At 45.3% G+C, this 111,975-nt stretch overlaps 4 protein-coding genes across 5 annotated transcripts; 3 read left to right on the forward strand and 1 right to left on the reverse strand.

Moving 5' to 3' along the window:
• Positions 1-8,137: 8,137 nt before the first annotated feature.
• CANX (calnexin) lies at positions 8,138-26,082 on the forward strand. Its single transcript, XM_058815032.1, has 15 exons — positions 8,138-8,207; positions 15,785-15,973; positions 16,433-16,506; positions 17,010-17,068; positions 17,300-17,441; positions 18,734-18,815; positions 19,935-20,127; positions 21,023-21,212; positions 21,494-21,607; positions 22,078-22,234; positions 22,541-22,756; positions 23,189-23,308; positions 23,413-23,551; positions 23,720-23,808; positions 24,395-26,082. The coding sequence occupies exons 2-15, from the start codon at positions 15,788-15,790 to the stop codon at positions 24,446-24,448; spliced, it is 1,815 nt and encodes a 604-aa protein (XP_058671015.1). The 5' UTR covers positions 8,138-8,207; positions 15,785-15,787; the 3' UTR covers positions 24,449-26,082.
• A 2,250-nt stretch (positions 26,083-28,332) lies between these two features.
• MAML1 (mastermind like transcriptional coactivator 1) lies at positions 28,333-50,337 on the forward strand. The gene is made up of 5 exons (XM_058815365.1): positions 28,333-28,853; positions 37,458-38,858; positions 40,815-41,075; positions 43,953-44,067; positions 46,058-50,337. The coding sequence occupies exons 1-5, from the start codon at positions 28,485-28,487 to the stop codon at positions 47,047-47,049; spliced, it is 3,138 nt and encodes a 1,045-aa protein (XP_058671348.1). The 5' UTR covers positions 28,333-28,484; the 3' UTR covers positions 47,050-50,337.
• A 2,531-nt stretch (positions 50,338-52,868) lies between these two features.
• LOC131564870 (leukotriene C4 synthase-like) lies at positions 52,869-59,809 on the forward strand. The gene is made up of 5 exons (XM_058815482.1): positions 52,869-52,926; positions 56,758-56,857; positions 58,591-58,661; positions 59,327-59,408; positions 59,662-59,809. The coding sequence occupies exons 1-5, from the start codon at positions 52,869-52,871 to the stop codon at positions 59,807-59,809; spliced, it is 459 nt and encodes a 152-aa protein (XP_058671465.1).
• A 730-nt stretch (positions 59,810-60,539) lies between these two features.
• On the reverse strand, positions 60,540-110,986 carry MGAT4B (alpha-1,3-mannosyl-glycoprotein 4-beta-N-acetylglucosaminyltransferase B). 2 transcript variants are annotated; one of them, XM_058815192.1, is made up of 15 exons: positions 110,858-110,986; positions 75,821-76,000; positions 75,001-75,141; positions 74,043-74,176; positions 71,591-71,637; positions 69,368-69,481; positions 68,874-68,949; positions 68,382-68,496; positions 67,504-67,634; positions 64,620-64,727; positions 63,510-63,703; positions 63,046-63,124; positions 62,523-62,610; positions 61,532-61,644; positions 60,540-61,456 (listed from the first exon to the last, which is right to left on the reverse strand). In XM_058815192.1, exons 1-15 carry the CDS (start codon positions 110,952-110,954, stop codon positions 61,433-61,435), a joined length of 1,641 nt encoding a protein of 546 aa, XP_058671175.1. In that variant the 5' UTR covers positions 110,955-110,986; the 3' UTR covers positions 60,540-61,432. The 2 variants fall into 2 exon arrangements, with proteins under 2 accessions (XP_058671175.1, XP_058671176.1); XM_058815193.1 differs by lacking the exon at positions 110,858-110,986 and adding an exon at positions 100,668-100,725.
• Positions 110,987-111,975: the final 989 nt, after the last annotated feature.

Here is a 111,975-nt window from a genome sequence, read left to right on the forward strand (position 1 = left end):
AAGCAAACAGAAAAATCTCCACCTATAATTTCCAAAGGTTCAATATTTACAATAGATTAACACAGTCAGCTACTATGTGCAGAGCACGTCTTTTACTCCTGTGAAAATTTGTTAAAATCACTCCCAAAGTCCTTAAATGATCAACAATTTCAGAATTTATCATTTATCATACCAGTGATCTTCTTCATCCTTAGTACAGGGTTTCTTAACCAGACTAATAAAGGTAGATTTTTTATTATGTATATTTTTATTAATATAGATTTTTGTGTCATATATATATATATATATATACACACTATATATATATATATATATATATATATATATATACACACAATATATATATGGAGAGCTCAAAAGCAGATCCTGGCTCATAATTGGTTAAAAAAAATTACTAAACAATTAGAAACAAATTTAATGTCAAATTTAATTTGGGGATTTTTGAGTTTGCCTGATTTACATCTGTATATTTATAAAGGGAGAAGGATGTCTGATTCTTTTTGCTGCCTGGTAAAAAGGCACCAGAAAACATCCTCTAACAAAAGTTTGTCTAGGACTGCAGAAAGCTTACAGCTCAGACAGCTTTTACCTTGGATGGGGCTTGTCCAGCAGAACAAAAGGAAAGGCCCTCACCACTGAGTTGATGGACAGATTAAAAATGTACCCATTCCCAAGACAAAATCTTAGATTAAAATAACCCAAAATAATGAAAAGAATGTTGAGCTTTTACAAAGTCAGTGACTGATTCCAGTTCCACATATATGCACTTGCAAAAAGGAGAGTCCAATGGGAGAGACATATAGAATCAATGAAAGAAATGAACTGGAAATGTAAAATCAAAAGAATGAACTTATTTAATATGCAACCAATAGTTATAACCCACAGTTTCTACAAAGTCAAATGAGGGGCAGCTCAGCTCAGCCTCTTCATCTTGGGGGACTTAGCTCACTCTGAAAGAATTCAAGCTCTTACCCAGCCCAGTGTCTTGATGGAAAACTAAAGCACCATATTCTTGACTTTGGAATTTGTGTTTGAGAATACCAACATTCCCTAAGGCGCAGATGATATTTTTATTAATCTTAATCAGATCTCTCTCTCTTCATTCCTCCTCATTCTTTTGAGTTTCCATTGAGCTTGGTAGCAGCTTGCCTTTATAACTGATCTATTTCTTTCTGTTAAAATACTTGCCCCATGATTAATTCAAGTCTTGAGTGATAAGATCTAATTCTGAGCTATTTGACTTGAAAATGAAAGCAAAGGTTGACATGTTTCACTTGTGTAACCTTAACCATTCCTTTCCTTCTCATGCCAAGCATTTTCTGTGACTGACTAGACCACCTTCATCTCCCTATCTGTCCAAGTAGCAAAGGAAGCCTCTCATCCCCAACTTCTGCTTGCTTTAATAGCCAGCCAGTTCTGAAATAAATCCCCACCTCTGCATTCCCTTGGGTTTCTGCACCTCCTAACTCTGCAGAGAATACTGCACTGCTTGTTGCACATAGCCACAGTGCTGCTTCATAATCTCTGACTCACCATTTTCCCTGGAAACACTGTTAGAATGGCCATGACTTGGGGGTTTTAACAATCTCCAGCTTTCCAGTCAAGCTGCACTGAAGACTGGGGTAAAGCTAAGATCAGGACAGTAAAGAATAGCAAGAACATCACACCCTTAGGGCTATGCTCTCACTCTCCTTGCTCTGAACTGGAAAAAAACCCTGTGGATCCCAGACTCCCACTTATTGTCTTCTTTGGTTGACATGTGCTTGCCTACATCTGCTTTTTAAAAAGGTTGTTTGATTTCTGAAATTGCACTAAGCATCATTTTCTTTCATTCCCCCATAATCAAACAGCAGTGGCAGCAAGGCTCAAACTCGGTGGGTGAGCCTGCAGGACAGGCTCTGCTATTGCCTTGGAACGAGTCAGAATGGGCAGAAATGTTTGGTGTTAATACAGTCATCAGGGTCCTTGTCTCTACTTTGTCATGAAGAAGCAGCTCCAGAGCAGAGCCCTGTGGCGCAGGGTAGGACTGCAGGGCTCTCAGGATGATGGCTGATCATGTGGACAGCCTTAGCTTCCCACCCAAAGGGTTTTCAATTGTCTACAAAAATAATAAGCACGCCACAGGCTATGTCTCAAATTCACCCTACACTTCAAGGGCCTCCTGGGTGAGATACAATAAAAACATAGACACTCCCATAGAAGAAACCTCCAGTACATCTCCACAGTGCACACTTTTTGCCCGTTTATAGACACATTTTGGACAAGAGTTCAGACTGACAACAAGTGATTGACAGTAAATTTTCCTCTGTAACCAAGGGAGGAAGTGCACACCTCACTGTAATATTATTTTGTTTTTGCCAGCCACAGCAACGCAAGAAAACACTGAGGAACACCAGGTTGGACCCTCCAAAGTCACCTTCACCACACAGAGCTCCATGCAGTGGGCTGGAAGCAGGGGCTTGCCGTGGTCCCCCTCTTCATGGTGCTGCCACATCTGTGCCGACTCCCCGCTGCCCCCGGGCACAGCGCAGCCGGGCACGCCGGCAGTGGCAGAGCGCTCAGCACACTCTGCTCCTGCTGGGCTGCGGGGGCCAGGCAGGCGCGGGACCACCTCCGGACCTCGCAGCTAATCCTTTCCTAGGAGATGTCTATCACAATTACAAGCAGCAGCAAATCCTATAAGCCCTTCACTGCTGGCTGGTTGGCTCCCAGCAACCAGGAATGGAAATCCGTTCACCATTTCTGACCAGCTAACCCTGGGCATCTGAAGCCTCGGAGGTGCCTGCACTTTTTGGGGATGTTGACAAAGGGCTGCCAGGCTCTTGGAGCTCCCGTGTGGGAGAGAAGCCTTGGAGACATGTTTCATTTCCGGAGGCAGAGTTGGAGCCTTCAAAATACAGGGTTTGTGTATCCCCTTCCTTCCTGGCACAGAATGGAGCCTTTTTCTGCAGAAAGGAGGCAGAACTTCAGCTCGGCTCTGCAGGGACGGGAGGGCAGGCGAGGCCAGGAAGGGCGTGAGACGGGGCCCCAAACCGCACGCCCAGTGCAAGTGCCTTGGCGCCGGCTTGGGAGGAGAATTCCGGGCCCCGAGAGAGATCCATAATGCATTTTTGCCACCAGAAGGCAGCGGGGAGCTGCGGCTGGGAACAGCTGGTGTTTGCAGGACCTGCTCCAGGCAGAAACAGCAGAAGGAGCTTCTCCCTCTGCTGACTGTAACCTGCCTTGTTACTCTTCCCTAGTCCGGCCCCCTTCGCTGTCCTTAGGAAAACACAGGGACTACAGTATAGAGAGAAAGCAATTTTCTTATGATATTCTTTGGAAAATAGATATGCATCAGACTTGCCTTGCTCTCCCATCTGCTGAAACCCTCCTGCGGTGAGCATAGACGTGGACCCCGCCCCATGTTGTTTTTGAAGAGGGAGAAAACGTGCAAACTCCCTCTACCCTGCAGCTCCAACCCAGTGGTTATTAGGGATGCAGTGAAATCCTTGCTGGCTGGTTGCAGCCACCGTGGCCACAGAGCAGCTGTGCCGTGACCGTGACCCTCCCTGTGGGCACTTGCTCCTCCGTACATCTCGTACATGATGGGGAAGGAGCTGTTACTGGGAAGAGGTTTTCCTTAGGGAAGTTGTTTCTCAGAAGCAAGTCCCTCCTGTACATTACAGAGCTCTCTAACTTACAGGGCTCTTGATTGCAATTTATTAGGTTGTCTCAGTTTTCCATGGGGGCCATCCACCAGAAGATGATGCTCCATAGCAGGGACAACTGAATAGGACGTATGTCCCACCTGGGCCATTCTGGCAGTGGAGTATTTCAGCACCAACCTGCCTTCATCAGCAGTTGCACTGAATGTTAGCGGTTCAATTTCTCAAGTTCTCTGTGCTGCTCCTGAAAAAGCCAATTCTGCTAATCCAGCAGAGATCAACCATGTCTCTTTTACTTGATTTGCTTTCAGCTGGGGCAGGCACCCAACACCAGCCACAGAACAGCCACACAAGCACGCAGGAGGAAGCCACATGGAGGGTGGCACACTGCTAATAGAAAGAGGCTCAGTGTAAAACCACATGCAGGATTTAAGTGAAAACAGTAGGGAAATATAAAAAATAGGGATCAAAAGACAACGTGCAGGGTACTGACCACATCTGGGTTTCTGTCTTCCTTGAAAGAGAGCGGTGAGGGTTTCTTAGACACAAAGACCCATAAAATGGCTGAAGTGTATGTTTTCTGTTATCCAGCCTCTTCAGCTCCAGCAGCTGCTGATTGCAAGTGGGAGAGTGGCCAGTCTGGAGAGGTTACTGAGTTAAGTGCTACTAATTCCTTGTTTATTGACTTCAGTAAACTGGGATTAGGATGGGCCAGGGGTTCCAGGTGGTGGCCTTGTGCTGTTTACATGGCATGTCAGGAATGCAGCAACTCTGCCATGATTTTGCTTGTTTTTTAAGAGGAGGTGGTGGGGAAAGCAGAGAGCTGAGGAGAAGCACTGTGCTGAGGCCAGGTCAGTTAATCCAGGGCTGTATCCGGCCCCAGATGCCAGGCTTCTTGTGCAGGGCTGGAAGAGTTCTTGTCCCCTGAAGCCAAAGGGCAAGTGGGATGTGGGTGGGGGGCTCCTGGGTAATCCTGGTCGAGCATTTTCTTCTTTGCAAAAGGTTTTGGGCATTGCTGATGCCCTCAGGACACCAAGGTGTTGGCAGCCTCTTGCTGTTGCTGGCAAGTCTTCAGTTGTGTTTAAATCCAAAGGGTAACCTGCATTTCCCTGGTGAGGGAGTAACTCCTGTCCACATGTTGCAACCATGCTTGGATACAAATGCCTCCAGTGTGAGACCCTCAGGGAGGGCTCAATTCTGAGGATGTAGGAGGGCCACTCTCAAGCAAACCTACACCAGGCCCATGAAAGAACTGGCAGAACGGGGTACAGTGAAAGCGAAATGGTGCCCAGCAAACTGGTGCAATGCTTATGGGAGCCAGGAAAGGTGTGTACAATCATCAGGATTCCCTACCTTATGTCCAGACTAACCTGCACCTACTGTCTTGTCTTGGGTGACTCTGAATTTCTGGGTCCCAGAAGTTGTCTGTAAAGTTCCTGTTCTCAGGGACACTTCCCAGCTTGTGAAATGGTATCAGGTGGATAGATCGTCTTCTTCCACCACAGTACTGTGTCTGCCTGTCTCTTTCCATCCATCTGTGAGTGTTCTGTTACTACTTCTCTGTTGATTTTTTCTTCTATTTATCTGCTTCATCTTATTACAATTAATTTATAACACTTTTTACATTCATGTTTATTAGCTCTGAAAATGGCAGGACTTCATTATTTCCCTTTAAGATGATTATCCTCCTCCTGTTGTGATAACGTTCACGCATCTTTTCCCATCCTTCTCTCAAGCATTGTCTCCAGAGATGTCTTTGTAACAAAATGTGTTTTCCATGGAAAGCATTCCAGGGCACATGGACATTGCTCTGTACAGTGATCTGAGCTTGCCTTCCCTCCTGTAGTTCAAAGTTTGAAAGAGCAAAAGTCAGTGTCCTCTCACTGGTTGTCTGCCTTGATTGCCTGCTCTCTGCCAGTGTGGTGTCCCTCCTGTCACGCTGACCTGCTGGATTTTCCACTCACTTCTTGCCAGTTTTCCAGAGGACATGAGTTTGAAATTATGTACTACTAGTGCTTGAAATGGAAGGAGAGCTCCAGCAATGTGGCAATGCCCCGAAGGGATTAAGGAAGGAGGAACACTTTGGGAATTAAGTTAGAGGGAATTATGAAAATACCAGTGGAAAGCACACGAGGTTTCTGTCTGATAACACTCAGGACAAGAAAGTTCCCTGAAATGGAATTACTCAAAGTTCCAGTGCACTAATAGACTGTTGCCTCTCACCTCTGAGGTGTGCATGTTCAGGCTCTGCCAGACTCACCACACTGCCTGAATTCTGCCTTTCCAACTGCACTGCCAAAGCCAGAGAGCAAAACCCTTCCTGAGTGTTTGTCAGTGGGACAAAGCAAATCTGCTGCAATAAAGCCTGAACACACCAAAATGTTTTTCCTTGACAATGTAATGTTTGCCATGTGGTATCTGCCATTCTCTTTCTTTCATCTTCCCTGCCCTGGCACTCTGCAGTCTAAAAATACCACGTTCTCAACTGCCAAAGCAGTTAAATCTCTGTGCATGTTTCTTCTGTTTCCTTTACTCATCCCTTTTGCTTTCTTTCTGGATTATCTCTCTCACATGCTCATTCTGTATTTCTTTTATCTAAGTTCAAACATCTCAAAAATCCCCACATAGGATATGCTTTGAGCAGATTTTTTTTTTTTTTTTTGTAACTTACAGTGCTCTGTTCTCCTCGATGACAAAGCAGCATAGGCAGGAGCCAGCTCCGGGGCTGCCTGCCTGTGCCATGATTCAGCAGGTTGTAAAAGGAAAGAATGTTTTCTTTTTTGGGAAAGGGTGGGAGAGAAAGGGGAATCACATGTGTATGTGTGTGTATATTTGACTTCCTGGTGTTTCTGTGATTTCAGCAGGAGTATTATGCTGTCCTGCAGTCATGTTGCAGTTAATAGCCTGTTTCAAAAGAAGGGCTTGAAAGATATTTGGTGGGAAAATGGGTTTGCCTAGATTGAGGAGGGCACTTGCTAAAATATACTGCTTTGTTACTCTTTAAGGTATTTTTCCATTGTGTTTTTAGGTTCTTCTTTAAGTATTCGATATCTCCTGTGCTGCCCTGTTTGTGACTGTTCCCCTGCCTGTCTGAATCTTCTGCTCTGTCTGGGTATAGCTCAACAGAGCAGTTTAGGAGCCAGTTTGGTATCTTTCTGGAAAAATGTGTTTGATTCCAAACTTCAGTGCAAGCAGGGATTTGCTGATTTCATTTATGCTGAGCCTTATTTCTGAATGCTGGGGCCCTGCTTGCTTTGTCCTAACATGGTGGAATTTTCTCTGTGGGGAAACTTATACTGCTGACTCATTGCATCAACTCAAAACAGATTTATGTTTATAAAGGAAAAAAACCACCACCCTTTTCTTTCTTACTTTTCTCTAGTAATATTGGATTTGTTATTCCTAGAGAATACCTCCTATCTCCTGGAATATGCTGCAGCCCACAGACCACATAGGAGCTCGCTTTGAGCTGGGTGGTTCAGACACAGCTTTCTATGGAGCTGCTCTCAGCAGGTGCAGCTCAGACATAACTCAAAGGTGCTGTAATTTCCAGGCTACCAGAGCCTGTTTTCCTCACCATGGAATTGTGTTCCCTGCCCTCCCACATCGCTGTGAGTGTGGCAGGACATGGAGACTCCTCAAGTTTAATCTTGACCTCGTTCACATGGTCCCATCAAACCCGGCATCACCTTCGGCCTGTCTGTCCCATTGGCCCACCAAGGATACTTTTTCTGTATTTCCCTGTGTTTCTTTAATGATTCGATGTACAAACATTCAACATTTACACAGTATTTCACCTCTACAAAACTACGGTACTTTCATTTTCAAAATAGAGCACAGGTTAAAGGTTCTGGAATTGCACAAAGCCTTTGGGCAAGCAGCTGCTGAGCAGCGCTGCCATGTTCTGAACACGCGGGAGTCTGTGTCACTGTTCACTACTTTATTAAACCCTCGGCTTAATTGAGGAATTGAGGAAATTGAGGAAAAGAACCACGGGATACACTGAATAGGCAAGAAAATCTGAACACCCTTTCTAAGGAACGAGAAGACAAAAAGATGGCTCTGCTGTTTAATACAGCGTTATTTTATGGGCCGGAGGGTGAGGGGCGTGAGGGGATGGGGGGGGGGAGCGGGGAGGGCGTGACGGGCTGGCCCCGCCCCCTGCCGCCCCCTACCGCCCGCAAAGCCCCGGCAGCCTCCGCAGCGCCCCTGGACCGACACCCGTTGAGACCCCGCCCACATCCCAACGGCCTGCCCGCAACCAGCCAATCAGCTGGCACTTCCTGCAACCCCGCCGACCAATGACAGCGCTCCACGAAGGGCAGCGCCGTTGGGGGCGTGTTTAGAGGCGGGCCGTATGTTGATCGGCGGTTATATAAGCCAATCAGAGCGCAAATCTGATGGCTGGGCGGGCGGACGGGCGCGCTATGCGCCAATGGCAGAGGCCGAATGCCGTGAGGCGGGGGTGGGGCTGGCGCGCGGCAGATAGGCGGGCGGCGGCGGGCGCGCGGGCACGTGACGGAGGTGAAGGGAGCCCGGCGGCGGTGGCCGGGGCGGCGGAGGGTGAGTGTGTCCGTCCGTCCGTCCGTCCGTCCGTCCGTGGCCTCCCTCACAGCCGCTGCGGCTCCGGAACATCGGGGCGGGGGAGCGGGGAACGGACCCGCCCGCGGCGTGAGGCGGTGGGGGAGCCCGGCCTGTCGTGGGGCGTGCGGCGGGGCGCTGCTGGGCCCTGGGGGGTGGGCGGCCCGTGCGTGGTCCCGGCCCCAGGCCGGGGGTGGGAGGAGGCGGGGACCCCCCGGAGTCGGGGCGGGAGGGACGGCCCGGGGAGGCCCCTGAGGCCGGGGGCGGGCGCGGGGCTGCGGCGGCGGCGCCGGGTCCCGCCCGGCACCCGCAGGGCTCGGAGCGGCCTGGGGGGAGCGGCGGCTCTTCTGGTAAGTTCTGGGAGCGCCGCTCCGGGCGCCGGGGCCGCGTGGTGGGACCGGGAGGGTTTAGGTTTATCTGGCTACGTGTTCCATGTCGGAAATAATCTGGAACGTGCTCCCCGTGAAGCCCCGCAAAGGGCGGTCGGGGGTGGGTGCAGAGCACGGCGTGGGCCTGGCTGGGGCTGTGCGAGGGGAAGGAGAAGCCTCTGGAAGGGGGGAGCTCATGTCGCGGAGCTGGAGTCCCAACAGGTGAAGTGCAGGCGAGGAATCTGCAGCAGGAAGACCTGAGAATTTAAAGGAATCGAAATGCCTGCTTTGATTTTTGACCCCCAAATATCGTTCGCATTGGGTGTCTTTAAAATAGTGTATAAATGAGATCTCATTTCTCATTTCTGGCTGAAGATTGTGTTGTATGCTTTTAAAATACAAAAGCCCCCACACCTCTGAATTAAAGCATGAACAGTATACTGCTTTCTTATCTGTAGTGATTCTGAAGTGTGAACTTTCACATTCAGGTTTCTGATTCAGAACTTTCTAGGCTACAGAAAGAGAAATGCTGCAGGTGATTTGGTTGTGAGGGCAAATGGACATGTATTAATGGCAGTAGTAATGGTAAAGGTCCAGACCTCAAGATGATCAATGTTGACATAATTAATGCTGCAGAGCTTCTGCAGATCATCTTGGAAAACTCTTTCTGGAACTTATTTAGAGTATGTTAGATGTCTGAATACTGGTCTCTAGGCACGTAGTGTATTTCTAAATGTAGTGTGTTGACTTCACGTTGTCAAGTAAGCATGGTTATCACATGGGTTTTATGGGGCAGTCTTGCACGTTGTGATTTTGGTTGTTGCTAAAGTACTGCAAAGAGATAGCAGAACTATAATAATGTATGAGCTAATGCAGATAAAATAATGGTTAAATATAGGTTGGTGTTCACACTGAGGTACCTGACTTCAAAGACCACTTTATTCTTAATTTGGCTGTATTTGATGGGCTTATGCAAAACAATTAAATTGGAAAAGGTCCGAGTAAAACTTTGTTTTTGTATTAACTTGTAGTATTTCTAGTTTAAAAAAACATTATGAAGAAGATACTTGTGTATCTTTTTGGGAGCAACTGCCCTCCTAGGAGGGAATCAAGTGTAAAATAGTAAGAAAGTTTTGAAATTCCGTCAGTTTACCCTCTCATTTGGTGTGCTGTAGCACTTCCCCCTGAATAAATGAATAAATCCTTTACAGAGAATGCACTGAGACTTGTCCTTAGCTCCATCTTTTACTTCTTTTTCTGGCCTTTGAGTTTCTGCTTCTGGTAGTAATCATGGTGGCAGCCTGTTCTTGCTGGAACCAGTTCTGTAGCAGGGCAGACTTGAATTGATTTCTAGGTGTGATGGTCTCAAAGATCTTGGGGTCCCTCCAGATCTGCCCCCACTAATATAATTTTCCCAGCAGCCCATCTGTTTTATGAGGTCAAAAAGCCTCATGGTTCTGCCTTACCCTCCAAGGACTTGCAGTTCTGCAGGAAGGATGTCTGTGCTGACAAACAGTATCTGCTTTTTGCTTCTCTACTGGATCTGCACTGTTGTACATTATTTTTAGAAACTGGCATATTTGAGATGCCTATTAAAAGCAAGCTTTGTTGCTGTCCCTTTTCACACCTAATCCCTTGCCTGGTTTGTGCTCTCTACAACCCAAACAGGAGGCAGCTTTTTTGTGGGGATCCCCAAGAGAGGTTTGGCTAATCCTTTCCAAGCGACTTCTTCCTCATGTAGAAATATATCCCAGCCACTCCTTACTGAAGGGAAAAAAAAAGGGGGTTGTAGGAAGGTAAACCACCACCATGGAGAATGTGGAGAGTTCTTGCCCCTCTTCTCTTGTTAGTAAAATGGTTTTCTTGAGCCTTGTCTGCTGTTGAGTTATGATGTTTAAGGCAGAACCTTCACAATACTGGAAGCTGTCCAGCTGAAAAACAGTATTTCAGAGGAAAGAGTGTTGTCTGCATTATGAGTTGTTGTATATACATGAACATAATTTTATTATATCCCCTTTAGAGGGGTGCTGAGGCACTGTACTGGCTGTTGAAATTACAATATTTGGCCACAGTTTTCAGCTTCACCATGGTGTCCATTCCCCAAATCTGCCTAAAGACAGATCAGGCAGGTGCAGGTCACAGACCTGCACTTGAAACTGTGGTATTGAGCTGGCTCTGCTGCCAACAGCTTTAGTTCCTCTATCCATGGCTACTTACTTTCACTGGTACTGCTACATCTCTTTTTGCTTTTGCTGCTGGGTTGGCCTGGGGTATTGATTCGGGGTTAAAATAACAGAAGGCAGAAGGACTTGGAGCCATCTTAAACCAGCGGCTGGTTCATCATGAGCCTGTGTAAACAGTTACCCTGGCAGCGCACAGGAGGCAGGATGTGCAAGGCAGAGGGATTTTGAGATGCAGAAGAGATTTCCTCTGCTCTTCAGTAGTTCTGACTCTAGGAAATTAGTGCACTGCCAAGTGGGGTAACTGAGCCTTTGCTCAAAACCACAGAATTCTCATTTGAGAGGGAAAATGTATATCTGTGTCTCAGCCTTTCTGTTCTTTCTCCTTGCAATTATTTTTGTGTTGTGATGAATCATCTTTATGTTGACTTTAAATTTTTCTTCCCCAATTCTTGCCTTGCATGAGGCCTTGTGCTTGTTTTCACTGGTGTGCTTCTGCTGTGAATGCCACACTGGAACCCAGTGCTGGGAGCACAGGACTTTGCTAGCGGGATTTGTTCTGACTTTGCGTGAGTCACTCAGCTGAGACTTCAGGTACTGCTGAAAGAGAAACCACTGATGCTCATCCAGTTAAATTGCATAGGTGTTGTTTGTAGTAAGTGTCTTGTTTTCATAGGATCTATTTAGTCTGACTCTTGAATTATTTTTTTAAAGAGCGAGTAGTAAACCAGATAGCCAGTAGCCATTCAAATGTAGTTATACATTCTGAAATAGTCTGTATTAAGAACTGGCTTGATGAACCACTGAAATAGATTAGTAACCAAGGAGATGATTAAACTGGTTTTGCAGGCTCTGTTTGACCTGATAGGGAAGTTACTAAACAGTATGTTCTGGGAGAATGATAACAGAGGGCTTGAAGATCCTTCCTATGGGCAATTTCACTCTCTTCCAGGGGACATGTATGTTAGGGAGAATAGTGACAACTGTCTGTTGTATGAGTGCTTCCAGTGTTGTACCAGCAATAAAGAAGAACTTTTTCCTTTATGCCCAGAAAAAGGGGAATTCTAAATAAAAATTAATCTTTGAAGATACATGACTCTCTTGAAAGCCTTGAACTCCAAAGCTAGCAGTCACTTAGTCCTACATGGTAGGAGTTGTGCTTTTGGGGTAAGATCCTGAATCTGTTTCTGAATTTCACTCCAATTTAGTTTTGATTTTACTTTGTGAAAAGTCTGTAGTGCAGGTGTTTGAAGAGACTCTTTCCAGCACTCTGCTATAGATCTTACAAATACTGGGGTGAAATGTTTCAGCCTTTTGGCTACCAGGTGCTCAAATGTCAGCTCGGAAGTTTTCTGGGGTAGAATCTGGCCATGGGTGTGTGCAGAGAGAACAAGTCATCTGTAGCACTGACAGTCTCAAACTCTGGGATTGCAGTAGCTTCCCCTTCAATCTCAGTGGTGTGCCAATGTCTGTAAGTGACTGAAGAAAAAAAAGTACATGGAGTGATCTCTGACTTGAGACGTTGTTATGGTGAAAGTGATGGTTACACTGAAGTAGAATGGAGACGTCAGAAGCTCTCACCTGTTATGAAAGTGTTCCTTTGTTAATGGCTTTTGGCAATTGCATGATCAGAAATGCACCAACCTGCAGAAATGCTGCACAGTTTAACCTGAAGAAGGGAGGTGCAGGCAGAGTAAAAAATGGCCAAGGATGGAAATTGCTTGGAAATTTAAGGAAGAAGTCAGATCATAATAGAGTAGGTGAGAGTGTCTGAAGGTTAGACTATGAGGTGGCCAACTGAACACCTGTAGTTGCCAGCAACTTAAAGTTCTACTGAAAAATTGATTTATGCCTGTTTTGTGTAAAACCTGAGTTGTATCTCTCTCCCCCTCCCTTCCTCTTCTATTTAGGAATAACCTAATTTACTAGGGCATAATTGTGTTTATGTTGTGTCCCTAAGGATTGTGTAAAGTGAATTTGAAATTTTTTCCTGTAGCAGTACATCCATTATGGATAGAAATAGCTTTTTAAATATCGAAATTGTGTGCCTCACTTAAATTGCTCTTCTGAGAACATAGTGCCTTTTTTTTCTATAATTTAGCCAGCTTTTTGTATTGTTTCAGGTTAAACAGAATAAGGAATTTGGCATGATAACTGGCAGGTTGCAGAAGAAGCTATCAGCCTGTACTCAAGGTATATGAATGGTAGCTTATGTTGAATTTAGGACTGATTTAATGAATGTGTAGGAAATGTCCTAAGCAGCTTTCTGCAGGGATATAAACTTGTGCAACTGCTTGCCAATGATTGTAAAGAGGTAAGGACATGAAACTGGATTAGCTTCTCTTCAGACTTTTTAGCTTTCTTTTTTTTTTTTTTTTTTGGTGAGGGGTGATGAAGCTTCCTTGGTAAGTTGACCATGAAATACTTCTTCCTTGAAATGAGGTTCAGCAAGGCCTCCAGTTCAGACAGAGCATTAGATGCTCAGTGTAGCAGGGTAGATAGCTGTGGCTGTGTCAGGAGCACACATGCAGCAGCATTCTGCTATGCTGTGTGGGCCCTGGCAGAATTGTCTGCTTTCACTAAGATGCTTTGACAGAAGAATTTCTGAGGCCACGTGCCTTTGCCACTTGGGTGTGAGCATTTACCAAAGTCCATTTGCTGCTGACAAATATTTTCAAAGGGTTGTAGTTGAGGTGGAATTGTGGAGTAGGTAATTATTACATGTGGAGTCAGTACTGGCAGGAAAGTTGTGGGGGATGATTTAATTCCTTCATCAAAACTTTCGTGCTGGTTGGCTACTGGTGAGATTACTTAAAGGATTACTTCCATGCTAAACTGTTAATACCCTTTGCACAAGGTTGGGAGGAGGGGTGCAGAAACTCCTTCCTTTTAGGAAAGGAGAGAATTGGCTCATTTTTAACTTTGGTATATTTTTAAGATTAACTTTGTCATATCACTTTCCAAATCCTGACATGCTCATTCTATCTGCATAGTATTATTTGAAAGCAGTTATAAAACTGTATTATCTTCCTGAATTTAGTTCTATTTTAAAAATATTTAGTGAGGCCCTATTGGTAAGGTAAGACAAAATGAAACCCTTTCCATGGAATGATGTTTTTGTGCCATTTCATCCATGGTTGCTTCAGTCACACGGGGCACATCCAGAGTTCTAAAGATCACTTTTAAAGATGAAGCTTCAGGCTCTTGTTTCTGTATTGCTCTTATGCTGCTGGATATGAGTTTATTCAAAGAACACATTATCTGTGCAAGAAGAATTTGCAGCTCCAAGGGTACTGATGTCTGCTTGACCCTTTTCAGTCCTTGGTTTTGTGTTGTGGCTCTCACACTAATAAGAGCTGTTTTGAGGTCTGAAACTATTTTCAGTTTTGGCTGTACACTGTGCATTAAGCAAACAAGCTTTGCTCATATATAACAGCCCTTGGAAGTTTTTGTCAGCTATTCCTTCTGGAATGATTGTCCTTTTTGGCTCAGAGGTGTTTGGGTGCAGTTGCCTGAACCGAGTGGGGGAGGTCTCTGCTCCCCGAGAGGGGGAGATCCAGTATTTGGACCATAATTCTCAAGGCCATCACTATTGTTGGAAAACTGGCTGCAATTGCATGTTCCTGTAGTGACAAGCTGGGCATGACCTCAGCTCAAGTCTTTAAAATACAATTTTGTTGTAGTTATAAAACCACAGGTATAAAGTTTTTAAATCCTCTCTGTCATTAGCAGTAAGTTAAAGAATAATCTAAGAATGGTAGATCTAGTATGCAGCGTAGTCTTGGAAAATTGGATAATGCTGATAAGCTTTTGAGAGTGTGAACTCTTTAAGTTGCCTAAACGTGCATTGGAAAGCTGAAAGTTTGTTTCCTAGCATGATCTCAAGCCCCTACAGGCACTGTTAACTCTGCTTGAGTTGTGTTTGAAAGTCTGCAGGGCTGCAGTGCAAGGTAGGAATGTAAGGGAAGGAGGGAGGGGATGTTTGGTTTTATGCTTGTTTTCAGTCTCAGTTATACCTCTGGTTTTGGGAGGAAATTTGGAGTGGGATTCAAATGAGAAAAGATGAGCAAGGCACAGGTTCTTGTTGTGAGGGTTTTGTGCAGATAAAACTGAGCAGGGTTCTGGGAATGTTGCCTTCTGTATCAACCTAAAGAGGCAGTGATCTTGTCGGTTTTCTAGGAGGAAAGTCAAATTGAAACCCATTTTACTTACAAGGTATTTTAAGCTACAGCTTGCCATTATCTATCCTGTTTTAGGTGTGACAATGTGCTGAGCACTTTATGAATTAGTTTAGGTGTGGTATTTTAATTCTGTAAGGCTCCAGTTAACAGCTACTCTTTCCTTGGTCATCTTGTTAAATTGAATCAAGTGGAAGTTTCCAGGAGCTTCAACTGCTTGTAGGCATCTGCCAGTAGTAGCAATGAGTGTTGGCAGTAATTCTACAATAAAACCTGGGGAAGGGGTTTGATTATTGAAAACACTAGAGCTCTGCATTTAAAAGGATAAAAAATATATTGAACAGGAGATGAAGATTGAGTACTCTGAAAAATTACTATTTTTGAATAAAATAGAAAATTTTATTCCAATTTCTGGACTGAATGGAAGCTTGAGTTCCTGCATGGTGTATTTAAAGTCCTTCATAAGCATGAAATAGTTTTTCTTTTTAGGCTTTTACAGCCACATATGTTATGGTGGCATGTGTGTGTCTGCTGTCCTGCTTGTGGGCTGTGACAGTGTAAGAGCAAAATTATGACACTTCTGCATGATCTGCACAACGTGTACATGTGGTTCTCCACTGAGTTAATATCTGTTTGATATTAAATACTTAGCTTTGTGTTGTGTTCTTTCCCAGCTTTTAGAGCTGTCTCAGGCAGATGCTGTAAATAACAGAGCTGGAGAGAGAAGTTTGCACTTCACCTGTTGCCTTGGATGCTCTGATTTGTACTGAGAAGCCTCGTGTGGCTCTGTGTGCAGTGCTGGCTTCACCACTTTGCTTGTCCTGTTTATTCAGAACATGGAGCTGAAATGGCTGCTGTGTGTGACCCTGCTGGCCCTCGGGATCCTTGCTCTCCAGGCACATGATACAGATGAAGACAATGATGCTGATGATGTAGTTGATATTGAGGATGACTTGGATGATGGTATTGAGGATGTAGAAGAGTCAAAGTCTGAAACAAGCAGTGCTCCTCCAGCTCCAAAGGTTTGACATAGAATTCCTTTTAACAATTGAATTAGTGCTTGTGTTTTGGTTAATGGGAGTCTGATCAGAGTTGTCTTTATTTTCTTAGCCTGTTGTAATGTTATAAAAGATGTTATCTAGGAGTAGGGCTTGGAATTAAGGTTGGCTGCTTTGTTCCTGTTTTCATGCCCCTCATGTTCTTCCAGAAGACTTACATCACGGATTTCAAGGATACATTTGAGTATCAGGAGTCATTGCTAAAATTTCCAGTTAGGTATATACTTGAGGTTTTGTTGCAGACAAGAGCACAACAACTTGGCACAGGCAGCAATATTTATGTAATTTCTGTGTTTATGCTTCAAGAATGTCCAGGTGAGCAGTACTTGAATGTAGGAGGGAGTGTGAGCTTTACATGCCTGTATTTCTGTAGAATAAAGGATGTGTCCTGAAAGGTGCATAAATGCCTCCCTTTTCCAACAGGTTACTTACAGGCCCCCTGTCCCAACTGGTGAAGTGTATTTTGTGGAGTCTTTTGATAAAGGAACTCTGGAGGGGTGAGTATAATCTGAAGGATGATTTGGTACAGCAAATAGTGTAAAATGTTGGTGAAAGGCAATGAAACCCTCCCTGCAGAACTTGTATTATTCAAAACTAAATTAAAGGGCCCCCATTCAGTTGGGCTTACAGTAATGACTTTTTGAGGCTAGGTGTTCAGATGCTGGGTTAATCCCTATTTCCTTAAGTTGTAGTAATAAAGGGGAGGTGAGGCCATTACATGTGGCTTTTTTACTTTCCTGAGGTGGTGTGAGCATGGTAAGGTGCTACTTCTGTTTTGGTTTTTTTACAGGAGTGAGGTACTTGCTCATGAGGCCATGGTCCTACCTTGGGCTGGGAAGTAGCAAACATAGAAAAGTTTGTGGGCTTGGAAACAGAACTCTTCAAGGGATCAAGATTCTGGGGTGTAGTCATGAGACAGCAAGGGCTACCTTATCTTAAGGGCAGGATTTTTAGTGTGTGATTTTTACAGTTTTCTAACCATTGAGTGTCTGTCTTCTAGATGGGTCCTTTCCAGAGCCAAGAAAGATGATACAGATGATGAGATTGCCAAATATGATGGTGAGTCCAACCCAGGTTTTGAATGATAAATGTTTCTGATGCTGTTTGTCATGTATGAAAAAGAGGTGCAAGTCTTTCTTTTCTGTTTCTCAGCTAAAATTATATTCACTGAAGAAAATGAGAGGGATGTTGATATGCTTGGCTAATAATATAAAATGTAGTTCTAATTTAAAGAAAATATCCATTCAGAAATTTTGAGATAAATGAGTGTTTGATCAATTTCCTCCCCAGGTAAATGGGAAGTCCAAGACATGAAGGAAACGAAGCTTCCAGGAGACAAAGGGCTGGTAATGGTGACCCGAGCCAAGCATCATGCAATTTCCTCCAAACTTTCCAAGCCATTTGTGTTTGATTCCAAACCCCTTATTATACAGTAAGTAAAGAATAATTTGATGTTCTGTTGATCCCAGGGTGACATGATAGCAAGCTGAGGTTAATTCCATAACTGAGCTTTTGTTGGCTGGGGGTCTAGATGATGTTGTAACATATTATTAGACTGTTTTGAGTGAGAGTAAAATAGTAACCCAGCTTCCCAAAGTGGGGAGTTAGTAACAGCATGGGTCCTTCTGAAGCCTGGAAGTCTCTGCAAACGAGTCTTGGTAACCTGTCTTGTGGCTTCAGTTGACTTGATTTAATTGTGGTAACAAGGTCAGGCAACTGACTTTTGTACTGCTAATTGTGGGAGTCCTTGTCCTTTTGAAAGAATGCTGGCCTGTAAGTAGGTCAGGACACTTTCTTCTACAGTAAACTGCCCCCTGTTTCTGAGGAGAAGTGGACAGAGGGGTAAAGATGCATTTGTTTCCTCCTTCCTGTGTCTTAGTTCATTTGCCATGCCATGGAAGATGAACACCTTACATAGGTCACAACTGTTGCAGAAGAATCTACTTGCATGTATCTGAGACTAACAAGTCAGGGGAAAAACATAATTCAGTGAGAACAGTTGAGTTGTGCACTATTAGTGATGTTATCAATTTTAAACAAAGAGTAAATTGATTTGTATTTGCACAAGATAATGAATTGGTCACTTTGCTTTGCACTGTTTAGTTTTGGCTCAAAATACTAGGCTAAAAATAAAGCCCAGTGGTCATTCACTCCAGCTGCTGGCATTGTGAGAGGATCAAGCATACTTAGCTTATTCCTGACAGAGATGTTTTGCCTTTTTCAGACTCCTTGGCATCCCTAAATACTGTTGTATGCTTATAACCCTAAAGGGGCTTCTCCTAAAATCCAATTGTTTTTGCTTTGAGTCCTGCAAACTGAGTTGTCTGCCTACTGTAGTAGTTGTTGGGAAAATAATTGGTTTGCCTCAATCCCTGTTGAAGTGTCATATACAGGAAAGCTTTTTCTTCTTCCTCTCTACTTCTAGGTCATTATTGTTTAGGCCAGCACTCAATTTCTTTAATCTCTTCTGTCAGGTTAATTCTTATAAATCTTCAATTTTTAAACTGTTTCTCAGGCTCTTGTGAATATTTTCTTAGTCCTTTTTTCTATATGTATCTATATGATGGTATCTTTAATATTCACTGGATAAATGATTTAAAGCAAACAACAACAAAACAGTGTTAGTGTTAATTTGTACTGACAAAATTGTAATTGTGTATTGCAAAAATAATTTTTCCTCATGTATAACGTGCTCTCCCCTCTTCTATCCAAAACTAAAATTAGGTATGAAGTAAACTTCCAAAATGGAATAGAGTGTGGTGGGGCCTATGTGAAATTGCTTTCAAAAACCCCTGAGCTGAACCTGGTGAGTAATGCTCCTACTTTTGGATATTAGCTGGGAAAGAACTTGAAGTTTTTTCACTTTGCTTCTTTCTGAAGAAACCTTTTTAGTGAAGGCGGTGGGGCCTGATTGCCCAAGTACTTTGCACTCAGCATTTTCCCAGTGCTTTCAGTTGGAGAGGATAAGTACTGAAATGTGATGGCCTCTTGAGTGGAAACTGAAGTTCCCTAATAGCTGAGCAGTTGTAGACCTTTGCCAAACTCTGCAGTACTTCAGATTTCCCTGGGTTCTAGAATGAAAAAGGAGGTGCTTAGGAGAGTGGCCAGCTCCTAAGGCCCAAGGGCTGCATTTTGTCCTCTCACTGAAGTGGTTTAGCCTGTTCAGACAAAGCTGAACTGCTGAGTAACCTTGTGTGGGCTCTTCTAGCCTATGGGTTTACTTTAGCCATTTTCCTTTTATGACTTGTTATCCATCCTTCTTTTTTTGTGCAGTCTCATTGGAGTTGTATTATTAATACAGTTTCCAAACTATTAAAAAATCTCCAAAACAACCACAAATACCCAGAACACAGCTTGGCTGCCTGATCAGTTTCATATGTGCATTGAATTTTCAGATAACATTAGCAAGAACAAATGGACTTGCAGAGCTCAATGATGATTATATCCAGTTAGAGCATAGATTGAGGCATACCCCAGTTCATAAGTGTACACTAAATGCAGCTTGGCTTCACTTTTAGTGCTGCTTATCACTTGGTGTGAAAGGAACTCAGTGGCCTTGTTAGCCTTTCATTACTGCCAGTAGCTGATACTTGTAATTAATAACTTTTAAAATACTTTGTTGTAATGTAGAGATATACTTAAACATTGTGTGTGTCACACTAATATTTTGGATAACACCTGAGTAGCTGGTGTTTTCCACGTGGAAAGTGGAGCCCAAAGGTGCAAAATTAAGTAGCTGGGATAGTTCTTAGCACATTATTTTTTCTGGAGGCTTATATGAGGAACATAAGCTTTAATATGGAGACTTCATGGGTTTGATATTCACATTGCAGAATAGTTTTTAATGAATTGGGAATTCTTATGCCAGACAATGACTGATGTTGTATTGCAAGATAATGCAGGGAGTTATTGTGTTGTTTTATAGGATCAGTTCCATGACAAAACTCCATATACAATAATGTTTGGCCCTGACAAATGTGGAGAGGACTATAAATTGCACTTCATCTTCCGGCACAAAAACCCAAAGACTGGCAAATACGAGGAAAAGCATGCAAAGCGCCCAGATGCAGATCTGAAGACTTACTTTACTGATAAGAAGACTCATCTTTATACTCTAGGTATGGTGACTGCTGACTATGCATATTAATAATTACTACATCTTCTTCACCAGAAGCTCAAAGTGAGCCAGATGAACAGGTGAATATTTGTCCCAATGCACCATACAACTAAAAACTGCTTGAAAGCTTTAAATACAAAAACTGACTGTCTGTGCAAAGGTTGATTTCATCCTTCCAGGAAGTCTTGATTCATGTAAGAAAGGTCGTGCAACTTAATACTTAAAGGACAAACTGAATTTCAGGGCAGTTGTAAGTAACTTGAACTAAGTATGTTTGTAATAATTATCAGTGTGTATACACTGCCTGAATGCTGCTTCTGGGTAACATGGGGTAAGCTAAGCTTTAGCTGTGGAGACATCATGGTTTGTTTTAGTTTTGTTTGTATTTTTTTCTGCGTCCATGTACCAGACAAACTCAGGAGTTCTTGAAATAGTGTCTAGTATATTAGCTATCATCAAAATCTTTCAGGAAGTACTTAGGAGTGTCTCTGTCTTTTCCTACTACAGAGACAGCAGTAGATAAAGAAGTGAGATTAAAATCCTCTAAGTCAGTAGTAGAAGGTCTTAGTCTGGAGCAGAATGTGAGTATATACATTCTTACTACTAAAGCAATACTTCCTGTGCCAAAGTCAACTTGTTGTGGTAACTGCTAAATCACTTTACAAAGCTCCATGCTTTTAACACACGTAGGACTTCTGCCAGGAGTCTGCCTTCTCACAGGGTGAGATGTGGTGCATCATCAGTAGTTGTACTTTGGTGTAAGGAGAAAGGTTCTTAGCAGTTCTTTAAAACAGTTGATGGGTAGGTGGTAGCTTGGGTTGTACAGTGAGTGATGCTTTATGACTCATGCTTTGTGTAGTACATGCAATGACTACATCAACTTTTTTTCCTTACAGTCTTGAATCCTGACAATAGTTTTGAGATACTGGTTGATCAAACAGTTGTCAACAGTGGGAATTTGCTGAATGATATGTCACCTCCTGTGAATCCACCCCGAGAGATTGAGGACCCAAATGACCAGAAGCCTGAGGACTGGGATGAGAGACCAAAAATCCCAGACCCAGATGCTGTTAAACCAGATGACTGGTAAGGGGTGTTGGAAGGGTGGAATTGAGGGAATCCTTAGCCCCATAATTTTGTCTTGATCAAAATTAGTAGTAGTACTTTGCAATTGGCACCTTGATATGCCATGAGGCACATGTGTTAGGATTGCAAGGCAATTCCTTTCTGAAATCATGAAGTCACCCTGACAGAAGGGAAGGTGGCTGGCTGTCTAGAGCAGTGGGCTGGTTCAAAGTCTGTAGAATTGTGCCTTTGGCTTAAGAACTTGTGTGGTCTGTGCTAACACATAATGCTCTGCCCTCAAGGGATGAGGATGCTCCTGCAAAGATCGCAGATGAAAATGCTGTGAAACCAGAGGGCTGGCTGGATGATGAGCCAGAATATGTAGCAGACCCTGATGCTGAGAAACCTGAAGATTGGTAAGTTTGCTACCTCTTGCAAATGGCAGCAATTATTTCATGACTTTGGTACTGACATTTGCAGTTCATTATTGCTTGCTGATGAAGTTGGTGTTCAGGCTGTTTTTCTCCAAAAGTAGAAGGCAGTGGTCTGAGGACTCATGTTCAGCATTCACCTCTGCGTTTTTCAACTCTTCTGTGACTGTAAGCAGAACAGGGCAGGGATGTTTACCTTGAAGTAGAACCTACTTGGAAGGGGCACTGGGGGAGGCTGCGGTCAGGGACTGGCTTTTGTTGATCTTCTGTGCTTCACAGTCTTTGAAATCCTTGTTCCTTCTGCAGTATATTTATCTACAGACTTATGCTATGCAAAGTTTCAGTGTCTTCATTTAGTGATAGGAATTTAGATTTTCCCAGAAATCAGACATTGTCTGAGTCATATTCTGTATGAAGGCAAGGGGTGGACTTCAAAACTGAGTTTGCCTTTTCAGGGATGAAGATATGGATGGTGAATGGGAGGCACCTCAGATTGCAAATCCTAAATGTGAGACAGCTCCTGGCTGTGGTACCTGGCAGCGCCCAATGATTGACAATCCAAACTACAAAGGCAAATGGAAGCCTCCTATGATTGATAATGTGAACTATCAGGTTTGTGTTTTCATTGCTTAAGCTGGTGGCCAATAAAGCAACTCTCTCACAAAAAACAGAATGATTTAGATTCAGCAGATGTAATTAGAAGTTCAAGTGCAGTCACTATTTTTCTGTGTTTCAAGTGGACAAAGTGCTTTCTTACCAGGCATTACTTCTTTGTATTGATTCCCAAAGACTGATGAGTTGCACCTGTAGATGTTGTAATTAAGTGCAATGGATTGTTACATCTCTCCATTCATAATGGGCTGAAAACGAAAATTTGTGTTCTAGTAGATGAGGCTGAAAGTGTTTTGTCTTTTCTAGGGTATATGGAAACCTAGAAAGATCCCAAACCCAGACTTTTTTGAAGACTTGGAGCCTTTCAAGATGACTCCTGTCAGTGCTGTGGGGCTTGAGTTATGGTCCATGACATCTGACATCTTTTTTGACAACTTTATTATCTGTACTGAGAGAGCTGTGGCTGATGATTGGGCCAGTGATGGATGGGGACTGAAAAAAGCAGCTGATGGTGCTGCAGAGGTGAGAGAGGAAGGTCTAATTGTGTGCTGTGGAGTGGAGCAGTAGAAGCAACTCTGCTGTTCTCTCTCTCAGCCTTTGTCAATATAACCTGTATGTGCTAAGGCTGAGGGTTTTGCTAAACCAGGTGGGAGCCTCAATTAATAATTACAGTGTGTTAATGGTTGCTATAAGTAACTGAGAGCACTCACTGCTCTCTTCTGAGATTTTGCTCTGATATTTGGACTGTTTAGCCCAATTCTCATTTATAAGCTATGGGAAAAGTACTTGTGCAAGTTAGCTTGATATTTTTTTTCTTTTCTTTTTTTTTTTTTTTTAAGGTCTGAAATACAATGTTTAAAGTTGTAAAAAAGCCTATTTGAAAATGTTGTAGGTTAAATTGAGCTGCTAGCTTGCTGTATGAGGTGGAATTTGACAGTGCTTTTGGTCTTACAGCCTGGTGTTGTGGGCCAGATGATGGCAGCTGCTGAAGAGCGTCCCTGGCTTTGGGTAGTCTACATCCTCACTGTGGCTTTGCCAGTGTTCCTTGTTGTCCTTTTCTGCTGTTCTGGAAAGGTAAATGCGTTTCTTCTGATAATTAGCCTCAGGTTTAAAAGGATGTTCAGTAAAATGTGCCTGAATGTCACAAATAATTGCCTGGGTTTGTCATTGCCTTTCAGAAGCAGCCAAGTGCTGCAGAATACAAGAAGACTGATGCTCCTCAGCCTGATGTGGTGGATGATGAGAAAGAAGAAGAAAAAGATAAAGGAGAAAAAGAAGAGGAGGAGGAAGAGGAGGATGCAAATGACGAAAAGCTTGGTAGGTAAACTAGGTAATCTGAATGGTATTCTCCATGATAGAATAAACCAACAGGATTGGCAGATAAGAAATAAAGCCAATGGTGAACTGAAGATAAGTCAGGAAGGAGAATGTTTTGGGTTCTTTTTTTTTGTAATTTTAATTTTTTTTTTCCATTTTCCCTTGAAGAGAAGCAGAAAAGTGATGCTGATCTAGGAAGTGCTAGTCAAGAGGAAGAAGAAGAGGAGGAGGAGGAAGACAGGAAACCTGCATCAGAGGTAAGAGTGCCTAATCTTTGAAGGAAGCTTATGCATTTTCTTTCCTAGGTTGTGTAGAACAGGCCTTACTGCAGTGTTAAAAGTTAACCTGGCTCATGTGACCCTCCCTCCCAGTTCAGAACTTTAGAAAACTTAATCTCCCTGAAGAATAGGAATTGCTGTGGCTGACTTGAGCACGCTTGGGCACCCTGCTAAAGGCACTGCTGTAGACCCTGCCTTGAGAGGGGAGTGGGACTGTTGGAAGGCAGCTTCTTGTGGCAAAAGACTTAGCTTCAATTGCAGTCAGGATGTGACCTTGAGTGCTCTACACTGGCACAATGACTCAAAAATGGGTGGAGTGTTGCTTGGAGTTAAGGGATTCTCCCAGCAGCAGAATCTGTTGAGCGCTCCCAACAAATGTACATCCACTGAAAACAAATAACTTGCCTGTTTGCTACAAAGTACTTTAAGCAGTAGGTCCTTTCCAAAACTGAATTCTAATGTAAAAGTGAAAGTGGATTATTTTTCATAGATTTTCTCAAAATAGTTATGAAGGGTATATTTAGATTTTGTTTTATTGATGTTTACACAAATTACTTTCTTGCAGGAGGAGGAAACTGTGAATAGATCACCCAGAAACAGAAAGCCAAGGAAAGATTGAAAAAAGTCATAAGAACTTGATCTGTGATTTCTTTTTTTTTGTTGTCGTTTTCAAACATGGTTCTGGGAGAGGACCTTGGACACCTTACATTGAAACTTGGACAAACCTCAAGATTTCACCATCCACAGGTTCCAGTCACACGATCCAATGTAATGGAGTGTCTAGCAGTAAAATATTTGCAATCATCTGTTTTAAAGAGCATCATTCCTGTAGAAAGAAAGCATTTAATATAATGGGCTGTGGATTTTGGAATGTAACATAACTAACCTTTTCATTTTTGGTTTTAAATATTCTTTTCTGTTCTTAAGTAGATTGGTAGAATTTTTCCAGTCTCAAACCTTGGCTTAATTTAATATATTAATTAGTGAAATATAACAATGAATCTTGAAAGTGCTAGGTGATAAAAATGCAGTTTTGTAACTAGTTTTTTTTACAAATATGTAAATTCCTAAATGCACCAATGTCTTTATACCCCAAAAATTTGGTAATTGTTTGAAGAAAAGTTGTCAATGCATTTGACAACACCCCTGCCCTCAAAAGAAAAGACAGCTGGGGGGAGATGTATGGGGAAACCAGTAGTGAAACTCTCTAATCAATCAACTTCATTCTTTTGGGGGGAGGGGAAAGAGGAAGAAGGGGTGGAAGGAAGGGGTTAGGCAGTCTAGAAAATATATGCATACTGTGCATGGCTAAAGCCCTGTTAAATGTTGACAAACAATCTAGGATTTGGAGTGGGTCATCTTAATGTGGCATTTAATCCTGCAGAGTTTGCAGACAACCAAGTTTATTTGTTCTTGAACTCTTTTTGTAAAGCTGAGGGTTGCTGGGGAGGTGTGGTTAGGCTACTTCCCCCTTTGCTCTCTGTTCAGCCACCGGTGTTTTCCTCTCTGTGACGATACAGCTCTTCCTGAGGGCAGCTTTGCCTCAGCTGCTGAAGCACTTCACGTTCAGCTCATTGTCAAACTCGATTTCATAGCTAGGCCTGCTCCTTTCCAGGGTCCAAACACTGAGTAGGACAGTGTCCCATATCCTCTCACTGTTGTCACTGTATGTTTGCTGTAGAAATGGGGGAGGTAGGCAGGTAGACAAGTTAAAGTGAGTATTTGTAAAAGAAAAAAACCACAACCAAGATGTCAGTATTGTAGGTGGGGAAGGAGCATGTGGAATCTCCTAACTGGTATGTGAAACTGTTTTAAGTCCTTTTATCTGCTCTTCATGTAATAAGTGCATTCTAAATTATATTGTGAATGTTAGGAAATTCCAATTCCAGCTGAATAAATTTTTTTAAAGTGTTGAGTCTACCATACTACACTGTTTCAAACACCTTTTTTTTGTGGAATGCAGGTGAGCACTACAAGAGCATTACCTCTGAGGGTGAGATGGATGTAATTCATTACACTGTACCAAATATGTTTGCATTTGGATGTCTATGTAGATAAACTTTTGCCTTTGTTTAGAATGAAATTAAATGTCATGAAATTATTCTTCTTGCACTGAACTTAAACACTCCAGTGTTGTTTGGTCATATGATAGGTATAGTGTGTGGAATAGTTCCCAGGGGTTGTGGGGGAAAGACTGTTCCAATTACCTTGCAAACAATCTAACCAATTACTAAAAGACTCTTGTTTTGGGTTTGGTGTTTTTTTTTTTTTTTTTTTTTTTTTTTTTGTAAAACACCTTTTGCTGCCTGTCCTTATGTTGTATCCCTTGGTTGTTGTGTTTGAAATATTAGTGATCACAAATGCATAGCAGGATTTCTTGATCTCTCTGCAGTGTACAAATAAACTATTGTAAGCAAGATACTGGAAGTAATTTCAGACTTCTGTTGGGAGCTATTGCATGTTTAGAATGCCTTTGCCTGTTGAACACCTGGTCAATACTGCTCCTTATTGCAAAAATAGCTTATACTCTGACATGGAAGATGTCATAGCTTAAGCATTGCTACTAGCTTGTTCTCAGGACTGTATTTTTATCAAGGAGCAGCTGCTATTTATGACTCTCAGTCCTTTGAGATGAAGTATATGTAAATGGTTTCAATTCAGCTAATGTTTTGAGCACAACATAAAAATTAATTAATCTAATGGTTTTTTATCTTAATATGCAAATTGCCTTAAACTCCCAAACAATCCCTGTGCATACATGTTCTTTCAAAGCATCAAAAGTGAACTTGAGATCTGCTATCAGCTTTTAAATACCATTATATTAAAGCTAATTGTAAATCTACATTTGCTTCTGCTAATTCTCCTGAAAAAGTCCTGTCTGCATGTTATGGCTTTTTTTGATACCATAGTGTATGCTTTAAATAATCACTACAATAAATGAAGACTTTCTAAAATGGATAGACAAGTTACTTTTTATCCTGTTTTCTGGCTTGGGTGCCTCAGTTTGACCTTAGAATTGCTCTAATTTTTAAAGTCTTGGTGGAAAAATACAGCTACCTGCTTATCAATATACATAAAGCATAGCTGTGTTTTTTAGAGTAGTGAAACTCCACCTGGCTGTAACCTGTGAGCTGTGTTTGGAACTGTTACAGATCCTGGAAGGTGTATTTGGGCCTTTTGTGCCTGTGCAGCCAAGGGTGGCAGCTCTGGACAAGGATGCTGAGCTTGAGGTGCTGTATCTGACAAGGGGGGAGTGTTGGGCTGAAATGGTGAATCAAAACAAAAGCCCTGGGCTCTGAGACACAAGGCAGAAGTGCAGAGAGCAGCTTTCCTGCTGGAGCCAGTGGTTGGTAGGGGCAGTGCTAGGTCAGGGTGCATCTAACCCACTAACCCCTGCCAGCAGCATCCCTGGCTGTGCTCTCCCCTCGCTGCCTCCCTCAGTGCTGATTGTCACAGCTTGAGCCTGTGGCCTCTGCTCTGCTCTGAATGTCTGGTTTTGAGATTGACTCCTGTGCCTGAGGAGGGTTTCTTGCAAGTAATGACTGCTTGTACATGGCCATGGTTTTTTCTTACCCCTTCCTTACTCCTCCCTCACAAACTCAGCTCCTCCACTGAGGAGGGCACAGATGTGGGGCTTGTGACTGCTCTGCTCAACCCAAACTGATGGTTAATACCCCTCTTGCCTCGTGGTTTGTGAAAGGGGTTTTTGGTTGACTGGGTTTTTGTTTTGGTTTCTTTTAGTTTTTTTTTTTTTTAGTGTTGCTGGACACAACTACTGTGATTTCATGTCCATTTCAAACAGGTACTTGTAGAAGCAACTTGAAAATAAAAATGTAAAAACTAATCAATAAAGAAACTTAAATCTGGTTGGCTTTGTTTGTCTAATTAGCAAAGCTGGCTCAGCCCTCAGCAGGGTGAGGGTGCGGTGACCCGTGTCTCGCGGTTTTTGTCACTGCGGGGCCGAGCGGGTTCCGCAGCGGTGCCCGGGCCACGGGGCCGGGCCGGGCCGGGCTCCGCTCCAGCGGCCGGGCTCCTGCCCCGCCCCTCCTGTCAATCACCCGCGGCCCCGCCTCCCGCCTCTTGATTGGCCGGGCCGTCGACGCTCCGCCCCCTCCATACCTGTTCCTTTAAACCGCGCCGAGCGCCGCCCCCAGCTCGCCTCCGCCGCTTAATTCGCGCCTCCGCGCCCTCCTATTGGCTGGGAGGGGCGTCGGTCACGGCTCGTGACGCGCCGCGCGCCGTGACGTACCCCCCACCCAGGAAGCTCCGCCCATTTATTCTCAACTCGGCTCTGGAGGGGAAAAACAATTTCAAGATGGCGGCGGCGCGGACAACAATGGGGGGCCGGGGGTCCGGGCCGGCCCGCGCCTGAGGGCGGCGGCGGAGGGAGCGCGGCGGGCTCCGCCGGGCCCCGAGAGGCGGGCAGGGCTGAGGGAGAGCGGGGCAGCGGAGCGGCGCCGGGCTCGGGGCAGAAGGAGGAAGTGGGGCGGGGGAGAGAGGAGCGGGCGCCGGGCCGGGCGGGGAGAAAGACCCGGGACGATCCCGGCGGGGAGCGCAGGTAAGGCCGGCGGCAGGGGCGGCGGAGGCCCCGCCATGGCGGGCGCCGGAGCGAGGAGCCGGTGAGCGGCGGCGGCCGCCCCTTCGCCGCCCGGCCCATGGTGCTGCCCCCCTGCCCCATGGCGGAGTTCGTGGTGCCGCGGCACAGCGCGGTGATGGAGCGGCTCCGCCGGCGCATCGAGCTCTGCCGGCGGCACCACAGCGCCTGCGAGTCCCGCTACCAGGCCGTGTCCCCGGAGCGCCTGGAGCTGGAGCGCCAGCAAACCTTCGCCCTGCACCAGCGCTGCCTGCAGGCCAAGGCCAAGCGGGCCGGCAAACACCGGCAGCCGCCCCCGGCGCCGCCGCCGCCCGCGCCCCCTCCGCCCGCCGCCGCCGCGGGGAGCGCCGAGAGGAGCGGAGCCAACGGGCTGGACGGCGAGGCGGCGAGCGGAGAGCAGCAGCACGGCCGCAGCAGCGCCCTGATCGCGGTAAGCGCCCCCGGGGCCGGCTGCTGGGGCCGGGGAGGGACCGGCGGTCGTGCCCGGCTGGCACCGGCACCTCTCGTCTGGAGCGGGATGGGGGAAGGAAAAGGAGCTGTCGCTGCTGCTGTGGTGGCCTGCGGAGCGAGGGCTGGGCTTGGGGCTGCTCTGCCGAGTGCCCTCTCTGCTGTGTTACAACTTCGCAAACGATAAGGGCTGTTTTGTTTGCGCTCGTCACCTCTGCACGCTGGAAGAGTGTAGAAAAACTGGCATGATGGGGTAGGGGTAGAGGCAGGATTTCTGTGATGCTTAAATCATTCAGAGTATTTTGTGAATCATATTTCTGGCTAATTCACCTAAAATGCCCCTGCAGAAACTGTCAGAGGGGTATTAATACTGCGGTGCCTTTGGATTTTTGTTTGCTTAAGTTTTCATTTTGGGGTGTCCGGGTTTTGTGGAGTCATTTGATAAGGATATGCTTCTTACTGGGGGGGGAGTTTTAAGACAATGTGTCTGTTAATTCTGGTTCATATTGGAAAGAATTTCAGTGGAAAGGCAGCTGCTTGTTTGCCGCTCACTCTAGTGGGTGTGAACACTATGAGAATCCCACTCCACCCATTAAAAACTGGCTTAGCTCAAAATCTTAATGTTTCTCTGGCTTCTCTAGCATTTCTGGTTGTCGGGACATATTCACATAGCCCTGTTTGTATATCAAGATAGCTATTGCTTAACTTATTCTGGGCCCTTTAAATATACTGCTGTGTGCTAATGTGTCAGTAATGTAGGTTAGTAGGATAACCTCTTAAAGGCTGCGTGTCCTAATACCTGTCTGCCTTAAAATCAGATATTTTTAAATGGTGGCCTGCATGAAAATGATTCAGTAGCACTCTGAGTGTCTTTAAAAGGGGACACTGGGTTAAACAAAGATATTCCCAGGTTAATAAATAGAATAAATAATATCTTAGGGTGCTCTATGTATTTGATTGGATTAGAAAGGAAGGAGGATGTACTTCTCTGTGTCTTGGACCTCATTTACTGTTTTTAAAATAGAATCACAATAGAGCTTTTATGTATGCTTGAGTGTTCAGGACATAATGTGAAATACTGAAGGGGGTTTATCTATGTCATCTTTACTGTGACCAGCACTAGGCTGCAGTTTGTAGTATTTACAAGATGAACTGAAAGTGTTACTTGACTGAATTGTTTCTGTTCTTGCTAAAACACCTATGAGACTCGAGGACTTGCTGACTGTTGAGAAGACTGAGGTCCTTGTGACACAGTTAGAGCACTTCAGAGGGCTGCTACAGAAGGGTACTTGAGGAAGAGAGGAAACCTTGTGCATTCCTGACACTGATTCTACAAAACTTTACAGTTAGCTGTTGTTTAGTAGACTAATCTTGAATGTAAACTTGTGTCAAAACAAAAATGACTCAAACTTGGTTTTTATTATCTAAAACCTTGGTGGAGGTTCTGTTTCTTTCCTTCTGGGCTCTTGGGCTTTTTGCATATGGGGCTCTACCCCTTAATAATGTGTATTTTCATTACACTCAGGGCTCTTTAGCATGTCAAGTCCTGTTGCTTAAACTGCCACCACACGACTTCATATTGATCTTCTGAAAGAAAGATGTCTCTAATTCATTGGTGTTGTTTCTCTTCAATCACTTTGGATGTGGATTTGATCTAATTAGCATCCATTATAATGAGGGCTCTCAACAGCAGTCGGTTCTGAAGTGCACTGCACATCGTGGGGGAAGCCCTTGTACAGGAAGCTGCTGCCAGTGGCCAATTTACACAACAGAAGAGGGGTTTAGTGGATGAATGACTCTTCCCCGGGCTGGCCTGCTGTTTCCTTCCTAGCATCCATGACTGTGAGCTTAATTGCAGCTGCTGATTCATCACCTCGTTACTGGGGTATAAAGTTGGTTTGCTTAGTAATTCAAGTCTTGGAAAAAAACACAAGAACAACAGCACCTCTGCTGCTGATTTAATTCCTCTGGCCCAGAAGGTCCCTCTCTACGTTGGTATTTTACCTCTACCCATCGTGTTGCCATTATCAAGACCAAGCATGTGCTTTGAATGGGAAGGATATGGGCTTGATTTCCAGTGTTCAGTAAAGTTTGGATGAACACCAGAGCTGTCTTTTAAAACGTCCTGGACACATCCTTTCCAAAGAATGCTGCTAGCTCAGTGCAGCATGCATTATATCAGCTGTTGCTGCTGTAGCAGTCCACATTTTTCTGTGAAGCTGCATATGAATCTGCTCTTGGAAATTGGTACTTTATGTTGACTGTTAATGAAGCATTTATTTTGGTCCCTGAAGGAGAGAGCAGTTCATGTAAAGGTGAGGTCATGAAGCTGCATTGCCCCAGGTGTGGGCAGTGTGGGCACTGCCAGGTGCTGTGCTGCTGAGCACCTTCTGTAAATCCACAATAGTCACAGGGAACAGGGTGGCACCACCACTTCCTCCTTAGTCTTGTATGATTTGTCACGTGGACAAAATCAGATATTTTCTCTTCCATGAGTCTTTGCTCTGGTTTAGATCCTGAAGTTAGATGGATCTTGCTTACAGGCAGAAGTAAGGGATAGATTCTTCCTTGTTTTCTTACTTAGCAGCTGTAAAATTTGAGCTACAGAGACTGAGACAATACAGCATTGATACAGAAATACCTTGGATTATTTGTGCATCACGTAGGCCTGTCCTTCATTTGAGAAAAATGTTGAAAAAACTTCTAGCTTCCTACTTCTTAAAAACTTCCAGACCATTATTTAATGGGAAATCCAAATGGTGACATCTTCTTCCCATTTCTGTTCTTTAATGTGACATTATTAGGGCTGTGTTCAAAGTAGAAGATGCTTGATATTTGGATAATGTTTGCAGAGTTAATCTTCCATTTTTGAGAAACAGGGAAGTTGGGAAGAGATGGGGCTTGTCTCCTAGAACATTTTTTTCTCTGCCAGCTTCTGATAGATGAAAGTTCATTGAATAATGGTGTTTAAATTCTGTGCAAGAGAGAGTTTGGCTTCCTTACATTTCTGTGGTAGACAAAAAGGCAGTGGATGGCTGAGCTGAACAGAAGCTATTTCATTGACATGTGAATGAGGAGAATGGCAAAGATCTGGATTTTCATCTCCACTCCTTGTTTTATGATATGGTGTCTTGGAAGGAGAGCTGCTCCCTATTTCTTACTGGGTTTTTTTCCCCCACCTGAGAGCAGTTGTTGTGCAGAGAGCTTGCTTTGTCTAGGACTGCCACAAAACCACAAACAGTATTTCTGGAATGAGCACAGAAGTCGAGTCAGTGGCCTGTCTTGAGAAGGCTTTGTGTTAAAGCTGAAGAGCAACTTTTAACATTTATTTGGGAGTGATAGATGTTTTGCATTAATATTAGTTAAACACTAAATTAAGCAAAGGCACCAAGTAAACAGTTTTAAATAAAATTGAAGTACAAGGAGGGCAATGCAGTGTTTCTTGGTTGAAAGACCTAAAGTAATAAATTAAAGGGAATAGATTGTCCATAGTGTACTGACAAGTGTTAATGATGTTCCTCTAACAAAGCTCAGGCTGGTACTCTAACAGTTCAGAAGACCTCATTTTTGTGTAAGCTGTGGTATAGGGGTGTTAAATTGTGAAATTATGTTTTACCACAAAGATAGCAAATTATTTACATGTTATTTATATATAGCCATGGTGCAGTGTAGTCTTGCCACCATTGTTTGTTTTTGCTGACAAGTCTGATAGTTTGTTGCCCAACAACTCAGACAGGTTTTTCTTTGTCTCCTTTTAATTCTCTGTGAGGTATTGTTTTATGTTTGAAACATTTCCCTTGCCAGATTAGTTAGATATGCAGTGATGTTTCCTAAGTTGTAAGGATCTGGGAGTGACTGAGCTGCTGCTGCTGTTTAAGTTCAAGTGAGGTGGAGGATCCGGCATTGCAGCTGAAGGCACAGGAGTTTTTTTTGATTCAGCAGAACAATTCCTGTAGCAGAAGCTGCCCCTTGTGACTAATGCAGGCTTGGGATATTTATAGACATGCCTATCCACAGCCCTTCTTCACTCCAGCAGGCAGTCACCCAAATACAAAAGTCTGCTGGAATTAAAGTAAAAATTAAAAAAGAGTCCAGCAGTTTGGTTCTGAAAGCACAGTGGAATGCAGGAACACATTGGGTAATAAAATGCTTTCCTTGCAGAGGGAGTGCAGCTTTGGAAGCTGAGGGTAGATGCACAGTAAAGGGGGGGTTCTTGCTGTGGGGTGTAGTCAGAATGTTATGTTTTCTATCCAGAATTCATACACTGCAGTGTCTGGTATTTGCATTGTTATTCCAGCTTAAGGAGCTGTCATCTTTGTCCTTAGTGAGGCAGGAGAGGACAATCAGTGTCTGTGGAGCACCTGCTGTGGACTCTGGTACATGGGGGCTTATCTGTGCTGCAATACTGGCACTCCCATGGCAGAAAAATGAATGTATGCTGATTTGGTTTCCCCTTCTGGTTCAGAATGCTAGGAGCCATACTGGAGCTAGGTTTTTATTATATTTGTAGTCTAATCTAGCATTTCTTCTTTGAAAATGTCCAGCATTGTTTCTCTTGCTTCTATATCAAAACAAATTCTTGTAGACTTAATTCTGATATTGAAATGGTAAACTAATTTGAAATGAAATACAAAGATTAAAACTCTACTAAATCCTGTAAGAATATTTAAATCTCTGTAACAGATGATTTTAAAAGCTAAATAAGAACATTATAGAGCCTGAGAGACACAGTATGGGTACCAGATTTTTAAGAATTTTCTTTTCTGCCATGTTCATGAGGTGGTTTGTTTGTTTTTTTTAAATGAAACCTGCATACAGTTTGTATATCTATTTATATGTATCTGCCACCTTCAGTTTAGGTCTCAAAGTGTAAAAAAGTATTGGAATTTTGCAAAAGGACTTTAGCTGACTGTCCTCAGTTTAGCTGTTCTGAATGGTAAAGGATTTTTTGCTTTCAAACAAATAATGTGATCTAAACTTCCATGCCTGTTAAGTTCTAATGCATTGCAATGTCATTGGTTTCAGATTATTATCTAAATGTAGTTTCAGGTATTAAGTCCACACCAAAATAGTGAACACCAAACAAACAAACAAAAAACCCCACAAAACCAATCAGAACAACTTTGTACCACTGTTTTGATCAGTGATTCATGCCCCTTCCCACCAAGGCAGTAAGAGAGCACTGCCCTGGCCTCTGAAGTTTTGAATTCTGCCAGTGCTAATAGGCAAGCAATAGATTAAGTTTTCAAGCTTTTCTGGTTTCTTGTTGGGCTTCTGTTGTAGTTCTTGGACAGCTTTTATGAAGTCAGTCAATTTGCCCCTGCAGTGAGACCACAGTAGGGCTGAGCACCATTGTGGTACAGCTGGTGGGTTTAAGACAGAGATTGAATCTATCAAAATGCTTTGTGTGCTCTCTATTTCTGCTGGAAGCTTTGTCATTTGCCTGGGCACAAATCCATCTCTGGCACTGCAGGCCTGTCTCCTTGTCAGTGTGTGAGTTCCATGGCCAGAGGCTGCTGTGTTGGACACCTTTTGTTGTCATGGATGCCACCTGGGCTTTGTCAGCTTGTGTTCTGTGCATGAGGAATGCACAGTTGAGCATGTGTGCTCCTGCCAAGGAAGTGTTTATGGCCAGTTGAGAACTGTGTGTTCTGCTCACATGAATAAAATGCAGCTCAGGTGATGGAGGAGGTGCAGCCTGTGGCCCCTCGGTGGCTCTTTCACAAACTCTCTGAGCTGTCCTGGGCAATGGACTGAGGCCAGCTCACATCCCCTGCCTTGCACTGGTCCTATATTGGTATAAATACTTCAGATAAATGCTTTTGGGGTAATATTTTTAGGCATAGCTAGATAACAGTGATCTAGAAAGTTCCATCTTTTGTTGGAAAATTGAATAGGCTGAGAAAATGAGAGGACACTTCTGTATCTGATCTTGTGACAGTGGAAATTATTGGCTTAGTGTTACAAATAAAATTGATTGATTCTACTGAGGAAATTATGGACAGCATACTGGAGGAACACTGTGCCTTACAGGATGGTAGTGAACAAAAACATTAAAGCTGAAGGGGGTTTCTTAGCGAGTAGAAAGCTATACTTTACTTCATCCATGTGTTGGTTGGTTTTTTCATGAGTTTTGGCAGAAGAGAACAGGTTTTTCTTGCCTTGAGAACTCTGTTGGAGCAGCTTGATATGTAGATAGCTTGCAGTCTGACTTGTATCTCATATGCAGTTTGTTATTTTTCCCCTCAGACCAGATTATTCGGATAGACACAGACAAACTGGGGAGGAACTTAATCTCCCTTTTTTCTCCAGAGGAATACAGTTTTAGGTGAAAGGAGGATTTTGTCCCAAGCAGCTTACAGTCAAAATGTCTCCAAGGATCAGATATCTGAGTGTTATGACTGTTAAAATCCACAGAGATCTGAGAGTTCCTGAGCTGGATATTAGGGCTCTGTGTCTTTCTAGACTGCAGTGAGTGTAGCTCACAAAACCAAGTTATATTTTGATGTAAGTTTTCAGGGAGTGAGTGGGGTTTTTCCCTAACTATTTAGAAGTAAGGAGGACCCATTCCCAAACTTTGAGTAATTTGACTCATCATATAACCTTGGGCAAGTTACTCATCCACCTTGAGCTTCAGTTTTCCTGGTGGGAATATGAAGTAAACAATGGGAAACGCTGAAAGCCAAATGTTGTGATGGAGTTGAGGTTTTTTGCTCTCTGTTGTTGTGTCTTTTTACAAAAAAGTAAATTTCCGTTATTCTTTTGAGTTGAAAAATGCACTAGAGAGCTGCTACTCCAAGCTAAGGACCTGATGTTCAAATTAAGAGATTTCAAGTTCCAGCCTCCTCTCCAGATGTACACCTCACCTCATCCTACTCAGTCTTCTGCTGATCTTGCTATTCTGCTGCTATTTCCATGAGCCATCTAGAAGATCACAGTCTCCAGGGAAGCTGGAGTCTGTCCCACAGATAAAAATAAGGCTTTGCTGTTACCCATGCAGGCATTAAACAAATAGTGGGTTTTTTTTGCTGTTACCTGTGCAGTAATTAAACAGATGGTCTGGGGTTTCTTTGCCCCCAAAGATCAGCTCACTGTAGATGGTTAAAAAAAAATAGGAACAATTAACTGTGAACCAGTCCTTCTGTCCGTAAATCAAATAATGCTGTTGCTCAGGCAAGTGTGTAAAATTCTTCTGATAGTTTATGCTGGCCCTACATCCAGCCTCTTGCTTGAATGCTGAGATCTTGAGGTTTCCCATTTTTCCCTGGATGAGTTTTCCCCAGGGGTTAGTGGACTGCCCTGTGAACACTGCAGGTAATATGAAAAGAACCATACTTGTCTTGAGGTTTGTTTGATGAGCTGCTTTCCTGTCCTCTGAGAGAGCTGTTGTTCAGTGACCCCACACCTCAGATGGTGGCTCTTGGTGGAGATTCCTGTCGAGGGTCCTGCTGAGATGTCCCAGGGTGTCTGACCCAGGCTGGGAGCTGATGGCAGCTCCCTCTCCCAGCTCCCCACGCTGCTGGAGCAGCGTCTCTGCCCTGCAGGTTTGTCTGCGTTGGTGGAGCGTTCCAGCACCAGCAAAGCTCAGATTATTTTACAGAATGCACCTGAGGGAAGGAAAAGTTTATAGTCACCTTTGATGTGTGCAGGAATTCTGTTTTCAGATGTTTTTGAGGTCAATAGAAAGAACATTTTATTTGCAAGAATGCTGGCAAGAAGGAGAAGTTGAACAAAGGTGCTCAGGCTCTGGCTGTGAAGCTGCTGCTGTAGCCGCTGGTCGCTTCTAGGTGGCACCATGAGAAAGAGAATCTGTGCCTTCACCATCTGGGAGAGGCCAACTGTGGAGCTGCTTGGGGCTCTGGTGGTCAGAGCAGCTGGCAAATACTTCAGGAGAAAAGAGAAAAGGAATGAACTTGCTCTGCTGTGATAGAACTGGCTGAACTCTGAATTGCATTTTCCACAAGTGTGAAGCAATGGTCGCTAAGTGACAAATTGGTTTTGCTTCAGTGCCAAAAGTGTGATTGTGTACAAAATTTATATACACAGTTCTTCTCTAAAAGATATTATCACAAGAGAATTACTTGTTTTTTCTAAATATTTAAGTGTGGGACAGCTTTATAAATATTTAAATGTGAGACTTATGAAAGAGTCTCATGGAACAATTAGACTGTATGTGTACATAGATCAAATAGAATACAGGTTTTTATTCTCATCTGAAATTTGATTCTTAACATTATTTAATGTTTTTCTCCTTTTGAATAGGAAAAATCATAACATATTCCAGTTCACAGCCATTTTTCAACTTTTTGTTGTCAGAGTACTTGGCAGCTTCTAGTTTTGTTGAAGGAGGGGGTGTCTGTTTAAAGTAGTGCATGTTTTTTGAAAAATTTCTGTGAGAGATTATAGTGAGGAAGTAATCTCATGTGCTGACTTGTAAAACAAAATGTTACCAAAACAAAGATGCAGTCTTTGATTTTTTTTTTTCTGAAATGTTTTGTTCGGCACAAGACAATGTTCTGGTAAGAAATAAAAATCCAGATTTGTGTAACATAAACTACATAACTGAAATATTCCTTTTCTTTTTCAGCAGCTCCATGAGACTGTGAAAAGAAAGCTTGATAGTGCTGCTTCCCCTCAGAATGGAGACCAGCAGAATGGCTATGGTGATGTGTTTTCTGTGTCCAAGAAACTGCGTCGTGAGGATGGTCTGGGAGTGAGTGGTTCTTCCAATGGAATGCCCCCTGTGTCTCCACTCCATCATCTTGACAAGAAATCTGGTACTGGTGATACCTTACAACTTAATGGGAAGCATCCAATGGGGCTCGATGGCATCAGCAAGAAGTGTCTTCCAGATTCCAGCCTGCAGATGAATGGAGGTGGTGATGCTGATGATTCATTTCCTCTGAGTTTGAACAAAGAGCTGAAGCAGGAGCCTGTAGATGAGCTTCCCTGTATGAACCCTGTAGCAGGGGGTTCTATATCTCAGAATAACCTGATGCCTGATCTTAACCTAAATGAGCAAGAATGGAAGGAACTTATTGAGGAGCTCAATAGATCAGTGCCCGATGAAGACATGAAGGATCTCTTCAATGATGACTTTGAAGACAAAAAAGATGCAGATTCTTCAAATTCAGCTGCACAGACTCCATTACCACAAGATATTAACATAAAGACTGAGTTTTCCCCAGCACCCTTTGAGCAAGAGCAGCTGGGATCTCCCCAGGTTAGACCAACTTCTTCAGGTTCAGCATTTATTGGTGCTGCTTCTGTACCTGTAAGTGCCGCTTCTACAACGGTTGTTAGTTCTCAGGCTATGTTCCAGCCTTCCAGTCAGTCAATGACTGAAAATCCTAATCAGCCCATGATGCAGGCATCAAACCACTCTCAGAACATCCAGAGGCCTGTGTTGTTACCTGGGAAGTGTGCAGGAAGTGCCAAAGAAATGTCTTCTGCTCATCAACTTCAGCAGATTGCTGCCAAGCAGAAGAGAGATCAGATGTTGCAGAACCAGCAACAAGCTTCACAGGTCCACCAAGCAAATCAGATGTCAACGTGGCAACAGCCTGGGCCTTCCCATAGTCCACTGGCTGTCCCATATACCATGGAAAATCCTACTAGCCCATCAGTTTATCAGCCAGACTTCAACAATCAGAAACTCATGATGCCTAATTTGGGAAATAAAAGCTCACCAAGAGCTGGAGGCAATTATCATGTGAACATTTTGGGTCATCAGCAAAACAGCTTGAACCAGAACCCTGTGAACAGTCAAAGCTCTATGCTGGACTATGGGAACACCAAACCTCTTTCCCATTACAAAGCAGAGTGTGAGCAGGGGGTGGCAGTGCCTGGGCAGAACAAGGCTCCCATGCTGGCATACATCCAGCAGCGCCAGCAGCCACCACTGTCCCATGTAGGTGACGACCAAAATGGGATGATCCTGTTGAAACCCAAGCCTGGAAACATGACCTACCGACTGCCACATGGTCAGGTGAATGTCCTGAGTTACCTTTGCTCTGTAGCAGATTTAAGGGTGTTGGGTAGGTAAGGCTGGAGTGCAGATTCCTTGGTATAGTTTCAAATGTTTCCATTGATTTTAAAGAGAAAAATCCTATATATCCTATATACAAGAATCTTAAACAAGAATCATGAGGTCTTTTTTTCCACTGGGGACAGTTTTTAATACTGGGTTCTAGGTCATGTAACGTGTGATTTCCAGCTTAATATACTTTGTGGGCAACAAATTGTCGTGCTTCACAGAAGCTTCTACTTACAAAGATAAATAGATGCTTTGTAAACTTTTGACTAAAATAACTTGTATAAAACTGTAGTGTTACACAGTGTTCTCAAAGAAGCTTTGATTTCTTTACCTTGTTTTTAGTCCCTGCTTGTGTCAGAGTTGGCTTACTATTAAAAGACCTACTTTTGCAGAGAGGTGGAAGTGGGGGCTGCATTCCTGATTTCTTGGGTGTTCCGTGGAGCCTTTCAGTTCTATGGATTTTTATTGGTGAAGTCTCTGGGCATTGGGGAAGCATGGCATAGGAGAGAAATATATCATTAAGAGTGAATAATGGCAATGTTTGTTTGCTTGAAGCATATGCTTCAGGTTTTTAACAGAAAATTCCAGATGGTGCTCTTTTGCCTTGTATAAAACTTACTACAGGTATGCTGCAGGTGAAAATTTCTGTAGTAGTGGGTGGAAGTTTAGACTCATTGGATTCTGTAACATGTACCTGCAATGCACATACAAGAGGGCTTGTTGAAAAGAAAAGGTATTTGATTAAAGTTCCTCCAGCAAAAACTGTTTGAGATCCAACTCTAGTCATATGTTCTCTCAACAAAACAGAAAACCTGTGAAAAAGCTCTGATTAGTCTGTGATAAAGACCACACCGGTGTACAAATAGAAATTTGAGATCAATGTGTGCTTCATAAAAAAAAAAAAAAGGATCTCTTTGAAAGCTGGCAGAAGTAACAGTCTAACAGCCTTTTGATGGAAGAAGGGTAGAGATGATTGTGTGTGCCACATCTCCCCCTCACTGAAAAATGTGAGGGTGACCTTGTGTCTACGCTGCCACACTTGCACTGAACTAACAGAAATACTGATGAAAGCTTTGGGAGAATTTCTCAAAAGCTTGCACACAGAACAACGTAGTGCAGCATTCCTTGTATTTGGCTTGTGATTCCTTATGAAACTGCAGAGTGAGAACCAACAGCCAAACCCATTAGCTGATTGCTTAAATTAAATGTAATATTTGTTTGTGTAATTAGAGATGAGGCTGAGCTGTGCTTTAAAATGATGAAAACTGTCAAATTTCAAAGGGATTTGCTGGTACTAGGAGGGCTTTTGAATGTTCCATGTTATTTTTGCTTATCCCATGTTCCAGTCTCAGAAAAAAAGGACAAAAAATGCAGACTTAAAAAAAACTAATAATATCAGACTTATCTCTAGTAGTATTTTTGTCTGTAGTGTGTGGTGATGGTTGGATTGCTGGAAAAATACTTTAGGAACCATTTTGACCAATGGAAGCCTTCTCCGCTTCACCTGCAAATAGTAAATTCTCTGATATTAAAAAAAAAGCAGCTTTAGGATGAGAGACATAAACACTTGCAGAATGAAATGTTGACAGAAGAGGCAAGATTTCAATAAATGCTTTGTATAACAAAAATATCAAATGTAGTGTTTGAAAAACTGCTTCTAAAATAAACAGAAGCTGGGGTGTTTGATGAGCAGTTTATAAGTGCCTGAAAAAATCACACAGAGCTATACTGACCTGTTTGAGCTGGAAATTGGGAGGAACTTTGAGACTGGAGTTAAAGCCTCTATTCCTAAATGTTGTGGGGCTTCTGACCCTAACTCCAAACTGGCAGTTCTGTGTCTGGTGCTGTATAGATGTGAAGAAATTACTGCATTTCTGTAACTTCTGTTACTTTTCCTGTGTTCTGCAGGATCAGAACCCTGCTCCTGCTGTTCCTCGTGTTCCTGTTTCTGTCCCGGGCCCTGGGGTGGGTGCCCAGGCTCCAAATGTCACCATGGCAGGTAACCACAGCAGCTCAGCTTATCAGCAGCAAGCAGCAGTGATGAAGCAACACCAAATGCTGATGGACCAGCAGAAACAGAGAGAGCAGCAACAGAAGCATCTGCTCATGGAGCAACAGAAGCAGCAATTCCTAATGGAACAGAGGCAGCAGCATTTGCTGGCAGAACAGGTGAGAGGGGCCAGCTCTCTGTTTTTTAATTTGTACTGCTTTGCTCAGGTGCATGAAATAGCATTTGATGTTTTAGAATCAGAGTATAGTTTGGTTGGGAAGGACCTTAAAAATCATCTCAGTTCTAGCTCCTCTGCCAAGGGCAGGGACACCTTCCACTAGACCAGCTTGCTCCAAGCTCCATCCAGCCTGGCCTTGAAACATTTCCAGGGATGGGGCAGCCACAGCCTGTTCCAATGCCTCACCACACTCACAGTAAATAATTTCTTCCTAATATCTAATCTGAACCTAACCTCCTTCAGATGGAGGTCTTGGATTCCCCCTTGCTCTATCACTTCATGCCCTTTTGAGACAACTTCCCCCTCCAGCCTTCTTATAAGCCCCCTTTAGGTACTGAAAAGTGCTCTAAGGTCTCCCTGAATCATCTGCCCATCAGAAGCTTTATGAAAGGAGGAAATTATAGTCTCCTCTGAACTGAAAATGTATGACAGCCCCTTTTATGGGGAAGGTTGTAGTAGAATATGCAGGATTGTGGAGCTATGGCTGTGCCAAGTCCTAGCCAATGGCTCTTTTATCACCTGGAGACATCCTGATGAAATTGAGGTGTCAATAGAGGGGACAGAAAAACCCCCTGAGTTCTGAAGCCAGTGTAGACAAAACATATAAATGTGGTTGGCAGTGTATGAGTGTTGGTAAAGATATGTTTTTGATATTTTGGTTAAAACAATTTGGACTAAGGGAATACTGTGGGGGAATTATATTATTAAAGACTGAAAGAAAATGCCCAAATCATCAATAAAATCACATCTTCTCTATGAGTTATGTGATCTGTAAGCCTAGAATACTTTAGTAAATCAATCAGTCTTTGGTGACTTGTATATTAATATAAAATATCAAAGATGAATAATCATTACTCTCCAGAATGTTAACAAACAGGTATTCTTTGAGAGCAGGTGGGGAAAAAGGAAGTATGGGGTGTGACCTCTTGTTTGTGCTTTTGCATGTCTGGTGGATGGTGATTGTTAGAGCTTTGTTAGAGCCCTTAGAGCTGTGGCCAAGTATGTTTCCTTAGGACAATAATGGACAGAACAGGTGTCAGACCTTTCTGAACACTGGGGAGGTGATAAGTAGCATATCTCAAAAATAGCATTAAAATATTATTTTCCTATCTATTTGCTTCTGCTTTGCCAGCACATGTTGCTGTAGTAAATATCAATATTATGAAAATACTTCATTCATGTCCTACTTGTGGTAACTACAGTTAACTTGTGTAATTTCCATTTTTCTATAGTGATACTGAGACTCTGGTCCCAGATAAGGAGTGGCTTTGCCTTGGAGCTGAACAGCTTTAGACATTGCATTTGCCACATTTACTGGCCTTGTGCTGCCTAGTCAAGCTAGGTCTTGTTAGCATTCTGATTTGATATTTGTTCCTTTGGATACACATGATACTGCATATAGTTTTACAAAAAGATTTCTGAATCTGCTGATGTCTGCTTTGCAGGAAACTTGTAGTCTCAGGTAACTCCAGTGCCATTCCCTGCCACTATAAATTTGTCTTTTCACTTAACCTTCTGTGTATTTTTTAATTTTCTTCTCCAGGCCAGGTTCTACAGTTCTTGGTTTTTTTTCAGAGCTATGGCATCTCCTGTTGGCTTCTGTGGTCAGCCTCTTTCAGGTCTGACTGGTCCTGCAAGCAGCAGGTCCTCTGTCAAGCAGCCTGCCCTCTTCATTCCTGTGCGTGTCTCAACAGCTTCTCAGCTGGAGACATTTGGGAAGGGTGGTATTGATGTGTATCTGCTGTTTGTTACAGTGCACCAGTCTCTTCTCTAAAGGCTAGTGCTTTGTGTCTTTACCCCAATACTTTTGGAGGAGAATTTCTGTCCCCTGCTTTGCTCTATGTAACTTTTTGGTTAAGTAGTTGTGCATTGTATTGCTACTTAGTTATGTCAGAATTTCAGTCTGGCTGAAGGTATCTGTGGAAGAAGAGACAGAAATGCTGTGCCTGATACATTTCATATTGTGAAAGCACCCAGATGGCTGTTAACACTGTCAAAGTCTGAGCCTACTGACACTACATCTGCATTCCCCTCAAGAGTTTAAATTTCATTTTCCCCCAAAGTTTCCTAATAGAAAATTTGCTTGGTTTATTTTTCAAATGGTTTGATCATAAAATAGGTATAGGTTGAATCTGCTTTTATTTTGAAGAGGTACAATTATTTTGTGTCATGAGTAGAGTTTGTTTCAGTTGATCAGTGCATTGCTAAGAAAGTGGTTTGAAACAATGGTTGCAAAACTTGTAGACTTCTATTATGGATTTAGTTCTGCAGTTTTTCATAATCCTGTAGGAAAACCTGTGATATATGATAATATGGATTTGTGTGTATCTTTTCATATTTGCAGACAAGGACTAGAAAGTATTTACATGTTCATTTTTTGATGTTTCTGACTTGAACTTTTATTGATTTTAAAGAGAGGTCTAAAATGTATTGATTTGGAAATAAAGACCAAAAAAGTAATTGTGTTTTTTTTTAATACACGCACTTCTGCTCTTTTTGTCTTTAGAGTATTGCTAAAAATGCCTGTTGATTACATTACTGATTAGGAGACTGTCATCTCTGAAAGGCTTCAGACATGCACTGCAGTAACTCTTGTAGTACATGCTGTTGTTTTTGAGATCCTGGTCTTGTCACTCATCAGATTAAACTGACTGGGTTTGAGCCTTGAGAACAAACTCTGAAGTGACTGTAGGGCTGCAGAAGCCCCTTTGATTACCAGCTGTGCATAAAAGTATGCAGACAACTTGTTTTTCTCCAAGATAGCCCTTGGAAACAGCTTGATCTGTGTCTAAAATATGTTGCATGGGGCATTTTCCAGGAGAAGCAGCGGCAGCAGCAGGAGCAGCAGCTGCAGCGGCACCTGACGCGGCCGCCGCCCCAGTACCAGGATCAGGCACAGAACCCCTACCAGCAGCAGGTTGGACAGTTCACAGGTGAGTAAACATGGCAGTTCCAACAATAGCAGAGAAAATACCAGCAGTGAAAAACAAGGTGTCTTCAAATTTCCTGGATTGGATAGCTTTTAATTAATTTATTACATGTCACTGTGCCCTAAAAGCTCTTGACCTATACTCTGATTCAGTTGCAAATTAACAGCTTCCCTGGTCGCAGGTATCTGGGACAACTTAAGCTTCTGGTCTTAATGTTGTTTGGGAAATGAGTAAAATTTTTAAGTACCTTCATTGTTCTACAGGCCTTTTTTGTACTTCTATTTCATTATGCAGGTTGGAAATCTCTATCTTTGATATATTAAGATTCAGAGGGTGTTTTTTCTGAAGGCTGACATCACTACTGCCTGTATCTATCACAGGCCCTCATTAAAGAAAGATAAGTGGTGTGTTATTTCTCTCATCTCTAGGATGAGTTTAAAAGTCTCTAACATTTTTATCCCTGCTACATTTAAAAGGGAATGCAGTTTAAATTCTCTTCATTATATGTGAAGTGTCCTATGTGGGGTTTTTTGTGTGAGAAACAGCTTAGTATGTCTGTAGTGTATTAATTCTGTTAAATTTCCCTTCATTTTGTTTTCTCACTCTCCATGTTCCTGCAGAAATAAATACTGGAGGGGTAAGATGCAAATGGAAATGTAATACCCTCACCCTTACAGTGTTTGTGCCTGTGCAGCTACAATTGGGTTTTGTTACTTAACTGAAAAAACTCAATGCCAATGCAAAAGGATTGTGTGCTAACATAGGCATCAGTAGCATCCTTCAACTATTGCACTGAAATATTTTTTATGTTGCCACCTTTCTACAGAAAGATAGGCATGCAGCTGTTAGAAATAGAGTAGGTTTTGCTATAATGAACTTCAGTACTATTAAAAATATTTTTCTTTGTGATGATGATTGCAACTATTTTTTGCATCTTAAATCCTGATATGTGTGCTGTCTCTTCACTGTAAATATTGTCACAGTAAGACTCTTCCCACACCCATCATTCCCTCGACACTGATGTTTTCATTATGTACTTTGTTGATAATTAATTCAATATAATTTGAATTTATTCTTGATAATTCTGGTTTTATTCAGATAGAATGTTAGTAATAAAGGAGATCCAGTATTTCTCAGCTATCATAAAATATGAAAAAATTCTGCAGCTTACTTTCAGTTTTGAAAGTAGAGAAATTATAGGTGTAGGTAGGTTTCCCCTGGTCGACTGCAAGGAGTGTGGGGGGTGTTACAAGCACTACACTTTACAGAGCTTTTCTGCTTTTTTTGCCTCAAATCGGGGGCTGCTTCTTCTACAAGAAGAAATTTTGAACTCAGAATTTGCAATAGCAAAGGATCATGTTTGGTTTGATGAGAAAACATTTTTCCAAATCACCTTGCTTGGCTGTCAGCACTGCATATTAACATACTGAATACTTGACTGTGAAAATCCAAAAGATACTTGACCAAAAATTTCTGAATTAGATATTTCTATCTTAGATAAATAGAAGATATTCCTAGAATTGGGAAAATGCAGAACTGGCAACCCTACAGTTGTATGATAAGAGATGCACTCTTGTGTACGCATGGAATGACTGACAGTGTGTGTGTGCAGTAAGAGGTGTTTTTTAACAGCTTAGTAAATTGAGCATGCACTTCAAAGTATATGTGTTTACCTTTGTTCACAAAGAAATATCAGAGTCCTGCCTTTAAAGTAATAATTTTTTTTCAAATTAGTGATGCTGAACTCTTAGAAGTGGTATTCAGATTTTTTTAGGACATTGGCATATCTGTGTTTGAGATCAAGGTGGAGGTGCTAACTGGAGCCGCAGTTGACACTTTTTAATTAAACTCCCGCTCTCTGTGTGTTGCTTGCAGAGGTCAATTTATACAAATGCAGCTGCATCTCTCTTGTGGGTTATTGTGCCTGCAAGCCTGGCTCAGCTCTGGTTGAACCTGAGGTATTTAATGAACAAAATATTTCTTTGTATTTCAGGGTCATCTTCAGCCATGCCCGGGGTCAGTAATTTGGGACAGTCCAGCTCCGGCAGCCCTCGGCTGTTTCCTCAGAGCCAGAACATGATTCAGATGGGACCTGGACACGCTCCTGTTGCTCCACTGCAGTCGGGCTCCAGCCAGCAGGAGCGGGGGGTGTCTCAGTACCCCGGCATGCAGAACATGCAGCGTGGGGGGTTGTACAACCTGGCACCTGGCATGAGCCAGATGGTTCCCCAGCACACGGCCCCGAGTGCCAACGGACAGACCCCCATGCAGAGACAGGGCAGCTTGGGCCAGGGCGCTGCCGTTCCCGCTGCCTACGGGCAGAACACCTTACCAAACTCAAATATTTCTCAGCAGCACAATAAAGGTGCACTGAATGCAACCTTATCTAAGCCACAGATGGCAAGAGTACCAGCTGCTATGGGGGCTCAAAATCCATCTTGGCAACACCAAGGTATCCCTAATATTAACAACCAGACACAAGCAAACAGTGGCTTAGGACCATTTACTGCCAACTCCTCTTTCCACATGCAGCAGACACATCTAAAGATGTCCAACCAGCAGTTTGCCCAGGGAATGCCTCAGGTAAGCCTAAGCACCAGCAGGCCCATGACCTCGATGAACGCTGCCGTCTCTGGGCAGATGCTGTCGTCCTCTTTGGGAGCGCAGCCGCGGACAAACGCGCCCGCGCAGCAGCAGGTACCCTCACAGCAAGTCCTGCCTGGCATCAACCAGACTGTTCCAGACCTGAATGCTTTCAACCAGAACCCAAATCAGCAAATTCCCAACAGAGGAAACCTGCACTGTAGCCAAGGGTACCCTGTGAGGACGACCAGTCAGGAGCTGCCTTTCGCCTACAGTGGCCAGTCAGGCAGTAATGGACTTCAGAACTTAACTGGTGACACAGATCTGATAGACTCTTTGCTGAAAAACAGGACTTCAGAGGAGTGGATGAACGATTTGGATGAGTTGTTAGGAACTCATTAAAATGGGGGCGGGGGTTCTACTTTTTTTTAATTATTTCATGAGATGTAAACAACTCTTGGACCAAAAAACCTGTGGCATTGAGGAGACTTGCAGGCATTAGAGGTAAATGGTTGGGAAAAAGACTGGAGCTGCTTCTCACTGAGCGTTGACTCATGGTCACGGCGCACCAAGCAGGTCTGCAGGAGGAGTGCGCTTTGGCCGTGGTCTCTGAGGAGTCGCACACTTGAACAGGTCAAAAAATGCTGTGTCCTGGCCAGCCTTCCAGAACTCTCACTTGCAGTGTTCTAAGACTAAATATTTTAATTATTTAAAAACAAAACAAAAATTCCATAGAACTAGTGCAGAAAGAACGCAAATAGTTGCACAAATTGTGTTTAGGGCTTAGTCTGCAGCTATTACTTGCAATAATTATTTGTTCATAGCTTGACATGCTGTTATAGTACTGTCCATCAAACTTCTGATTTTTGTTTGAGAAGAGGCTGTATGCACCTGAGTATGCTTGCAAAATGTTTGGAATTGTTTCTTTTCCCCATTGCTGAAGCATGTGCCTGTACTCTCAGTAAGCAAGTGATACTTCACAGTAAATATTTCTAGATGCTGGTAATAGATGAGAAAAAGTATTCAAACCTGGCCAGTTAGTCTAGATAGTCACCTTCATAGATTGTAGTCTTTTAAGCTGCAGTTTGCACTCTGTTGTAGAGAGGCACAGTTCTTGGCTTGTACCTTGCTGTGTTTAAAGGGGGAATTTCTTATGGGAGAACTTTTAAACTATAGTAGGTTTAACATGAATTGTAAAGCCATTTACTTTGCACCTGTTTCTTCATAACTTATTTCCAAAGGTAGTTGTATTTAAATGAAGGCTTTGCTTCATGACAGCTCATCTAGTTTTCTTTGTTGTAAAAAGTAAAACTAACCTTTGAGAACAGTTCATCCCCCAGAGTTAGCAATGAGCACAAGACTTTGTCACTTCAGGATAAAAATGAGGAAAAAAGAAGTTGGCTGGGAGGTGGAAAGTCCTTATTAGCAATAATAGCACAGGCAGCCTGGGAGAATACTTGTATCAGGGTTGCTCCAATGTGGAAGTCTCCCCCTTTAAATGCTTTGTTTTTTTTAATACTGGCTTACAAGTTTGATAATCTTTCTATAGACTGGTGGATTTACTTTTTTAATATCCCTTGAAGCAGATGCTGTTCTTCAGCTCAGCCCAAGGAGACCTCTTATCCATATGTTGGGGCTGGTCCCAGAAAGGACAAAAACCACCATGGGAACAGTCAGTGTTCCAAAGTCCTTACTCTCTACCAAAAAAATCTTTTATCCACCAACAAACCACCTTGCCTTAACGTTTATTTTAAAATGAAAATAAAGTTGGAAGCTTTTGTTTTAAATGCACAAATACCTCTTCCCTTTCTAAATCCACTTTCTTGGAAAACTCCTCTAAACTTTCTAACCAAACCCACCCAGCATTGTGATTTAAAAGCTATTTCCTTCAACACAGACTGGCTTCACCAGGAGTTTTCTGCATTGCAGAATTGTCAGAGAGGGTTTTTTCCAGAGGTGGTGAAGGGAAGGTAAAGATATCATTGGTTTCAAAGAAGGAAAATATTTTACTGTATCTGCAGGTCCTTTATGAGACAATTTGCACTTTTGAAAACTGCTTTTTTAACACTAATACTTTAACCCTTTCCAAATATGCATGGAACATGGTTTGTCCAGCACACTTAGCTAGTGTGGATGAATTCCGCTCTGTTGATCAGATTTCCTATTTTATCATGTTGAACTGTTGATGAAAGATGTGCATTGATCAGTGGATCCCACCTTTGAACAGTGAATAAAACTTCACTGAAGCAGGCTTAATCCCTCATAGAGCTTTTGAAAAGATAACAGAAAGATTTTCTTTGGATGGGAAGATAAAGATGTTGGTGACTTTGGTTGTTGACACTTCTGATATTTTCTAGAATAAGTAGTTGAGATGCAAATAACTGATGCTAGCTTTTCTCATACTGGCTATCTAAGAAAAGAGCTAGTGAGCTTGGTTTACTGTTAAGTTAAACCAAAAACTGGTCCAAGGTAAGTGTCATTAGAAGAGTATAGATATAAACTAGCAATGTCAGGGGAAGGAGTGTTTGCTGTATTTTTAATTTTAAGGGTTAACTTTGCACCAGTGTGCCTTCCCTACCTGTTGGGGGTGCTTGGGACCTCAATTTCAAGTGACATCCTTCCATGTCACTGTTTTTTTCTCCCCCTTACAAACACTTAACAGAAATAACAGGGTAGTAGGATTCAGCTTTTCTTTCTCCCTGTTTAGGTTGTGGTGAAATCTGCTCTGTTTTCCAGTAGATTTTGCACACAGACTTGGTTCTGAATAAATTAAAATACAATCCATCCAGTTATGATTTCTTAATTGGAGGAAAAGAACATCTGCTGTTTGCATTGTTACTACCACAAAGGCAATCCAGCAAAATGTCCAGGAAAAGGCAGGTGTGCTCTTTCCTCCACTGTTTCTGGAAGCTAAGGTGGATATTGCTCTGCTTGACCAGAGGGTTTGTTCAGGAAGGTATCTGGGTTTGATGACAGGGCCTTTTCATGGTACTGTTGGAGTAAAATTAGGTGTGATTCCAGACAAACTGGCTTATAATGCCCATTGGTCTCCGTGGGTGAACAGGATCCAAGCTGTCCCTGTGCACAGAACACGGTGCCACGAACAAGGTTGGAACAGTTCAATGGAAATGAAAATATGGTTTTGATGTACATGGGTGCATGGGCAGGGCTGGGCTCTGCCCTGGTGCCCTGTAATGTGTCACTGGCTGTGTCTGCACTCGGGCTTTCCATTTGCTGCAGCTTCAGAGCAATAAAACCAATCTCCCCTGAACTGAACCCAGCCGGCCGCCCATGGCTTTATTTATAAACTGCGGTTTTGGTTGGGCAGGCAAGGTGAGAGTGTCACTGTGCATCATCCACTGCCTTCCAAAAACCACGATCCAATTGAAAAGGGTGCTCAAAATTTTGTTATACACATTTCCTTTGTGTAAATAAATGTTTACAATTTTATATTAAAGATTTGAATAAGAGTTAGATCTTCTGACTGTATATTTTTTACTTTTTATAGATTTTAAAACTATAATTCTTTATATATGTGTTTGGGGGGTATTATGGTAAGTTTTATGCTTGTAAATGGAGAACAGTTGAATTTGATGCTAATCTTTATGAATTTTTGTCATTGAAATGTATAAAGAGTCCATTAATCCCCTTATTCTTTTACTACAATTACTGGTGCACACCAAAAAGAAATCCTTCACTTCTGTTTTATCATTATAAAATAAATATTTTGCTAGTGTATTAAATATACATGGTGTGACTTTATACATTTGCATGAGCCTAGCAGAGTTCAGCATTGTCATTCCTAGTGAGCTGGTTTCTTCCCTTCATCCCAACATACAGTTTTTGCTCAGCCTGTTTATTACCAAGGCTAAAATTCTGCTGCTGTGTCTTAACAGTTCTTATGGTTTCAGAAAGTCCATTTAAACAGGCCAGAACTGGATAAAGGGGCCTTAGAAAATGTAACTTTGAAAATCAGGCTTTATGCTACTCCCACTGCTTCCGGGCTTTGGTGTTTTTTTTTTTTTCTGGAATGCATTGTAGGCCTTAAGCTGGGAAATTCAGCCGCAGAGGTGGTTGTTAATAGTGAAAAAGATGTTAATAACAACCTCACATGTGCAAAATTGTAGAGTTCCAAAATATGCCAATTCCCTCAGAATAACAGCCTTTAGAGGTTCAAACTGATTTCCTCAAGACTTGTCTGATGGAGGCACATGGCACACACAGGAATCCAGCTGAGATGTGGGACACGTGCTGCAAGCAGGAACTGATGTTTCTGAACCAGGAACAAAGTTCTGGCAGCAGGGTGTGTTGTGTGGAGGTCTTGGCTTAAGGCTGCTAAAGTCCCATAGCCCCTGCCCAGCTTCAGACATTGATGGTCATTCTGCAAGCTTTGGTGTCATTGTGCAGATGTGTTTGCAGCCCCTGGCTTACCACAGTGTGTTTTTCATGTGTTCCTACTCTACAAGTTTTGTGTTCTGTTTGGGAGAGGAGGAAACCTGTAACTTCAGAAGTTTATAAAGAGCCAAATGTAACAATCGGCAGCAGTACCAGAGTCAGCTGCTTTCCGCCCATGGGGAACCATGAGGTTACATTAATTTTTGCTTTATTGTTTCATTAAAAATGCTGCATTTTGGTTATTTTTCAGTGAAACAGAAATTTGCTAAGCCATCCTCCACTGAAATGACATATGTGGTTTTCAAAAGATTTTAAGGAGTCAGTGGCAGCTTGTCACAAACATTTACTCAGAAACTGATTTTTATTTTCTTGATGCCAGTGTTTTTCCTGAGAGTAATGGAAATCTGTAATGAAAGTTTTCTCAAGCCTGCATTGTTTATTGAAATATGTTGTAAGGAGACCCTGGTGGCATTTCCCCTCTGACTTTTACATTGGACACCACAGATGAAATCTTTGGTCACCAATAGGTTCAGTTAAGGTTAACTTTTAGGTTTTAGTTCTATTTAGTCTGAGTCTGCTGTACCTTGGAGGGTCTGAAGTCACATCATATGAGTCTTTTTTAGAGAGAGGGAGTGGTTTTGCTATTCTACATGGGTGGTTATATATAAAAAGTGTAACATTGGATATTTGATTGATAAACTGAATTTTCAGCTTGATGAGCTGTCACAATGGGGTTTTGAAGCAATGAAGAGCCAAACTAGAAAAAAATCTTGCTGTGTTGCTCTTGGGAGAAACTGCAGGTCTGGTACATGCACAAATTCTGTAGTGAGGGTTTGTGTGTGTGACTCAACAGAGAGAAATGCAATGGCTCAACCACCAGCATTAAGGGAAAACCTTCCTCCTCTTTGATTTAAAAAATTTTAAAGTCAGAGCAGTCATCCATATAAAGTTGCTCAAGAACATAAGGTAACTTTTCGAACTGATGCCAATTTTACATTTGTGAAGTGGGGAGAAAAGTCATTCAGGGCTAAAACATTGCTGGTTTTCAGATTTTACATTTTACAATTATGACTCTGATGTCAGTGTAACATTTCTCAGGGTCTATGTTTCTACATCCTCTGCTGCCTTCAGAACTAGAACTTTTATTTTGAATGTTACCCAGGGAAAGGTTTGTATTGCTTAAAAACTTCAGAAAACTTCTAAGGGTGAGTGAGTGCTAGAAAAGATCTGTACTCCTCTTTGGTAAACTGAAGAGTAGTAATTAGTGGGATAAAGTATCTGAATGTTCTGTTAAATCACAGAATCTGGTAACAGAATCAAGTTATTCCAGCTGGAGTGTATCAAATCCTTCATGTGGTCAACTCCACTACTTGAAATAAGAGCAGAAGGTCAAGTCATTAATTTGTAAATGCTTGTTAATAATTTTTACAACCTTGCACATAATTGAGATGCTTCAGAGCTCATTAAAACTAGCAACAAAAGGGCTGGAAAGAATTCCATCATCTTTCCATTGCTGGCAGCATTTAATTCAATAATGGCATAAAGTCTGTAAATGTAATTAGAAGAATTTGACAGTTTGCTCATGTAAAATTCTTCCCTGCTCTATTGTTCAGCAAAAGGCAATTGGCTGAATGGAATAGACATTTTTTGGTGGGTGGCTGCTTTGGAAAACCACGTGGTGTGGAGAGAGTTAAGGTGAGCTGAGGTGTGGTGGAGGAAACACCTGTGCTCAGAGGCAGCTCTGTGGGAGTGGGTGGTGCTGGGAGAGAGTGTTGGCACAGCTGTACCCAGCACATCAGGCTGGGCTTTGCTCCACAGTCAGCAGCATGAGAGATCAAATAGACCTGCTGGCCACAGTCACAGTTCTGGGCGTCCTGGAGCAAGGTAAATGTCCTTTGTACAATGCCAGTATTCAGCTAATGATGTTAAACTTTGTGGGATGTGGTTCCTGTGTTTTTCTTGGAGCATCTGTGGAGTGAATGTCACTGTTTTCCAACATGGTAAAATGATAGAAATTTTTGGCTGTTAATGGCATGTGTCATGCCTGAGGGTGGTCACTATTTAGCAGGGACTAAAATGATCCTCAAAGCCAGCAAGTAAACTTTTAGACTTAAAGCAATTTCAACGTGATGTTATTAAAGTAAACTAGTTTGTGATTGAATTTTAGCAGGTAATTTGTAACTTGCAGTGGCTGGAGGTAGCCAACATAAAGGCAGGTTAGTAAATGTGCTGGTGAGGAGGTCAGTGTACAGACAGACCTAGTGTGGATGTAGGAAAGAGCCTCGTGCACATGGGTGTTTCTCTGTGACAATATCCATGTTCATAATGCACAGAGCAGATGACAAGATGCACTGAGAGCAGAGTAATTTGGAAACTAAGGCAAGTTCTGGTCAGAAATAGACAGCTCTTCAAAGGAACTCAGTGACTTCTAATTTAAATAGATGCATTGTGTTTAGACCATTTAGAAGGAGCAGCATTGTTAACAAGCTTTGTTTATTTGTGGGTTGTTCGGGCAAAGTTTCTCCCCCTTGAGCTTCAGGATAGTCTCTCCCCTGCCTGGGATGGGGACAGAGGCCCCATTTTAATAAAATCTTCACTGTTCCATAAAGAAAAGTTTGTGGGGTTTGTTATTACTGTATTAATTCACCATACAGCTATCACACCTCTGCTTACAAATGGATGTGAATCCCTGAGCAGCATCATGTGCTTTTAGCTGTCAGGTGATAAATCTCCTAATATAAACATTATTTAAAACAAAATATTCCACTTTAAAAATAGAGCTCAAGACGCTGAATTTTCAGTAATTTCCACTCAATTTACAGACATGCAACTACAAACAGAAGAAACTTTTGTACTATGAATTTTTTTGTTATTAAACTAAGTGGAGGTGGAGCGAGTGTTTAGTGTGGAAAGACAATACGTGAAGAAAACTTGAAATTGAGTTACAGAAATGCTGCTCAGCTCTTTTCCTTTAGGAAACCCTCAGTAGCAAATCCCTAGATAGCCGTTTTGTCTCTAATATTTTTGTTTAATGAGAATTTCAAGTACTTTTTAAAGGTTGCAGCATGAAGCATTTTACTTTGATGGCATACAAGCCAGGTGAGAAGCCAGCAGATAAATAGCTGGCATTGGCACCCTCCTATCTGTTCGATCACCTGAAGTATCCTCATTTATGATCTCTGTGTGGGAAGCCAAGGAGCAAATTGCAAAATACTGTGTATTTCCACCTAGTCCTATGAAATCTGTGTGTCACGGGTTCAGAGCTGCGCAGTGGCTTTCTCTGCATGTTTTGAAAGGACTTTCTGTCGGTGAATTAGAGGTCTGGGATTCACTCTGAGCAGGGGAGCACTGAAGCACAGAGATGGGCTATCCCTACAGACACTCCTCCATCACGTCCTGGAGCAGGAGATGTAATTTAATGGCTGACCTTGGTACAGGGTTGGTTGATTTTTATGTTTCCTTTTGAATTTTCTGGGAGCCTGCAGTTTCTGGGTCCTTTCAAGTAACTTTCCCCTTTTTAATTTAGTCATTCTCAGTTTAGTGAAACCTTGAGTTTAGCACTCTGTAGATGTGTGCCCCAGCCTTGTGGTGAACATTGTACCACAGAGCAAAATTTTTCTACTCCAGTTTTTTCCTCCAGTCCCTTATTTTACAGCTTCAAAGGAAAGAAAACTTATGCAATGTCACTGTCAGGCCCCAGAGGGCTTGTTTGCCAGGTTCACTCAAATGTGGCAGATAGCAACTGTGATATGGTTTGACAAGTTTGTGTACATAATCAAATAGAGAATGAAGAATATTTCCACTGAAGAGCAAAGTTCAGGGAGAGCTGAGCCCCTAAGCCACGTGGGAATCCACACAGGTGATTAACCTCAAGACATGAATCACAAGAAACAATGCTTTGAAAAGTTCTGCAGGGTAGATTGAACTCTTTTTCTCTAAGAGTCTGTGCTGAGAAGGCTCATGCAGTGTGGGTTTTTTCAACACCTCATTCTGGGAAGTGCTTTTGTGAACTGGTTCTTCACCCTTACACCGGGTTTGGGGAACAGCCAGCTGTTCTTATCTCACCCATCAGTCACAGGAATCCTACCTTGGGAAAGGTGCAAATGACACAAAGCAGGATGAAGAGCGTTGCCCAGTGCAGTTGGGCTAATGCCACAAGCCAGGTCTGCTCATGATGCTGTAACTTCAGCTCAGTCCATTTCTGGAGAGGAGACTGGGATGAAACCCTGAGAGCAGCAGGGAGGAGGGGAGGTAACAGGATGGGTCGTGGTTTCATTTTATTCCCAAAGCTCTCCAGCAGCTGCTGAGTTCCAGTTGTGTGTTACACCCCTCTGGATTCACAGAGGGAACACTGTATCCTGCTGGACCTCTGCAGAAGGGTGACACCCTCACCCATCATCAACCTGCTACAAATGAATCAAAGAGGGTGAAACAAGAATGTTCCCCCCACTTTGCTCTGTCAGCACCTCTTGTCTAGGGTTGGGTGTCTGTGGAAGGTACTAGAACATGCTTAATTGTTCTTATATGTGTTCTGAAAGGAATGACTGTATTTTTGTTAGTAAAACCTTGTGATACACAAGTCACATAGCGTCAGATTATTTACATTTCTAATTCCCTTCTACATATGTTCTAATGCTTTTCTGCAGGCACATGTCTTGTCTTTAATCTTGGAACATCTGTCCCTACTTCCCCTTCTCTGTCCTGCTGTTCTGCTTTTATCTTTGTTACAATAGGACAGTCCCCAAGGCAGGCCTTGCACCCTGGCTCCTTGTGTCTCTGGGATGCTCTGGAAATGTTGCTATGTGAGGACTTTGCTCACTCAAGTGTCTCAGTGACACCACCACAGCCACCAAAGTAATTGTTTTTATAATTTAGTTTTCTCCTATATGAAAATAGGAGTTTTCAATAAAGGCAGCAGTGTAGTATTGCACCCAAATAAAACAGAGCATCAGCAATTTCCTGTGGGAGTAGGAGCTTTCAATAAATAGTGAAACACTCCAAATCTTCATGTTAGCAAGTTTTCATTGTTTTGAAGTGACTTTCCATGTCCTTTACAAATGTACAAAGGACTGATGTAGCAGACACTGAGTCAGTGCCTTGGCTCGAATGTGGCACAGGCTGATAGCAGGCATGGGCAGCACCTCTGCTCCTTGACAGCCTTGGGGCTGTCCTGCAGGGGTGAAGAGCAAGAAATAATCACCCTCTTCCTTTTATTGCCATAATTAAGAGCATCTCTAATTGACTGTCCCAGTGCTTGACAGTGTGAATGCTGCTCTGTGACATGGGCTGTACTTTGCACCCACTGGGAATAGCAGAAAGTGTTGCACATCATTCCCATCAGGCTGGCTGAGGGTGCACAAGTACCCTAAAGACGAAGTGCAAGATTAAGAGGTAATTCTGTGACTCAGTGTGGATGTGGTAAGGTTTTATTGTGTGTTTGATCTGCCAGGGAGCAGCACTGAGGGCTCTGCTGGGTGTGAGATGATGCAAAGTGTCATCCAGCACTGGCACTCAGCTGGGATAACCAAACCTGAATTTAAAGCATGAGAGTGAAATAAATGGCACATTTATTACAAGTCATGTGTGGCAGCCCTGGACTGGGGACCTAGATCATATCAGCTCTTCCATTCTAACCACTTGCTTGATTCCAAGCCAGGTAACACTTGGCTAAATAAACACTGCTGCTCTGTTACCACTCCTGTGTTCTGTTTTCAGCCTATTTTGCAATGCAGGTGATCTACGCCCGTCGGAAGTACAAGGTTTCCCCTCCTGAAACCACAGGGCACCCTGAATTTGAGCGGACCTTCAGAGCTCAGTAAGATTTTGCCTTTTTGTGGTGACTTTGTCTAGATAAGACTTGAGTCAGCTGTCACTGTTGGAAGAGACTGGTTTCCCTCCATCACCTTTCCACTTACTGCTACTGTTATTATTATTTTTCAGTGCTTTGTGTGCAAAGGTCTGCGTTTTGATTTGGAGCACTTTGGCTGGGGTGTTTCTGTCCATCCATGATAATTCTCCTTCTGGCATTGTGAGGCAGCCAAATTACAAATTAGTGGCCGTATGGAGGAGGTGCAGAGCATTCACAATTAGAATCATTAAATTTAATATTACCATTGGCTCCAAATGGTGAGAGCAGCCAAAGCTTTATTAATAACCTGATATTTTCTTGTAATGTTTTGCTGTTGAATTGAAGCAAAGGGCCTTGCTGGCAGTACCAGCTACAAGGGCATTTTAATTTTTTCCCTTTCAGAAGCCATTGTACTGTGAGAATCAGCACTCGTGGGCCCCTGCTGAGGGCTGTTTCTTTTTGCTCTGTTCCTATGGAGAGAGCAATGCTGGAGCTAAACTGGAAGCGTTCACAGATCCCTTCAGCTTCCAGTAAGCACCAGATTCCATCTTTCATCTCAGTCGTTCTGTTTTGTGAGCCATTGAAAGGAATTGGCTGGAGCTGGTGTGAAGGGTAATTCCAGCCCGGCACTAAATCCCGAACAAAGCAGCTGCATTCCCTGCCAGCACACAGGAAACGTTTGTGGAGTGACAAAAACACCAGCTCCAGTCCTTCTGTGGGACCATGGAGGGCCAGCCTGCCTGGAGACATCAGCCTCTGCGAGCTGGGGAGCTGCTGATGTGGCTTGTAATTAAATACTTAACTATTAAATGCATGTTAACCAAGTCATGCCATAGGCTGTGGTAGGGAAGGTGACCTCGGGGAGTTTGGACTTGAAATGTTGCTTCTTTGTGGGTTTGTCTTCTCTTTTCCCTGTGGAGGAGTATACAAATGAATAATTTGATATATTGAAAAAAATATATATGGGAAAAAGTGGTATTGATGCATTACTCACTTGAAACCTGGCAGCCTCCCCTCACTGAGGCTCAAACTGCATTTACAGAACAAGGTTCTTCAGACTTTTTCCAGCTCCCAGTCTGGCTCCATTCTCCAAAGGTTTGTATATTTTTGGCCAACATTAAGATTAAATTGCCTAGGGAATGGTAAAATGTGGGAGAAGCAAAACCAATGTCTTTAATAGCACAGCTCCTACTCTTGCAGAAAATCTGTACGTTTGTCACCAAAGGATAAAGAAGGAAAACTTGGCTGTAGATCTGATCACCTCCTGCTGAATTTTATCTGAGAGAAGGCTCCTTCTTGGTGTGTGACTTGTGTGACCCAAATTTGGGCTGTGTTCACCCAAGGGGAAGAGAAAGCTCCTTAAATACTGACAAGGCTCTCCCCAGCAGCTCTCTGGGACAGTGCTCTTTGAGGGTCCAGCAGAGACAAATCTCCATCTCAGCCATAGCTTGTCGTTCCAGGGCCATGTGAATGCAGGAGAGGTGAATGCTGTGTGGTGTTTGGCTGCTTTTTTCTCTATAATACAGATATTGGGTGTGCTTGATCACAGAAAAGGCTCCTTTCCCACAGCACAGGGATGGTTCTCATCAGCTCTTTTAGTTTGCTCCAATGTGAGTTTCTAATTCCCTTCTCCAGCCTTGGCTAGCCAGGCTCTGCTGTTCAAGGAGGCAGTTTTAACTCTCATCTCTGGTTCTCACCAGGGCAAACTGCTCAGAGTACTTCCCAATCTTCATTTCCCTCCTCTGGGTTGCTGGAATCTTCTTCCATCAAGGTAAGAGGGATATGGGGGGGGAACTCCAACTCAAACCATGTGAACAAATCAAAAAATCTCAGCCCCAATTTAAATCCCATTGTGACTCAGGCATTCTCTCTGTGCCTGTGAGGCTTTTGTTCATGGAAAGCAAATTTCCCTTTTAGCTGGATTGACCAAGAAGTGCCTCAGCTCCAGCTGGGAGCAGCTGAGCCCACTCCTGCCTGGAGGAGGAAGCTCTGGCAGCCCTTGCTCCTCTGCTGGAGCCTGGCTGTCCCCTCATGCTGCTTCTCCTGGACAAGGTCAGGCTGTCCCAGGGTGGCAGCAGCTGAGGCAGAGCTATGTCACAACAAGAAACCATAACCCAAACATTTACTCATCCACTGTCCATCCCTACCAAGTGAGCTCAGGGGATTTGGTTGCTGCAACCATTTAGTTGTGAGGAGAAACCACATAAGGGAGCACTGCCAACCCCAGTCCCAGGGCAACTCTGTGGGGCAGAGAAGTTCATCCCTCACAAAAAGGGAAGGAAGAAAACTCATTTAAACTCCCACCACAATGGTTTATAGCCAAACCACTCTGTGTTTGGTTTTCTGGTCATGCCCCATCTGCTGGGGGGCTGTGCTGGAATGCAGTGTCAGGGATCCTGAGCCCAGCAGAGCTCAGCTCCCCTGTCCCTGTCCCAGGTGTGACTGCAGTGTGTGGGCTGCTCTACCTCTACACCCGCCTCAGGTACTTCCAGGGCTACGCCGGGGCTGCACGGGGACGGTAAGGACCTGACAGGACCACGGCAAACCCCAAACCTGCCCAGGGAGCCTGGGGGCAGGAGCTGGCCCTGGAACAGGCTCCCTCCCTGTGGCTGGGACTGCAGGCAGATTGTCACCTCCTCCGCCTCCTCCCCTCCTGCCCCAAGTGCTGGTGGCTGTGTCACCTCTGACTGTCCCAAAGGAGGGGTGGGGACAGCCCTGCCACAGTGCCCTGGCCGGGCTGGCAGTGCCTGATGGTGTTTTCTCCCCCCCAGGTTGGGACCACTGTATGCCAGTGCCTGGCTGCTCTGGGTGCTGCTGGGGCTGGCACTGGCTGGGCTCCTGGCACACTTCCTGAGGCCCAGATCCTCCACATGGATGGCAGCACTGGTGTGGCCTCTCCAGCTCCATGGAGCCTGGTGAGAGGGGCCACAGCTCCCCCAAACCCACTGTTTGCCCCCAGCACAGGGGAACCAGTCATGTGGCACCATCTGAGGGAGAATATTTCCCTGGCTCTGCATTCCCTGCAGAAAGGAGATGGATGCTGGCACTCCTCTGCTCTTCAGAGATAATTTCCCTTCTAGAAAGCAAATGCTTTCCAGCCCCTGCCCCTGCTGAGGAGCTTCACTGCTGGGCTTTGTAGCACTGTCTGCTCTAAAATGCCTCTGGCTCTGCCTCATGGAGCACAGATTGACCCACATGCTGTCGTCTCTCCTCCTTACTGCTGTAATGATCTATGTTGAAGAATCACACCGTGGATATAAAAAATAAATTCTTTTTCTCACTAGAAATCACCTGTGATTGTCAAAGGCACTCAGACACTGGTGTGAGAACATCGGAGTTGGGGACTGGGTTTCATAGGAAAAGCTGCTGTGATTAAATGAAAATGATGGGTAAGCTTGCCTAAAACCACATCCAAATATTGGGAGAAAAGCCTGACCCTAGCCTAGTACTAAAGTCTGTTTGGCATTGATTAAATGACCTTTACTTTAACCCAGCTTCACTTATCACCAACTCTGCAAAAGGACTTTGCCCTCCCTAGATTCCACCCTCCACTGTGAACTTGGGGTTCACAGGTGCCTAAAGCAGCCCTGCTGCAAGTGACTCTCACTACTGCACCAAAGGTTTAAATTTAGCTTTTATTACAGTGCACGTTGTTTTATATATTTATATAGAGAGATGTACTTGAAAAATCAAATGTATCCAATAATAAAAAATACAGAACATTAAAGTAGTATAATGCATTCCAGTGTATAGCTGAAAGGACATTGGGATTTACACTAATCCCTACTATTTTTGAACTGGGCTACCTCTGCTTTTTTTTTTTCCGTCCCCAAAAAACCCACATCAATCAATAACTGAATTAGTTATTTAAAAGACAGTTTCTGCACTCAATCTCAAGGCATGAAGACACTGGAGACTTCACTGTGAGTTAAGGGGCTGTGTTCAATGCTGGCAGGCACAGTGTGGCATATTTTATTTTTTTGTTTTCCCTGCCATAATCATAGCTCCAACCCCTTTGGATTCATTCCTCCTCTGCTGAAGGAGGGTCAGTCTTTGCCCTCACTTAATCCTCAGCCGTGGCCAGGACTGCTGCCTGGGAGAGGGCAAGGCAGAGCTCGGGCCCTGCCGCCTCCATCCCAGCGTGCCAGTGGGGTCAGCTGGCAGGACTCAGTGTGACCTGCTCTGTCCCCAAACACAGCCAAAGGTCTGAGCCCTGTCTGGGGCTGAAGGTGCTCTTTGTCCCCACGCTGGCTAAAGCTCATCCCGACCCCAAACTGTCCCGTGTCCGTGTGTCCGAGCAGCAGCAGCACCCCGAGGGAGCGGAGCAAAGCCCCCCCTCTGCACAGGGGGTTGGGTTCTGCTTTCTGCTCCTCTTCAGGAGGAGTCAATGCCCGTCCTGGCCCCGCTGGGGATGCACAGCAGCAGCAGCTCTGCCGGCCCTGCACTGTCCTGGTCCGGGCGAGGCGCCGCGGGGAGGAGGGAGCGGGAGGGAGGGAGCAGGACCAGGGATCCACGAGGGTTCCGTTCTGCCCCATGCCTGTTTCACTCTGCTTTTTTGATAAAAATCTGAAAGAAGAGCGGGATGGGATCAGAGCGATGAGCAGGGCAGGGCTGGGGAGGTGCTGGGGGAGCTCGGCTTACCTCGCTCAGGATGATCCACACCGGGGAGTCGGTCTGGATGGACAGCCTGATGGCCTCCAGGGGCCCAAAGGATGGGTCCACCTCACCCTCTGCGACGCCCTTGGAGAACGAGCCTGGTGGGGAGAGCACGTGGCTGCCACAGGGATGGTGCTCTGGCATTGCCCCTCCACCTCCCCTCTCCCCCAGGGCACCACCAACAGCCCCAGCAGCTCCTGCCTGCAGCACCCAACACCAAACGGGCTAAAAACCAGCAGTGTGGATGGAACACAGTGCAAAATGCCACACTTTGGAGAACACAAATCAGGTAAACAAAACAAAATGTATTGGGAATATCTGCAAATATCATATATATCAAATAACATATCATTGCTGTGCAAAAGGGGACAGAGAGGCCTGACATACTTTTTGGTTTTGATTATTTTTTTTTGAAAATGCAACTGGGAGAAACCAGCTGGCATGCAGAGGAATGAGAAAATGGCAAAACACTGCATGTGTCAGGAAATTTTTCTCTTATTTGTCTATTAAAAAAAACATGAAATCTTAGCAGGGACACCAGGGCTATTACGCACTGGCAGCTCTCAGGAGGCTGCAATTGCTTGTTCTTGTCCAAGGGCAGGGCAAGCACTAAAACAAGCTCAGGTGGTAAGAGACGAGGTCTGACTTGCAAGTGGTGTGAGTACAGAGATGGCAAAACTGCCCATGGTGGAGGTTTTTAACCCCAAGGTAATCAAACAAATAATCAGCATCATTTGGTCCTGGCTCTGAGCAGAACTGGCAGAAATGCAGGACTGAAAATAATCTGAGGGGGACAACCTGGCCTGAGAGCAAGGGCAGTGGAGGAGAGGAGACAATGACAAATCTCGGCTCCTGGCAAGCAGAAATTACTCTCTGCCAAGCAAACAGCTCTAAGGTTCTTGACTGACATGCAGGTGAGGACATGGGCTGTGTTATCAAAGCCAGCAGGCACTTTCCCACCCCACTCCCCCTGTACCTATCTGGACGTAGCCATCCGCTGTCCTGCGGTATTTGACAGCTGTGCCTCTTCCCTCCTGCAAGGCTTCCTTATCTGACTGTAGACTCTGCAGAAGAAGAGGAATTTTTTGCAAGACCAGAGGCAAGAGTCACCCAAAAGCCCCAAGGAAAAGCAGCAATCCCAGAGCTGTCCTTGCCAGCAAACCCTGGCATCTCATCCCACACCTGGCACCCTGAGACACATGCCCAAAACAAGAGGACATTTGCAGTCCTCACGCTGCTCTTTCCACTGCACCATTCTGGCTTCATCCCACCCACTGGAGCATCCCCAGGCAGGGATGGCTCACACAGCCGTGCTCAGCAAAGCACCCAGCTCCCGAGGTGGCATCACACCAGGCATGACCCTCTGGCTCCCTGCCAGCACCTGTAAGAGGCACTCAAATCTCATAAAAATTTTCCTGATGGCTCTAAGCAGTTCCCTCCTCTCAAAGCTCTTTTGCTTCCCACTCCACCCTCACCTCAAATCTCAATCAAACACTTACATCAAATGGCAGCACCTCCACGGTTGTGTTGAAGAGTTTGTCTTCTGGGTGCTCGATGTTCCCGCTGCGGAAGAAGAACCTGTGACAGGGACCAAACCCACAGAAAGGCACACTGAGCCAGGGGGCACACGATGGCTTTCACCCCACCTGAATCATCAAACAGCTCAACCTAACATGCACCTTCCCAAAGAGCCCACAGCACGATTTGGCAGGAGACCTTCTGTGCCAGATCAGCTAAACCATGGACTGCTCACCAGTGCAGGAAAGCAAAGGGCTCTGGCAAAGGTGGCCCCACTGAGAAAGGGTCAAATTATCCTCCCCTGGAAGAGCACTGCTCCCTCCTCCTGGGCAGCCAAGCAGGAGAAAGGCAAGAAATTTGATTTAAATTGCCAGAAGAGCCAAAGTCAAGCGTCTCCACATGCTCTGGGCTGCCCCCACACCCCGCTGACCCCTCGAGCACTGGCCTTTCAATTCGGAGTGGTTTGAAGAATCTGAAGCGGATGAAGTCGCCGGCAGTGGGAGTGAAGGCCCAGAAGAAGTCCTCCCGCAGGTAAGCCTTCTCCAGGGTGAAGTGCTGGTAGGTTTTCAGGCTGGTGCTCACCTCAGCAGGAGGGTTGACATGCTCTTTCCGCAGTGCATGTTTTCCAAAGTCCTTGTCCTTGAAAGGGCACAAAGTAAAAGGGCAGAGAAGGGCCAGGAGCTGCTCTGGCCCGTGAGGAACCAGGGCCCCAGCTACAAGGCACTGCAAATTAAAATTTTGTGAAAGGATGAAAGATGGAAGTAATTTTGGCAAGGCACCAGGCAGGGGAATGTGTGACTGGATCCCAGACACTCCTTCAGGAGAGGCAGCTCAGAGAAACACCCCTGCTCTGTGCTCTGATCCAGCACACCATGGAGCCTTTCAATGTCCAAATGTCCCTGAACGCCTGTCCATGCCCCAGGAGCTCTGGAAACAGTCTCTACACTTGAGGAGAAAGCAGCTGGGAGGCTGACAATAGCATAAAATGACTGGATTACATGGCCTGACAGCACTGCACTGTGATACAAACTGGATTATACCATCCATTTCCCTGGGGATCACACAGACAGCACAGCCCAGGATGTCTGTCCATGGATTCTGCACTTGTACTTGTGGGAAGCTGCATTTTGTTCATGTTTAAATACACCTCACCAATTCCAGCTCTTATACAGTGAGTTTTAATTTGCCTATCACCAAATCCCAGGAATATGAAGTGGAGTGAGAAGGAAGTCAGACCAACCCAGGAGCCATCTCTCTAAGGTTTTTTAGTAGATTCTTCGAAGTCACTTGCCTGGACCATGGCCTGGCACTCAGGATGGGTGGCCAGGACTGGTACCAAGGCTTATAATCTTGCAGTGACTCTTGGTGAATGTCACTGGCATTCTGAGGAGCAGCAACTGCCTGAGCTCACTGTAATTCAGAATAAAACACAACCACTTCACAGAAATCCAGCTGCCACCAGCTGCTGTCACAGATGTCCCCACCCAAAAGCAGCCAGTTCCTGGGCGTCTGCAGGCCAGGCCACCTGCAGCTTGGACAGAGAGCTGGTACCCACCTTCAGCTTCTGTATCTTCCCAGCCAAGGAGGAGTGGGTTCCCACGTGCTGGAAGAGCGAGGGCTTGAAGCGGATCCTCAGGTTTGCCTTCTGCCTGTCGCAGTGTTTCTGAAACGAGACAGTGCCCCAAGGCTCCAACCTCTGCAGGCCACTGGGGCCCACAGAGCCATGGACAAAGGGCACAAGGAGTGACAGACAAGTCCTCCATCTCTATGCCCTTCTGTGGTATTTAGGCTCTAATCTGGCAAGAGGGCTTTTAACCACGCTCTGGAGAAACCAGACTGTGACTCTGAGCCCCTCAACCCCCAGGCTCTGCTGGGCAGGGTCCAGGTTTAAATGCCAAATTTCTGCTTGCCAAGCACAGCTTCAGCAAATCCTCTCTGTGCTGTCAGGGAGGAACAGCCAGAGAACTGAGTTTCCTTTGCCCCTTGGCTTATTGGGAAAGCCTTTTTCCTACAACTCAGAGCTTGGAATCCCTGATGTCTGAAGGTACAACAATCCTGGGATGACTCAGAGTGAACAGGTACCAAGTGTGGGCTCTCTCTGGATGGGCAGTTCCCAGTTTGCTGGCAGGAGTTGTGAGCAGATGTACAGCACGTGCCATCGTCTGAGCTGCTGGGCTGTTTCACGCCTATCCACCACATAAATAAACTTGGAGATGCAACTGTGATCCTGGCAGTGATTTACCATGGAGTAGAGGGAGAGAGACGATGGAGAGGGAATACAGGACAAAAAGGAAAATCACTTGAGAGCGTGGGGAGATGAGAATTCACATTTTAAAATAGCTCAGTTCTCTCAGTTTGGGGGAGCAGGACAAAAATACAGGTTAAAAGCTGTATGGAGAGGGTATTTGTTCTCCAACTTTGGCTTTTTCCAAGAAAAGAAATGCACATCCCTAATGCCATCTGCTCTTGCAGCCTCCCACCTGGCAGTGGCTGCCTGGAACAGACTGGGTGCCACACCAGGCCCCGCCATGGGCCAGGAGCTGGGAAATTCCAGGCATGACCCCTGCGAGCTGCAAAAGAGATAATCCCCTAATCCAGCTCACGTTACATTAGAAAATTAAAACTAGCCATGCTAATGGGACAGACCTACTCACTGCCAGCAACTGTGGATGCAACTCCATCATGGCTAGCTCACTCTGGATGGGGAGAGGAGGAGGAAGGGGAATGGAGGCAGCTACAGCATCTCCTGATTTATCCTTCTCCCCTTTTCCTGCACTCCTAAAGAAACGTTTCCTGAAAGCAGCCTTGTCACGGACAAGCCAGGAGGAGGAACAGCTCAGTTGGTGGTAAGAAGGTCATCCTTTCACACAGGTCTACCCCAGGTAAATCTAAAATTAGTTAAAAAAGAAAGAGCAGAATATGCCCAGAGCAGGCAAAGCACTTACCAAAAGCTCAGGTCAAACAAACTTTCAATCAAAAAGACAAATCCTCCCCGCTACCAATTTGATTTTGCACAGTGGGATTTACAAGAGAAAGTCATGTTTGAAAGGGCGCTGTGCAGAGTTAATCATGCAAACAGTGGGGGAAAGGAGCCAGAAATCCACATGGAAAGTAGGTTAATTTTTAAAAAGGCAACATGTTTAAGAGGTTTGCGATTTCCCCTGAGAAAACCTTGGTTCCATCAGGTAGGAAAAGATGAGCACAGATGAGTTAAGGAGAAGATGATCCAGCGCAGCAGGATCTGCATTTAATCAGTGCTCAAGCTGAGGATTTTGAAGGTGGGGGCACAGAGAGCAGCATCATTCCCAGCTCCATCCCAGCATCCCACCCATCCAGCTTTACCCACAGCTGTGCAGACTGTGGGGCTGTCAGTCAGTCCTGGGGAGTGCTCTGTCCCAGCTGAGCACATGGCCTGAACTGCCAGGAGGATTCAGGGGACATCATCTGAGACTGGTCCTGCTGCACAAGGGGCACTGGAGCCAATGCCATGTCCTGTGCCAGGGATCAGGCCAAATTAAACCACACCCTTGCCCCAGTTCTGCAGAGCTCTGAGGATGGTCCACCCCCCCAGCACATAAATACAATACTAATTTCCACTTGCTCTGGCATTTATCACCACAACATGGTTGTCACCATGAAGTTTGTTCTAAGCCACTGACTGAGCTCTGCACAGCAACTCTGCTGCTTGTTCTCTACTGGGGAGGAGGGCAAGCAAGCATTTGTAAATACAGTATGTTCAGAGAGAAGACAGGAGAGTATCTGGTGCTGAGCTCATCTTACATCTGCTGCCACAGACACTCCTCCTCTGCCCTTCCCACTCGCTTTAGCCCCTTGCTGCTGGAGTTCAAACACAATCTTCACAGGGCACAGGGGCTTTTGGCTCTGCAAATGGAATGGCAGCACAAAAGCAGAGCCCATTTCACCTCTCTGCACCCTCCTGGAAACCCTGACAAGAGCTTTGTGTGATCTGCCTTCATTCTGGCAGACTGTGCAAGGAGGGTTTGCTCTGGGGTGAGCTCTCTGGGCAGTCTCCCTGTGTGCTCCAGGCAGGTACAGCCCAGGGATCCAGAGTCAAAGGGTCACTCTGGGGTTGCAGTCAGCGAGTGGGAAATGGCTTCAGGGAGAGAAGCACAGAATGCAAAACAACACAGAAGGATGGGGAATGACTCCTGTCCTCGAGGGCTGCAGGAGGAATACCCTATTAGTGCTTAGATGCAGAAATGATGCCTTTCCTGGCAGCTACAAAAGCCTGAACTCCCAGGTCTCCACTTTCACAGTCCACAAGGACACCCTGCAGCACGCTCCACAGGGATGGCAGGGCTCGGTGCAAAGTCAGTTAGCACCAGAGCTCACAGAAAAGATCCTCTGGAGGCACAGCCAAGTGTACATTTGCCCACACACAACAGAACATTTCCCTTCAAGAGAGGCTGTTTACGTACTGCATCTTTCTCAGGGTTGCAGACTTTCACCCAGAGGATGTGATCCAGCAGCCAGTCAATGGGTTTGTCCTTATAGAACATCAGGATGAACTCCACAATTAAGCTCAGATCCAGAGACTTGAACATTTTTCCTAGAGCACAAAGAGAGAGAGAGGAGCTATGGTATGAAATGGTCTAGAATCAGAGCTGGGAATGTAAAAAATGGGAGACTGGCCTGTGGGGGTTAGCTGTGTCTATCTGTGTAAAGGAAACAACATGTGGCTCCTGTTTATGTACCAGCACTGCTGACATTGCTAATACAGTTCCGGATTTAATATTTGTTGCAGAATTAGAAAGCATTAGAGTCTCACAGGTCACAACAGTATCAAAAGGTCTAAAACTCTCCCATTCAGTAAAGAGAAACAAGGATGAAAAATGCAGCCAGCTGCAGGACAGACCATTTCCTGCCCTGAGAACTACAAGTTTTAAGCCAATCAAACCAGTATCCAAAATAACAGATCAAGCTGCTACTGCAACCATGTACTGCTGTTCCCAAAATAGTTCTGGGCTGATGCAAACTTCCTTTTGCACACTCTTAGGCAAATCCAGATCCCATCCAGCCTAAAAGCTACTGGCCCTATCTAAGCTGTTTGGCTGTTGGCTGGGCCACTCACCAGGTTTATTTTTACTTAAAGTGAGCATCAGCAGTACCAGCTGTGAGGATCTTTCTCCCCTGTACAAACACAAGGGTCACTGCAAAAATAGGAGGGGATCAAGTCCAAGTATTTTACCATCTTGTGGGGACAATTTCTTGGGCCAAGAATGCAGTGCTGGCAAGAGCAAGCAGGCTCTTGTGCCTTGTGCCTGATAGGACTGGGGTGAGTGTGGGAGGACGTTACCAATGAACCCCAGCTGAGAGAACTCCAGGATCATCCACTCTTCAGAGGGCTGCTGCAAGGCAAAGTTCTTCATCGTGCTGAGATAGTTTGGTTTGGCCACAATGTCATCCTCCAGCTGCAAGACAAAAGGGCACAGTGCCAATGTCCCATCCAGGTCCCAGGAACCTCTCTCTATGCAGAGCAATCACACCATAGACCAGAGGAAAGCTTTGGCACAGACACAGTTTATTCTGGAAGGTGCTCCAAGCACTTTCTTTTCACTCAGTCTAACAGGTAATAGAAACGAGGACTTCTGCCTTTCCTTAGAGGGAGATTTCCAAGTCTAAAAGTATTTTAAAAACCCAGCTTTTGAACCTATGTGGTTAAAACCTTCTCCCACTCTGCTGCATCACAGAATTGGATATGCTCTTTGCTCTCTCTCAGCTGGTACAAGCCAGTACAGTGAACTCACAGGTACATCCATCTTCCCTCCAGCACCAGCACCAAACCCACCTGCACATAATAAATGCCTTTGGACTGGGCATACATCATTAAAAAGCAGTAGTCCAGGTTCTGCTTTGTCCTCCACCTGCAAAGACAAAGACAATGGGAGCATCAGTGTCTGCTGGGATGGTGGCTGCTCCAGGAGCCTGCCCAGGCTGGGCTGGAGATGGGAAGGTGGCACAGCCCTGGAATGGCCTCTCCCTTTGGTCCCTGGTCAGCTAAGAGTCACTGGAAATCTCAAGGACTTCTGAAATGAAGATAATTTGGTTAAAATGAGCTCCTCACTTTGTGATGGAAACACCACAAGGCTTTTGCCAAGCCTGACAAAGCTGGTGCCAGTTCATCCCCCTGTCACCAAATTGTGTCCTTCCAGATCTTGGATAATTCAAGTTTAAAGTCCTTGTCTGGCCCTACAGAAGAGCTTTCCCTGCTGGAGTCGGAGAGAAACTTGCTATAGCTCCTTAATTCAGGGCTTGATTGTTTGTAAGGTCACTCATTCTTACCTGACTCTTTCCTTGGGGTCTCCAAAGGATTCCCGCAGGTGGGAGAAATCAGGATAGAAATGTGGAGATGGGGAAATTACCTCCAGGAGACCTGAGTGTATTTCCTTCGGGAATCTGAGGGAGAGAAGCAGCAGTAAACAAATACCCCATGTCTGACACAACATTTCTTAGACCAAATCACTGGGTAAACACTGAGCCAAAGAACCAAACAAAAAACACAGGTATAACTTCCCTGGTGTCTAGTGCACTTTCAGGCCTCATCAGAAGACATCAGCAGGGGCTTGGCATGGACTTTTTAAGTTGTCTTCTACCTCCCACAGTCTCTAATAGCCCCATGTGCATATGCTCCCCACCAGCATCCTCCTCCCTCCTGCACACACACACAGGTCAGCTTTAAAGACCAGCCCTGAGCACCATGTACTCTTTACAGGATTAAATGACCTCCGAACTGGTTCAGCAAAGAAAGGACTTGGCACTACAGGCATTTAGAGATTTTCCAAATGCATTAGTAATTAAAATTAATTTTGCCGAGGTTGTGCTATACATTTCTGCTAAGTTCCTTAAAACACTGCTGTGCTGTAGTTCAGAGAGCCAGCAGGAAGTCTACCTAGCTCTCTTATGCTGATAAAATCAGCATCTACTTTTCTTATAATGTGGCTAAGAAACCTTTAAAGAGTTGAACTCCAACAGAAAATAATGTCACCCATCTGGGAAGCAGGCACCTACATCAGCCTTGCAAGCAATACCCCAGAACTGCTCTAACTGTGAGAGATAAGCAGGAAAACCAGTTATTTTTACCCTGCCTTTTCGAGAACATTTGGTGCAAGGCTGATTTCCTTTGTGCAGAGCCTGGAGGACGGGAGATGGGGCAAAGGGAGACAAAGCAGCGACACTGCCAAAAACTTCTCACTCCTTTTTCCCTTCCTTATTCCTTCCTTGGGACTGGCAGGTCTTTCAGCTAACATTTTCAAATCGTCCCTTCTCCAGGCAGCAGTGAAAGAGCAGCTTCTCACTGAGCTGACAAAACATTGCAGCAAAGCAGCAGCAGCTTCCTCCCTCCTGCGAGAGAAGCCCAGCCTGCCCTGGCCCCACACCACCTCAATTCTATTAGGAAGAAAAATAATTTCAGTGGCTCAGGGAGGGGCAGGAGGCACTGGAGAGGGGGATGATGAGAAATCAAGTCATTAAGCCAATTAAAGTTTCAGGACTTGTAGGCAGAGGCACTCTCCGCAGCAGCGCCCGGTAATTTCATCAGGAGCCATCGGACAATCAGTCCATTATCCCGCGGCGAGCGCGTCCTGCTGCCCGCGGGCTCAGGAGGGGAGCCCTGCCAGCTCCCGCACCGCAAGATGGAGGGCTCTGTTCCAGCTCCTGTGCCAGTGCCCGGGAGCACAGGGCAGGTCCCAGCCCCCGAGCTGCCACCATTGGCTCGGGGACAAGGGGCGCTGCCGGGATGCGCTCGCTGCCCTTTCTCTTCTCCGTGCGGCCGCTGCGATCCCTTGGCAAGGAGCAGCCGCAGGAGCCGGACCGGAGCCACCGCCCCTTCCCCACCACCTCTTCTCTCCCTTTGCCTCCCAGCTCTGGTGCCGTGAGCGCCTGGAGCGGCTCACGGTTAATAATTGTTAATAATTGTTAATAATCCATCACCAGCTTCTGCTCAAACAGCCACAGCCCAAGCTGCAAAAGCCACTGAGGCTGCAGGACATAAAAAGCAGCCAGCACCAGAGACAAATGTAACTAGAGCCTGGAACAAGGGGAAAACAAACAGGCTGGAGTGGGAAGAAAGATGGATCACGGATTTTAAAGCAAAATAAGGCAGGAGCATTCGTGTGTGCTTACTACACTGCCCAGACTGCACAGAGCAAGTACAGGGCTGCAGCAGACTCTGAAAAACTGCCAGGATAGCTGTAAATCTAAACAATCCATCTCCTCACAATGCCCCAGGGCAGAAGGAGCAAAACAGAGCGAAATGACCATGTGTGTTAAATACTTCGAGCACAAAGCAGCCTCCTGGAAGCTACATACGGGATGCATTTCAGAACAAGCAGAAAGTGGAAGCAGCATTAGCAAAGACAGCACAAAGTCTAAAAAGAGGAAACAACCCCAAGCAACAACAAAAAAATACAAAAGGGAAGCAGAAAAGTGTGTTTCTCCTTAAGGAAGCCGTTCCCTGGCCTTGCTGCAGGCACAGGCTGTACACTGAAGCTACATGGAAGTGCTTACAAGTTTTTGATATTTTCTGCCACTCCGGCTGTGTACTGTGGATCCGTCTGAAAACAAAAGAAAAGCAGTGTTAGACCCCTCAGCCTCAGTCTGTGTCCCCCATGGCTCAGAAATCTTCTTCAACACACCCCAGGGTACTGTCAGCACATCTGCATCATCTTTATTCACCTTCATGTCTCCTTTTATCCAGCTTTACTGCTCTCATGCTGGCAGGCTCCCAGGAGCCCTCCTCTGTGGTCAGTGTTAACCAAAGGCATCACACACCAAAATCCATCCCAAAGGACACAAGACCCTGCACATCTTTCCCATGTGCTCTCCTGGCACTTCTGTCCCTGCCAGCACCAAGTGTTTGCACAAGTTTTAACCTCTGGGTTATTTATTTTTTCCCTACACACGCTGGCTTGCATCCAAGAGAATATTCTTGGCAGAGAATCCTCTGTACCCTTTGGTTAAAAAGAGGGGTCTATTTATAACTTTTTCATTTCAGGTTAATTTTGACGCTTTTCTCCCTAAAGCCCCAGTTTGTTCCCACAATCAGTGTGGCAACCCTCAACATTTGGGAGACAAAAGTGGCCAGAGCTGCTCGCTGCTGTCTGCGGGTGAGGTACAGGGATAGGCACTGGACAGAAACCATCTGCACAATGACAGGGAAACAAAACCCCTGAACAAAGGGCAGGGACCCAGGAGCAGAATCTGTTCCTTTTGCTGGTGGTGGCACTGGTTTGAGCAGCAATAGGGACCATGAGGCTGCACGTCCTGGGGGGATCTGCCAGGGCAGCACTACCGAAGTCGGGAGCAGCTGCTGCCGGGCGAGGTGAGAATGAGACACCGGGATGTGTGTCACAGGCTGAGCACAGCACTTCTGTGCTGGCACACAGACAAGGGAGGGTTTTCTCGAGAGGAAAAGGTCCCTTTCCTAAACAGGGCTTGGAGTCCTAGTGCTGGACTGATTTCTTACTTCAGCATGCCAAGAAAACAGCAATAGAAAAAACAAAAGCAGGAAAGATGCTCCTGGCCTTGGCAGGAACATGCATCTCCACTCCAAGTGTCTGAAGCAGTGGGTTGGTGACAGCCAAGCCAGCCATCTCACCCCAGGGCTCCCCTCAGGCAGCCAAGGAAGCCCCTGCTTCCCCAGGCAGCCCAGCCACTGTGGGTGACACCTGCAGTGGCCAGCAGTGACACTTGGGAATGAGAAGTCCCTATCTCAGAAAGGACACTCAGTTGCTGCACTCGTGCTGAGTCTCCAAATTACTCAGCATTTGCTTCAGGTTCCACCCTCTCCTCTATTCACTCTTCATCCCAAGGAGCTCTTTCAAGTGCAGGTACATGGAGAAACACTTTGGGAAGAGGCAGAGCAGGCACAGCAGTGGCAGACACTTCCACAGAAGGATGTTGTGCAGCTCCAAGACCAAACTTGGCCAAAGGAATCTGCAACAACTGAATCCGAAAATCAGGAGCTGCCATCACAGCAGGCACCTTGTTTTTAAGCCAACTAAAGTAGTATTACTGTAGTACAAAACAGGAGCTGGTCTGGGTCTCAAAACCTCTCAGGCTTCAACTTACCCACTGCAAAAACAGCCACCAAACTTGTCCTGGCTCCAAGGGAGACAAATGACAGCCAGGACCAAACTCTGTCCTGGGCCCTTGGGCTGCACCCATCTGTGCACACCTTCTCTCTGTACAAAATACCAGCCAGAGCCCTGAAGGCCAAATGCTACTCAAAATGTCAAATTATGGGCAAACAGGCAGCAAACCCAGACATTCATCTTTGTTCCGCTCCCAGTAACAGGCTACTGAGGTTTATCTTTCTCACCGGATTTCTGGAAATTAAGACAAATGCACTTCAGGCTCAAGAAAATAATCCTGAGAGGAAAGCCATGGAGAAAAATAACCACCTAAACCCATAGATAAAAGCAGCTCTTGTGGATTAATGTATCAAGGCTTTTTAGCCCTTGGATTCAGCAACTGACTCCGGGCTCCAGGCACCAATACCAAGAGGCATATCAGTCTCAACCCCAAATTACCAGCTCTTGGGTTTCAAGAGGGGTTTAGTGCTGTGTTAATGTGTTACAGGTATGTGAAGAAACAGAGCTGCTGCAGGAGCAGGTCTGAGAGCTCTCCTGCTCATGGGGCTGCTCCAGCTCATTTTGTGGATATCCATTCAATTGCCCTGCAGGAGGCATCATGGTTTAGGTGAGCTGTGCCACACCTGTAGCTGCTAACAGGACATGTTTGCCTGTTCACATCCTGATCCTCTCTGGCCCAACCAGCATCTCATTTTGGGCAAGACACACCTGCCAATCCCACTGGATGGCAGCCCAAGGCCAGGCTTATCTACCCAGCAAGTGGCAGAGCTGGTGTCCGGGTGGGCAGCACCCTGTTTGGCACAAAGCCTGACAGACAGTGGGATGGGGGCAGGGAAAGGGGGCAAACTGGCAAAGCTGTGTCTTACCTCAGCAATGAGGACAACGATGACAGAATCCTCCTTCTCCTGCTGAGTGAGCTCTGAGATGAGGGAGTTGAGGGTGTCGGTGAGGTAGGAATGCACCTCCCGCTTCACGCTGGGGATTCCCATCACGACGGACACTGTCCAGGGCCACGGAGAGATTTTAGAGAAGGGGCTGTGGTGGACTTTGCTCTGCTCCCATGACAGTCACCTGGCCAGTGCCAGGCTCTGCCATTAAAAACCAGCAGTGAGCAGCAGGTTGGTGGGTTCCTGGGCTATGCAGGGCTCCCACACTCCTGTCCTCAGCCCAGTGCCAGCAGCACTCATTGTGCTGGGCTGGCAGGGCAGCCATGGGCACTCAGATAAGCTCTGCTTTTTGTCCCTGAAAGAATGATCTCTAAGGAAACACCACAAATCCCTCCCCCTCCCAGGGGCCTTTTCAACTTGTGAACAGCAACTTGAAGACCACCTCTTGCTCTCCAAACCCCTCCCATGGCCAAAAGCACTCCAGTTTAGCAGGTGCAAGTCAGGCGTTTGGCGTTGGGTTGGGATTTGGGAGCAGGGGGAATCATGAAGTAACCAAAGCCCTGCTACCAATGGGATTTGTCTCCTTAGTTTGATTACAGTCTCCATGAAGCACCCTACAAACTATGCTTTCATCTGAAGCCCTTCCAGGCAAAGTCTAGAGCACTCTGGATATGGAAAGCAGCAAACAACACCTGGCAGAAGCATCAAGAACATTTTAGGGCCAGTCAAGAGCACAGACAGCACTACCCTGTAGACTTGCAGGCGTGACATGGCTCACCCACCCCACATGTCACCATAACCAAGGAAGCTTGCATGATGCATGCAGCCCTTCCTCCAGTCCTGCTGGTTTCTGTGCCACAGGCAGGCCCGGAGGAAAGGGGAGGGACAGGCACCAAGGTGAGGAAGAGCACCAGAAGCAGCACTAATTCCCATTTACCTCCAGTGCGCCCCTGTCCCACATGCACGGCTGGCTGCAGACTGTTCTCCTTTGACAGCAAATGTGGCAAATGATGGAAGATGGTGGGAAGGTGCAGCACATTCTTGTTGGTGATATTCCACAGTTTTAACTTGGTTTCGTCTTAAAAAGGAAAAGGGAATCAATTGCAAGGCATGGTAGGTAGGAAGAGACTGCAAGGCAAAAAGCCTTTTTACAGCAGCCTGGCCACCCGAGACTACTGCTGGGTTATAAAAAATCAGGCCAACCTTTAACATGCTACCACAAACCCAATTAAAGTTCAGCAGAAGCCAGGAGGGCCTTAAAGAAGTCCCAAAATATTTGGGAAGGAGAGGGGAGAATGAAGATAAAATGAAGGTCAAATCAGATCTTTCTGTTGAGATCCAATTTTCTTCAACCGAGCAACTTAAAAAAAAAAACAAAGAACAAATAAATTGGTGAGGGGTGCTCAGCCAGCCTAACTCCTTCCTCCCCCCTCTCTTTGGATACCCATTTTCCATATGGGTTGAATACAGCCATAGGAAACAGAGTGTATGACTTGCAAGGGAGAAAAAAAAGCTTGTAAGCAAGCAAATTGGCAAATATCCTCGGCAGAGGCAAATCCGTGTTTAATGATGCTTATGCACCTCTAATTAAACAGGAGTTTAAGAGCTCTCAAGTCTCTTTGAACTCCACAATTTGCTCGTGCTGGGGGAGAGAAGAGCAGGTCCTGCCCGCAGCCCTGCGCACACACACACCTCTCTACCTCCTCATCAGAAACAGCTCCAACACAGCCCCAGATGCTCAAGGCCTGTTTATTCACCAGATAAGCTGCTCCAGGTCCGGTTTATGTCCCTCAGGGCCTGCTTCTCCGACAGGGCTCTCTTGATCTCCTCCAGGACCAGGTTGAGCTCCTTGGAGCGCTTCAGGCTCTCCTGCTCGGCCGTGTGCAGCCGGTCCCTGAGCGCCAGGAACTCTCGCTGGTAGATGTCCACAACGTCACCTGAGGATGGAGAAGAGGGAGAAGCTCAGTCCTCTGTGCTCAGAAGGATTTCACTCATACCTCCCTTGCCTCCTCAGTCCTTAAATTATGGATTTAGGGAGCTGTGATCCAGCACGCACCCATTGGCAACAGGGTCACGGGGAGGGGAGTTTAAGTTCAGAACTTCAATAATAAAGCTACTTCCATTTTTCCTCTTTCAGTTTGGGTTTCTGGGTCATGTAGAAATAGAATCATAGAACAGTTTGGGCTGGAAAAAACCTCTAAGATCATTGAGTCCAACCATTAACCCAGCAATGCCACGACCACCACTAAACCACGTTCCCAAGTGCCACATCTACACATCTTTTACATCTCTTCAGGGATGGTGATTCCACCTCTTTCCTGGGCACCTTGTGTGAATGATTGGCTGGTTTCACCTGAAGGATTTTTTCCTAATATCCAATCTATCTTTTTCTACAGGTTGAACCTTCCCCAGCTTGTTTTCCCTTCTTTGGACACACAAATACAACCAGCCCTAGTGATGGAAAGAGAGATGTTGGTAAGGGGTTATGCTGCCCTGCAGTGAGACAAGGGTGCAGACAGCACCTCCTCCGGATTTGGAAGAGAACCCCAAATTTTAACAGCCAAAAGAGATTTCGGGACTCTAACCTCTCCAAAACACATCAGGATAAAGAAAATCACATAGCAACAACTGCCTGGATGCTTATATGAATTCAAGTGTTTGGGCACACACCTTTAGGACGCATCATAAATGTATAAAAAACCCCTTCTGCTAGGGTAACAGAGCTTTTTGTTTTGAAACAACATCTTATCCCATGCTCTGTAAACAGAGCAATAAAACTATCAAGAGCTTTCAGTCAGAACTAACTATACAACAGCTGGGAGTGGAATCAGTGAGCCACTAATGAACCTTCCCGGGACATTTTTTCCCATTATTAATGAAACTACTCATTAAAAATACACTTTTATCTGTGGTTATTCATTTGTTTTCAGTAAGATTATAACTCACAAGACTATACCCAAAGCAGATTTATCCACTGAATAGTAGACTCTTAACCCAAACACGACTAGGAGAGTTAATGATCAAAAATACTGCACTGGAACTTCACAACACAGGGCTAAATATACATCAAAGCAATTGAAAAAGATACATTGACTACATAAAAAAATCTTCTATTTCGGGTTCCATGAAGAAAAAGTAAAAGGAATTTTGAAAATCAGACATATCCAGCTTCAGTGCAGAGTTTCCAAGACAACAGTGCTTCCCAGTCCAGGTACTGGTAATGCTTTTGCCTAGAAAAAGTTTCCCCTATTCAGTCTTTCCACCAAGAAAAACCTTCTTAAACACTCACTCCTTCAGCACAAGGGACTCCCCCAAGGCAGTCTGGCTCCTATTAACCTTTTGACATTATTTTCAAAGCCATGGCACACGGGGAGGGAGCAGAGGAAGTTACACCCATTTGATGACTGGTCCATCTGACAACACGTTATTCAGAGAAATTCAAGGCAGAGACATAAACAAGACCAGTCCTTCCTTTTTCCTGTGCAGTGCTGCTCACTTTCCACTCCCCTCGAAAAAACATTTTCAAATATGCAGAAAAACAAGTTAACACCCAGCTTTGAGAGCTGCCACAGGAATTCTCAGGAGGATGTCAGGCTCTAAAAACTCCTCCCATGATGAGTGAGACCTTTACCTGCTGCTGCCTCTCAGACATAAGAATACAGCTACATTCAGCTTCCCAATATTCCACATTATAGGTTTTCCTATTGTATCTTTTACTGGCTGCATCTGGGAACACCAGCAAAGAACAAGTCTCACTTTCTGTTTTTGCACAACATGATGGCTCATGCAAGAGTGGAAGCATTTGGCTCTTGGCATCCTGGGGGTTCCTATCCTGTGGATGCTATCAAAGCCAAATCACAGCTAAAGGCTGCCATTAGATCTTGTTCTGCAATACCTGGAGCAGAGTAAAGGCGAGGCTTTGCACTTAATGGCTTTTTCCAGAGCACTGCACTTCATTTGTGTCAGATTTAGAAGGGAAATGTCACTGATTATTCAGTCACTAATGACCTGCCCGCCGAAGCCAAGAGCTGTACTTTCCTTAGACTGCAATGGTGATGTGCAGTCAACCATTTGCTGCTTTTCTGGTTAATGGTTGGAAGTGAAATTGTATTTGCTTCCAGCTCTCTTGTCATATGATGTCTTCGTAGGCTTTCCATTCTTTAATTAAAATTTCATTAAATTTAAAAGCTGATCGATCGTGACTGGTTCTGATGACAGCCTGAACAATCCTAGACAAAGCCTGAGATGGGTGTACAGTTTCCCATGAATTTCCAGTAATTTTGCACTTGTTGGCCTGCAATGACATGTGGCTGCAGATCTGTGTCCTCACAAAAACCTTCATCTCTGAGCCAGGGAGGGCTCTGAAAACCCACTAAGGGCAGCAGAGGATAAAGAGGGGGGGAATGGCTCCCATCTCCACAAGCAAGGTTGGACACAGAAGTGATTTGCTGCTAATTAGGCTGAACAAATTTTTCAGCTAGTGTCAGTTCAGCACAGACCCTTTACATACCTTTCAAACCAGCAGCACTCCCTATCTACATATTTATTGTATTCCCTCCCAGCACAAGATAACAGAGCTCTTAAAATATCCCTAGACTCAAGCACTGCAGGACAAAAACTCCTAGCTATATCTAAAAAAAATAAATATTTAGCTTATTTTTTCTTGAGAGATAACACATTGCTTTGGGCTTAAAATATACTGGTTTAAGAAAGAAAGTCAGTCTTAGGTGACAGGCTGCAGGACTGTCCTGGGAGACCAAAACCCTCTCAAACTTGCAGCACACATGAGCAAAGAACTCATTTCTCACCTTGCCAGGGCCCATATCTGCACACAATGGTTTCTCACAATCTGTTTTTAGAAGCAGGCTGGCTGTGAGGCTCCAAGTGGGAATCAGGCATCCTCATACAAGCCAGTGCTCAGCAGGGCAGGGAGGCAGCGCTGGGCACAGCTGAGTGCCAGCCACCATCTGTCCATGCCATGCCCACTGCAGAGCTCTCAGAGGGGATCCTGGAGGGGGAGCAGCCCCAGGCTGAGGGACAGTGGCCACAGGAGTGTCCAGCTGAGCACCAATCACTGACCAATGTCTCCCCACACCCCTCTCCTGCACGGCTGTGCCCGGACACAGCTGCCAGGCTTTGTGATTTAGCTGAGGAACCTGGGCTGGGTTTGCTGAGCACAAACCACTGGGGAAGCAAAAGGCAGAGATGGCTTGAACAGGCCCTCCAGGAGTTGCACTTGATGATCTTAGTGAGTGCCTTCCAGGCCAAAACATCCTGTGACTGCTCAGCAGCTGGGATGCAGCACCATGCAAGGGAGGGGCACAGGCTGGAGGGGCTTATGGGCTGCTCCCCAGGAGCCTGTGGGTGTCCACAGAACTGAGCTCCTGCAGCCTCCCCAAAGGATTTACCCACCTAAGACAGCAACCTCTCAATAAAAAGTATTTCTCCATTATGGAGAATTCTGTGTCTTCATTCTTATTCAAGTGATGCTAAAGTGCAAACTATGTTTGCTAGGAGAGGTGAGGGCTGGGACAACTGCATCCACATCCATTTTCAGTTTCTGTGAAAGCAAAATAATCTGATCCTAAACCAGAAGACAGAAATAAAATCAGACCAGTGTCAATAAAACCCCCACCCTGAAATCTCACACAGTCATCCATACACACACACACACACACATATACACACTGACACACATACATACTATCACACAGAATCAAGAATGTTATAATTCTGTATTTTGCATTCGTCTTTCCAATCACACTCCAACCTCCCAGAGAGTCTGCAGTGCATTTTAAGCACGTCCATATTTCAGTTCCAATTACTTTTGGTTTTGTTCTGTGCTGATAACCTCTCCCAGCAGAGTGGACCCACAGCTAACGCCAGAGATTTCCCTCCATTTCAATCTTTTCAAAAGCAAACACACAGTCTTTGCTAGCTGGACCTGCTTCTCATTAGGAAGACTTTCAAGAGACTTGGTTTAAAAACTAAAAACAACCCTCAAACCTCTAAACTGTTTATCTCTACAAAATCTTGGCTTCTAGAGCATAACTGCACCTTTTGACCGCTGCTGCACGAACTCCCAAAGCCAAAAGAGCAAGAAGAAGTGCAGTTCCCTTACAAGGTAAATGAAGCTGGAGCAGAAAATTCCTCTGCCTACAGAAAACGTCTCTGTAATGACTGTTCTCCCTCATTTTATTTAAAGCACCCCTTTAAGAAATAAATGCTTCCCCCTCTAGGACTTGCAAGGGCCTGGGGGGACTGCAGAGCCCACAAACAACCCTCTCCATGCTGGAGCATCTGTGTATCCAAAAATGCCAACAGGCAAGAACAGGAACCAGGCTGGTGAGCCACTGTCCCACCCCAGCCAGGCACCCATGCTGGCCCCAGCTGCCTCCAGCCCCAGCCATTCCCAGCAGCTCCTGGAGTTAGATGATGATTAAGGAATTTTATTTTATTTTCTTTTACGTTTTGATGTTTAATGATTTATATAATGCTGGCACGGCTCCACGCATTACACTCTAGATTGCCCTGATTGAATTGCAACATTCATTAGGTCTTTTGCTAACAGAATTTCACTGGACCATTAAAATGGATAGAAGGAGTTACTGTGCTGTGTCGGTGAATTAAATTCTGCCTGTGAGAGGTACAAAAGGAGCAGTCCTGCTTTACATGGAAATCTGGTGGCTGGTGCAGCACACAGGTGTGAGGCACTTTGCACACAGGTACACAGAGATTGCAGCAACTCCACAATAACCTATTTATATCATTAAAAGCAAAATATTGCCCTGCGCTTATCTAGCTTTAAAAAGCAGAAACCAGCTCTAGAGACTCACCATAAACAAATCCCAAATCATCCCTCGAAAAACCCCTGCAAAGGACTCCTAAGCAGCAGTAAGAAAGGATAGTTTAGCATCCAAAATCCCCAAATAACAGCCCCTCCTCACCCCCCCACCAAAGGCAGGATGATGATTGAGGTCTTTTCCTTCAGATCTAAAGAAACATGAACAGTGCTCCTGAGAGATGAGAAAGCTGAGAGACACATCACCTTCCCTTCTGTGAGCCAGCAGGTCACTGCTCCCAGTTTCAGAATCATCTTTTAAAATCATAAATATTTTGGCAGAATGGGATGTATGCAGCCACTGAGAACCTGATTTGCATTAAGGAGCTAAGCACCAAGACACACTGAGCAACAATTCAAACACTGCCAAGGGTAGAGTTTGGGGAGTGGGTGGTATCTGGCAGAGGGGGCTCCCAAAAGGTTCCAGCAGTTGCAATTACCCTGTTGGGGGCTGATTCATCTGCACAGAAAGTGTGTTTCAGCAGTGCCATCACCACACAGCAAACACGGATGCTCTATTCAGTAAACATTATGCGACATTTAATTCTCCACTGTGTCCCAAACCACCTGGATACTCAGCCAAAGCAGACATTTTCTAGCTGCTGATTATAGGTACATCCCAAGATTCTTAATTATAAAGTTTTTACATCATTTTTTAAAGAAAAAAAATTTAAAGCAAAAAGAGTTTTTAAAGAAGCTTTTTCAAGTTTATAAAATCACATTATGCTGTAATTTGTGGTTACCACCAAGGCAAAAAGTAACATGCAAAGTAGAATTTTTAGTACCACTAGAAAGCTGATGATTATTGGGAAAATAGCTACAGGTGTGAAGAGCTCCAGGCAGGACAGGGACCAGGGAAGGAGAGGGGTGGCATGTGGGGTTCCCAGCTCAGAGCAATGGGCTGGGTTAGGTGCTGCTGGCAATGGCACTTACAGGGAGGCCCAGTCAGCAGAGTCATGGAATGGTTTGGGTTGGAAGGAACTTTAAAGCTCATCTCATCCCACTCCCCTGCCATGGCCAGGGACTCTTTCCACTAGACCAGGCTGCTCCAAGGCCCATCCAACCTGGCCTCAGACACTGCCAGGGATGGAGCATAATGGGCACTGGTGGTCAAAACAGCTGTCAAAAACCAGCTAAGGTTTAGTTCCTTGTGTTCACCCTCTGCCCTTTATTTACTCTTTCTTACAGTTCAGTCAGTACCTACAGCATGTATCCTGAACTGGGGCTGAATAATGTATTTTGATGCCCCCACCACCCCAATGCACCCCTCAGTGCCACCACTATGCTCCAACTTGGAGCCTGTGCTCAAGAACTTTCCTGAGTGGATGCAGAGCTGTTCTGGAGCATCTCAGAAAAACCAGTACCCACCCTCCACACCCAGCTAAAGGCACTGGCTGCCCAGGTGGGTGATGGCAGCAGGAAAGACCCACCACAGTCAGTGGAGGGCTCCTGTGCTGCCCCTGGGTTGGCTGCTGGGTCTGAGCATCCCACGGCATCAGAGTCACGCTGAGAGAACTCATCAGCCAGGGCAAGAGGCTTATTAAAAGTCAGCCTGTCTGAAAAAATGATCCTCAAATAAAGCAAGAGCTTTCCCCAGCTCCAGTCTGGTGTTGTTTTCTTTAATATGGCCATTTAATAAGAGCCTGTGGTATATTTAACAGCATTTCAACCTTCAGCAGCTCCGAGTAATGAGACAGAAATGCAATGCATCTCTCCAGCGACGGTCCCTCCCCAGGGAACACAGGCACCTTTAAGTCACTATTTCTTTTTGCAGCAGTAGGTGTTGATCATATTTCTGGTGCACATCTTGCTGGAGTTTAATGTTGTCTCAGCACATACGTCATCAGAAGGAGAGAGGAAAATTCATATCCCCTGTGCCTTGTTATTGCAAAGTGTGAGCTACTGTTTGCATTGGAGAGTCAGTTCAGACAACATGCACACAGATATTTCAAAAAATAAGCTTTTTGTTTTGCTTCTAAAGCCCTAAGTTGTAAGTTTTCAGAGATGGAGAGGAGTAGATTTCCCATTATGGGGATGCTGAAACACAACACAGATGGTGAGCATTCCAATTCCCCATTCCAAGGAGGAGAGCAAGTCACAGGGGTGCTTGTGCCCAAATCCAAAGGCTCCCCAGGGGGGATGCAGACACCAAAGCACAGATGTAGAAACTCAGAAATTAGGAATGTAAACAGCAATGCCCACCACTTCTGCCTAAAATGCCTTGGATCAGGGCAGAGGAGGCAGCAGAAGCTGTCAGACTGCTCCTGGGTACCTGCAAAGCAGGTTTGGGATCTGCTCCTGCAGCGCTGCTCTGTGGGTGAATCACAGGGAAGGATACAAAGGGCTCCTGAATCCCCTGGGCTTCACCTGCCAAACAAAAGCACTGGCAGGACAGGAAACTCCCCGCAGGTATAAACCACCATCAGCTTCTGACAAAGGAACCAGTCCTTCTGATTTGTCCTGGGGTTTTATCAACCCATTCAAGGGATTTATGAGATGAAGAAATCAGATGGCAATTCATTTTGCTGCAAAAAAGCTAAGGAGGAAAGGGGAAGAGGGCAAATGCTGCCATTGATCTAAAGAGAAAAAAGATGGGATTAAACAGTGAATTTTCATCATAACAAAAGGTTAACTATCCAGAGGAAGCCATAAGGATTTGTATTAAACTCACTAGCTAATAGATTTAGTGAGGATCTGGGGAAGAAGATGAATCTGTGAAGTAGCCAAATACAGAGTGGACATGGAGATAAGCTCATCAAAGCCAGAAAAGGAGCAAATCATCAGGAGAAGTCAACCAAATGTGACACCAAAATTGATACATGCACTTTAACTGGGGGAGAATCAAGGTATTTTTCACATGGTTCTTAATTAGCAATATTAACTAGGGAGGAAACCACAGCATTGGTGTCTGCAGCCCAATCTGCAGCAATCCAGGGAAAAAAGGGGGGATAGGGAGGGAGGCAAACAAGATGTTAGTATGGTTAGTGAACAGGATGGGGAATAATAGTATGAAGATTATAACATTATTAAAATGATGCTGCCTAATCCCACAATAGTTTTCACCTCATCTGAAAAAGAGTATTAATACAGACTTAAAAGGGGCTTTTGAGAGGGTGATAAGAATGATCAAAGGCCTGGGGAAAAACTCCTGCTCTGTGAGGAAAGAAAAAATACATGACATAATTCATCTTAGGATAGGCATGGTAATAGGGCTTATGATGGAAAGTATAAATAATAGAGTGATATAATGAAAATATACCACAGGCTTCCACTCTCCCTGTTTCAAAACATAGCACTAAGTAACCATTCCATTCAAATATTAATTTGAAACTGAAAAGGAAATGTGTTGCACAGACAAAGTGTATTATTTCTCTGAATTCACTGAGGAATTTAAACAATATCAAAGAGCTGGAAGGTGCTGAGGCCAAGGTCAGGTAAAACACTGTCCCACCAGTGGTCCCTGGTCTCAGCTGGGTTGGAAACCCCCTTTTCTCCCCTTTTCCTTGGGAGAAAGATCATGCATTTCTATGTCTCTCCTCACAACCTAATTAGGAGCACTGAAGCTTTTGTCTTCAAAGCAAAGCTAATTCATTAGCAATCTAATTATTTACCTGTGTAGCACCAATACAGCTTTCGAAGCATTTTTCTCTCAAATGGAAAGTGAAGGCTTTGTACTTGGTGAGTTTTTTAATAGCCTTTATTTGACTGGGGAATAAAAACATGCTGAAAGTGAACAAAATAAAACATTATAGAAATCATGAGTCATTAAACCTCGAAATAATTGCAGCTCGACAGGATTTTTAAGTGAGGACATTACACAGCCAAACCTGGGCAAGGGGTGGAAAGCAAGTGGGGAAAAGGGGAATGGGAAAAGCTGGGAGCTTGTACATGTGCTCAGTCCTACCAAGCAAACCAGTGTTTGGATTAAAAGGAGATGCATTTGACTGATGCACTTTCCTTACATGGCACGGGCATGGAAAATGCTCTTGGATGCACCAAAGGGCAGCAGGAACAGCCTGGCAGAGGAGAGGGTGTTGTTCTCCTGCTCTGAACATGAACATGCAGGAACCTGCAGCAGCCTCCTCTGTGCATCCCTGGGGCCCAGGCACGGCTCTGGGCACTTACCATGCCATGGGCCATGCCACTTGTCACTTGTCATGCTGAACTGTGAACCATCACAATGTAGGAAAAGCACAAATCGGATTTGCTTGGCTCTCACCAAACCCTCAGAACTGCATTTCTCTCCCTTTCACCTCATTCTCACAACAAGCAGCAAAGCCAGTGAGTAAAATCTCATGAACCAAAACAACCCCAAAGGAACAGCTGATGGCTGGAGCTGCAGGACCATGTCTCCAGCTCTGGAGCTTTACAGAAGCAGAAAACCCTGAAGCAGAGAAAACGCCTCGCAGTCCAACAGGAAAACCCCTTCTATTATAACCTAATTAAGTTAATAGTGAAACAGAGACCTTGTTCCACAAAAACCCATAGCCCCCACGGATCCTGCTCTGTGCTTAGTGCTAATGGCTCACAAGTCCATCCAAAAGGAATCCCTCCAAGAAGGGAAGTCAATCCTTGCAAAGGTCACTGTGTTAATCATCACACCCCTTCTCTAGCAGCAGCTGTTGGTAATTGCCTGTGAAGGAGTCGAAATGAAGCTCTTGTTAATCCTTCTCCCAACATTACTAAAATCAAACATCATCATTATCTCCCCCACAAATGACCCTGAGCCTCCAGCACTTTGCAGCTGATGGACAAGCTCAGCCCATCTCAGGAGAGATGTGGCACTGACTGGTGGAAAAAGCAGCTCCACTTTGCGAATTGAAGGTGAGTTTATTGATCAGCAGCAGTAAGTGCTGGTGCCTTGTATCTCCCCACCTCCTGTACAATCGACCAGTGCACTCATCATTCCACTAAAGTCACCACCAGACTCAGAGCAGCCGAGATCCTGGAACAGTGGGAATTTGTTTAATCAATAACATATGAAGCTTTTGGCAGGGCTGAGTGTATGAAAAAATTTTACAACAGTGAAATAAAGTATTGCTGTGTTATAAATCAGAGAACACATATGGAAAAGTTAGAGTGATGTACTAAGAGGGATATCAAGGAAATCACAGAAGTTCTGGCTGGAGTCCCTGGCTCCGCTGATGTTAATAGCTGAGAACTTCAATGCAAGTCAGGTTTGAGCTCTTTTTCCAACAGAGTAACTCATTTGCAATGCATGTGACTCTATTGGAGTGAAAGGATATTGAGAGCACTCCCCTCACTCCGCTGTTTATGTAAATTGTACATCTTGTCTACCTGCAGATCCACAGCCACCACCAGATTCCAATTTCCCGATTGTACCAACACCTGATCAGCTGAACAACCATGCTGTTGGGTAGAGCAGATTTTAAAATCACCACATACTGATCACAGGATGAGCTGATCTAAATTGCATTTTGTTTTAGTAGTCTTAAATAATTTGCAGAATGCTCAAAATAAAATGCATGCAGAACCTTTTAAAAATTACTCAGCATTAATATTTGAAATATTTATCCCCTGGGGTGCAGACTTGTAACATGAGCACTTAATGGGGTACATTTTCTTTTCTCCAGAGAAAAAACAAGACATTGCCATAAAATAGCACACTTAGGCCAGCTATAGCTATTGATGCTATCTGAGGGCTCTTGTTTCATTTTATATGCTAGGATAGTTCCTGGGAAGAAAAACATATCACTAAAAGGGTGGGAAGACTCATTTCTCCCTTTTGTCATTCACCAGCCATGAAAACATGAGAGAGGGTTATCAAATAATGTCGACACCCTCTCCCACAAAGCCAGACCATCTGTTTTAGAATGCATAAAACCCACCCTTATTTCTTCCCCTTGCAGAAAACATCACTGGAAGTACAAAGACAGAATCCCCCCAATAGCAACCTGAAGTAAATTAACTTTTCACTGTTTCAAAGTGCAGGGACTAACCCAGAAGCAGGCAGCCTTGGTTCCACACCCCACAAGAGCCCAGCTGCAGAGCTGCCTGCCAGCCCGTGCCAGCAGCAGCAGCAGCAGCATTATTCCAGCAGATCAGCTCTGCTGAGAGGCAACACAGATGCTGGTGATGGCACAGCACAAGGTGGGGGTTGCAGGACATTTCAAGGGTAGAAAATAAACAGCTGGAGGGGAGGAGGATGCTGACTACACGGGTGTCCTACTGCTAAGACCTTTGGTTGCTTATTAAATGATGCCTGAAAGCTTCTCAACAAGCTGCTGCTCTGAAATGTTACTGGCATCTCCCTCTCCCTTGTGCCAAGCTCCAGGCAAGGTGTCACGAGTGGCTTTCTGTGAGCCAGGAGTGCCAAAATGCACAGGGAGCTCCCTGAACCTCCTCAGAGGGCACCAAAACCCAGTCAGCCCCACAGTCCCATGGTCTCATCCAGATGGAAAATTTAACATCCTTGCTGCAGGCTTGATTTTGGGTCAGATCATCCTGCTGACCGAGCCAGTGATACACAGGAAGCACAGGGGAACCAGGATACCCTTTTGGACAACAGCCCGAAAAGAGAACAGTTTCAATGTCTGTGAAACCACATCCCTGGAGGTTTTGCTTTCTTGCAATGTCAGGTTTACCTAAAGGCTTAAAGGCAGTGGACTGAGCCTTACAGCCTGCTGCTCACCACCTCCAAAAATAGGTGTGATTCCAGGAGCCTGGACCACAGGACCATGGTATTTATGCTTAATTTCACAACTATTCTTAAAGTGCTGCTGAGTCCTGGCAGAAGATACTTCACACTCCCTGTGAGCAAAGGCACGCTGTTCACACCTCACATTCCCTTTGAACATGTCTATCTAAATGGATTTGGCTTTTCAGTATTTCACACACCGTTACCTTCACTGGTGCCATATATGAGGTTACCTAATTGCCATGGGCTGCTGTGGATCGGTTTTCCAGACCTTCCTGGCCGAGGGAAACTTTGTTACAGAAATTTGACAGTTTAGGTGCTGCAAGAGAATGCAAGATGTGCTGCCAGAAGCTGAGCCCAGCAAACAGCGCTGAGAGCCCACAGGGAGAGTTTTCCATGATGAAAGTTGTATTTCATGCAGCCCAGAAAGCAGCAGTGCAGCCACACATCCTCCCAGCAGCAGGTCAAAAATTACATCGATCAGGCTGCCAGCCCAAGGAGGTGTGAGGGAAAGACAAGAGAGGGCACAGAGGGCTGGAGAGGCCATGGCTGCCCAGCAAAGGCACAGGAGGGAGAGGGATTTTGCACAAGAATCACCCTAAGCACAGCTGAGCAAAGCCACAGTTGGTACTGAAGGAGTTAAAGCGCAGAAATCACAGCAAGCTACACCAGGAGGGACTGCAGGGGCTGACCCGCTGCAATCTGCCTGTGCCAGGGGTGCCAGGAGGTCAAAACTCAGGAAAATCCCACCAAGGGGGAGCCAGGCTCAGCAGGCACAGGGAAAACAGCAGTGAAAACCCACACAGAACCTGCCCTGGTGGTACCTGCAGCACCACCATGGAGAGCAACATCCCAGCCTTGTTCCCTCTCTACAAAGAGGTTTACTGGAGTGTGTCCAGGGAGGTAATTTCTGTACTGAGGTGCTTTAGGTACCCCTGATGTACTCAAAAGGGTCTCTCAAGGGCCATGGAGGCTGCTCAGCACCTGCTGGAATGCCTTGCTGGTAAATCCATCAAGCAAATCACCCTGGGTGAGTCCCCAGTTAATAACCTATCCTCACACCCAGCTTCCCAAAGCTTCCTGCACACAGATCAGCTTTGTTACCCAGGATCACCGCTGTGCACGGCTGAGAAAAATCTAATCCAATTTCTTTCTTCTTTAGGAATAAAACATCAAGCGCGGGCAGTCAGTCAGATACAGCAGCAATGTGGAAGTGTGGCAGCACAGCTGTGTTATCATTGCCAGCAAACCCATGGCTGAGGGAGCAGTGGAGATGGGGGAGCTCCAGAGCTGGCATGGGCTGGGAGGAGTGGTTCAACACACTGCCTCTTTTGGGGAACTCATAATTTAGTTTTATGACCATGGAAAACCCCAAAATGTGTAAACGATAACATCACAACTTTGCATGTAGGTATTCATGATTACAAAGACAATCCTATAAGCCTGGTGAGAGCAGGGGCATTCTGACAGCCTTATAAATCCATACACTGGAAGAAATATCATATTAGCCCTACATTGCTGCAGAGTGGAGCAGCCCCAGCAGAGCCACCCAGTGCTCTGCACCACCTCCCTGGCTTGGAGGGTTTTGCCAAGGTACATATCCTTGTGCACCACCCAGAAGTGGCTAAACCACTTCAAAAGCCACAGTGGGGTCAGGATGCCACAGAGAGCTGCCTCAGCACTGCTGTGCCCCAGCAATGTCCCCTCTTGGGACCAAAACACATCCTCTGCCAAACCACCCCCAGTACCTCTGCAGCTCTGGCACTGCTCGTTGGCAGCCTGGCCAGTGCACACACTGCAGCCAATTTCCTGGGCATGTTTTACTGAGGACAAGCCCAGGAACTCCGTGTGTGTGTGTGTGTCTGTGTGTCTGTGTGTCTGTGTGTGTGTTTCATATTAGATTTCAGGGAGGTGATGTTTCTAAAATCCTTCCCCAGCACAGCACAAATTTGGAAGGTGTTGGACAAGCAGCCATCCAAGCACCCAGAAACAGGCAGGATGCGAGTGCTAAGCCAGCCCTGCACACCTGACAAATAAATTCTTTAAGGTTAGACAGCAGACTATAAAACGAAGCTATAAGCACATATCACTGCACATGAAGGAAAATGCATCCTGCTGTTAATGCCCATAACTTCCCTACTGACAGTAATGGATGCCAGCAAAAGAAGAGACATCCAAGAGTGCCAAAACATGCACTGGGTTTTTTTTTTCCTTAGCTTGTATTGGGCATGCTGCTTGAAATACAGAATGGCTGAATTCTATTTTCTCCTCAACCCTCAAGCTGACATAAAATGCCCATGTTTTAATACTGTCATTAAGCATTAGGATAAATTACCAGGGTTATAATGAATTCTCAGAAAAAATACTTGTGTCTCCAGAGCTGTGTTCCAGTTAGACACCAAGCTGCATTTCAGATGAAATAAAAAGCAACTCCTATGATGAGTAGCAGATAAGAAGTCAGACTAAATAATGCTGGAGGTCCTTCCCACCTTTGAAATAAAAAAAACATATGTGTTATTTATGATCAGTGTACTACAGGGCTGATCCTCTGGAGCTGAAAAGGAAAAGCTGGATGATCTTCCAAAGGAGAAGGGAGAGGAAGGAAAAAAGCCACTTAAGATTCCCAGCTAGGGAAACAATTTATGGATAGGAGCATTTACTTCAACTTCTTCAGCAAGGAGCCCGTGCACACTCATCTTGCTGCTCAAAGGACATCTTGTGCGTATGAGCAAATTTGTCCAAAGCGTTCTGGCTGGGCCGTGGCAGCGTGCTTAGAACACGATTTCCAGATGTGCCTCTCTCCCGTCAGTCCGGCTGCTGCCTCAAGCCAAGAGAGTTATATAAGCTGCAAAGCTTAATTGGATTATTTAGCCCAAATCTTTGGCCAAGAGGCAGCCGGGCCGCAGAGCTGGACAGGCAGCCTGGAGAGGAGCTGCACCCCCCTGGGCTTGGGGGGGAAAGGGAGGAGCAGAAGCCAGCAAATAAAGAGTTCATAAAGCAAGACTGGCCTCCCTGACTCCCTCCAATTTCTCACACCTCCTGTCCCTTTACAGAGGGGATAGTAAGTTGCTATTTTATTAGAGCCGTGTTTTCCTACTATAACAACAATTAAAAAGGAATGCAAGAAGCATTTAGAAGACATGAGCATTTCCTCTCTGCACAAACAAGCATTTCCTGACTGTGCAGCTACACAACATGGAATAACACATTTAGCAACCTTGTTTTCCCACAATAGTATTTTTTCCCAAACTCTGGCTGTTGTGGTGGCTTATTTTCCATTTAAGGGCATAATCCTGCTTGTGGGATAACCCATCCCAGCGGATCTTTGCAGATGTAATTATTAGGGCAAAGTCCTAAAAAAGAAAGTGTTGAGACTATTCTTGGGAAGAAATCAGGAAAGAGAAGAGAGAGAAGCTGAAGATTTTCCAAATGCTGTAGCTACCAAAGTGTGCCAGAATGACTTTACTCCTTTTATTTTTAATAGAACTGGGTAGTTAAGTCAGAAGTTAACACCAGGATATAAACTCACATTAAACTTTGAGAAGGTTGCCTACTCCATTGCTGAAACAAAAAGTACATGCATGCTTGACAGCCACTCAAACCATTGTCATGAGGCTCTGGACGGACTTCGTATGGCTTTACTACAAATAATAAAACAAAAAAGCAGCCTGGCATCCTTCTCTGCCACTGCTGACAACATTCCCACCACTCTCCACCAGGCAAAGTGCCATGGATGAATTCAACAGATTAAAACAACCAGAACAGTACAACAGGCAGGGATGTGCTCAGTCCTGCTGCAAACAGCTCCACAAACACTGCAAATCACACACAGAGGGAGGATGCCTCTCACTGCTCCAGCTCTGGTCCCCAAAGCATCATGCACACAAGAACCCCAAAATCCAGAGCATCACTGCTGGCATCCACTCTGCAATTCCTGATAACATTCCCGTGAATGAGGAGCTGCAATTAACACTCAGTACAGAGTCACAGTAAACAGCAGCAGTGACCAAAAAGCTCTTTATAGAAGGGCTCTCTGCTACAATGCCATGATTACTAGTTATGGAAATATTTCAAAAAAAGGCAGACAAAGAGATTTCCACAGGGCACAGCAAGCCATCCAATTTGTGCTGTGCCTGGACTTCATAAATCAAAATCCAAGCGACATTGACAGCACTCTAGCTGTTCCTTAAACTTTATTTTTCTTTGCTGCGTGCATTTTGTGCCCTCAGTGAGCTGCAGCAAAAGCAGGCACTGCGTGACTGATGGGAAGGAGAAAGTTGACTCAGGCTGACCGGGCAAAGCAGGCTCACCCCCCTTCCCTGTTATCTGCATTAAGAGCTTCAACAAATTTGTGTAATACCCAGCATTATAGAAATGGATTTCCAACCAGAAGAGCAGTTGGCAGGATTAAACAAGTAGAAAAGCACATGCACATAAAAAATCGGGAGGTCTGCACACGAGCTAATGGAGCAAACAGAAAATCACTGGGCATGCTCCCTGGGCTGGAGAACCACTTCCTTTACGACAGACAGTAACGTCTCATTACAGGAGAAACAAATACAATAAAGATGAATATTCCATCTTCCCTTGGCTACATTTTAAGTGTTAAGCCAATACAAATTCTCAGGTTATATTCCACAAAAATAGCTACTCAAAAAAACCCTGCTGGCAGCGCAGCAGAGCAAATTTCATTTGAAAGATAAATCCTACATTTTTCGTGGGCAGATGTGAAAATATATCAGACTTTATCATAACAGCCCCTCCCAGAAGCTGAAGAAGCCACAGAGTAAATTTGCAACAAAAAATTTGCTTCCTTTCCCTCCTTGGCCTATATTGCTTAACTCAACACAGACAGAATTACGAGCAAATCAAGTTACTCCATCTGGTAACAGGCCACACACTCTCCTGCACCACGGCACAAAGTCAGGATGGGACCAACCCTTGGGATCACCAGTGAAACACTTGGAGGGTGGAACTGCAGGGCTGTGTAATTACTGTCATCACAAAGTGACCACCCAGCGCCACTGCCCCAGCGAGGCAGGGCCGCACCAAGCCGGGAACAAGCGCGGCCTTGTCGGGGTGGCCGGGCACGAGGGCGCCTGGCACCGGCCAGGACAAGGCTGCTGGCAATTTCAGGAATGCTGCCAAGAGCTGAGCTGGAGCAGGGCACTGTAGCATCGCTATTTCTGGCTGATCAAAGGGCAAAATCAAGCTACCTCCACAGTTTAGTGAAAACTCCTACAAAGCTGGCACGTGACATGATCTTAAAGCTGCTCTCTGGTGCAGGATTGTAACTCTGGATCAGCAGCACCTTCCCTCCTGCTGCAGGATCGTTGCACTGAAGGGTGATTATCCATCTCTTACCAGGATGGGGCAGGGAGCTGAGGAAGAAGCATCTTTAATCAAATCCCAGCTTGGTCTGAGCAAGCCAATCCCTGCAAAGAACATCCCACAAAGCAAATGAAATTCCCTATAGGAGGTGTTGAAAAGGGAGGGCAGAGAGGCCTGCACCCCACCCAGGAGTGTGCTGGGTGCTTTATCATTAAAACCTGTGGTTCTATACAGGTCTGCATCTGCAATTCTCACCTACCCCATGGGAAGGGTGGATTAGGGAATGGGAGCTGGAATTACCCTGGGCAGTGGTGGCAGCAGGGGTCTGAGTGTTACTTCCAGTCTTGTGCCTCTTGCAATCTCATGAAGACCTTTCTGGATTCAAAATATTTTAAATTATGACTAAATAGTTAATTATGACTAGTAATTTCAGCTGTAATGAAACTATGAAGCGACACTTTTAACCCAATAACTACAAAAAATAAACCAGAAACCATATATTTAAAAGAAATCTGGTCTGCTTGGCAAAGCTTTCCTGCTGCCTAAACCAGGATCAGTGGTGACCTGAAGTGCAACAGAGCTGTGCAAGGGGAGCAGCTCCTTAGATTTGTAGTTTTGGCCAAACTCTGACTACAAACTGGAAATTCTGCTGGCCTAAAATCCCCTGGATTCAGGAATTGGAAGCAAACCTGCACCAAGAGGCAGCTGTTTCTATGGGCCAGCTTGGAAGATGAGATTAAGCTTTTGAGATTGCTTATTTTTCTTAAGGTCGGTTTACATATATCTTATTCCTTCTATAATCTCCCCTTGCCTTGCATCTCAACTTTGAATTATTTATCATCAGGTATCACATTCATTTGCATACTTTATGAGGTGCAAACCAAATGATTAGTCATTCCATATTAGACTTTCCTAAACCATCTGTGCCAGGCTCTGAAGCAGCTTGGTTTTGGTTTTCTTTAATACTTGTGGGGGAAATAAAAGTTCAAGGGGAGAATACTGGATTAACTTTAAAACACAGGGTAAAATAACCATGTTTGTGGATAGCAAAGCTTTATTACTCTGCTAGAGCCAGGCTCCTCCAGGAAGGTGCAGATGATCATCTTCATTGTAATTTAACCAGTGATACAAATTGCAAGCAGCATTATTTCAAAGACCTCTGTTTATTGATTAGAAAAAAAGTCCTTCTCTTCCTGCTCCCTCCTTGAGTGGTGCTGATTGCACACAATAGAGAGCTATCACTTAAAGAGCCAATTAAGTCAACTTCTGAAAGGTAATTGAATAGCTGGAATTCTTAGTGCACTATGGTACTGCATTATCTTGATTGCAATGAAGGAAAAACAAAGCAGCCAAAGCAACAAAAATTAGAGAATGAGGCTCTGGCCATAGGTAGGAATACTGAAATAGACAGGCCCATTAAAGCTGCTCCCCTTCCCCCCCTCCCAAATATTTTCTTTCTGTGATTACTTCTAACTCTTGCTAGAAGTGTGAGAAAGCACAAAAAACTTGGTCTTGTTTATTTGCAGCATTGGCAGGACTTAATGAGGGATGGACTGAGCTGCTGACCAGGCACAGAGAATGTTGCTGGTACAGCCACCCCAACACACCCCATCCCTGGGGGGAACCCAACATCTGGGCATCCTGTACTCAACCAAAAGCTTTGATTAAAGAACTGCTTGTTCCTCGGGCTATGAGGGTAACACTTTCTATACAGCTTTACCCACGCCTGACAGAACCATCAAGAGATTCTCTTCTGCCCTCCTGGCTACCTCCAAAATACCCAGAGGACTTTAGATCACCTCTGGGGTTTCCATACCATGGCCTAACTGGGCTGAAGTGAGACTAAGATTTTGAAAGCTGTTGGGAAGAAGGACATTGTTTTAGTCCCTTAGAAAAAACAAGCTTTAAAAAAACCCCAGTTGTTGTAAGCCTGCCAGCACTCAGAATTTATATAAAATAACTCATTTAAATGCAGTAAAAAGATGCATCACAATCTGAGAGAAGAATCCTCGGAACTCGAAGGCACTGTCTGTACATGGTCAAAATTCACCATCAATTTTTGAGCAATTACTCAAAGTACTCACAGCACTCGGGTTATAAAGCATTTACACAGACACATAAAATAAAAGCTTTTTCCAAAGTAGGAAAAGAGGCGCCACAAAACATAAAAATCTCCTTCATTCTTCTGTGCTGACAGCAGCCTGTGGTGTGACCTTCCACCCCTGTCCCCTGGCCCTGGATTTCCACGGCAGCACAATCAATCCACCCAAGCTCTGAGCACACTTATGCTGCTCTCCTCGAGCAGCTTTGGCACCAGCTGCCTCCCCAGATGTGCATTTTGTCTGGCACTGGAGCCTTGCTGGAGAACACAGGGCTGAGCAGGGTGAGATGCCACAGAGAGGATGCTCTCTGTGTCTCCTCCTGGCACACCTCGAGGTTCCTGCCCTGAGTCCCACAGACTTCACAGCCCAGAACAAGGGTAGATCTCCCAGAAAAACCCAATAAATGCCATTCCTCCAGTAGCAAGAGAAATGCAAACCCATCCTTCTGCAGACATGGCTTTTGTGTTTGAAGGGCTGCAGGAAGGATGCTCAGAGGGAGGTTCCAAAGGGATTTATGCACCCAGCAGGTTGGGAACCTCTCCTGTGCCCTGACTGCCCACCTGTGGAATGGGCTGAATGACACCCAGCCAGCCTTGTAGAGGGCTTTTCTTTTCATCAATCCTCACCTCTCCACCCTCACCCTACTCCTGTGGGGCCCCAGGAGCCCTCACTCTGAACAGAGACATCCATTCATCCACTGGGAATCTGGCAGGACCACGTAAGCAACCTCTGAACCATGTGGTACCAACACTGGGCACTGTGCACCACAGTATGACTGAGCACACCTGCCCAAACTTCTGCCTCACTCATTTTTGTCAGTCTCTCCTCAGTTTATTTTGCAATTATCTCTGCAATTCCCACTGAAAGACAGGACACAATTTAAGGAACTTGAGCGGTTTTTCAGACTTGAATGGTGTCTACCCAAAGAAAGCCATGCACTCAAACACACCCAAGAGTCTCAGTCCTCAGATGTGCTTAGAAGTGGAAGCTTTAGTTTTTCTTCATCAGCAGACTGAAAGCCAATCAAATACAGTGAGGCATCAACCTCTCTCTGGCCATTCTCTAGTCGAGATTTGGTTTATCTTTTCAAAAGCTCTTTCAGTTACACAATCAAAAAATTCCTTGAGGACTATATCTAGAACAGCTCTAAAAATTGTTTGTACTTCCCCTGAGAGCTCACATCTACTTATTGGATGGAAGAGCCAAGAGGAGAGAACAGATATTTCATGGAGCAGACACTGCACATAAATATTGTCCCTGACACACATGTGCTGTGAATACAATTGCATCCTTACATCAATTACACTCCAGAAGCTACATTTGTAGAAGTCAAATAAATAAATGCAAGTTTGAAATAAAAAATTATTTAAATTTCTAGCAAGCCACTTCACCTTATAACCATTCTTTCCTGTGACACATTGTGCTGGTTCCTATTCTAATAACACATTCAAGTACCTGCACAGGTACAAAGCATGTGTACAAATCACATCTTGCAAAACAACTGTTGGCAAAGAGCAGGATTTGAGTATTCATTACTCACTGCTCAACAGTTACATACATTTTAATTCTGACCTCAAAACATAATTTGGACCATGGCAGATGTTTCCTACAGCACAGGCTGCCTTTGGATGAGATTTAATTCAGTTTGAACATGGCAGCAATGAAGAAAGGGATTTAAACATTTTCTGCTCATTCTCCAAGCTTAATGCTGCAGAGGTAAAAATGAGGGAGGACTAAATTGAATGGCTGAATTTGCTCTCTCAGCCTTAGCTCTGGATCCAGACCAGCCAGGTGAGGTTGTGCCTCCCTGTCACCTCTGTGACATCAGCCTGTGTCAAAAAGAAATTAAATTATTTTAATGAGGTTCTGCTGAATGCACACTGGTGGTGGAAGCAAGAGAAGAATAACCTCTAGTTTTAAGCTGCTTCATTTCCATCAGAAGGGGACATAGTCCTCTGCAAACTCTTCCTCCTCTCCCCTTGTTACCCTGAGCAGCTCCTTCCTGCTATTCAGCATCAAGAAGTAGATCATTACTTCACCAGCAGCACTTAAAACCTTCTGTAAGGTGAGATCCAATTGCAATTTTACATCCACATAGTTGCCCACACTGAAGAGCCCTGAAATGCTCTTAACGAGTTGTGTGCTCAGGGATCAGCTCTTCACACATCAGCGGAACAGGCTTGGGGAGCGACAGCTGCTTCCATAGTGCACAGCCAGTGGAGCAGTTTAAGGGGAAGAGAAATGGTATAAATAATTGAAATCACAGCAAGAAATGTAGGCAGAGCAGAGGGAAGGAGGGCAGCTCCAAAGGAGCAGGCAGCAGGAGGAGAGATAAGGACTTCTCCTGAAGCCAAACCAAACACGAGTGCATGTACCAAACCCACACCTCCTTGCTGGTGTGCTGCACCACACACCAGCAGACTAAAGAATTTCTTGACCTTTTCTGCACTGGCTGAGTGATCTGAATTCTACCCACCTACAAGCTCTCTTGTCATCTTCCCTTTCCTCCTCTCCACGAAATCCTGAAGTCTGATGCAAATGATCCCCATGTACATCCCATCACAGCAGTGACCTTGGTAACCAAACAATGCTGATGAGTCAATGTGGATTTCAAATTCTGCCACTGACAAGCGCCTCATCCACAGGGACCCACTCCTTCTGGACAAGCCTTTCATGGTGAAGCTCTCTGAGAGGGTTCCCAGAGCACCCAGGACATCCAGGGCACACTAGAGAGGATCCTGGTCTCAGCTGGGGCCTCTGAGCACCATCAGGTCACCATCAGGGGTACCTGCAGAAATGGCCACCTTTGGCTTGCAGGCTTGCAGAACAACTAACCAGCACTCTGGAACAACAGAAAAGTGCTGAAGGTTTCACTCCCAGGAGGAAAACATCTCCTTTGATGACCACAGCTGCTACAAAGGGCTAAAGGCTGTAATTTTGCCTGACCTTTAACTATTACAGCAATATTCCTTGACCTGCATTTTAGAAGTTATGAACAGACAGCACAACCCAGGCTAAGCGATCTGCCACTGTCTTGACAGATTTCCAAAGAGACATGAAATATCTGCCTTTCTGTGTGTGCGCATCGTGCAAGTCACTTGAGAGCTGTGCAGACATCCGGAAAAACCCACAGTCTCTCTCTGGGTAGTGCTCACCCAAGCAGGAGATGGCAGGAGATCATTTATAATGCTTTGTGGAGGTAACACTTGGCATAACAGCCCCAGGAACAGCTCCATCACAACACTGGGTTGAAGAAAGGACACTTCAATTAGCAACTCAGCTAACCAGACACCTTTAACGGAGCAAGTAATGAGATTTCTTAGTGAGTGGTTCATCTGAAGGGTGTGCAGTGATAACACGACCCAGGTGAAAATGCTCATCAAGATCTCTGTGCAAGTCACGGGTGTGTAGGATGGATATCTTATTTTAAACAGCAATTTTAAGGAATCAGCTATTGGACCTTGCCAGACTCCTCTTGCAGAATGTCAGTATTTTTAGACAAAAGCCTGCACCAGGCATCACTGTTAAGTTCAGCCCTCTTCCTAAAGCCACAGGGCACACAACTCTGATCAGAAGATGAAGAAACCTTGATACTGACTCTTCTGTGTGAGCATTTAAATTTAGGAGCTGCTGTTCAAGAAGCATGTCACCAAAACAAAAAATGACCACAATTTTTAAACATGACTTATTTCCTAAAGAGCCTTCCAGAGGCTGCAAGGATCCTACATATCCTTTTCTCTACACACAGCCCTGCTTGGCAAGTGCCTTATCAGGGTGTGCCCAGCTGCACATCACACCCTTGTGCAGCCTACCTGTCCCAAATCCAAGCCTGGTATGGAAGGGCTAAGCTTCATGAGACTCTAAGGATATCCTCCAGTTGGGACAGGCAAGTGACAGCTCACAGTGGTTTGAACAGCGATTCTGGTATCAAGAGCAACTTACAGTTCACAGCAAAAAGAGACACACAAACCCCTTGGATTTCAGCACAAAACTGGCCCTGTAACCTCTCTCTGCCACATGAGGGAGATTGGAAACCCAAGACCACCTTGGACAGGACAGAATTTCTTCTTTGGCTTTTCACTAAGAACAAGGAAGCCCTTCTGTACTTTTAAAGACAACTGAGCCTTAACAAGGCTGCCATGCCAGCAAGTAAAGATGGGAACCTTGTGGTTTCAGAGGGTCTGCTACTGAGAAGCTGCATTTGGGCACTCTCCAAATGAATGATGGGACTCTTTCCCTGACAAAAGAGCCACGAACAGCATCTGTCCTCTGGAATGCAAAGGAATGGTGCCAACTGCCAATCCTCCTCTTCCAGCTGGAGGACAGCTCGTGGGCAGCCGTCTTCAGCTGAGAGCCTCCAGATTGCTCCCATTGTGGGACACAGCCTGGCTCACCAAGAGAGGCTGCAGCCAGCTCAGACATGCCTCAGTTCATTGGGGAGCACTTGATGTGAGGCTGGAGAGAAATGGCTCTCTGACAGCTGGAAAATGCAGTTGCCTAAGCTGCTGGGGGATAATGAAGAATCAGCCACTTCCTAGAGGTGCTTTTCTGTCACCTGCATTATTAGAGGTGCGTTTGTGTCACCCTTTCCTCTGACCATGGGGTCTCAGAGAACAGTTTCTGTAACACAAAGCTTTGAACGCTGTTAACTGACCCAACCCCATTTAATGCCATTGTCTCAGTCACTACAAAACTGTTCCTTTCTCTTTCTGCCATCCTCCATTCCATCCATGGGGTGTCCATTAGATTCAAACACAAAGAGCCCACCAAAAGAGCGTCATTAGCTGACTGTACAACTGGATTTGTTTTGCAGCACAGTGCCATCCCCCACACTGCAAGGCAGAGTTCTTGTGGGGGGGGGAAATGGATCAATTTAAAATATATCTCACACACCTAAATGTTACATGCAACTCTTCTGTCGGACTTAAAAAAACAGCATTACCATCTGTAAAACAGGGAAAAAATCCCCCAGGAAGTCTCTCAAAACAGCAGACCAAATGAAAGGAGAAAAAGATGAAGGGGGTTTCAAATCTGCCCTGGAGAGAATGGAGCTTTAACCTGCTGCAGGGAGGGGGAAAAAAGGAAACAGGGCAGCAGAGACCAGAAATCAGATTTATTATGACCAACCAGGTAGATAAAAGATAGATGATCACCAAGAGAGGAAGGCTGTGTTGGAATCAACCAGCTTCTGAAAATGTCTAGTCAGCTTTAGCATTTGATACACATGAAATCGGTGTCCACACAAGAGTATTCTCCTGAAAGGATGGGATTTAATGCAGTGGAGATAATTATCTAGATCCTTCTTTATCCCATTAGTGGTTTTCATTCGCATCCTGGAACACCATAAGCGGATTGCTCAAGAATTATTTGCCATCCGCTGTTTCAAACCCGATTGGAATTATCTTTATACCTCGGTATGAAGAAAAGAGATTACATCCCTGCCTGGGCTTGCTGGAATGGCCTCTTTTCTGAGGCTCCCCTTATCATTCTTGCTCTATAGGGTGATGAAAAGAATCAGAAAATAATTGCCATGGACATGATTTTGCCCTCTCCTCCTCTTCTTTCCCCACATATGTGTTTGGGAGGAGGAGTGGGAGACGTTCTTCCCATTGCATCCCCTGCAGGAGATGCATCACTGCACCTGCAGAGAGATGAAGCTCAGCAAGACTTACTCATCAAATTACCCAGGACAGGATCCAAAAACGCTCCCAGCTTCCTTTTGCACCACGATCCACTAATAAAAGAACAAGGATGAAACTGTTAAAACCAATTAAACATATCACTTGATGCATGAGCAGGAAGTGGGATTCAGTGCACTGGAGATCCCAGGGGCGCATGCCAAATGTCGCCTCTCGTGCTCTCCAGCAATCTGTGTCACTGTGCAAGCTCTGCTGGAGATCAGGCCAACGTCACTCAAACAGCCAACACAGCCCCTTGCTCCAAGGCCTAAAATAACAAGAAGACAAAATTCCCCTCCCAGCCACTCTAACTGCCTGCCAGGTTTTGTATTAATGGAAGAATTACATCTCCATCCAGGTATGGCAAGGACACAGCTCGTCTCCTCATGGGCAGCTGTGACTCTGAGCAGCAGTGAGGAAAGATGCCTGGATACCACAAAAACCACCCCTTTCCTTAAGGAACGTGAATGGGGTAGGTATTCAGACCTGACATGAATAGGAATGCATGTATTTTTTAAAGAATCGTGCTTTATGGCTGTGTAATGAGATCTGTAGGAGAGGTATCTCTATAAACAAGTTATTAAAAGGGGGAGGAGGGACACAATAATAGCAGGTGCCAATTACTCAGCTCCCAGCAGAGACTTTTCAATTTCTCACCTTCCCCCAAAGCAAGATGTGCCTCTGTATGGCACCACATTCACTTGCAAGTGTGAGACCCTTTGGAGTGTGGCTTCTCTCCCCCCCAGCAGAGCTCCACTACACCAGAGTGGGGCTGCCCCTTGTCCCACCAGCCCTGCACCGGAGCTGGGACCAACACACCACAAAATTAATTTGGAAACTGAATAAATCATATTTTTATTTGACTTTAGAATCTGGCCACTCCTCCCATCAAGAGGAGCAGCGAATTAATGAGCTGACTGCAACTGCCAGGTTTGCATCTCTGCAAGTATCTGTTTAGTTTTGGGAACAAAACACCAGTAATGATTTTGTTATTTTAAGATGGCAGCATCGTTTCAGACAGTAAATGTCCACCCTGGAGCTGTCAGAGGGACCCCATCCTTTAAAGCAAACACACCAAGGTAATGATTAATATTACACAAGTAATTCGAGCCTCTAAAATCATTGTTTTCAAGATCAGCAAATAATTACCAAGGCCTTCAGAAATCAATACCCAAGATAAATAGAAGATTAAATTGCAAAAGAAACAGAAGAAAGTACTTAATATTTGCCAAACACATGCCAAATACACTTTTTCATAGTAACCAAATACTTACAGTAAATAGATATTTTAGCTCACTGGAGAGACACTTTCAGAAACTAATAAATTAATCCAATAAAACAGACAGACAGGGTGGAACCAGACATTAACGAAACACAAACTGATCTATACTGAGCCAACCCACAATCCATGTCCTAATTATGCTCATCCACCACTCTGAGTACTTACCTCCCCCACCCAGGTCAGCTCTTTAGCTCAGGGAAAATACATGTTTAATGTGGATTCACTGGCACAACAAAGTGGAGAATTTCAGCCATCAAGTGACAAATCTTGTGCTCAGCCAGAATTTGCATTTCCAGTTTTTTTCCTAAAAACTTCTCGCTCCTCAAAGTTAGCAAATTAATCTCCTTTTAAACACAATTTTTACTTTTCCTTCAATTTAGCTGAAACTCTGTATGTGAAGTGCAGGATGAGCTCCTGCTGCCCATCAGCACCAGCCACCCCACGTGTGACACCTGTGGAAACATCCCCACGGCATATCCTCACTCTGGGGTCAGGATGGTTTGTCCTGGGGGCTGTGCCTGGCCTCACCACCACTCCAGGGATCTAGAAGGACTCAGAACAGCCCCTAAAACTCAGTACAAGGACCAGCACCATCTTCTTCCCAGGCAGCCTAAACCAGCTTCTACCCAAAATCATTGCTTGGTGTTAACGAAGCCACGCTATCAGGTAAGTACCTGGTAAAGTTCTTCAAAAAGTGGGGAACTTGAACTGATCAGGATTAAGAGAGGGAAGACATGGGAAGATCTCCATCCTGGTCATTTTCTACAATATCAAAGGAAGAAGAAAGGGAGGAAACTGAGGGAAATAGAAGACAAAGAGAAATGATATCAAAGCCGGCTCCAGAGAGCGCAATGAGAGATGGCATGAAAAAGGAATAGTTAAAACATGAAAAGCAAGATCAAATAGAAGTAAAAGATCACAGTCTGGGCACAGAGCAAAGGGAGGGGAGACCACCCCAACATTTCTGCCAGCATTAACTGAATAATTCATTTGACAGGTACTTATCTGTGGTTGAGTCTGAGAGAGCTCAGCCAGCACCAGATTCATCCATTCACCCAGCAAAGGACACAGACAAACACTGCTGTTGTTTTTCACGTGGGGACACACCTTGGAGACACTGTGCAGCAGCTCTGCTCTCCTGACTGTCTTTTGGGGAGGAATAAAGAAATTTAGTTCTCCCTCAGAAATCTTCTCCAGGTTCTGTATGAAGTTCTTGGTACTGGCAGGGCTGGCCTCACTACTACACTTTGACTAAACCACTACATGTTTTCAATTTCCAAATATATATACAGAGATCTTCAAGGAGCTAATTTCTCAGAACTGGAAGTGTTTCTTTGATTATTTAGAAGAGCTTCTAAAGGCTACAAAGCCTTTTGGTACCACAGGCCACCTCCCTAAGCCATGACACTCCTCAGAACGCTGACAATGCACAGAGGATGCGCTGCCACATAAGTACAAGCAGTGAGTGACAAAAAAGGGTCTCCAGGTTGAACCTCCCAGAAAGCTCTTGCCATTGCAGGGAGAGAAGAGAAACCTAAGTGCTTTAAGGCAGACTTGAAAATGTGGTCAGGATGGTCTAAAAAGTTACTGATGAACAGGTATGGACCAGAGAGCAGCACTGACATAAGCCAACACCTTGCTCTTCCCACAGTTCAGCATCCATCCCACTACCAACAACTCCTAAACCACAGAGTGACAATTATAGCCACAAGTAAATGGACACTGCAAAGCAACAAAACTCATCATGAACATAAAAGACAGGTGGAGATTAATTTTTGCCCAGGAGCTTCTTTAAAGCCTAATGATTTACATTTTAACACTACTGCTGTCCACTTTAATATAAGCAGAAATTAAAATATCTTGCATCAAAGACAATTTTGTGTGCATGTCTAGTCACTTCAAAATACAGATTAACCTTTAGGTAAGCATTTATCCTGTATGTAACACAGGAGGGATAGAATATTTAAACACTGGCAAAGCAGGGGCAGGCAGGAGAGAAGACAGAGTTACAGAGCTGTCTCTGTGCATCAGAGATGCATCCATGCTAATGCACTGATCCTGGAGACTCAAATGTGACTTGACACCGGGACAAAAACAGAAGGAGAATTGGCCAGTGACACAAATAATGCAGAAAGAGATTATTTAATACAGGAATCTGCCACTCCCAGACTTTCCTGCTTTGAAAGGGAAGCCTGACATAAGCTCAAAAATAAACCCAAGAAGGGCACTGCTGAATAAAAAGCCCCCTATGCTGCAATTCAAATGGAAAAGGCAGAAAATTTTTTTTCCCTCCATCAAAGACAACAATCCTCTGCCTGTATCAGGAAGCTGCTAAGCAGACACTTGATCAGCCCTCCCTGAAAAGCCTCTCCTCCTAACAATGCTAACCTGCCCGCCTCCGCTGAAGCCCTTTGATTATTTTAATACTTTCCACAATCCTTTAATTTGCCCAGTGAGTTCTGCCACCACAGCAGCCCTCTTCAGCCACCCAATCTCCCAACCTCTTGATCTCTCTCTCACGAAAAAGAAAACTTGAACATTAGAATTGGCACAATAATGATATGGAAAATCTTCACCTAGAACATTAAGCATCATCTCCAAGAATTTTTAGGCAGGTGGCTCAGCCTCAAGGGCTTCCTTCAAAGTCCTCGTGGCTGTGGATGAGCCAGGCACTCCAGTAGGGATATTTGTTTGTGTTTCTTTATACCACAAACAGAAAAATTGGTCCTTTGGTGACTGGTTTGAGTTTTGTGAACAGGGGGAACCATGGATAATCCAAGCCTACCTGCAGCAGCCTTGCTAAAGCAATTTCTCCAGCACTTAGTGTCTTCAAGGCTTTCTGGAGATGAGTGGCAGCTTCACTTAAACTAGCCAGCTTCAGATGTGTTTTACATTAAACACTAAGTGAATAATCAATGAACATTCAGGATATAAGTACAAATCAATGATTTGTTTTAGATGAATCAAAGGGAATCGCAAATGAGTTTTGTTCTGCTAAAGAAGTAAACCAAGAGAAGTACTTGATGTAAATGGGGGGTTGTGTGTTAACCTCCTCTGACTCTTCCTCTCCTGTGCACTGACACAGACCCTGCTGTCACAGAAGCGTGGCAGTGTCCTCCAAAGCCCTGTGACAAGAGATGCCACCGTCCCCAGAGAGCAGATGGGAACTGAGGCATGAAACCAGGCAGTCGATTGTTCCAAGACTGGGAGGGACACAGCACAGCAAGGACATGAATCCAAGTCTATGCTGGAGAGCACGGGTTAGGAGAGAGCCTTTGTAACTTCAACTGCACCACACACCCACAGCTCTTGGTGTGGGAGCAGCAATGGGACACAGCAACTGCACACACAATACAGGCAAAGAGCCCCATTTAAAGGCCTTTAAAAAACTGCAAAAAATCAAAACAGATATACAGGTGACTCCAGACAATGAACAACTTCTTTTAATAAATGCATTTCAACAGATTGCACAGTGCCTCTCACTTTTGGGATGAATTTGTTCAAGTCACAGGTGAGGTAATTTTACAAATGCTGCTGCATTCCAGCCACCAATTTCACACAATGTCTGCTGAGCACCACCCAGGCCACGTTAAGTCTCTCAGAAATGCTCCTGCACACCTTTTTATTCACCATGCATTTCAATGACAGATTTCCAAGCTCCATGGTTCCCTAGCCAGGTCCCTGCCTGCACCTCCTCAGCCCTCAAAAGCACTTGCAGGGTCTCCTGCTGGCATCTCTCCTGCTGGGAAATGTTTGCAAGGGCTGCTGTGAAGTGATCCCAGCTCAAACCAGGGCTTTCACTCGTATCCATTTCGCTGCAGGCAGTGCCCAAGACCTCAAAGAAACTACAAAAACCTGAAGTCAAGCTGGTGCAGGCAACAGAAATGAAAAAGCAGCAGGAACCCCGCATGCCGCAGGACACGGCTCGTATTTAACAATATCGAGCTTTGACTCTGCTGCTTCCAGAGAGGATTAGTGTTCATGGCTTTTATGCACTATAGAAGAAGACTTTGTAAACACCCTCAGAGGAACATCCCTCTGGGACAAAGTTTGCTTCCCACAAAGGACATCCCCAGTGAGCAGAGCATCCCGCTGTGCACGGCACTGCACGAGGGATATTTCCTTACAGAGCCGCTGCCTGAGCCCTCCCTGCTGCTCCCAAGCAACATCCACAGCCACCAAACCCAGCATCCTGCTCCTCACCACACCCACAGACCAAGGGAGCTCAGACCTGCACCAAGACACCCAGCCAGGATGTGTGTGGTGAGTCCTTCAAGGAGCTCTGCATGAGTTCTGAAGCACTTCCACAACATCCACAGGAAAAACAGCTCCCACAAGGTGAGCATCCAAAATACCACAGTCACAACTGATCTCAGGGGCGTGAAGCCACCATGCAAACAGCAACCTCACTTTGCAGGCAAACCTACAGGTACAGAGTTGGCTGCAGTTGAGGGTTTACAATGGATGCCAGGAGCTGGCTGGCAGTGAGTAACAAGAAATCATTAAAAGTTGACAGAGAAAAAACTTGCCAGGGGAAACCTGCACAGACAACATGGGTACAGAGCCTGCCCTGAGCTACAACACAGCCATACTGAGGAGGTATCATGCCAATCTCTACATAGAGCATTTCCAATGAGAGTCTCCTAAAAGGTTCACCATGACATTTAAAATTTCCTGTCAGTTAAAAATCAAATCTCAACACTTAAACTCCAAATATCCTGCAGCATTTATGGCTCTGGCATAGGCTGCAATGGGCAAAGAGAAGGGCTGCATAAACAGCACGTGGCTGGTCAGTCAGTCAGGATAAGAACAAACATTATGGATGAGAACTGAACAGTTTTCACCACTGGAAATGAAAAAAAACACATCAATTTAATTGGTAGGTTAAATTGTTTGCCTTCATCCCATTTGTACTTGTGACCCACCTAAAGTCATGAGACCTTGTTGGTTTTACTAATCCCTCAATCAGTCCTGAGTCCCTGGAGTTCCCACCTTGGGCACCAGCACCTGCCTGCACCTTCCTGAAGCCTGATCCTCCACAGTTAAGCCCTACACGTCCAACACCTGACACCAGGTTACAAAAGAGCTTTCTGCATGGCAGGTTTTGGGAAGTGAAACCATGCTGAAACCTAAAATCAGCAAAGAGAGAATATCAGACTTTGGCCAAGACACCCACCACCATGACGCACAGCACATGGCCCACCTCTGAGCAGGGCGTGATGCTGGACACCTGCTGCCTGGGTGAGTGGCTGTGCTATTTGAGGCTGCCCTTCTTCCCACTCCAGCAGACTATTTCAAACCCCATTTATAATTGGAAAGAGGCAGCGTCTGTTTTTGCAGACCATGAGGTCAAAACTTTACTAATAACCACAGCAGAGCGGAACACCATTAGCAGGTAAACAAGCCCTGAGCTGGTCTCGGAAAAGCAGCTCTAGAGATGGTTTGTTCTGGCTTTTTTTCTTTCAATTAATTGTTTTGTCCTCCCAACACAGAGTGGGACGACAAGCAGATTCTGCAATGCCTTACATTTTAATATCATATTATTCCCCACTAGAGGCAACGCGGACACCTTGCCAGACTTCCCCAGAACTCAACGACATCAGCAATTCAGGAGCACTGGGAATTGTCTCCAGTCACTCACAGGGCATGACTGATGTCACAGAACTGGCAAACACAAAGCCTATCTTTGAAAAATACAGGTATGGGAATAAGGAAGCAGGAATTTATAGAATAATCAGCTTAACTTCACTTGAAATGCTTAGAAGACAAGGAGAACTTCAGCAAGAGATAACCTTTGTTCATCAAGAACAAATCACATCAAATCTGTCATATTTCTTCCTGTGACAGGGTGTCAGGACTTGCAGGAAGGGGAGAAGAAACAAAGATTTCAGAGACCTCTGAAATGTCTGATGGGACATGCCCATAACACAGCCAGGGATGCAGGGACTGGCCTGAGCTGCCCAAAGGTGGGACCACCACTGCTGGGAAGACCAGCTGTGAACGGGGCACTGCTCTTTGAGCACTGACTGGGGGGGCTCTACTGAAGCATTTTCCAGTGGAACCCATCCCAGATCCAACACCAATTGGTGTTTGCATCCCCAACTTGGCTGATGGCAGAGAAAACAGGCTAACTGCCCTGGAAGGCTACACCAAGATGAGAGGGACTGCAGGAATGCAGAAGGACAAGATCAGAATTCAGAACAATCCTGATAATTTAGAAGATGCAGTCTGGGAAAAAAAAGACTCAGTTCAAGAAGGACAAGCGTGAGGTAATGCAATTTGGTAAGAATAATTAACCAGGCAAACACAAGATAAGGAATGAAAAGCAGGACAACATCTGGAGAGGAATAGTTGAAGGGTTGATGGGATGAAAAAATAAACATGAGTCACCTATGGCAAAAGTGAAAAGCACACACAGTGGGATGTATAAACAGGATCATTGTTTGTAAAAGGTATGAAGTAACACTGACTCTTCTGAGCAAAAACACAGCAGCAACTTCAGCCCTTTATCCCAGGTTAAGCATCACCCCTCAGCAAGGATGATGGTCCAGAAGTGAATAAGAAGAGCAACTGCAGAGCAAGAATACATGACCTAAAAAAGAGTGATCAAAGGAACCAGTGTGGTTTAATCTGTATTAGTAAGGGAAATGGTAGCAACTTCCAAATATCTACTGGCCTGCTGCAAAGAAGGATAGAAGGAACTTTTCTGCCTGTTCCCAACAGATGGAAAAAAAGAAGAGCAATCCTGAAACTAAACTGAAGAAAAAGACATTTCTGTACAAATCATAAGAAAAACCTAATATGAGGGCTGCTAAATGTCAAACAGATTGTCTGGGGAGCTTAGGAGTCCCTGTCAGTGAAGGTTTTTAAGAACAAACACAACAAACATCTGTCAGGAAGGGGTTGGTTATCAGCAATGCTGCGGAGGGCAGGAGATGGACTCAATGACCTCTCAAGGTCTTCTCCAGCTCTGTACTGAAGAAGAGCCTGATAGGTAAATGTCCACAATAGCTGGAAACCTGCTGTGCTGACACAGCCCCCCGTGCTGGCCTGACCTGCTGTGGCCACCACAGCTGACAATCTGTTGCTGCCAGAGGAACACGCACATCCCAGAGAGGGACAGGGACGGGGTACCCGGGGGGCTGCTCTGCCACCTGCATGAGCCACAGGGAAAAGCTGCTTGTTAAAAAATAAAAGTGTGTCAAAGGACAACACAGCCCAGACAGCACAGAATGCCTGGTGGGGTTGGCCACCCTGCTTCTGGAAGCAGGAGCCCACACAGCACTGCACGCCGCTTTTGCTTTATTTATGAGAGGAAGCTGCAAGCAAAGCCTCTGCTCAGTGGTAACCACGGGGCAGTTCTCAGAGCAGTCCTCTGCCCCTGCACAACTACTGTGGTCTAGTACACCTGTCTGAAAGCAGCACACAAGAGCAACATCTGGCTATGCACACATTTTGGCCAGTGATAAATAAACGTTTTGGCCAGTGGTGATAAAAATATCACCAGCAGAAGCAAAGCAATCTACTGGTACAGAAGCAGCACCCCGGCATTGCTGCAGGAGGCAGCTCTGGTGGGATTTAAATCACCTTAGCAGCACAATAGGAAAGCCTTCAGTGATGAATGAGGCAGAGGAAGCCAAGCAGCCACCTGTCAGACACCTGCAGTTGCCAGGACAAAATCCCAGGCACTCCGAGCCTGCTGCCAGGGAAGGGGCTGGGTGGGTTCATGTCATCCTGCTCATCAGAGCCAAAAAACCTTCCCCAAGAGCTGCCCCAGCCCTGATGCCAGCCTTGAACTATGTGCAAACTGCACCTTGTGATGGTGCATGGTGTGCCACAGGACTGCAAATCCACCAGCTTCTGCTCAGCAGAAGCTGCTTCTCATCTGTGGCAGGGAGAGATGCTTCTATAGCAATGGGAGGAGAGAGTCAAGGCCTGGCTGGTCAGACCACACACCTTTAATGACCTTTAAAAGTGCAGGAACTGGAAGAGCTGAGCAACTACCACAGGTGTAGGAGGTTACACACTCATACACAGTACAGAGACACAGTTCAGAAGCGACTGTCAGAATTGTCCTCCAGGCTAGACTAAGTCCAGTGCACTGTTTGAGTGAGAGACTGGGTGGAGAAAAGCAACTATTGTGTTGTCAGGAAAAACCAGCAGCGAGCATCTCTGTAACACCTGCACAGGATTCCCCCGCAGCCTCGGCGGGACAGGGCCCTGCACCTCTGCTCTGCAGCTGCCTCCTCAGTGCAAAGCCAGCACCAATACTCGTGTGCTGAAGCCACAGCTGTCACACCTGTCCCACATCCACTGAAGTTACCAGACTCAGCATCGAGCCACAAGAGATGCATGCAGAGAAGGCAGAGATGCTCAGATCTCCCCTCACCAGTTTGCCCAAAGAAGCCCCAACATTTGAGAGCTCCCTGCAGTTGCTGGCACTACCACGCAGATTTAACTCACCTGCCTCCCACTGCCCATGAAGGTTTTGGCCATAAACACGCGGTGCAAAGAAGCACATCACCAAAGCCAAGCCAAGCGCTTGGCTTGGACAACAGCCCGCCCATCACCCCAGAGCCCCCTGACCGTCCGTGGGCACCCCTGGACGAGCAGAGACCCCCGGCTGGGGCACCTCCCGCCCAGCTGGGCACGGGCAGTCGCTCCAGGGGTTCCACAGGTGACGGTCTCGTGGGGACCAGGGGGTACCGCGGGGCCAGGGGCGCACAGGATCCCGCCGAGTCCGCACCCGGGGGGCCCCAGCAGGATCCTGCCCTTAGGGATCCCCCAGCTCCCGCAGGATGCTCACCGGGGCTGGATCCCAACGCACCCCCGGGTCCAGCCGGGGCCGACTCACGGAGTCCCCGCGCCCCCTCCCCCGCGGAGGCGGCCGAGCCCCCCTTACCTTTGTGCCCGCCGAAGGCGCCGTACCAGGAGAGAGAGAGCAGCGCGCACAGGCAGCCGAGCAGCAGCGTGAGCGCCGTGCCGCTGCGGAGCCTCATCGCCTCCTCGCCGGCGGGGGCGGCCGCATGTCCCGGGCGCGGCGCGGCCTCGGCGGCCCCGGCGGAGCGGAGCGGGAGCGGAGCCGAGAGCGGGAGCGGAGCGGGAGCGGAGCGGGGCGCACCGCCCGCACCGCCCGCACGCAGCGCCCGCGCCGGGCCCGCCGGGCGGGCGGGGCGGGGCCGGGCGGGGCCGAGGGCGGGGCCGGGCGGGGCCGAGGGCGGGGCCGAAGGGCGGGGCCGAGGGCGGGGCGGCAGCGAGTGAAGGGCGCCCTCGTGCGGGGAAATGCGGGACTGCAGAGGGGCGGGGTGAGAGTGGGAGAGGGAGTGAGCGTGACTGAGTGTGACCGAGTGCAGGTGAGTGTGCCCGGGTGTGCAAGAGTGTGCACGAGTGTGCCCGGGTGTGCTCGGGTGTGCAAGAGTGTGCAATAGTGTGCGTGAGTGTGCCCGGGTGTGCGTGGGTGTTGCCGGCTGCGCCCGAGTGTGTGTGCACGGCTGTCTCCACCTGTGTGTCGCTCTGTGTCCGTATGTTTCTCTGTGTGTGTCCGTATGTCTGTCTGTGTCGCTCACACACTCCCAGGTCCGTCTGTCTGCAGAGTGTGGGCTGTGCCCGTTCCTGCGGCTGTGCCAGGGTGCTGCACACCCCCGCATAGCCCTGCCCGTGAACGCCGGGAGTGTCCCGGTCCCTGCGGTGTCACGGGTGGTGCCCCCGTGGGCTCACCCTGTGCTCAGGGATGTCCCCACGGGCTGTGCTTACCCCTTTGTACAGGGATGTCCCCTGTGCTGTGCTCCGCTGGGATGCAGGATGAGGAGCCATGCAGAGCATCCTCGCTGCCATTCCCACAGAAGTGTTTCATCTTGGTGAAGGAAACAGCATCCAATGTGTATTGAGAGAAAATCAATGCCAGAACAGATCACAAACGGAAGCTGCTGCCTGGAAGGACGCTATCCCTCTTCCAAAGCACCCGGCATTCAGGGATTATGACCTCAAGCTGCCTGGGTGAAGGACGGAAGAAATCAGATC

This window comes from Ammospiza caudacuta, chromosome 16 (assembly GCF_027887145.1).
Source record: "Ammospiza caudacuta isolate bAmmCau1 chromosome 16, bAmmCau1.pri, whole genome shotgun sequence".
Taxonomy (NCBI): domain Eukaryota; kingdom Metazoa; phylum Chordata; class Aves; order Passeriformes; family Passerellidae; genus Ammospiza; species Ammospiza caudacuta.

Coding starts and splice junctions, on each gene's coding strand:
- LOC131564870 (XM_058815482.1), top strand. CDS start 52,869: ATGAGAGATCAAATAGACCTGCTGGCCACAGTCACAGTTCTGGGCGTC. Junction 52,927..56,757: donor TCTGGGCGTCCTGGAGCAAG/GTAAATGTCCTT, acceptor TTCTGTTTTCAG/CCTATTTTGCAATGCAGGTG. Junction 59,409..59,661: donor GCCGGGGCTGCACGGGGACG/GTAAGGACCTGA, acceptor TCTCCCCCCCAG/GTTGGGACCACTGTATGCCA.
- MGAT4B (XM_058815192.1), bottom strand. CDS start 110,954: ATGAGGCTCCGCAGCGGCACGGCGCTCACGCTGCTGCTCGGCTGCCTG. Junction 71,638..74,042: donor TCGTTGTCCTCATTGCTGAG/GTAAGACACAGC, acceptor TTTTGTTTTCAG/ACGGATCCACAGTACACAGC. Junction 67,635..68,381: donor CTCTCAGCTGGGGTTCATTG/GTAACGTCCTCC, acceptor TTTGTGCTCTAG/GAAAAATGTTCAAGTCTCTG.
- MAML1 (XM_058815365.1), top strand. CDS start 28,485: ATGGTGCTGCCCCCCTGCCCCATGGCGGAGTTCGTGGTGCCGCGGCAC. Junction 28,854..37,457: donor GCAGCAGCGCCCTGATCGCG/GTAAGCGCCCCC, acceptor TTTCTTTTTCAG/CAGCTCCATGAGACTGTGAA. Junction 38,859..40,814: donor ACCGACTGCCACATGGTCAG/GTGAATGTCCTG, acceptor TGTGTTCTGCAG/GATCAGAACCCTGCTCCTGC.
- CANX (XM_058815032.1), top strand. CDS start 15,788: ATGGAGCTGAAATGGCTGCTGTGTGTGACCCTGCTGGCCCTCGGGATC. Junction 17,069..17,299: donor TGAGATTGCCAAATATGATG/GTGAGTCCAACC, acceptor TTTCCTCCCCAG/GTAAATGGGAAGTCCAAGAC. Junction 21,608..22,077: donor GCTGAGAAACCTGAAGATTG/GTAAGTTTGCTA, acceptor TTGCCTTTTCAG/GGATGAAGATATGGATGGTG.